The sequence below is a fragment of the Phoenix dactylifera genome, chromosome 4, assembly GCF_009389715.1.
Source record: "Phoenix dactylifera cultivar Barhee BC4 chromosome 4, palm_55x_up_171113_PBpolish2nd_filt_p, whole genome shotgun sequence".
NCBI classification, from domain to species: Eukaryota; Viridiplantae; Streptophyta; class Magnoliopsida; order Arecales; family Arecaceae; genus Phoenix; species Phoenix dactylifera.
The window spans coordinates 23,113,444-23,247,981 of record NC_052395.1 but is presented as its reverse complement, the minus strand read 5'-3'; the positions used below and the strand labels follow the sequence as shown (position 1 = coordinate 23,247,981).

Below are 134,538 nucleotides of genomic sequence, written 5' to 3'. Positions count from 1 at the left end.
GCAGGAGCTTCCAGGACTATAAATAATGAGGGGTAGAACCCGGTCGCCACCACTTTTCCTCTTCCCAGGGAGGGTGACAGAGAACAACACTTGTGTCCCTCGTCTTTGTCTATGGAATGGGGTCGGCTCTCTGGCTAGCGGGCGCGCCCCCTCTAACACCACCCTTTCCTCTCCTCAAGGACCCGGGTGTCATATCTTGCCGCCCCCAACCCCTTCCCCTCCCGACCCCCACCCCAACTCCCAACCTCCAAAGGAGGAGGCAAGACCCTTAAGTACCTCAAAAAATACGATGGTGGTCACATTGGGCCATCGTAGGGAGCGATTGATCCAGTTCGCAATCCTTACCATTGCCGGCCCGATCTACTACATGGTAATCTTCTTGACTGCATCGATACTCTGGTTCTGCTGCCCCGCAATCTTCTTCACTAGCTTTTCTTGTAGGTGGGAGCACGCGTGGCTGCTCATCAGGTGTATCTTATCACTATGTTGAGTGCGCCAAGAACCTCAAGACCGAGGGGGGGCACGCCGCCAATGGTAGTGGTTACTGGCAGCGCTTCGGCAGAGAAATAGCAGATAAAAATAAGGTGACAAATTACACATGAATTGCTATCTTATTACTATCTTATTACAGCCTTATTACTGTCTTATTACTATCTTATTACTATCTTGTTCAACTTTTTTCCACGAGGAAATGACCCCTGGACGTGGGTCATGACAAAGTACACCCTTTATCCCAATAAGAACGATAAAAATAAGGTGAGAGGAGGAGTTCATGCATGACTTTTATAAATAGAACGTTGCCACTTGAATTAGTTTATGATGTACATTATAACAGCTCTTTTAATGGTTGATGCTGCCTTTTTCGTTTGGTTCCGATTGAGTGCAGAAGGGCCTCTGCGCAAACCAAGAGGAGGGAAGCTCAAGGCAGAAGACCGGTCTGACCACATTGCTAGTTATACAGATTTCTATCGATGTCTTGCCGTGGATGTCCTCCATTTATGTCACTTATATTGTTCTGATAATTAAGGTTAGAAAGCTTGATTGAAGTGGACATATAAATTATATTAACAAGATAATTAACTCCATATAAGGAAATCTATCTAAAAACAACAAGAATTACAGAAAATAGCACGCTAGTAGACATAGGACACTTTCAATTCAGATCACATTACCCGATATTCTACATGCAACTGCATCTCAAGTAAAGTATAATGACCGGTCGATCCAACCGGACCGGATAAGGTTTGATCAGCTAAGAGGGGAGGGCTGGCCCTCCTCCAACATCGAATCAGGGGCACTTGATCCGTCCTAGAGTTATGTTCTAGGAGGCATGCGGTCATGTCAAAAGTTCGGCTCGAAAGATTGGTTTGGAATGCGACAGAAATGATAACAGTCCGAGTTTCAGTTTACATTAAATTAAATTATTTCCTACTAGTTCCACAGGGGAAGAAGGTTGATCCAATCTCTTTGTAAATCTTCATCTTAATGACAAAAAGTGATATCAAGTAATTAGGTCACGTGGACGGAGTATCTCCCATCTTAGAACCGGACTAGGGACAAGTTTAGATCCAGGTGCTGCCCATCCAAGGATTTTGTCGTGTCCAGATACTAGCAGCCAAGATTTCAGTGCCTGTTGAACCTACAAGTTGTTCTCAAGCGTAATTGAACTCGTACTCCACGCAGCAGTCACCTTGTTTGAATCATGCGCTTAGGCTCAAGTCCTGTATAGGTAGCAATATTCAACAAGTTCCATTCCCTTTATACTTCGAAAACAATTCACAAATAATATATAACCAAAACAGATTCAATTCAACCAGAACATTGACACTGCCAAAAAGCAGCATGTTCTAGATGCACCACTTCCATTTGTTGTATTTTTCTTCTTCTTTTTCTTCTTCTTTTTCTCCTACTTTTTTTCAATTCAAATTTTAAATTTTAATAACTGCTGTAATTTTTTTTTTATTTTGCTCGTCTAATTATTTTTGTACATATTATAAAGAAACTCCACCCAATCAAATGGGATTTTAGCTATTGTATTATATCCCTTCGAGCAGATACGGATCCCATGCTTTAGCTTTGGATCAAGTCGTGACATCATATTTTGTATCTATATTGTATTATTCTAAAAAAAAACATATTGATGTCTCTAATGCTGCACCCGTACTATTACTGTTGCACCTCTTTCTACGGAAAAAAAAAGTCAACACACAAAAAAAAGCACATTAAAAGCCGCGTGGGTCCAAGCTCATTTATGCGGAAGAGTCTTCTCTAAAGGTGACGTCATTTTTTCGCTCAATATCCCATACCTATCATCCCGTGGAGTACGAATAGCCATCGCCCGATTGACCCCTCCTCTCTCAAGGGGAAAAAGGCAGGAAAAGACAAATTAGTATAATTACAAACCGTGGAGACGTGCTCTAAAAAACTTAGGAAGAGGAGAAAATTATTTATCACAAGAACAATTGAACAGGAAGCATGGAAATCCATAGGAAATCAGCAAAGGCTACTTGCGATGGGAAAACGTAAAAAATATTCTCGAGTAATTGCTGCAGGAAATCCAAGCCGGGAGCAACAACTACACATATTTATCATAGCAAAAGGAACAAGCGCACACCATGCTAAGGAGCTTGATAGATGCAGCCCATATGCTTATCTAGACACGTAGAAGGACAAAAAGAAGGAAAGGCAAAAAGTACATAAATTGTTCCAAAAGATACAACGAAAGATATAACAATCGCCTCCAGGCTTGTAATCTGATAGAGCTCAAACAACTTCGTAATGGGTGGTCCCTCGGCCTTAGCCTTCTCTTGTGTTACGCAGCACGCATACAGCAATCTGTGCTTATGGGAAGAAGGAAAAAAAAATCAGCACTAACCTGCGGCATAAGTAGTTGAGCTTCTTGAGTTCAGTTCAAGCGGTATGACACTGTCTCATGTATCGCAGCATAATAAATACATTGTTCCCAAAAACTAAACAAAATAAAAATGAAAATATAGAATATAGAACATAGAAAAATAAAAATGGAACCAGAGCAGTTACCATGTTGTTGTTGTTGCTCTTGTTGGAACGAAGGGTGTACTCAGTCATGACCCAAGTTGTTGAGACCTCTTCTCCAGGAGCTTCCAGTCGGCGAAATCTGAAATCCTGCTTGTACCCCACAATCTCGCTACTCTCGTAGATGGTCTTTTGTCCATCGGTAGATTTCCAGCGGCCCCTCCCGTCGACGGTGCGCCGATCTCGAGTCGGTCGACCCCGCACCAGCCTGTAGAAGCACTGTGTGTAGTAGTACAGTCTCCCCAAACTGCGAACGTCTACAGGAGCCAAATCGACCAAGAGTTAGGCGTTTGCGAATCAAATGAATATTGGGGTGAATGCTGGCTCTGTATGGAATTTACCTGGGGGATGCTCCACCTGAAAATATCTAAGGTCCCCGTTCATAATGAATCCACCATCAAGAGGCTGGCAAAACACGGCATGATAGCAGAGGTAGAACAGTATCTCTTGATCACTAGGCTGGAAGCGAGCACCAAGGGGAAGGCCCTCCATCTTTGCTTTCCTGCAGGAGCTTCAGGTTCTTTTTATGGATGGAAGGGGAGGAGGGGGAGCGTAGGCTTTATAAGAGCTTATCTGTGGTAGCAAGGGCTGTCCCCTTCCTTGGTGACGAACTCGCAATCTTTGCATCAAAAACATATATAACAAAACAAGGGCCTCCCCGTTCCTTGTTGAAGGGTAGCGAGGAGGAGTAGGCATTCCAATCTCCTCAAGGAAAGCGATCGAATGAGGATGACTAGATTGGATGAGGGGTTGTCATTTGAAATCTCCTTCCCACGTTCATCCAGAGCACCAAACTGCAGCCCTTCTCCTTGGGGAAGAGGGGACTTGGCCTCAACTGTGACGAAAGGATCAAAGAGGTGACTCTCACTGAGGAGTGGGGAAGGCAAGGTCGGATATTCTGGGATGACATACTGCTTCATCGATGATTTGTTTTTTTTTTTTTTTTTTTTGCTACAGATCTATGATTTGTTTAACGGGACCTGGTTGAGTTGGTGAGGAATGCATCTCAAGTTCCCAACCCGATGCCCATCCCCCATATATAATAACTATATATCTTGAAACGAGGAGGGCTCCACGTATGTTGACCCCGGGCATCACCCCTTCCCCTCATCCAGTCATCCCAGGGAGGGAGAGCGACTGGGAACAACGCTCGTTTCCCTCTTCTCATACAAAATCCATCCTCTTTGTCTAAGGAATGGGGTCGCCTCTCTGGCTAGCGAGCGCGCCCCCTCTAACACCACCCTTCCCCCTCCTCAAGGACCCGGGTGTCATCTCTTGCCGCCCCCAACCCCTCCCCCTCCCCACCCCCAACCCAACTCCCCAACTCCAAAGGAGGAGGCAAGACCCTTAATCCAACTCATCACTGATGACCACTTCTAGCTACTGCTCTCCTCCTCGATAAACAGAGACTGTCAAAGGAAATGCCTGCCCTGTCTCTAGCGACCCTCATTCCATCTCCCCGGGGAGAGCAAAGCTCCTTCCTCACCGGATTTCCCTCTCCCCAGGGAGAGACAATCCCATAGGCTTCTATTAATATGGATCAAACCCAAGCCATGTCCATCACGATCCGTCCGTCAAGCATTGCAGGGATAGGCAAAGAAGCAGAGGATGTCCTTCGACGATCAAGAGCTTCTAAAGTACCTCAAAGAATACGATGGTGGTCACATTAGGCCGTCGTGGGGAGCAATTGATCCAGTTCGCAATCCTTACCATTTCGGCCCCGATCTACTGCATGGTAATCTTCTTGACTACATCGATACTCTGTTTCTGCTGCCCCGCAATCTTCTTCACTAGCTTTTCTTGCAGCTGGGAGCACGCGTCGCAGCTCAGGTGTATCTTATTACTACGTTGAGTGCGCCGAGAACCCCAGGACCGACGAGCGAAAAGTCGAAGATCATAGTGGCTGCTGGCGGCGCGTCGGCGTAGAAACACCGTATAGACATGGGAGTAATGCTGTTATGTACAAGCAGATGTTCAAATTTATTCCACGAGATAAAGGCCCCAGGACTTGGGTCATGATTGAGTACACCCTTCATCCCAATAAGAGTGGCAAAAATAAGGTAGTAGAACGTTACCACATGAATTAGTTTATGATGCACATCCTAACAGCTCTTTTAATGGTTGATGCTGCCTTGTCGTCTGGTTCCAATTGAGTGCAGAAGGCCATCTGCGCAATCCAAGAAGAGGGAAGCTCCAGGCAGTAGACTGGTCTGACCACATTGCCAGTTATAAAGCTTTCTATCGATATCTTGCCGTGGATGTCCTCCATTTATGTTACTTACGTTGTTCTTCTTTAACATGTCATGCAAAACTTTGGGGTTCGATCGTTGGATCCGGTCCAAGATGTGGTTTAAGTTTATCCTTTTTCTTTTGTCTATGGTTGTGTATGCCCTTGGACTTCGTAATAATTAATATGTTTGCGGTTCTATCTTCTTTCATGCGGCAGCTATTGTGGTTGTATACTTAATTACAACGATTTTTGTCTATTTACCAGGCGTATCAGTTTGGGCTGGGTCGAGTAAGGCCCAAATCAAGCAGAGTTATAATAATAAATTGGTATTGACACGGAGCACGTTAGTCCAATAAAAAGTTCTACGAATTGAAGGGGAGGAGGAATACTAGAGCTAGAACTGTGTCTGGAGCAAAGGGGCGGCAAGACTCTCCCAAGTCCTAGTTGGTGGGGAGAGAGACATGAGGACCTCGCTTGCTCCTCCTAGTGGTCAGGGAATCATGGGGTGCAGGGAACACGACCACCTCTTTAGAATAAGGGAGATCAAGGAAAACACCAAAGATACAGTCCTCCTCCTTGGGAAAAGATTTGGTTTGGTCTGTTAGCTTAATTCCTCCCACAAGAGATCTTTGAATTTGAGATGAGGATAACTGATTACAAGGCATAAAGAGAACCGAGTCGGGATTGGCAACAGGTCGGGTTGGGTAAACTAGATGGTGCGCGTCGGATTTGCTATGTTATATAACTCAAAGTATTGGACAATAGCGAAGTACATAAAAATAAATTAAATATGGTAGAAACAAGCATGTTAAGATGGATATGTAGTAAAATTGGAAATAATAAAATAAAAACGAATATTAGTTGAGTTGTATGAGTTGCACAATGAAGGATAATGTGACGGTAAAGTGACTGAGATGGTATTGCCATAAATAACAAACATTTGAGGAGGCTTTAAATGAGAATATTTGGCAAAAAGGATCTATACAACTAACCCAAAATAATTGGAAAAAGGCTACATAGTTTTGGCTATGGTTCAAGTTCAGGTGGATTTCTCCAAACACTAATGATTACAATTCTTAAAAACTTATTCTAAAGAAACGAAGTCCATGTTTGCATGGGTACTGGCACTGAGATTAATTCTAACTTAAGAGAAAAACTGTTGCCTGAAACTTGGTAAAGATGTTGGGTTTGAGCTTTGATACAATTACTTAAACAAAATATAAAATAATTACTACAAGAAAACCTTATAGTGTCTGTTTAGGATAGCATTTTTTGACCCAACTAGTTCATCTGAATTGATCCGATCTGGATCCGACTTGCCCATGATGTACGAGTTAGGTAGGGCTAGCCAATCTCATTCAAGTCAAGCCTCCTCCTTAGATATTTGATAGTTATGTCTATATGAATCATTTGACTTCATTTGACCTAGAACTAAAAGCAGAGATAAGCTACCATATACATAGTCTAAAAATTATATAAAAAAATGTTGGTTAGTGATGTTGTTTCAGGCATTCCATACTTGCTGGTGGGTCAATAGGATCTAGCTTGGGTCATGCTCTATACCCTTTGATATGCAAGGTCAACCCTAACCATACTTGATTTGACATGCTGATTACCACTTTTATCTCTATAAGGTAGATTTGAGCTAGTTTGGTGTTTGAAATGCTAGCTCAAGATCAGTATATATTTAACTCTTCATCGAATGTAAATTTTTCATACAAAACGTGGCTCGCTTCTCGTTAGAATATTTATTCTAGAAAAATAAATACTAAGTATATAATAACTAAAAAAATAATTTTTACATATTTAATTAACCAAAAGGTGACACATTTTAGGATAATTTATATTTTATTGATCATTTATATTTACAAAAAAATTATATAAAATACCTATTATATTTTTAATAAAAAAATTATTTTATCTCATTCTATCTCAAAACTCATGGATATTTTTTTTTAAAAAAAACTCAACTATCTGTAGAGCTGCAAATGGGTCCGGTCGACCCGCGTAAGACCCGACCCGACCTGCGTAAGATCCGACCCGATGCGAATTTTAGGACCCGTGGGGCTGGGTCGGGTCCTAAATTTGGACCCGTTCTATTTTTCGGGTCGGGTTAGGTCCGCTCAATTTTGACTTGGATCCAGACCCAACTTGATCCATTTTTTTTTGGGTTACCCTAGTTTGCATATTTTTCTTAACATCTAATCATGATCAAAATTGTAGGCATGGATCTGACCCAACCCGACCCGAATGATCCGTCAGGTCAAAATTTGTAGGTATGGACCTAATCCGACCTGACTCGATTTTCAACCGTGTCGGGTTTGAGTCCAAAATTAGGACCCGAACAAGAAATCAGATTCAATCGGAGTCACTCAAGACACGATCCGACCCGACCCATTTACAGCCCTAACTATCTGTCCATCAAAAAATAACCTTTCATATTTTATATAATTTTTTATATAACTATAAATTTTTTATTTTTTTAAAAAAATTATTTTACTAGTTTTTATTATATTATATTATTTTATTTTTTTCCAAAGAAACCTTCCTCCTCTTTCCCGCGAACGAGTCCCAGAAAATGCACCTCGCACCGACGTAAGCCCATCAGACAAAACTGGCGTTGTATTTAACAAGTAACATAAAAAAATACTCTCACATGGGAAGTACTTGGGCCCAGGCCTGGATCATTAAATAAATGTAGTTCTAAGTGGGTTAGACGGGCCAACACGCTACCCGTTGGCTCTACCTCTTGGCGACCGAGCCCCCCGCATGCTCGCCTCCTCCGCCGTCGCGTCCCTTCCGCCCCTCGTCTCCGAAGAGAGTCCGTCCTCCTCCCGACCCTAGTGGAATTTACCGGTAATTCTCGGAAGTTGATCGAGGGATCGGAGATGGGTTCTCCCGAGAACACCAACTGGGTCTTCGATTGCCCTCTGATCGACGACATGTCCGTCGCCAGCGGCGATTTCCCGGCGCCCGGGACCGGATTCTACTGGAATTCCCAGGGAATCAACAGTTCCTCCAATTCCAGGTATGCCAGATTGCGTTCTTGATGGCTTCTTGATGCCGCCGATTAGATTCCTCTTCTTTTAGGGATTCTTGGATCGAGCTCTGGTCTTCTTTATAAACCAAAAATTCAACATTTTTCGTTGGTGATTATCCTTTATTTCATGGGATCTGGGGTTTTTTAATCCCAAATTGTTGTTTTCGATGCATAACGTTTACCGTATTACTTTCTACTAGCGGCCGGAGATTCTTTATAATTAGGGTTTTTTGTAATTGTAGATGTGACTCCAAGTTCTTGTGCTATCTTTGGTTCTCATGATTCTTGGAAAATGATATATCCAGTAACATTGGGTTTCTTGAGCATAAACGAATGTATGTATCACAATGAGATCTTCTCTAGTTTAAATTGATACAGGATCATGAGAGGATTGTTCCAAGTGGCTGTGTTTGAAGTTCAGATTGGCAATTCATTAACGGTTTTTCAGTTATTTTTGTCTGCGTTGCTTATGTAATTTGCCATACTTTATATGTTCTAATTATGCTGTTATAGCCGCTTTGCATTCTATCAATGGGCCATCCTGCATATAATTTATCTTGGTATTTCAACCTGGTAGAGAGCATAGTCCCATGAAACAATATCAATATATTGATGATACCTTGGACTTTTGTGGGTAGCGATGAATGTCCTTTTGCATTATTTTTTAAATGAATTATTGGTCAAGCTTAATTTAGAAGATTTCATAATTGGTCTCATGATGGATGATTTTTATGTTTTAATAGAAAGACGACATGGAACATGTCCTTTTGGTTTTCCTTTAGGTATTGCCAAGCTGACCTCTGATTGGATCACTTTGGTGTATGGATTAACTGGAGGTTGGCTAAGTATTAGAGAAATTTTCTTTCCTTTTCTTCTTTTTTTTAAATTATTTTCTTTCCCTTTTTTGGCTGTGGCTAGTATTCTTACGAAGTTTGCCGTGTATAGTTGCCTAATATGTATATCCATGTTCGATATTGTTTTGTTAGTAACTAAGAAGCAGGCAAGGATTTATGTTGAATTTGCACAGGTGGGGGGATCTTGAAATAAAAGTGGGTATTGTTGACAGACTTGTGTAGGGAGAAGAGGTCATATTGCTTCATATTAGGATGTTAAGACACTCGAGCTTGCTCTTTCAGAAAACTGCAGGTCGTTCATAACCTTTTTTGTTTGACGAGGTTTACAGATGATGGAGGGATGTGATATTACAATTTGCAAATGGAGCTTGGGTAGTCAACTTATTTAATTTATATCCAGCATTTAAAGATTTGAGCTGGAGATGAGACTTATAGTAACTAATGACTTTTGTGTTAGGGTTTGAGGGTACCATCTAGTGTTGAAAGTTAAGATGGATCTGGAAAACTTTTGCTTAAGTTTCTCTCTTTTCCTTGTTAGTTGTTACATACTTTTTCCCATTTTCTAATAAAAAGAGGCCTTGATTTGAGAATCTGAATCAAGAGGTGATAGTAGAGTTTTGAATTATGTCTTGCGATAACATGTTTGAGTTGGTAGATTGGTGTCCTTGGTCTATTTGGTTGCTACAAGTTGGAGGCAGTGCTTATGGTTGGATGGTTTCTGCAGCTTAACATAGTTTGCTTGTACAACCCTTTTAAAGCATAGAGATCGAACATAGACTGAAGAGTGGGTATTAGGATCTGAATTAGGATTTGGAGAATAGCATAGGTGCTAGATTGATGTGTGCTGTGGGAAGTACCATCATTGAGTGCATTGTCCCTGATACCTTTGCTGTTATCCTAGCTGAAAGTCTTCCTTGATCTAACAATCTGCTAGCTCAAAAAAATAAATTGAATATTTTCCCTTGGAAGGTATCCTAAAGTCAATATCAGTTCTTGCATCTGTTGGTCTTTGAGACTAGAGACTCTGGGTAACTAATTTCTGAATTCCTGCGTGTTTTTTATTGCATAGTAACTTGGGCTATTTGACAATATTGCAATGGACATATACGTAAGCAAAAAAAGTTGGATTAGAACCCTAGGGTCTCTTGGAATACCCTAGTAAGATTTTCTATAGGGAAAATGTTGGATATCATAAAATATTCATAAATCCTTGTATTAACAGTAGCTCTTCTGTTATGAGTTCATCTATGTTGTCATTGTCGCTCATTTTGCTATGATCACATTTTCGTATTATCCGAGCTTCAAGTGTTACATGTTTTTCTCCTTATCAAATAAAACTGCACTTTTCATTTTGGAAATGTTGTGTCTTATTTGAAGATATTGTTTTTCCTATGCTGAATTTCATACATTTAGTATGTTTTTCTTTGTTACCATATTTTCATTTTAGTGTTCTTAGGATCATCATATTTCTGTGACATGTGACTTTTTTTGGTTGGTCAGTGTGGAAATTAGTGGCTCCTTTGTAGATTCTGCTGGCATCAAAGAGTCAGACTCCAAGAAACGGTTTGATTTATGCACTATGAGCTCATAATGTCGACTTCAAATGTTTTTAAGCTATTTGTTTGTTTGGTCTGAAGCTGCTAAGCATTTCTGAGTTACAGTGTTAGGTCAGAATCTTCCTGTCAACCTGGCTCCAAAGCCTGCAGGGAAAAAATGAGACGAGATAAGTTGAATAATAAGTATATATTCTGCCCTATACATATCTTATGATGTGTTTTGGATGTTTGATTTTTTCTTCAAAATTCGTTTTATTGCGAGCTTTCTTAACTTTGGCTTGATGTTAAGGTTCTTGGAGTTGGGATCCATTTTGGAGCCAGGAAAACCACCGAAGATGGACAAAGCGGCTATCTTAAGCGATGCTGTCCGCATGGTGACTCAATTACGCAGTGAAGCACAAAAGCTGAAAGATTCAAATGAGGATCTCCAGGAGAAGATCAAAGAATTGAAGGTCCATTTTAATTTATCTTTCATCTACTTCCGTATATCTATGATCAATGTGTTTGAACTATAAATATTTTGAGAAAACTAGTTGGATATTTTTTTTTGTGTTACAAATATATTCACGTCCATTATACTGCATGAACCTAAAGTCTTTGATTGTATTATATAGTCTTTTACTCTGCATGCATTTCATACCATGATATTTGGCTCCTGCATGTGATTTCTTTATTATTATATGTAGCTAGATAGGCTGTGACGAGATAGTACATGCTTAAGATTGATGGTATCTGAGCTTGGGATTTAAATTGTGTCATGCACTTTGAATACCTGTCTCTGAGATTGGTTTATCCTTTTTCAATGTCTGCATTTATTTGAATGATCATGTAATTCATTATTCTTTATTATTTTGCCATTGACAAGGATAATATTATTGACCGACTGTTGAATTTTGTGATCAAGGTGAAGTGATTTTGTTGAAGCGTTTTGACATTAGATGGTATTGCAAGAGTTTATATGTTGTCTTGAAGGCTATTTAATGTCCTGTGCTGCACTTGCCCTCATCTTTAAGACTAGACATGATCAATTTTTCTCATTTTAACTAGTTTTAGTGATCAAAGGATGATTTTTTTTACTACTGTTCATAATCAGATGACATAGGAGTTAAATTGGGGCACCTTTGTTTTGGTTGAATCTCACGTTCATATCTGTTCAGTTTTTGATCTCAATATCAAGATAGATGGAATGTAATTAATTGTTTGTATTGACTGTGCTCTTTGTGACAATCTGTTTCGTTATCATTGCCCAGATTTTTACTTACTTAGTTCCCCCTTATATTTTTAATGAAGTTTTTCAACATTTAAGTGTTAGTTTTAATTCTACAACAAAAGTGTGAGTTTAAGCCTATGGAGTTGTTGGAGAGTAAACGAGATCTAGAACTTAACGTAGATTTCTTTGTGCAAAACTAGTAAGGATTGACATTAAAAAAGTTTTAGAACAAGGAAGTTTTGGTTTGAAAATGCTGTAGATTGGACCAAAAGGATAAAGTATTGGAGAACTGATTAAAATCTTGCAGGCGCAAACAAAATTTAAGAGGATCCCAATTACTCGAGAGACTTGTTGCATGGGTTATGAAAGAAGAGAGGAAGACCTGAGATAAATTCGATAGATGTTATGAAAAAGGATTTGATAAAGCTTGTATTAGCGTTTGAGATGATATGGGGATTTGCAGCAAAGATTCAGGGGAGGCCATGTTAACTTGTAGGACTTGGATTTTTAGTGGAGGTTGTTTAAGAGGAAATAGGAAAAGACCCCAGAGAAACTTGATCAGATTTTGTGGATGGAAGAAGCTTGTATTTGACAGAGGTTGTATGACATGATAATAATGAACGATAATCAGATTATATAGGCATTCAAAACAGATGTTGAAGGCTTGTTTATTGTTGTGCCCAGTCTTTTGTAGTATATTTCAGCCGGCAAGCCTTATCTATCAATAAGTTTGTACTTGTGTATGTCTGTATTCATGTATGCATATCACTTAATTTTGGGTCTAGCAGAGTCATACTATTGATTGGAGAGTCAAATTGGTGCCCTTAAATGAAGCAGTTAGAATTTTAGCTAAAAACTATCATTGGATACCAAGGTATAGTTTTGATGACTTTTGGTATCTTATTTTTCAGTGAGATTATTTTAAACGTCCAAACGGTAGTACATTTGTAATGTTGTCTTGCCGTTATACTTGTTGTCCCTAAACCCGATGTAATTTTCCATAGGGTTTTGAATAGGATGGTCACGTGTCTAGCAGGCAATGGAACCAAAAGAATTTTGGCTTGGGATCTTCAGCTTCAGTAGTTTTAGAATTGATGAAGGGTGCCATGGATATAGTGGAACTGCCAGCAAAAGGTGAATGTTCACTATGAGGATTGTAACAACTCAGAACGTCATCCAAAAAGGCTAACCGGAAGGTACTTTTTGGATTCCTTGGGCCAAAAAAAGATGCTGCTGCGAACATCTGCATGGAGTGCAACCACGCTTGCATGCGGTCTACTGACTGTCAGCACGTTATGCGATCAAGATCAGATGGTTGATAGTAAGGAAAGTCTGTCAATTACAATAGACACATGGAGGACCAGGAAAAAGTTTCAGGAAAATGTTTGAATGGTTGCACAGGTTCACTTATCAGGCTTATAAGAGCTGCCGGTGGAAGGTGTTGGAGAGGGGGGGAGAGAGAGAGAGAGAGAGAGAGAGGTGGCCCTTCAAAAAAAGAATAATGAAGCCAAGACTAACTTTAGACTCGCAATGAACCCGATAAATGTGAAGAATAATGAAGACCAAAGATATTTAAGAAGAGTCAACCAAATGTATCAAGAATATAAAAATAAAATAATTCTGATTAAAGGAAAAGGGGAACCTGATACTAACTTGAGATTCACAAAATTTGAAGAATCAGATATAACAACTCAATTAAAAGACCTAAAATACCATGACTAAACCCAGATTAAATACATTGAATTGTCAAAAATAAGCAAGTAATTTAAGACGGGATTGAATGCAAACATGAAGACAGCATGCCCTGAAACTAAACCATGTAAAATAATGTAAAGAAAATGGAGTGATAAAAGTGGGAACCCAAGTATAAATTAAAATTCAGAGAATCTAACCCATATAATGAAGTAATCAGCAAATGAACTTAACAACAATCAAATATTTGGAGAAAAATAAAATTAAAAATAAAAGAAACGAGAAAAGGAAAGAATATTGAAAGCAACACATACAAAGCTTCATGCATCTAGAACAATAAATCTGGCCCTGAGGAAACCCACAGATGCAATATATAGAGATAGAGACAGTTCAAACCATGGAAGGGATACACTTATGCGCATCTAGGCTTCATCGATTCATCCCGAACTGCCTGATTTGAGGCATATCGAATTGAATCCTGGTTCGGGGTTTTCAAATTGGTCCCAGGGTAAAAACTGCGACGAACCGCCTGGTTTTTGAGCATTTTGGTTAGTCATGGGGATGAACTGAGCCGAACCAGTTCCTATCATTTATAATTTCTCTTGCAACCGTACCGCCCTTTGTTGCCTCATTTAGTCACGCCTGATGCTGCGCCAACCCGTGCTCCACTTGGTAGTACCCCCATCCCCACCTCCTGTCCCCCCACCTGCTACATCTTCGATTGAGCTTGTGGAGCTTCCATGATGCCTCCAACATTGCCGCCGGCATCCCTTTGTTTCCGCAAGTGACACTGCCAAACATGGCTAGGAAAGGCCAGGGGGTCAGCATAGACGTAATGGCAGTATTGATGCCTGACCGACATGGTGTCATTGCATGCTGTGTTTCAGTATGGTATGTACTAGTCGTGTACTGACCTGGTACTTGATTAGCATGAGACATGGTGCCGGTTCTGCGACCGTCGTGTGCAGCAATGGCTTTGCAAAAGATTAAGATATCATCTTGTGTCCTTTGGAAAATAATAACTTTAGATTATAAAATCTGAGACTAATTTATAGCATACTTGACCATTGGGTGTAAAATTGGGTGCTCTCTTTGTTTTGCTGGGTATGAATTTGGTTTACATGAGATGATCATGGAGATAAAGATTTTTGCAATTGACTTAATTTTTTGAATTTGTTTTGGTTGAAATTGATGACTGTATTTAGTAGTTCTGTTATTATGTTATAAACTTATAAATTATGGAACATGGCTTTAGGTTTTGAAAGGTTACGGTTGGTTAATTTATTGCTATCTGATTGCTTCCATGCTTAGTTGTGGTATAATTGTATTTGGGAGGTTTATCAAGAAATCCCCTTATCCATGCTTTGTTGTTAGTCACCAATTCAACAAGAGTGTAGATAATAATTTAATGATCAATATCATTACCTCCGATAACTGATAGCATCATTAGTTTGCAATCCATGAGTGTGCATCCGTGCAATGTTAACAATAAATTGTAGAATGTGTGAATGATCGAATAATTAATGATTATTTTGATTGCTGGAGAATAATCCAGAATTTGTTTTTGGCCAATGAAGAAATCCTGGATAATATTGAGACGAACAAAATAATTTAGACATATTTGTTGCTGTAGCTTAAAGCTAAGGCTAAACTGGTATTTAATCTTATTATACTGCAGGCTGAGAAGAATGAGCTTCGTGATGAGAAACAGAGGCTGAAGGCAGAGAAAGAGAACCTAGAGCAGCAAATAAAGATCCTAAATGCTCGAGCAAGCTATGTAGCACACCCTCCTGTAATTCCAGCAGCTTTTGCTGCACAAGGGCAAACAGCAGCGCACAAACTGATGATGCCTGTCATTGGCTACCCTGGATTCCCTATGTGGCAATTCATGCCGCCTGCGGATGTTGATACCTCACAGGATGCTGAATCATGTCCCCCAGTTGCTTAAGATCATTGATTACTACTTTGATCAACTAATTTCTCCATCAACTGCTTTACTTTGGCTTGTGTAAGACGGTGTTGTTTCATTTCCATTTTAGGCTTAGCTTCTCAGTAGTATAACCATGAATTGATGTTTTAAGTAAATTGGGACTGTCCAGTGGAATAACTGTAAATTATAATAAAAAAATCTAGCTTCCCATTAGTATCAAATGGAACCATGCAGATTCTCACACCTACGGCAAGATGTGTGAATATTGGAGAATATGGACTGGTTTTGATTCAGTACAGAAAATTATCTCCTATTTTTTTATGAGTATCATCAATCGGACCAGTGTTCTTAGTGTATCTATATAAATGAAATATGCCTCAAAAGGAATGATTCAGCAATGTGGCGTTGAAATTGTTCATCAATTTTCAATTGGCTTGAAAGCCTGAAATCAGTTCTGCTCGTTGCACCTGCCTGTACGGTTGATCAGTGATGATCAAGGTAAAAATACTGCTGCAAGTTATCAAGTGCTCTGTAAACTCAAATGAGAATGTGTCACAAATTGGTGATAAAACATCAGAGCAGCTGCTTAACTACAACTCTAATTAAAATAAGGATAAAAAATGATTATTCAATGTTCATGGGAGCACGTATGGGAGAGTATATTTGCAGTCTAAAGTATGAGCAGTATATTGCTACGCTTCAATATTGAAGATTTTTATATCTTATTTTTTGATTGAAGCTTTCCTAAAGAATTTTATGCCAATTCATGACTCTGCCTGAAATGACAATATTACTATTGGTCAAGCAACGTGTGTTATTTGGGGAATGTATACTTCTTTTCTTTCATTCAGCTTTCACTTCATAAATTTGGCTTTCCCGCATTGGTTTCATTTTGCACCATATAAAAGCATCAAGGAGGTTTTCACAAACTGGCATCTATATCCATATCCATATCCATCCAATTTAGTCATACCCATCCAGTTCCAGGTATTAATTTTACGCAAGGATTGGCATTACACAACCCATATTAAATCAATGGATTGGTAAGTGATCCGTTGCTATTAAGCATGTGAATTTCAATTGATCATGTGCAGAATTGGTTGCTCTTTAGCTAAGTAGAATGTGCATGCGCTGTTTTATTGTTTTTCTTTTACATAACACGTTCATGGTTATACTTCATGATACGCAATTATATGACACCCTTAAAAAAAGGTAAAAGAATATATGGCACCGAAGAGGTTCTAGAAACTCATCCATTCACGATACAATGTGAAAAATAATATTAAAAGTTCCCTAGATTTGCGCATTATGGTGCTGTACTTCGAAATGAAGTTCTTTATATTATAAGTTTTCGCTTGAGCTCCTGTGAGAAATTTACTTTATACATGACGCGTCGTAGGGATAATGTCGAGCTTGATCACGCTTTAATTTCATAAGATTTGGCTTTCTTGTATTAAATTATATTTCATGTTATGCATTCATTATACACAAGCGAGATTCCCACAAACAGGCCTTTTACAACCATTGGATTTAGTTAAATTAATCCATCTCCATTCTTCATAGTTTTATATCCATAAATAAATCTTCAGCGAAGAGCGGCGTCCGGCCGTTCTCGAACTGGTGGTCTTCTCGCGAGTAGCTGTGGACTGAAAACCCTCCCTCGCTGGGCTAGACCCAGCTCACACAGTTGTAATCTGAATGTCTTTCCGCTTGGGCCAAGATGTAAAACGATGCCCATTCGTTCTCTTTTTTCCTTCTTGTCCAAATGGTCGATAACCGTGTGGGACTAGGTGACGAACAGCAAGCTAGTATCTGTTGGCACTTAAACGATCAACAACAACTGATTTAATATTTATACAGGAACATCTTTCGGAAGTCTAAACATTAACGTACACAAGTCATTATAACAACAACAGCTAATACTGAAGCATCTTTCCAACCACCACGATCGAGCACCTTTCCAACAACCACATCCGAGCTACTAGAGCTCACTAACAAAAGTCATAAGAACAGCTAAGAACAGCTGCAACTAATATAAAGCATATTTCTGCCACAAGATAACACCCGCATCGATCTGAGCCACGATGTCTCACGTAAACAACCGGGGCAATAGAAATTGCTGCAGAAAAGGAACTACTACAATCGGAAGCCACTGGAAAGAGGAAACTACTACAATTACACTTACTGCATGCAGAGAGGAAATTAACTAAGAAATCCCATATGGCCAGTGGTGAATTGAGAGCTCAAGATGATCTCCATCATTAATCTGATCCTTTGGAAGCGGATAACCAACCCCTGTACGTGAAGTACCAACTGTAGACCGGCTCCTCCAGTCACTCGGCCATATAGGGTATAAATTAAGTGTATGGACCTCTCCGTCCTCTCTTGACGTGATGACCAGATTCATGGTCATGGAGGATGACTTCAAATAAAGACACCAACAGGTCCACCCTAGGGTTGATCGATCGATCTCGACCACCTCAACTTCCTTCTGTGGACTGATTGCATATTCTATCAATCGATCGCTATCCTCCACGATCTCAAGCGACCTTTATAACCTAAGCCTTTTCTTTTAAACTTTATAATTATAGATGGAGGTTATGCCATTAATGGCTTGTTTGATGACACTTGCTAGGGACCGAAATCAGAACCAACTACTACTTGACCCGACACAATGTGGGTGGGGTAAAGAATGGGACCACTAGACCTGATTGACCTTATGAGTTCTCTCTTATTTGGACTTGAACCTGAACCAGTTATTAAAAGTAAAGTCCTAATCAAAATTTATACTCAAATCCCTCCTAAAGTCAAGAGTCTGCATGCGGAGGTAGTGGATCCAACTCAACGTGCATGATTTCACCTCTGGACTTCATAACTTCTTTACAAAATAACATTAATTTATAATAATAGCTACTCTTTACTTTTCCGAGCAATTTATTTTATTTAAAATGCTAATCCGTTGAAAAGCTGACAGCTGTTCTCTTTTATCTGGATTGAGTAATTTGCATCCAAGAATTTATAATGGACGCTTTTTTGAGAGAGAAGATCGAGAGATTAATGTTGGGGACAAGAAAGTTAATTCTGCGAAGGGCTGTTTCAGAGGACCTGACCCTCTATTTACTTTCTCAGGTAACAATTAATAAATTTTGATGTTTATTATTGAAGAATAGAGATCCAAGGAGAAACAGTAGCAAATATCTATGTCAGAAAAATAAATGGAAAAATACAGAGCAAGTGGCTCAAGAAAATAACACTCGGTTCAAATACAAACTCCTCTCTAGCTTGTGCTCAGACAGCCCAAACCAAGAGCATCCCCAACCCGAACCCCATTGCGACCTTTGCATGACGACCAAGGCCATTAGCTGCGGACCCGGGTGGTGGTGCCGGTGAAGTGGTCACAGGTAAATCTGAAGCTGATGGCTCGGACGACGGAGAGATGGTCGCCGGCGAGCTTGCAGGAGCTTCGGATGGTGCAGCCTTGGAAGGCTTAGAAGATGTTGGGGCTTCAGGCTTTGACATTGGTGGGGAAGACTTGGAGAGGGGTGGAGAAGCAGCGGCCGTTGGTGGGAAAGACTTGGAGAGGGGTGGAGAAGCAGCGGCCTTTGGTGGGAAAGACTTGGAGAGGGGTGGAGAAGCCGCGGCCTTTGGTGGGAAAGACTTGGCGAGGGGTGGAGAAGCAGCGGCCGTTGGTGGAGTTGCCGTCACGGCAGCAACCACGTCGATCTCGACCTTCATTCCTTGGCTGCAGTGCCCTGGTATCCCGCAGATGAAGTATCTCTTCCCCGGCGATGAAAGCTTGACGACGGTGCTCCCGCCTGTGTAGCTGTTCGTTGGTTTGCTTGTCGCGCATGCATCGTAGTCTGCCTTCGACACCTCAAGCACGTCATGAGCTGATGCATAGTTGAAAGCTGCATACCCAAAGAACAAGAAGAAATTGACGACGGTGGATGTGAGTGGGAAGCATGAAGTTGTAGTTATTCGCTAAGTAGCAATTCTCTTATAATTTCTACGTGCCAGTTGAGTGACCAGAAGTCAGTCAGCACTTTGGTTTGGACCCAGCAAACTGGCTACAATCCAGATGTTTTACCCTTCCACATGGTGTTAGGTTTTGAGTGGGTTTGAATCTTGGACGAATCTTGGGTTTGAATCCAAAAGACTTCCGAAACAAAGAATGTATGTGTGTGCGTGTGCATATATATATATATATATATTCACTTGTATACATGTATGTACTAGAGCCGATCATGAACTGAACCTCAGGCTTAAACTCTATTTATTTTAAGTTAGATTTTCCCATTGAGTCTATTTAAAATTTGACATTTTGTGTCTAATCTTGGCTATGATCACCTCTAGTGTTTACATATATAATGGATATCATGAATTGGTATTGAGTGGGTTGTTGTATAGGACCAGTGCTTGCAAGAGAGATCTGCTTTGAGCCCTAAAAGACTAGTGGATGCCAGATAAGCTCAGGGCAACTAGGAGCAATCTATAAACTGGCAACTGAATTTCAAAAAAGAGTGTACCAATGCAGTCTTGAATGAAAAGGCTTGTGTTTATTTGTGACATGAAAATGACAAGCCAACGAGCCAATTTGAATGATTACATTTTGTCTCTCAAAAAGAAAAAGAAAAAGGAGAAGAAGAATGATGACAATCCATTGCAGAAACTATGGATTATGCAAATGAAAAATTTGGATGTAGGTGTAACTTACTCAGGGTGTCCCCAACGTTGAACTTCTGGGCAGCAGCCCATGCTGCCAAGTTGGTGCTCAGATCCCACCCACCATTTTGGCCTCCGACTGTGAAGCTTCCACCAATTGCCACCTGAACAAGAGCTGCTATTGTCGCAACACCTATAAATGTTCTCAATGTCGCCATCTTTGCCTAAGAGGATACAGAACGAAATGAAAGGAAAGTATGTATGATTTGGAGTTCTCTCGCAGCCAGTTGAGAACATATATAGAGTCTGCAAGCAGAGACCTCGCACAAGGTTTAACCATAAAAATATAATGGAAAACGCGTCGTGACAAGTGGATTTCGCCAAGAGTTGTTGAGTTGAATTTGGTAGGCCTCTAAATCCAATTTGCGCGAGGCTGCGTCGTTGGTAAACTTGAAAGCTGTGAAGCCATGTGGTTGGTGCGAGCTTTTGGGTAGGGGACAACTCCTTTCTGATTGGAAGTTGCGAAAAAGTCTTTGCACAGCTGGTAACTTGGTCCATGTTTTTGAGAAATGATTATGTCGATGTGCCAAATACTTTATGAGCGTTCGATGAACAGCATTGATTGAAAACAAATTTCTATTCATGCATCCAATGCGAAGTAGAGATTAATTAGTGTTGTCAATCACATAGGCATCAATTGTATATTGCTGCGACCAATATTTCTTCTAATTTTGTATATATTTTATTTTATGACTCCCAGAGATGCATTTTTATACGATTGGTGTCATAAATTCGTCTTACGAAAAAAATAGAAATTAGTTTGTTTTAATATATGATGTTTCCCAGGATTCACACTGCCCTAAATATTCTACTTCTAATATTGGGATTCCATAAGTGGTATTAATATTTGTACGGTATAAGGTTGTACTTAAACTAATATAGAGTTCTAATTTCATGGAGAGCATCACTTCTTATAAAACTATATTTAACATGGAAACTTCTGACCTTCAGACCTTAAAGATGTGAAGACGGTTGACCCTGGGCTTCAAATGGCTTGTAATTCATTTATACATGGAAAGGTTTTAGTGGAATCCATATAGATCAATAAGAACACAAGAGAGAGGCAGCGAGCATTAACAAACAAGGATCGTTCTCACTCATATCAACTGCCTTGAGAAAAAAGATTCCATTCAATAGTCTCCAATAGGAATTTCAAGTTTATTACCTCCTCTGAAGGTTGAAAACCTATCTGAAGTTCTGAACATGGACCCAATAATTCTACCGTAGACAAAAATTGATTAGGTGATATCCAGTCTTGGTCCCTACCAAACTTAAATAGAGTGAGTGCAGGTTCACATGCAACCCTTCAGGACCTCAGAAAGCGTGGTCCCTCTCAACCAATCCACAATGTCTGCCCAGTGGAACATAACTACATCTATAATAATTGGAGACTAACTTCCATCAATTTTTTTTTTCTTGCAATCTTATTGGGAAGATGTAGTCTTGCAATTATTATAGCCATCTAGGCCTGCTGCATGAATCCAATCCCCCGAATCCAAAATTTATTTGGTGTTCTATTCATGTGTAGGTGTCTTTCTGCCTGCAAACTATTATCATAAGACCTCTGACCTTTTGTGTATCAAATTTGATTCGATGATATGAGGAAAGAAGCATTAGCTCGTTAAGAAGTCATTTATCATGCTATACCACGTATTACTATGACCGATATCCTGGTCACACCAGAATACTGCATGAGTAGGTTGATTAAAAATCCTGTTAATGATGGTGGAGTGAGTCTATTTTGGAGGAGATTAGTTAATTCTGCTTGTTATGTAGATACAGATTTGGTCCTCTTCTGCTTGTTAATTCTGCTTGTTATTCTAGATACAGATTACTTATTCTAGTTTGGAAGCATAATGCCTTAATTGCTTCCTTTTGGTGGAGTAGAGAGCAATCATGGAGAGAGTTAAATGTTTTTGGTCCTCTTACTGCCCCAGAGACAGATCAGATGGATTAATTGCTTGCTGGATTTACTCTGCTCTGTTTATCCGACCAACTTTGTCGATGTGCCGGTGTAGGGAGACCTTGCAGTGATGGGCTGTACAGTGTAGATTTTGTCTATAAGTTCATCAATAGTGGGGGTGTTCGTTGCCGATTATATTAGACAATTTGGAAGGCTGCAGTACTCGAGAAGGTTAAAGTATTCTTGTGGCTGGCCCTTAAGAACCAGCTTCATACAAGTGAAATACTGGCACAGAAAGGATGCAAAAAGAAACATTCATAAGCGATCGTGATGAAGGATAAAAAAATAATTTCAAAATTTTATTTTATTTTTAATTAAAATAAATATAGTTTTTTAATGGTGTTAGAAGAACTGTTATATCAGGAGTATTTGTGCAAAATTAGTATTTTATGAGGGTATAGAAATAAATTTAAATTTGTAGAAGGTATTTATATAAATTTGAATTATTAGAAGGGTATTTATGTAAAAAAACACAATCAAGATACTGTAATTTTTTTTTGATCCATTAAGGTAGAAGGTGATCATAAATTCGAGAAACCTCCATAGCCACTAGATTGACCTTTAAGCCAACCGGCTGAAATTCTTCCCATGAGTGTTTTACTTTTGAAAAACAAAGGGTGGTCCTTGTAAAATAATCCAAACCATGCAAGACAAGTCGAAAGGAACCATGTAACATTATGAACATTGGGACCATTAAGGTGGTCCTTGAAAGAGGTTGGTCTTTTGTTGTATGTCGCAATTGTAAAACAGAACAAAAGGAGGGTAACATCATTTCAGAATCAGTACCTAACAAAGAATCCAGCTCATATACACTGCCTCTTAAGAAGGAAAAATGATGAAAATAAACCTGTGAAAAATGGGACCATCACTTCGTTTTCAAAACAAGATGGTTGTTGGATTCAAAATGACAATGGGAATAACAATGTTCTCTCTATATTCTTTCTGAGCATAATGGATGCAACTACTTGCCTCAACTCAGTTTGTCGCCATCCCCACTGCAACATCATATATATGTAACATCATAAGTTCAGATGTTCCTAGCTTATATTTGGCCATTGAAAAAAATATCATATAGCATAATCATAAGCTCTTAGAATTTTCAGAACTTTGTCATTGAAACTGAACAATATTTGTTGGTAAACCTGAGGAGGCATAAGAGATATAATAAGGGTTTTAGCTTCTCATGTCGACCTGTGCTTGGGCTACCTGTGGTTCGCCAAACCAAAAAAAAAAAAAAAAATTCATTTCTATATATGATTTTATATTCAATTTTATTTTATTTTTATAAAAATAAATATGTAATTCTTTTTGGTTAGAAATTCTGAAAAAAGTGGAATAGTTGCAGATATTGTTTCATAGGATAACTGAAATGCATGAAATCAGCTGGTCAATCACACTTTATTGGTAGATTTGGGTTGAGACGAGGATCTTCCAAATGTTTCTAAAGAAGAAATCCTCGGTCAACCCAGTTCTTCACAAATACTCCATACCTTCAGCCGAGGAAGAATCTGTACTCTGACAAAACACTGCTAGCCATTGCTTATGAATTATTTAGCCCCAGCGATGCATTTTAGCTCCAATTGAGGATTATTATTGTAACAACCCAGGACCTCATCCAAAATGTTTAACCGAAAGTTATTATTTGGGTTCTTTGATCCTGTATAAGTACCCAAGATTTATCTAACAAATAACCGATGTGGAACTAAACACACGCTCACACGGGTCCTCACATATTCCCTTTGTTCAAGTCCTGACGTCCTCGTCAGGCTAAGGATTCAAATCCATTCAAATCCAATCACAAACACCATGATCTGCTCGTAGTTAGCCTCAATGGATCCGTGTTGCAGTGTCCTCTAGTCCACATAGATTATGAGCCAGATTCTCTCTGATACCATTCGTAACAACTTAGGACCTCACCCAAAATGGCTAGCCAGAAGTTATTATTTGGGTTCTTTGATCCTGTATAAGTACCCAACATCTACCTAGCAAATAATCGATGGAGGACTAAATACACACCTGCACGGGTCCTTACAAATATGCTCTAATCTCTAAATCGATCTTCTCGTTTGTGCACTTTGTATCTATGGATTGTAAAATTTTTTTTTCATTCTTCAGTAAAGCTAGGGGAAGCGACTTAGTTCCCCCATCATTATTCAGGAAAAAAGATAGGACAAATAAATAAATGAAGAAATATAATCTTTTGGTAGTTTCAGATGAATATAAACTCTCTCAATAGTTGAATAAAGTTAACCCTTCTCGCTGAGTAGATTTATGCAGGTTAAGGTGGTTATGTATCTAGTACCAAAATGAAATCATGTTGGTTAACGATGAATATAGTTTTGGTATTTGGTCCAAGCTAAGATTTTATAGACATCAAACAGATGTTTGCTTGAGCATAATTTTACTAGAGTTTTTTTTTTTTTTTGCTAAGATAGGTAATTCATACAATACATGTACGAATACACTCTAAAAAATCAGAAAACAGAATATTGCGGAGCTTCCGAGGCAGCTCCTCATCCCCAGCCCACAAGGTTGTGGGATACATGCGCCTCAAACCATAGCACTTAGGGCGTCCCCTATACTGCAAGAGGCGTTGGACCTTGATTGATTTGTGAAGGAGAACAAGAACTAAGCAAAATTTGGCTCTTCTTCAACAATGGCGATGTGCCCTAGAATTCTTAGGGATGATGGCATGAGAGAAAGAGAGAAACGAGATTAGGATTTCATGGAGAAAGAGTTTCCAATGATTTCATTCCACTCGTACACAAGTTACAAGAGTATATATATATGGGGTCAAACATGACCCAAATCCAAAAACTCCCCTAGGCTAAACCACATAAGAAAGCGCTCAACCCAAGCCCATGTACACCCATGACTTGCATGCTCTCTCTCCCTTGAGCCTAAACCTAGCCCAAATAATATTTAGCCACCTTAAGACTCAAAAAACCTAAGCCTTAAGCAAGTAGGAGACCAATTTCCGTCCCTACTTAAATCTGTCATAGGCCTAGAGTTGACTCTGGCACAGCTTGAGTCGACTCTCACTCTCTCTGTATCATCGGCCCCGACCTAGGGTCGACTCCTGCAATCCATGAGTCGACCCCTTAACAGCACGAGTCGACTCCTCCTCACCTGGAGTCGACTCTCTTAGGCTTTCCAGAGAGCTGTTTTTCTGCCTGATTTCAGGGGTCGACCCCAGATTAGCATGAGTCAACCCCTCTGCTGTTTTTACTGCAGTTTCTCACATTTTCCTGCTTTGGATGCGCCACACTTGTGCCAACAAAGGTGCTACCGGCATCGTTGACCACATAGGCGGACATCCAATCTGCAGCCTCGTTGGTTTTTCTACATACATGCTTAGCCTGGATGGCCCCTCCATCCCTCATCATCATGCAGATGTCTTGAAGCAATGGATGACCGCAGTCGGCAGCCCTTGGACCCCCTGGATCCAGCTGATGACCGTGACCGAGTCACCCTACAAGATGACTAAACTAGTTAGTAGCATTCATCGAACATATCGAAGGCCCACCCAGGCAGCCCTCAGCTCCGTACCGGGGACCAGAGTTCAAAGACAAATTCCGTGAGAAAAGGCGTGCGCACACGCACGCAGAGAGAGAGAGAGAGAGAGAGAGAGAGAGAGAGAGAGAGAGAGAGAGAGAGAGAGAGGTAGGTTAATATCTTTCTTTCTTTCTTTCTTGGTAATATTTTCCTCTTTTTCCAGAGAGGATGGAACGTTCATACTGCTTTGTTTCAAAGAGATTAAAATTAAGCAAGCGGCTCTCTCCAGATAAGGGACAGATGAGGCACAAAGGCCCAAATTCAGAGGACTAATATCAGATTACAAGTCCATCTTCCTCTTCTACATTAGAGACAAATGGGCTCTATTATACGCTTGTGGAGCTCTCTCTTCTTAAGAAGCCGAACACCATTTGCTTATAACATGCAGAGGCTTATAGAAAGCTTAACAAGGTGGTTTGAAGCCCATGTAGCTCCCGGTAGTGTATTGTCTCCAAACATCAATTGCTCCAAAGCAAGTGATCGAAACCGTGCTTAGAGCCATCACCATGCTAACCATAAACACAATGAGAGACACCCTACCTGACTTTTCTATGGCTTTCTCTATGATAGCCAACCCAATAGCCGAAGCCACAAAAGAAACCGCCGCATAAATTGAAGCTTGAGGGATCCCCTTCATGCCCAGGATGACATACTGAACCATGGACATCGAAGCTGAGAACAGAACAATGAAAGTGGTTGTTGCTGCCGTAATCTGCAAATCAAGAGTTAAAGCAAACGTATTAATAACGCAAGATACACTATAGATGGAAGTCAAATGCAACAAGACTTTGCTATAATAGAGTCAAATTTAATCGCTCAGGAAGTTGAAAGTGTTATAAATATATGTAAAAGCTCGATAAGTTGATACGATGAGCAGTCCATGATTCTGAGAGTTGTAAAGTAGCCTAATATTCTAAATTCATAGCAACTCTGGCCTGCTGTTGAGGCTAAATGTTTTGTTCTTTTAAACATAATTTATGCTAAAGCTCCATGGTATTTGTAGCTGATTATGAATCAAGCGATGAAAGAAGAAAAATATCATTTAAGTTGTAGCCGACTGTTTTTGCTTGTAGAGATCACAAAAGGATTATTGGACTTGAAATATGTTCGATAGCGAGTATAAGAGCAAACCAAGCTTGGGATTGGATAATTATATATCCTCTGGCCAATTATTAGGTTAAATCATGACTAGGAGAAGAATAGATTTACAAGCAGTAAAACAAATAAGAAGTTTCATCTTGTTTTCCCAAAATGTATGAGAAGGCTTTTTCTTAAAAAATCCAGGTTATGAATTTGAGTAACATAAGGGAAAAGAGAATTACCTGGGGAGGTATTCCGATCTGAAGAAGCACAGGGTTTATGAGCAATCCTCCACCAATGCCAAAAAGGCCACCTAAAACCCCTGTGAAGAGGGCAGCTGATGGAAAAACAAACATGGGCAAGGCTTCAATCTTGGTTTCCACTGCAATGTCCTATATAACAAAGTCGTTTCATGCCACATCAAATCTGACAGACAGAGAAGCACCACAGCTAATATGTATCTATTAACCAACCTTGCCATCTATTTCTTGTTGACTTTGAGGTTGTAACCTTTTCTTTTTCTTGTCATACAGAATATATGCTGTAAAACCAACGGCAAAAGGAACTTGGGATGATGTGATGAGCCAATATGCAACTCCACATGGTTTTATGTTCGTAACACCCTGACGAGAAAATATGATCAAATGAAGTTAGTGGTTGCTCGTTACAAAGATGTAAATGACTGAGATAATTGAAGAATCAATCAACTCATTGGCAGTCTCTTCTTGCTTCAAATCCATTTACAGGGGGAAGTTTGAGAATCCAGTATGATTGTCGCTTTTGGCAACCAACAATGCAACAACTGAGAGTGAGTGACATCCACAAGCACTTGGTAGTTCCTTCAAGTGGTCGTACATGGATGCATGAACCTTATAATTTTACATGTCTACGGTCATTTTTAAGTGTTTTTTCTTCAAATGTTTCTAGCATAAAATGATTTTCGGATCACAAGGATAGGATTGGTATTATGTACCCCATGGTTTGACATCTGAGGTAGGTTGGTTATTAACAGTCACTGGAAGCACATCATCAGGTGCACGATGAAGGCAGATGGTTTGGTTGTTCTACTATATTTCTTCATGTATTGATGTTAATTTGCAGAGCATACTAATTCACCTAGATGTCAGCACAGCATGCGAGGTAAACAGGAATATTGAGTCGTGGATTTGGAAATGAAGCTCTAATCAAAGATCCAGATAACTGGAAAAGATGTTGCAAAAAGTCTGGTCCTTGTGACAGAAAAGTAGTGATTGTTCCCTTCAGGAAAAAAGAAGAAGCAAAAGTAGTGGTTGTTGTGGAAAGGAGAAATAAGAGTAACCAGAATTGGTTTGAAGGAGAAGCAGCCTACAGCCTCACCTTCAGTTACAGAAACCATCACATGATAAGTACATAATCTTTACGACAGCAACAACAACAAAGTGGAAAGCAAGGCACAAACATATTTACTTGAACAATTTTAGACAATGATGAGATTTGTCCCTAAGAAGATCCAAAGTTTAATGGATTTTAACGGGGATATGGTTATTTCTATACATTGCTAAGGTAGGAGATATATCATTAATGAATACTAATAGTATAATTGATCTGATTAAAGAGAAAGAAAAAAATTTTCAATCCGTTCGACTCGAATCTCTCCCAAAAAAAAATTAGAAAAAGATACAAAAAATTTGCAAAAGTAGGGTTTACGTCTCTTTTTCTTTCATTAATGATGATAAAAGCAAGTACATAGCGTCTACTTATAATAGTAAGGCTCGTCCTTACACAACTTGGGTCGAATTTTTTTTTAGTTTTAGTAGGACTTATTTTTCTAAGATAGATATGACCACTCAAGATAAACTCAAGTAAGCTAAAATTCTACGTAAGGTAAATCTTGACTTCTATATCAACTTTGTTCTCTATCACTTCATTTCATTCTTTTTGAATTGAAAGATGTGCTTGGTCAAAATCTTTTCTGAAAAGAAAATTTTCAATTTGATGAGCCTATTTCAAAATCCAAATGTTAGATCGTTTGGATTTGATCGCTAGATGTGCGCTGCAACCTTTAAGATGAGTGATGCATCGTAAATCTTAAAAAACTATCATCTTTTTTTTTTTATATAGAAAAAAGATCATTTTAATCCAAGTTATGACTTCTGAAAATTTGGCTTACAATTCAGCTTCATAATGTAGTAGATCTCGCTCTTAAATCCTATCCAGTTTTATACACGATAGCCAAAGTGATTCACATCGAGTCTAATGATCCTTCTAGATCAATAATATTTTCTAATAACTCAACAATCCTTCCATTTTCTTATCTTGTTGTTCGAGTAAAGTTTTCAAGGACAATTCAAGCCAAAAGAAATAATAAATACATAATTGTTTAACAGTATCTTTTAATGTTTAAAGCCTGTGGACTTTAATATCTACCCAGCCAGCAACAAAAGTGAAAAAAATCCAAGCCGACAGAAACTCATCACATGCGAGCGCACTTAAACCGAACCATCTTTGTCATGGCCTGGACGAGCTCTGTTACTGGATGAACTTGATTGGGCCAGTGTCCATGTCCTATGAGGTCATGTCGGCTATATTATTAGACCCACTTGCCGTGATCACACTAACCCCATCTTTACCCACATATTCCCCACCGGACTAAAATATATAGATTAGATTTGTAAAGAATTACACATGGTAGACATTCGAAGGCATTATATTCAACAAAATAGCTGCTATTTTGTAACAACGAGCAAAATAACAAGACGAGCCACCAGAGCTAGATTTACGTCATTATCTGAATCAAAGAACAAGACCTCCTTTTAGTTCAGCAAGCACAAAGCTATGCCTTAATCTCCCGTGCTGATGCCACGAGCCTCAAGTGCTAAATGCAGTAGCAGGATCACTGTTGTAGTTAGCTTATAGTCGCCTGCTTAGGCTAAAGAATAGAGGGGGGGGGGGAGCAATCGACTCTTTGAATGTTCTATATGGGTTCAAGTTTTTTTTTTTTTTGATGGAAAGGAGTTCAAGGAGCTATGAGCTCCATAAGACATCCAATTGATTGATAGAAAAGTATGTGCATCAGTGATTAAGAAAAAGAGAGACAGAGAGTTTAGAAAAAAAGAAAGTACATGATCTGTGCATGAAAAAAACAGTAAACTGCAGCAGTGAAAATAGAAATCCCTGAACTAAAGTGGGAAGTCATTTGGCGTAAAGAGTGCATTGTTCCGGGAAAAAAAAGAGAGAATATGTGAAGTCGATTGGTGGTTTAAGCGGTGGATTGAAAACCTCAGTGGCATGATAATTTGTAGCAGAACCACCTAGGTAATTTCTCCTTCACATGGAAACAAACGGAGTGCAAACAAAGAGGAGAATAAAGGAATCTTACCTTCCCGTCCTCATCTCCTAGGAGGACATGTAGCACAAAGAAACAGAACCAGACCATGAGCAAGACCACCAGATCCTTCCAAGGAACTCTCAGCCCACCCACTTCTCCCCCACCTAAGAGAGGCACCTCCATCCCCTTGTCATCCACTTCATTCCCACCCCTCTCAATCCTAAAAGCCTCACCTCTCCTCACCTCCTCTGTCTCTAATTTCCAGCACTTGAACCCAGCACTGCAGGTCTTATATGTGGAGCTTGCAAGGAAGGCGGCAAAAAGGGCAGTGATTAGCCACTCTGGGAACATAAGGTTGCAAACCACCCCAATACTCACCCCTAAGAGCATGCATGGCTCCGAGAGCAGACAAATCTCATAGTTGATCAAGGACTTGCCTCCAGAACCAGGGCTTGTGAAGAAGATATTATACATCACATTGGATAATGACCCTGCCGTGACCATGAAGGCTGAGTAGCTGGTGGATGACTTGAGGTCTAGGCCAGCCACAAGGTTCAGGATGGGGAGGTAGAGGGAGCCACCACCAACCCCTCCTGCACTCGAAACAGAGGCAGCTATGAAGCAGAGGATCCATGCAATAATTGCACGGAACTCTGCCCTTGACTCTTCCTTTTGGAGATCCAATTGCTGCTTCCCCCGGCGAGATAACTGGGGGAGGAGGTGCTCTAGGCCATGGGGCTGTGACAGGGGTTGGGTCCCTTGGCTGGCGGAGAGGTGAGCTATGGCGAGGATGGTGAGTGGGAGGAGCATCCGTTTGAGAAAATCAAGGAAATTCCTCATTGCCTCGGGGAGTTTTTGGTGGTCTAAGTCAAAGGGAAGGACATTTCTCCGGATTGTGGCCTTTATCTCCACATTTTTTCTGGCGGAGGATTTCGCTAATTGTTTTTTTTTTTTTTTTCTCCTTCGCGCGCGGGCTTGTTACTCTGCTCCCAAAAAGAATATTCGATGCGGACAAAAATGATCGTGTATTGGACATCCTATTCGGTTTTACTCATATCCTTCCCATCCGTAGGCCTGGCTCGGTTACCTCTATAGGCTCCGACACGAATTTTCCATGTGAATACGTCACACTTAGCACCGCCGAGGCTACTAACGGACCAATAAACCCTCACAATCCATATGTCCGAGCAGAAAGTATCCGGTCAGCATAATTTAATCGATGCCTGCGTGTTTCGAACTCGGAACTATGGAATTGGAAGTAAGGTTTAGTTTCACTAAGCTACCACCTCAGTGGCTAATTGTTTTAAGTTCCAACATACAAATAAGGGTGGAAGTTCCCATTTAAAATGTGCAAGCACATAACGTTATCTCTGTTTTAGTAGTTCTAATCTATTACCTTTTTTTTTTTTATTCTCTCTTGATAATCCAAAAGATGTATTTTAATATTTTTATGATAACCATAGCCTGAAAGGCTGGGTTGGTACATGAATCCAACCTTGCAATACAAGTAGCAATTATAAATATCAATTTTTTATTACATATTTTTATATATAATTGTTGATAATTAGAAATGCAATAGCAAATTGTCAATGCCGCTTTGATGGGAAAGTTTGTTTTAAGTCTCCGTGGGCACCACACTAGAAGTATTAATGTCAAGCTGCGCGGCTTATGCTGCAAAGAAGCAACCAAAAAAAAAAAGAGAAAGAAGCCATAGCATACGACATGAAGAGGACTGTTTTGAATATTTTCCGGACAAGAAAAGGAGAGAAGTTTGAAAGCAACAGATGCTTAGGATCATAAGAAAGCATTATCTTTTTATCCTTCTCTAGTTAGGAGAGAAGTCTTTTTTCTAGATGTTCATCTTTTAGTTGATGTTATCGATATAAAGCATTGGAAGTTTTCATTTATACCGATGCGGCCAAACTTAATGAACTTTTTTTTCCTAACTTCTCTCCTTTTTTTGTAGTTTGCTCTGTATGTGTTCGTGAGTTTACCCCAATACTGGTCCACCTTGTAGCCTACCAAATTAAAATATCCTTCAACAGAGCGATCTTATTTGTAGCGTTAACAGAGGAGGTGTCAATCCAAACAAGAATTATTGAGGAGCCACCGCCCTCAATCCAGGCCTGCTGTGTGGGACTGTATTTTGCTGTCAACTTTCGTGATGCACCAGCATACATCAATTTCCCATTACCATCTTTAAAGTAGCTTTAATTCTTCTAACTGCACCATCTAAATTAATCTTTAATGCTCCAAATGGAGGGAGTAGGCAAGAGACTATGACAGTATGATTCAGCTAATGGCCCAGCACCTTGACCTAGTATTAAAGGAATAAGACAATCGTGAGGCCCCATGGTGATGAACCAATTCTATTGTAGTATTAATATGGAAGCAAGTTCTTTGTTTTAGGTTCCATGGTTAGCCCCCACACATATTTGACATTGTAAAACATTAAGTCAAGAAGTTCTTAGAAATGCTAAGCAATATCTGCAACTTGTCGAATTGGCTCAAAGACTACCAAATTCTGCTCCCTTGGCTTAATCTGGTACGCTCTCTCAAAACATTCACCAACCTTGACATACTTAAAGGTCGAGTTGGATTCGAGTTAGGCCCTTGATTTTGATAGGGGAGAGCGGATCTCCACTCGTCACAAAACTAAGTGCGAGAGCTAACTCATCGCTTGGTTTGCGATTTGATGAGTAGATCCATGAAAATGGCCATAAATGAAGGATTTAGCCCTGATTGTTCTCGGTCACTGAAAAAAACAATCTTATAAACAATGCACGCAGAGATGGTAGTGTGGTACTTGCAGAACAAGCATTTGATGAGACATAAGGTGAATTAATTTTCTGGCATTCAATGGTATCGAGAACCGAACGTACGCATGAAGTGCTGATGACTTTCTAGATTTTCTGTTAAAAAATAAAACGCAGCATAGCAGCATCTTTTCTCATTAATTTATGAAAGATAGTGGTACAAGTAATTTCTCAGTGCCAGGCGAACTACGGATTTTGTAATCGAGTAACACGTGGCTTCGAATTGAATGTAGGAATGCATTGTTTGGTGCGCTAATTAAGTTCCTCTGAAAGGTTCAAAATTTATGTAGCATTGCATTGTTAGGTGCTCTAATTAAGTTACTCTGGAAGGCTCAATCAAAAAAATACTGTACATCTCTAAATGGCCATCATCAGAAGGTGACGGATGGCGATGGCCCCATCATCTAAATGTACATCTCTAAATGGCCGCTACATATGCCCCCATAGACTGCTTTATTTGATGACTGTTAGATTTTTATTAAATAATGATTAAAAGTTTTCATACTTAAAATATATATATTATATATATATATATATATATATGTTAATAAGGGAGTTTGGCTTGGTGGTTGGTGTGTTGTTTGGGTGGGGATGAGATAACAGGTTGGATTCCCATTCCCTCCTTTTTATTTCTATTACGTAAAGCTTGGTTTTCTTGTGCTCGTTGGGATGTTCCCTCCTTGTCCGAGCCGAGCTCGGTTCTCTTGTGCTCGTTGGGCCTGTGCTTGTCCGAGCCGAGGTTCTCTGCAGCCGAGCTGGGCATGTGCTTGTTCGAGCCGAGGTTCTCTGCAGCCGAGCTTGTCCGAGCCGAGGTTCTCTGCAGCCGAGCTGTGCCTGTGCTTGTCCGAGCGAAGGTTCTTTGCGCATGTGCTTGTGCTCGCTGGGCCCTGCCCCTGCTCGTCCGAGGTTCTGTGTGCCTGTGCTCGTCCGACCCACCTCAACTGAAACGCGAAGAGCCGAGGCCGAGGTCGGACCACAGGTGTGATGAGCCCAGAGGAGCCGAGGTCGGACAACGGGTACGATGAGCCAAGAGGTGCGTGGGCCGTGCCTCGCACCCATAGCACGAGGAGCCACGTCGCTTCCTCGTTAGCACCTCTTCGCAACCAACCTCGCATCCGCTGGCCATACTCCCAGTATTTTTTCAAACTTTCTTACCGGTTTTGACCGTTGGATCGGTTTTGGGTCGCGTCTGTCTTGAAGAAGTCTATAAATAGACCTCTTCGGATTAGACAGGATATATATAAAATTGAAAACAGAGAACTTCTATTCTCCCGGTTTTGCTGTTTTTCTTTCAATCAACGGGCTTGCTGCATACTGATTCTGGGTTCGAAGGCTTCTTTGATCCGTGCAAATCATTGAGGCAGAAGGAACAGTGCGAGAGGCTGTTGTATCTCAGGAGTAGAACGCCATCTAAGCCTAGTGCACTGTAAGGCGGCGAAATCTACTTCAAGGAAAGTGACCAACATACCACGCCTCAGCATCTCGGGTTCCATTTTTCCACTTTCTCTATTTATTTTCTGTAAGCCTATTTCTGCCTATTATTTGTTGAAGTAGAGTATTATAGATTTAAAATTTTCTGGGACAGTATTTTTTCCAACATTCTTGAAGTAGATTTCTTCATACATATAATAGGCTAGTACTTAGAGTTACTCCAATGGCCAATGCAAGTGACCCGGTTCCTCCTGAAAAATTTAATGGAAATAACTTTAAACGTTGGAGACAGAAGATGGAAATCTTCTTAACCACACTTGGGTTATTTTCCATAATCTTTGACTCTCCTCCAAATGAGGAAGAGAATGAACCAACTAGAACTTGTAATTTGGAGGAATTTAAGAAGAAAGACTACCTGTGTAGGGGAAGGATTCTGTCCTATCTTACTGATCCCCTTTTTGATGTCTACTGCACTTTTAAAACCTCCAAGGAGATTTGGGATGATCTTAATAAGAAATATGGTATCCAAGATGCCGGAATGGACAAGTATGCTGCTAGTCAATTCCTGTCTTATAAGATGGTTGACACCAAGCCTGTAGTTGATCAAGCCCATGAGTTAACAGTGATTTATCATGAATTAGGCTTAAGGAGAATGGGTATAACTGAGAGCCTTCAAGTTGCTTGTACCATTGACAAGCTCCCACCTTCTTGGAAAGACTTTGGGTTATCCCTGAAACATAAAACCGAGGATATGACAATGAAAACTCTATTGTCTGCCATTAGGATCCAAGAACAACACCTTGAGAAAGATAATGAGCAACTCATGAATCCTGAGCTTCTAACCAAGGTGAACTTTGTAGAAGGCCAAAATAAGATCCATAAGTTCAAGAACTCCAAATTTGAAAAAGGGTGGACCTAGAAACAAAAGAAAACCTATGAAGCCAAAACATCATATCAATAAGAATGATCGGAAGCCGATTTGCTACAATTGTGGGAAACTCGGTCATACGGCTCGAGTATGCCGGATGAAGAAGAAGAAGTATCAGAACTATGAACATGCGCCTTCTCAACCTGCAAATCCACAAACCAACATGGTGCTATCCAGTACTGATCCTACTAGTACTGATGATCGGTATGTAACTTTAAGTCCAGAATTAAATTTGGCAATTTGCTCTTCCGATTGGTTAGTGGATACAGGTGCGAATGTTCATATGTGTACTGATCATACCCTTTTTACTACTTATCAGGTCCGGAGCGGCCTAACAGTAACTGTTGCTGGAAATTGGACCCGGGGGCCGCCGCGAAGCCGGGGAAGGAGGAGCTCCGCTGCTACAGGGGGCGGACGGCGGTGCGCCGGCCGGCTGCGTCCTCCACCGTGGGGCGTGGGAGCGTCCGAAGAGGGGTGGTGCGTCCAGTCCTGTCCTGTCCTGCCAAAAAAGCCGGTGGCCGGGCTCCCCGGCGCCGGCCCTCCGATGCCTAAGTCAGAGGGGGCCAGTATGTGGAGAGAGCAGGAAAGAGAGTATGTGGAGAAGACAAAGAGAATATTGTGTTCAATTGTGTCTGTGCTGTTTTCTTCCTTTTTCCCCCGGTCTAGGAGGGTTCTCTCCAGCTCCGGGTTTTTCCTCTTGTTTTTGGTCCCCCCTCCCTTTTCCCCCCAGGTTTCCTTTTATAGGAGAATTTTTGTTACCTGGGAGGTGACAGGAGGTTTGTCCTGTTTTGTAATAATTGGGCACGATTTGGCCCATTAATGGCGTAATGGAGAACGGGACCGGATCAGACCGGAATCAGGAAGTTGTCACGGTCGATCGGACCTGTTGGAGTGGTTGAACCGCCGGCTGTGGTGGGCCTGGGGTCCGTGGATGGTAAGTGCATTTATTACCGAATGAACCGGCGGTCAGGGAGAGCCATACGTTCTGATGGTTCAGTGATCCGGAGATCGTCTTGGGCCGTGTTCATTAAATGACTGAGTGCATCGGAGACTTGAGAGAGTCTCGTGCATTAATGGCAGGTCGTGCCGAATACCTGCGAAGATCTTATGCCTTGATGGCTTGGAGATAGTGGCAGGTTATAGTGGAGTTGTCAGGTCCCTTAGAGGGTTAGGTGGAAATTGGATATTTGGCTAAGGCATGGGCTCGGCCTGCTGTGCTCGGCCTTCTGGTCTCGGCCTTCTGGTCTCGGCTCTCTGGTCTCGGCCTTCTGGTCTCGGCCTTCTGGTCTCGGCCTTTTGGTCTCGGCTCTCTGGTCTCGGCTCTCTGGTCTATGAGCTCGAGAGCGGAAGAGCTCGATCACTTAGGATGAGCTCGAGAGCGGAAGAGCCCGATCACTTAGGATGAGCTCGAGAGCGGAAGAGCTCGATCACTTAGGATGAGCTCGAGAGCGGAAGAGCTCGATCACTTAGGATGAGCTCGAGCTTGCTGATGGATTTGGGTGCTATAATTACATTTGTGGGGTGGTCCATTTTTCCACCAACACTACCCCCCGACTTCCGAGTCCGAGCTGCTTTTTGGCTCGGGCAAAGGAAGTAGTTCAGTCATCGATCGTCCTGGTGCTGTGAGCGTTCTTACACCAAGGCGACTGAAGACGCTTTCTCTGCTCGGAGTCCGTTCTTTGGGGACGTCGGCAGAGAAGAATCCAAGTAAAGATAAATGAGAATGTAAAGACATTAAATGAATGGGTACCTTGTACCGTGTGCGTCCTTGCGCCGAGGCGACTGAAGACGCTTCTCTGCTCGGACTCCGTTCTTTGGGGACGTCGGCAGAGAAATCCAAGAATAGGATAGACAATGTAGAGACATTAATGTAGAAACATTAAGTAAATGGGTACCTCTCATGCAGTTGGAGTTAAAGTGCTTCAGGTCGACTCAGCGGCCTTCTTTGGGTTGTGGTCGACTCAGCAGGGTGCCCCCACTCAGATCGGGGCGTGTTGTCGTAGGAGGCGTCGAATGGCGTTGAAAGGCGTCGAATGGCGTTGAAAGGCGTCGAATGGCGTCGAAGTGTCGTCGAATGGCGTCGAATGGCGTCGAAGTGTCGTCGAATGGCGTCGAATGGCGTCGAATGGCGTCGAAGTGGCGTCGAATGGCGTCGAATGGCGTCGAATGGCGTTGGATGTCGTCGAAGTGTCGTCGAATGGCGTCGAAGTGTCGTCGAATGGCGTCGAATGGCGTCGAATGGCGTTGGATGTCGTCGAAGTGTCGTCGAATGGCGTCGAATGGCGTCGAAGTGTCGTCGAATGGCGTCGAATGGCGTTGGATGTCGTCGAAGTGTCGTCGAATGGCGTCGAATGGCGTCGAAGTGGCGTCGAGTGGCGTCGAATGGCGTCGAAGTGTCGTCGAATGGCGTCGAATGGCGTCGAAGTGTCGTCGAATGGCGTCGAATCGGCGTCCCGAGCTTAGCCAGAGCATCATTGGAGACGCATACAGGAGACGGACTTCGTCCGTTTAGCGATCGTGCGCCCTATTCGGGGCGACGTTTGGTCGTTTTTTGGATTCTCCGACCTGGAAATAGATAAAATATTGAAATTATTTGAAGCCAAAGTGGCGTCCTGTACCTTTTGGAGATATTTTGATGGCTTCCGAGCTTCGAAGTCCCTTAGGACTTAGCTTGGCACTAGCTTTCTTTGGCTCGATTTTCTGGGGGAGGTGTTCTGCATTCGGGCTTCTGAGCTCGGGCTTCGGAGCTTGGCAGCCTTCTGAGCTCGGCGGCCTTTGGTGCTCGGCTTTCTGAGCTCGGCGGCCTTCGGAGCTCGGCAGCCTTCTGGACCATGAAAGGATTTAGCTTCATAGTACTTTCTTGGGGTAGAATCTCCTATGAATCTAGCCAGAGGAGCGCTCATCCTTTGGAAGGCATACAAAATAAGGCATCAGCCGAGCTTTCATTATGTACTAAAATCCTTTTTTTTAAAGCCTTGCAATGATGAGGGAAATAGCTACAGCGTCGTCATAAAGAGGGCTCAACACCCTTTTGGTCTTCATCAGAAAAGGAGATGTGACTTTTACAGTGCACGGATGCTTTGAGGAAGCTCTTTTTTCCGAGCTCGGAGCTTCTGGTGCCTCTAGTTGCCCGCCCTCTGATGGTATTGATGATGCCCGTGAGAGGTCAGTTGTCATTCTGCTCCTTATGCGGCACTGAATTTTGTTCCTCGGGCTCTCTCCTGTAGGCATGATCACGGACAAAATAACTCAACCGACCTCGGCGGACAAGTGCCTCGATCTCATCACGAAGCTCGTAGCAATCCTCCGTATCATGGCCGCGATCTCGGTGGAAGCGGCAGTACTTTTTCGAGTGCTTCCGCGACTCTGTCGGACGCATTCTCAATGGAGGTCGGAGGTAGCCCCGACCCTCAATCTCCATGAGGATTTCTGCTCGGGTGGATGTGAGAGGAGTGTACGTCTGAAATTTTTGGAGGGGAGACCCCGGGCGAGCTAGGCTCTTGGGCCAAGGAGGCTCTTTCTCATGCCAGGGGAATCTGCTACTTGGTTGGGAGTGCTCCTGGTGCTTCTTCTGCATCTTGGCAGGTTGTTCGGTTTCCTCCCGCCGAGAGGCCATGGCTTCCTCAGTCTTGGCGTACTTGCGAGCTCGAGCCAACATTTCGGTAAGGTCCGCAGGGAAGTTCTTCTCGATAGAGAAGAGGAACCTGTAAGACCGGGCTCCAGTCTTTAGTGCCGACATGGCGATTGACTGGTCCAGCTCCCGGACTTCCCATGTTGCGGCAGTAAACCGATCCAAGTACTCCTTGAAGGACTCTCCCTCCTTTTGTTTGATGTCAAGGAGGGAGTCCGACGTCCGCCACTGGGGCTGGCTAGCGGCAAAATTACTGGCAAACTGCCTGCCGAGCTGCTCAAAGGAGGAGACAGTACTCGGCTTCAGCCCGGTGAACCAAAGCCGGGCCGGTCCTTGGAGCGTTGCTGGAAAGGCTTTGCACATCATGGCCTCCGAGGCTCCTTGTAGGGCCATTAAGACCCGATAACTCTCCAGGTGGTCGAGGGGGTCGGCCCTGCCGTTGTAAGGCTCCACCTGGGGCATCTTGAACCGCGGCGGGACTGGTTCGTCATCAATTTGCTGGGAGAAGGGGGACTTCGTATTGAACTCGAAGTCGCCGTTATGTCCTGATTTCCTTCCGTGGAGTGCCTGGATTTGGCGCTCCAGCTTCTCGACCTTTCGGTCGAGTTCATCGTTCTGGAGGATCGCTGCAGCGGTTCGTTCGAGCGCAGGTTGTCCTGGAACCGATTCAGCTTCCGAAGGCTGTGGCCAGCCTCCGTGGCCTCCGGCTGGGTGCTCTCTCCAAAGGGAGGCCTGGACTTGGGAGTCCTGACCTCGAAGGTGAAGTCCGCTTGTGGGAGGCTCCGGTTGAACTGGAGCCGGAGGAGGCGGTGCCGTTGGGATGCCCCTAGGTTGCAGGCTTTTGACAGCGGTAGCCAGGGCCTGCACCTGTTGTACCAGGGCATCGAACTGCTCCGGCCGAACTTGATGAACTGACTCGGTCGGAGGTGATGGGTTTCGGACGGAACGCTCCGGGCTAGGTGGAGGACGTCGAGAGGCATTGGAAGCCCCTTTGCTTCTTAGCTTCATGGCAGCGAACTCGGGCCCTTCCTCTAGCGCCAACTGTTGCTGGAAATTGGACCCGGGGGCCGCCGCGAAGCCGGGGAAGGAGGAGCTCCGCTGCTACAGGGGGCGGACGGCGGTGCGCCGGCCGGCTGCGTCCTCCACCGTGGGGCGTGGGAGCATCCGAAGAGGGGTGGTGCGTCCAGTCCTGTCCTGTCCTGCCAAAAAAGCCGGTGGCCGGGCTCCCCGGCGCCGGCCCTCCGATGCCTAAGTCAGAGGGGGCCAGTATGTGGAGAGAGCAGGGAAGAGAGTATGTGGAGAAGACAAAGAGAATATTGTGTTCAATTGTATCTGTGCTGTTTTCTTCCTTTTTCCCCCGGTCTAGGAGGGTTCTCTCCAGCTCCGAGTTTTTCCTCTTGTTTTTGGTCCCCCCTCCCTTTTCCCCCCAGGTTTCCTTTTATAGGAGGATTTTTGTTACCTGGGAGGTGACAGGAGGTTTGTCCTATTTTGTAATAATTGGGCACGATTTGGCCCATTAATGGCGTAATGGAGAACGGGACCGGATCAGACCGGAATCAGGGAGTTGTCACGGTCGATCGGACCTGTTGGAGTGGTTGAACCGCCGGCTGTGGTGGGCCTGGGGTCCGTGGATGGTAAGTGCATTTATTACCGAATGAACCGGCGGTCAGGGAGAGCCATACGTTCTGATGGTTCAGTGATCCGGAGATCGTCTTGGGCCGTGTTCATTAAATGACTGAGTGCATCGGAGACTTGAGAGAGTCTCGTGCATTAATGGCAGGTCGTGCCGAATACCTGCAAAGATCTTATGCCTTGATGGCTTGGAGATAGTGGCAGGTTATAGTGGAGTTGTCAGGTCCCTTAGAGGGTTAGGTGGAAATTGGATATTTGGCTAAGGCATGGGCTCGGCCTGCTGTGCTCGGCCTTCTGGTCTCGGCTCTCTGGTCTCGGCCTTCTGGTCTCGGCCTTCTGGTCTCGGCTCTCTGGTCTCGGCCTTCTGGTCTCGGCTCTCTGGTCTCGGCTCTCTGGTCTATGAGCTCGAGAGCGGAAGAGCCCGATCACTTAGGATGAGCTCGAGAGCGGAAGAGCCCGATCACTTAGGATGAGCTCGAGAGCGGAAGAGCTCGATCACTTAGGATGAGCTCGAGAGCGGAAGAGCCCGATCACTTAGGATGAGCTCGAGAGCGGAAGAGCTCGATCACTTAGGATGAGCTCGAGAGCGGAAGAGCTCGATCACTTAGGATGAGCTCGAGCTTGCTGATGGATTTGGGTGCTATAATTACATTTGTGGGGTGGTCCATTTTTCTACCAACAGTAACTATGGGGAACTCCACCTCGGCACGAGTGCTTGGAACTGGAAAAGTACTTCTAAGGCTTACGTTTGGAAATGTGCTTACACTATTTAATGTGTACCATGTGCCCGATGGAAGGAGGAATCTGATCAGTGGATCTCTTCTAAATAGGAGTGGTTATTCTTTGTTATTTCAATCTAAGAAAGTGATTATAACAAAGAATGGAACATTTGTAGGCAAAGGCTATGAGTGTGATGGCTTGTATGTAATAAATAATGTATCTTTGGATTTTCCTTCTGATAACAATAATAAAATTGTGCTTTCAATATGTTCTTCATCTCTTTGGCATGCTAGATTAGGACATGTGAATAATAATACTATTAAAAGAATGATTAGCTCTGGTTTATTACCTAATGTTTCATTAAATGAAAAGGAAAGGTGCCAAATTTGTGTTCAATCTAAACAACCTAGAAAACCATTTAAAATAGTAAATAGAAATTCAACTTTATTAGAATTAATACATTCAGATGTATGTGATCTAAATGGAACTTTGACTAAAGGGGTAGAAGGTATTTCATTACCTTCATAGATGATTATTCTAAGTATTGTCAAGTTTATTTAATGAAATCTAAAGATGAAGCATTTGAGATGTTCAAGACTTACAAATCTTTAGTAGAAAATCTACTTGACAAGAGAATAAAGATTCTCAGGTCAGATAGAGGAGGAGAATACACCTCTAATGACTTGAATGAATTCTGTAGAGTTAATGGAATTCTACATGAAGTTACACCTCCCTATTCACCTCAGTCTAATGGAGTGGCTGAAAGGAAAAATAGGACTCTGCAAGATATGGTAAGATCTTTGCTTGCCAACTCAGGTTTACCTGAGGTTTGGTGGGGGGAAGCAATGCTTACTGCATGTTTTCTGCTTAATAGGGTACTATTTAAAGGTTCTAATAAATCTCCTTATGAACTTTGGAAAGGAAGAAAACCTAACCTAAATTTTGTAAAAGTTTGGGGTTGTTTGGCTAAGGTTAATATTCCTTTAATCAAGAAAAGAAAATTAGGACCTAATACTTTTGATGCTGTGTTTCTTGGTTATTCTCTTAATAGTGTTACTTATAGGTTCTTAGTCATTAATTCTGATATTAATGGCATAGATAAGAATACTATAATTGAATCTAAAGATGCTTCTTTCTTTGAAGACATTTTTTCATTTAAGGATAAAATAGAAAAGCATGTAATAGATAGATCTAATGATGCATCTTGTAGTTCGCCATCTAATTCTCTAATTATTCCTAATAATGAAAATGAAAATGAACTTAATGATATTAATGAACTTGGTAAAGGAAAAAGAATTAGGAAAAAGAAAGATTTTGGATCTGATTTCTATACTTTTATGGTTGAAGATGATCCTAAAACTTATAAAGATGCTATGAACTCATTAGATTCTATGTTTTGGAAGGAAGCTATTAATAGTGAAATGAATTCACTTATGACTAATAAAACATGGTTTTTAACTGACTTACCACCTGGTAGTAAGGCTATAGGTTGTAAATGGATATTTAAGAAGAAATTAAGACCTGATGGTTCTATTGAAAAATATAAAGCAAGATTAGTTGCTAAGGGCTTTTCTCAGAAAGAGGGTATTGACTACTTTGATACATATTCTCCTGTAACTAGGATAACCACAATTCGTACTTTAATTGCACTGGCTTCAATCCATAATTTGATAATTCATCAAATGGATGTCAAGACTGCCTTCCTTCATGGTGATTTAGAGGAAGAGATCTATATGGATCAGCCAGAGGGATATGTGGCTCAAGGACAGGAAAGAAAAGTTTGTAGGTTAGTCAAATCCCTCTATGGTTTAAAACAAGCTCCTAAGCAATGGCATAGGAAATTTGATAAAATAATTGTTTCTTATGGCTTTAAAGCAAATGAATCAGATAAGTGCTTATATTCAAAGTTAGAAAATGATTCATGTATTATCTTGTGTTTATATGTTGATGATATTTTAATTTTTGGTACTGATATGAATATGGTGACTGATATCAAAACTTTCTTATCTAATAATTTTGATATGAAAGATTTAGGTCAGGCGGAGGTAATTCTTGGTAACAGGATTACCAGAATACCTGATGGTATAATCTTTGATCAATCACAATATATTGAGAAAATATTGAAGAAATTTGATAAGTACAACTGTAAACCAGTGAGTACACCTTATGAGCATGGTTTGAACTTGAAGTGCAATAAAGGTGATCCAGTGGCCCAAGAGAAATTTGCTCAAATTATTGGGACACTGATGTATGTTGCAAATACAAGTAGACCTGACATTTCTTATGTTATAGGAAAGCTCAGTAGGTTTAATAGTTGCCCTAGTCTTAGTCACTGGGAAGCACTGGATAGAGTACTTAGATACTTGAGAGGTACAATGTATTATGGTTTACATTACTCAAGATTTCCCACTATACTTGAAGGATACAGTGATGCTAGTTGGATCACTGATTCAGTGAATCAAAAAGGAACTAGTGGATACATATTCATGTTGGATGGTGCAGCTGTTGCTTGGAGATCATCCAAACAAACTGTGATCACAAGATCCACTATGGAGGTTGAGATTGTAGCCTTAGATTCTGCAAGTCAAGAAGCAGAATGGTTTAAGAATCTTATGTCTGAAATACCTATTATGGAAAAGCCTATACCTGCTATCTCTTTGTTATGTGATAATGAAGCTGCAATTAATACTTGTAGAAATACTGAGTATAACAAGAGAAATAGAAGACACATTAGTGTGAGACATAAGACTATTAGATACCTAATTAAAAATGGTATCATAACTTTGGAATTTGTTGGATCTAAAGATAACCTAGCAGATCCTTTAACTAAAGGACTGGCTAGAAGCAAAGTCATAGAAACATCAAAGGGGATGGGACTGAAACCCATAAGGAATCATTGACAATAGCAACCCAACCTATTCTGACTGGAGATCCCAAGATGAAAGGTTCAACGGGAAAAACAAGTTGTTTAATGATTAGTTAGCACTATAATAAAATGACTTTATGTCATTTGGTCTCTCCCTGTGATGTGAGTGCTAAATACAGCAGAGGTATATGGAAGAGTTTAAAACTCTGAATGAGTCCGAGTTTATGGCAAGGTGCTGTGCTGCGAGCACCCTTGGAGGACTCACCTATGTGAGTGTGACTGTGTGGCCGCAGTCTATGGGGATAAGGGTTTAACCCCTAGAGCACTCATGAAACTGAGATATTGGTGCATAAGGCCAGAAAAAGCACCACCTATAATGAACCCAGTATTTGCATTTGTCATGGGTGAAGTATATAGAAATCTGAACCAAAGGATTTGGTTCAAAGCTTTTTAGCTACCACTATACCTTTCAGATGAAAATATACTTTCACTAGGTAAAGGTTCAAAGCCGCAAGCTATCTTTATTGAAGTCGTGACATAAACAAGCCCGATTTGACTATTTTTTATTTTTGAAAACATTTTAATCAGGTGGGGGAATGTTAGATTTTTATTAAATAATGATTAAAAGTTTTCATACTTAAAATATATATTATATATATATGTTAATAAGGGAGTTTGGCTTGGTGGTTGGTGTGTTGTTTGGGTGGGGATGAGATAACAGGTTGGTTTCCCATTCCCTCCTTTTTATTTCTATTACGTAAAGCTTGGTTTTCTTGTGCTCGTTGGGATGTTCCCTCCTTGTCCGAGCCGAGCTCGGTTCTCTTGTGCTCGTTGGGCCTGTGCTTGTCCGAGCCGAGGTTCTCTGCAGCCGAGCTGGGCATGTGCTTGTCCGAGCCGAGGTTCTCTGCAGCCGAGCTTGTTCGAGCCGAGGTTCTCTGCAGCCGAGCTGTGCCTGTGCTTGTCCGAGCGAAGGTTCTTTGCGCATGTGCTTGTGCTCGCTGGGCCCTGCCCCTGCTCGTCCGAGGTTCTGTGTGCCTGTGCTCGTCCGACCCACCTTAACTGAAGCGCGAAGAGCCGAGGCCGAGGTCGGACCACAGGTGTGATGAGCCCAGAGGAGCCGAGGTCGGACAACGGGTACGATGAGCCAAGAGGTGCGTGGGCCGTGCCTCGCACCCATAGCACGAGGAACCACGTCGCTTCCTCGTTAGCACCTCTTCGCAACCAACCTCGCATCCGCTGGCCATACTCCCAGTGTTTTTTCAAACTTTCTTACCGGTTTTGACCGTTGGATCGGTTTTGGGTCGCGTCTGTCCTAAAGAAGTCTATAAATAGACCTCTTCGGATTAGACAGGATATATATAAAATTGAAAACAGAGAACTTCTATTCTCCCGGTTTTGCTGTTTTTCTTTCAATCAACGGGCTTGCTGCATACTGATTCTGGGTTCGAAGGCTTCTTTGATCCGTGCAAATCATTGAGGCAGAAGGAACAGTGCGAGAGGCTGTTGTATCTCAGGAGTAGAACGCCATCTAAGCCTAGTGCACTGTAAGGCGGCGAAATCTACTTCAAGGAAAGTGACCAACATACCACGCCTCAGCATCTCGGGTTCCATTTTTCCACTTTCTCTATTTATTTTCTGTAAGCCTATTTCTGCCTATTATTTATTGAAGTAGAGTATTATAGATTTAAAATTTTCTGGGACAGTATATTCCCAACAATGACAGTCTATTTTCTGGTGGCCATCTACATTTAAAGGTTAGAGTAGATTGGACCATCTTCTGCCACGCTCGTTGGCCTACCACTTATGTTAAAATTGTTAACAAAAATCAAAATTCCTATGAAGATAGGCACATATACTTGTTATCGAAAGTTCTAAGCCAAAGCCAAACCAGAGCTGATCAAAACCCGGGCCGGGCTCTACAGCAAAAATTAGGCCCGATGGCTATGTTCAGACCCGGCCTGGCCCGACTGTCGGGCTTAAATTTTTGTCCAGGCCCGACCCAACCTTATAAATCTGGTCCCAGGCCCGACCCGACAGGCCCGACACGACAGACCCGACCCGACAGGCCCGACCCGATAGGCCTGACCCGACAGGCCCGACCCGACAGGCCCGTTTTTTTTTTTTTTTTTTTGGAAGCTAGAAATGGGCCAAAATGGCCCAACAGCTTAATGGACTCTCTAAAACTGGATGTATTTTCTATCTTTATTTTGTTTCTCCAATGGTTAATTAATGTTAAGGATATAACTAGCCTATTTCAAATAGATAGTGTTGGTGGTGGTTTCAAACTTTGGAATTTGGATATATCTACAAACATTAAAAAAGAAAAAATTTGCAGCTTCAAGCCAATAGAAAGAAAATAAAATGTATGAAATACTGTTGTCCAGCTAAAAATTACAACCCAACAATAAAAACTACAAACTTAGACAATCACATATTTAGACAAAATACAAATTACATTGTCTCATTAACATTATAACAAACATGCATCTTTGTGCATTCAAAAGTAAATGTAATCATAATTCTTAAAGCCACTTCCATAATAGAAAACTGTAGAAGAACATCCTTGCATCTTCTAACTCTCAAAACCTACAAATACAAAATTGAAACATTAGCAATTGTTAATGATTGAACATGAATAATTATTAGAATTATTAATAGAATATGTAAATGAATGAAGTCACCGAACCATCCAATCGGAAAAAAAAAAAAAATCAGAAGCTCATCTCAGCCTCTCAGGGGAGAAGAAACCGAGAGGCGAGAGGAGAAAATCAATCTTTCTTCCTGATGGCCCAGCTGGAATCGGAGCAATGTGAGGGAAGGAAAACGAAGACCAAACCAAAATCAAGCCAAGCAAATCCCTCCTCCTTCTTTCTCTCCGGTCTCCACCCAAAACAAAACTATTGTCCCCAACTTCCCAAAATCGAGCTCTCTCGCTCCCCCCCCCCACCTCTCTCTCTCTCTCTCTTTCTCTCTCTCTTCCATCCGGGATCGAGCTCGAAGAGGAGGAGGAGAAAAATTTTATCGGTGATTGTGAGTCGGTGACCGGAGCCGCGGAGGTTGCCGTCCGGGGGAGAAGGAAGCGAAGAGCCGCCGGTCGGTCGTTGAAAGAGGCGGCGACCCCGAGAGGCGGCGGCGGCTACAGGGAAACTGGCGTACAGGGAGCGGCTATCAGGCTCTCAGCGAGGAAGGAGGGGGGGCGGCGGCTCTCAGCGAGGGAGGAGGGGGGGGCGGCGGCTCTCAGCGAGGGAAGGGGGGGGGGGGTGGGCGCGGCTCTCAGTCTCAGCGAGGGAAGGGGGGTTAGGGTTTCTCAAAATTTTTTAACGTATTATATCAATGTTGTATAGCCGGGCCGGGCCGAACCGGGCCATGTTTAACAGTTTCCAAGCCCGGCCCGAGTTTTTTGGTCGGGCCGCTTTTCCTGCCCAGGCCCGACCAATGGGCCCTTTTTCAATGCCCAAGCCCGAAAAATTTCGGGCCAGGCTGGGCGGGCTGGGCGGGCCAGAAGGCCCGTGATCACCTCTAAGCCAAACCAAGGCGGACGCAGAGATATGAGAGAGAGATTGTAAAGACAACATGCTTGAGGCAGTCGTGGACTAGCGTTGGTCGTGCATCAACTATTTATTCAGGAAAAAAAAAAGAAAAAAAAAAATCTGATGCATGGATCAGTAGGGTTTGTATAATCTCTCTGTTTTTTAGTTTTCCTTTCTTATTTTTAAAGGATAACTGTTCATATAAACATAAGACGACGAACTGGGATAACTTTTGACGGAAGGAATTCTATCGCGTCTAATTCATTTACCGCCTCTATACCACCACAAGATCCTACAAAATGAGTACGCTTTTCATGAGTTTTATTGAGTCCCACACTGGAAATGCATCGTTAGTATATTATCTTTATAAATAAATAGCCCCAGTTAAATAACTGCTGAGTTCAGTGACATGGGCTTACCCGAGCTTGGGGGCTATTTGATGGCCGGATAATTGTGTATGATTGGGAACATATCCATACAATTACCTGAATAACCAGCATTTTTGAACATATATTTACTCTAGAAGTCTTGTTATTATTTTGTTAATTAATGACTTGTCTGCAGGTATAAGCTTCCAAGTTCCAACCTTAGGGCAGGTGCTACAGCAAGATAACTTGATGTTACCCTATTTGTTCATGTTATACATGGAAGTTTTTTCTCATACAATTGTAAGAATTCCTGTTACTGTTGCACTCCAAGTTTTCGTTCAAATATTCGAAAAAAATGAAATCAATGACTCAATTGAGCGGCTATCCATGTTCTTCTTAATTTATATTATAATATCTTTTACCTAATCTTTCTCATTGGTTGACATTTCCTACTTGCTTCACAAGTATGGTAGTATTTTATAGATGTTTTCGTTTTATTGATGTTCTAGTTTAATATCTTTGATCATATATATTTTCTTGTGTTAATCCTTGGTGATCATAGCTTTCATAGGTTGTATGTGCTATATGTATCAGCAATATAGAAAACTTAATTTCTAAATATGGATATATGATTGGATGGAACATCGCATCAACATAGACATACAACTAAATTAATAACAAGAATTGTCAAATTACTTGTCTTTGGCTGCGCGTAAGTTAGCCTAAATTAAATAGGTTAATTTACTCTTAACCCAATTTACTCTAGAATAAAACTACTTCCACCTTACATGGTAAAACAGTCTACTCTGAGTTACATGAAGAAAAGTGGCTCTACCTATCTTTTTATCATATCCCTTTCATCCTAATTTTTTACTTTTCCAACATTTACAATTAAAGTGGACTAAATAGAATAAGCTCATCTTTATTTCGTTCAATCCTCTTATAACCCGTTATCAAATGTACCCCATGTTTTTTGAGGCTTATTAGTGTCGTGTTAGTTAATCATGTGCTACAATATAACAGGTGTTACAACAAGATAATCTATTGTTACCTAGTGTCTATCTTTTATATGGAACTTTTTTTCTAGTATAAATATTAGAAGAACAATCCTTTACTTCCAAAAAAAAAAAGAAGAAGAAGATTAGAAGAACAATCCTTGCTCGTGAATCATAGAGCTATTTTATGCTCAAAATAAAGTTGAACAATATTTCATCTTAACTTTCTACCAACCACATTTGTCATGGACTGGGTTAACTGGCACTTATTAGTTGGTTGATAGGGTTGTTTGGCTTATACAAGGAAACATCTTAGCCTTGAATTGTGATCTATAGCAGCTTAGAGGGTGTTAATCACAGGTTACTTAACTAAGACAGGTGGGATCAGTGGAGTTATTTCAATAGTCTTCCCCTCGAATTGCATCCGAATGCAGAGAAGCCATACTCTTCTAGATGCCTTCCATTTTTGTCATCCTTCCAACTATCCTTCATCTCTTGTATATACTCGTAAGTATAAAAGCTACATTCACTAATGGGTTAGAATTCCTTAACCCTAATCTCAAAATGCAGTCTTTCTACAAATAACATTGGTACTTTGTGAAGGCTAATATTTATGAAGCACTTGCAGTTGGGTCGATAATTAAAATGTTTGAGGAGATTACTAGACAATAAATCAAATTCAAGAAATTTCAAATTGCCCTTCGATCCACCTTAAAACATAATTCACTATGCAAGCTTTCCAATGCTTGCAGTTCACCTTGTGGTTAATCACTTCTCTTTTGAAAATATTTTATGCCTAAGTAAAGAAAATTTCATTTCCACCACAAGAACAATAGAGTATATTAGTGGCTTTGCAATTCATATATGAGCTTAAAAATGGCTAAGATAAGCTAACCATCTAAATCTTAGCATCATAAATGTAGAAAATGATGAGACATCTAAACCCTAGTTTGACAAAACTAGCAACTCATGAAATAATATGTTGGTTTATTAGACACTATTTTTTTATAAAAAGAAGGACAAAATTGTCAAGTTGGTCAACATCCATTCTTCTCAAACTTCATGCAATGATTCTTGCTCCAATCTCTACTTCATAATTACAGCAGATCAGCAGGAGGACATATATGAATTGGGTAAGCTATCATCCATACTCATCTTGTATCAGCCTCAAGATGGAAAGAGACAGGTAAACCTACAAAATCGTTATATTTTTGCATACAAATCAAATAAATAAAAATATAAAAATAAATTTCAATAGTCCATATAATATTAGATAAAATAAGGGTCGAAAATATAAAAAATAACAAATTAAATTTTCAATAATAATAGAATTAGTAAACAAAAATATTATTAAAAAATAAATATCTCGTAAACAAATTAAATAAAAAAAGATAAACAGCTAAACATATATCTTGTGATCTTTCGCATAATTAATTTTTTTATAATTAATTATAATATACTTTTCTCTATTATTATTATAATTATTTAGAATAATGTGAATATGTTGTGGTAGCGTAGATAAATCTAAAAAGTATAAAGAAAAATAAACTTCTTGAGTCCCTAACATATATAATATAATTCGGATCTGGACCGTAGGATAGGAAGGGCATCTCTGTTACCAATTCTCGTCCAGATTCTAAGTAGATCAGGGAAAATCCATTTCATTAGGTTCTGTCGGGTGGGGTATATGTGTAAACTGGCACCCTAACAACTTCGGCTGTATTTTCCTATATATGGTTCCGTAGATTCTTAGATTCCCCAATACGGTTCCCGTTCAAGTAAGGGGCCTTTTTATCCTCTCTCTGAACTTTGGACGGTCCGTCCAAAACCCTAAGCCTAGCCATCTCCGGCCCTCTCTCTCTCCCTTGCACGAGCCATGGGGTTGCTATCCTGGTGGAAGGGAAAGGGCGCGCCGTCGCCTGCACCGCCACCGGCGGCGAAGGGCGACGCGAGGGTCCCCGGCAGCAGGAAACCGACGGCACCGGCGGAGGAGGCCCCCGGGATGAACGGGGCGGTGGAGGTGCGGCGTCCGTTGGACGTGACGGTGTTCGAGTTTGGTTCGGCGTCGGCCTCCGGCGACAACGTGACGCTGGCCGGGTACTGCCCGGTCTCCGACGAGCTCGAGCCCTGTCGGTGGGAGATCATCCCGGCCGCCGGGTCCGACGCCCCTCAGTTCCGGATAGTCTTCTGATTGTTGGTACATCTTGAAAAAGGACTCAGAATTCTATCTCTTTTTTAATGGAAAAAGAATGTGAAATTTTAAGATTACTGACGATGATTTGTGCATAAGGATACGTAGTTTGTGGGTCAAATTGTTAGGGTTTCCTTCTTTGGTGATGCGAAATTCGATTTTGGCTTGATTTTTATTAAATCTTTCTTAACTGATGGACCAATTTCTTGAAAATATGAAACTTTGCGTTGTTCGACTTAATTTTCCTGATATGTTGGAAATGTGAAGTACTCCACCCTATCCCCCCTTGGTACTGGGACTAATTTAACAGGAGAAAACTCATCAAGAAATAATATAATGTTTTATAGGGGAAAGTGTTGAAGCTGATATCATGATCATGTTCCAAACTTGTAGTCATGCTTTATGATGGAAACCCTGATCTTATAAATAACTGTTGTGCAAAATTTAATATGCCTGTATCTTGGAATTTTAAATGAGAAGTCGGCACTCTTGGTGTTGAGACTAAGGGCGTTCGATTTATTTTTGGTTCTAGCACGTTTGGTTACCGGGTGGTGAAACCGTATGATAAATGTCTATTGATGTTGTATCAAGCTGGTGTTCCGAAACACAGCACTAAATGGTTGGGCTAGGTATGCACTTGAGGAACAGAATCTGGTTACACCATTGAAGTGCATTTTTGTTAGAGTAAGCGGTGCATTTACTTGAGCATTCTCAAACAGTTCTTTACTTATTTTGTAGGATTTGTTGGTGCAGGTTTGTTCACTTTTGCAACTGCATAGTCTTTTTTTGGTAAATAACTATGTTTGCTGATGATGAAAAGATTGATGGTTGTGCAGAATGATCAGATGTTATGATTGGTACTGATGGATGATTTTTCTTCTTTCCCCCTATTTTATAGGAAAAATTCCAGTTTTTCGTATTGACAAAATAAAGGTTGTATTTTCAATATTGGTTATTGTGATATTGCATATTGAATACCTACTTATAATTGTGTCATATGAATTTTAGGGTCAGCCCATAGTAGGAAGTTACAAATATTTTGTAATTTGACTGTAAATTCATGACTCTATATATAGAAGAGATGATATCTGTCCAAATGTTATTGCCCAGTTATCATTCCCTTAAGAAGACCATGGGAACTGCCCTTGTAGTTTGATTCATATTAGATTCACTTCTGTTTGCTTTGGAAATTTCTAGCCATCATCTCGTTGGTTTCCTTCCCTGTCCTTGGGCTAGTGTTCCTTTTTCTCTGTTAAGGCGTCATCACTTATTGGACCAAAGAAGCAGCTCTGCTGCCTGGGCACTTAGATGGTGTGTTTATTAGGGAGATGTTCTTGCTTCTATGTCATCATTTCCTTTTTGATTATGCTGATGCAGTGATGCATCATTTGCAAAGTGGTTGCAACCGTATTTGAGAAATTCAGCAGTCGGTGCTGTGAATTTCCTGGAGTCATGTCGATGATAATCTTAAAAGTTGATCATGGTTAAGCGATCGGCATGGGATTGCAGTTCCTAGATGAGACAAGAAACGAGACCTTGTTATTGACTCTGCCAAAGATATATATTAGATGAGTTGTATACAGTTCAGTAGTTCTAGGTGATTTATATTTGAGATTAAGGTGTATAAGGAATTAAAACATGCCGGTGTGGCCAAAAATTAAGCACCCAATGCTATAGAGATTGCCAACATGGATCAAACTTTTGCAAGCTATACAATCATCTGGTGTGATGTCTTAGAGATGCAGGGTGTATTGGAGAAAATGCTTCATCCGATAAGGAATGAGATTGAGATAATTTCCTAGTTTTTTCATGCATAGTAATATTCTCTAGAAGTTCATCTGGCTTGTATGCTTGACAAGCAAGAGCTCACTTTGTAGTGGCGTATCAATCAGAGGCCTTGAGCAGGATGATCAGAGCTAACTTTGTTGCCAGATGGCTCAGACTCGCACCTCTGCAACTTGATCAACACGTTTGCTTGCACTTATTGTTTGTTCTTGTTGTCTATGCACTTACTGTATGCTTAGATAATTTTGATCGCTGCACAAGGAAAATTAGAGAGGTTTGAATTTGTAGGTTATGATCATGTAGCTTTGGTCCATAGTTTAATTAGTAACATGTGATGGAGAACACCTCAATAATGCCAGGGTATTTGTTTTGTGTTGGTTGACAGAAGTAGGCACACATTGCAAACTTCATGGGGTGGACCGAAATTGAGGAGATTGGCGCACCCAATCATGTGTTAAAAAGGAATGTTAGGATTTGATCTTGAGAATTCCAATTGGTTCAGCAAAACCTAATCGGTATTGATTAAATCTGCACCATACTAGTATATGTCCAATTTCCTCAAGAGCTGCATTCTCCATCAGGTTTAACCCTAGGAGGAAGTTGCCAGACTGAAAAAATACTGTTGCTACCCCCATCCTGAGTACAACGCCTGTGAGTCTTGGCTTATGGAGTGATGCTGAGTATTGTGTGTCAGCAGAATTTGGTAGAAATTTGGTGGCAATACTGTTGCTACCCCCATCCTGAATGCAACTCCTGTGATGCTTGGTTTATGGAGTGATGCTGAGTATTGTATGTCACCAGAATTTGGTGGCAAAGTGTTAAGCTGGTGTTTTATATGAAAATTATTAGGCTCTTTGCCTAGTATTCTTGTTCCGGAAAAAAGAGGATCGTGACAGAAATCCGACTCGTAGTCAGAGGTCTGAGTTCCGAACATAATCTGGCAAAGGGGGGATATTTTTGGTAGAATGTTAAAGGGGGATTTGAAATGTTGTAAGCAATTGTGGTGAATCAATCGTATATAAGTGCAGAAGGAATTTGGATAATTTGAAAAGAATTGTAAATTGATCTATGCAAAAGTAATGAAATTTATATTAATTCACTAGCTTTAACAGACTCTGTTGCTGCCCAGCGCTATTTTAATATAAATTTGAATCATATATTGCTCCTAGATAAATTTAGATAAAATCTAAGCTTCCTGATTCTTGTCATGTTCATCGCTTGGGATTAAGAGCAGCATGTACAAGGTGTCCCAGCAAGCGAAATAGCAGTCACCCTTGTTGATACTGGACCATTTATGATGTAATGAGCTCCATCAAAAGGATGGTCAGGATGACATCTTAGCCGCATATGGACGCCCGAGGCTGAAATGCAATATTAGCCATTGGGTTGTGGGCAATAATGGATGATATCCATCCGACCTCCAATTCCGGAAGAAAGGATCGACTCCGTTTTGCTTACCCTCGTTGCTAGTTTATAATGTCGGCCTCCAATCTCCTCAAACTCCATACTCCTCAAACTACTCTCAGATCCCCACCTCCATTCCCAAGCTTCAAGACCCTTCTCTCTCCATCTCATTCCATTCCTCATACACAACACCCTCACCTCCCTCTCTCACAAAAGCCTTTACGCAGACTGACTACCAGCTCTTTTCCCCCAGCCCAAGAGCTCTCTTCCTCCTCCTACTCCCCACCCTTCACCAAAGAAGAAGCCATCTCCCAGGCCAAGACCTGCCTCTCCACCACCTTGCAGAAGCCCCTCAGCAACCCGCTCCCCCTCCCAACCAGAAAGCTAAAGAAGCAGCGCCAGCCCAGGTACCGAGTCGAGATTCCGGTCCTCGATGAGTCGTCCGACTCAGTCACCCAACTCGCCTTCGACTTCTTCTCAGACTTTCCCGTCGTCACCAAAAAGGGCTGCAAACCAAAGATACTGATCCTCTGGTCCACTCCAAAGCTAGCCGAGTTCGCCCAACGGGCTTTCAACTCGGCCGACTCGGTCATCAACTCGGACTTGGGTTCTGTTACTTCTGAAGTCCTGAGTTCTGGCGACTTGGCGGTGTTTCTGGCGCCGGAGGCGTCCCAGGTGGAGGAAATAAAAACGGTCACTAACGGTCTGAATCCCAAACCCGTGGTGCTGTTCAACCCCAGGTGGGGGTTTGAGGAGGAGAAGGATTTCCATGGGGGGATGGGGAGCTTCCTCGGGTCATTCGACGTGGTGTATTCGTTCATGGGATTGGAGGTGAAAGGAGTTCTCAGCAAAAGGAGGGGTGTGGTGTTCAAGTGTGTGAGGGATGGGGTGTTGAGTGGGGAAGGGTGGGCGGTGATGGTGGAGGAGGAAGGGAAGAGGGGGGAGTTGAAGGTGGTTTCGAGGTTTAGGAGGCGGCCGTCCATCGGGGAGGTGGAGAGCGTTCTGTATAATCTCATGGCTGCCAATTCTCTTGTGACTAAGTCCGTCAAGTTTCTTAGAGATTTGGCATCAAATGTGACGGGAAAGAAGGCAAGGCAGTGAGTTTTTTTTTTTTCTTTGAAGTATCATGCAAGGTGTTTGGTTGTTTGCCAGAGTGACTGACATTTTGCACTCACGCATGGCCAATCTCGATATAGGATTTCTAATGCGTGTGGATTTATGATTGTTTTGTTTATGTATTCATATTTGTATGTTCTATTATGGGTTTCAGAGTAGGGAAACGATCGGATCCTGCTAAATTTGACTGCAATAGCATTGAGGCATGGCTTACTTATAATGTTATGATTCATAATCTTGTTGAGCCTCTAGGAAACTTATGTGCTCCTAAGCCTGTGAATGTAAATTGACATATGGCTTCACATTTTTTTGCGACTTTATAAATTATTGGCTTTGATAAATAAGCAGCAAAAATTCTCTACGGTCACTTAATGATCAGTGCTCTCCAATTGATAATTTTGTTTTTCCATATTATTCAAAATGACAATTTATTTCAAGAAGAACGTAGCATATGACAATTCTTTTGAATATTTTAATAAAGGGTAACAAAAATATATGATAACTAGGTGATATAGATGGTTTCTCATCATCTGAAATAAATTTAAGGAAAAACACAAATGTCACAAACTATAATAGAGAGTAACTTTATTATAAACATGGTAGGTCCTTTACCTGTAAGAATCTGCTAGTATGATGCCATCTTGCAAATCCACTATTAGGTACTGTTGCAAACGAGTGTTTGATTTGATTTGATTTGATTGAATGTACTGCATCATGAAAATAAAGGTTTTTCAGTAATTGAATTGGTGGTTTATTTTGGGTTCAAAGTTCACCCTATCAGGATCGAATTCTATATCGATACCAGGTTGTTACAATATAAGTATGTCAGGTATGGTACCTAATTTGGCATATCAAATGTTGGTATGGCTTTCATATCTTGTATTAGTTTGGTATTAATATGATATAGTATTGTATGGTCCGTATGTATCGATACCAGCTGATACATCAAACCTTGTTGGGTGGTGGTCGGTCGAACATTGGGTGTGTAAAGAAATGGAAGACTAGAACAGTTCATTTTAGGCAAATCCATGAGCAACACATGGATAGTTGTGATTGCAAGATTAGATCTCTTTTATTAAATCCCAAACCCGAGAGAATCTAAACTCCGTTTGGTATAGGTACAAGCCGGAGAGAATCTAAACTCTATTTGGTAAAAGGTATTAGACAATAAGGCATTATTTTAGAGGGGAGTCATGCATGTGAAGCAATTTATTGCTCATCGTGTAAAAAATTATAAATATATAAATAAATTTATCTTATTCTATTAGCTTAAGTTTTTGGAACAAGTAGTGATTTTGACATGATATCAAAGTAGAAGTCTTGATATGGGACCGCCTTCCGATGAGAGCAGTGCTGAGTAGGCGTGGCTTGGGGGTCCTCACTGAGTGCGGAACGTGCAGTGCTGATGAGACAGTGGACCACGTGCTATTTTATTGTATATAGGCGAGGTAGACATGGCAGTGGGCAGGAATTCCGCAGGAGGTATGGAGTCAGAGGTTGCAATTCCTACAGGTGATTTAACAGTAGCTAGGCAGTCCGCTGACACGTCAGGTCATTAAAGCGACTTGCACAGCGTATCAGATTTGGCTGGCAAAAAACGCTCGTACGGTTGGAGAGCGCAGGATGTCACTGAGGTTTGTAGCAGAGTATGCTCGAGTGCAGGCAGTGGAGATCAGTCCCACCCCCTCTTCAGATGGACCGTTGATTGCTCGAGACACCTGGGATTCTCTCTCTGCTCAGGCAGCTCCTCAGATGGTGTTCTTCATCTGGGAGCCCCTACCTCCGAGCTTCCTCAAGGTCAATTTTGACGGATCGGTTCTGAATGGAGGTACGCGGGGAGGTGTGGGCTTTATTATACGGGACCTGCACTCCAGGGTGGTGGCAGCGGGCGACTGCCAGTTGTTCGACACGTCGGTTTCTAGGGCGGAGCTGCGGGCTACCTGGGAAGGTTTTTGACATGAGGCGAGTGCTGCAGGCCAGTTCGGTTATCGTGGAGGGCGATTTAGCCACGATAATCAAGTGGGTTCAAGGGGGGCCTGAGGGGCGAGAGCACGGACCATCTCTTGATCCGAGATATTGGGATGATGACTAGGGATGGGGTGGTCTTTCAGGCCAAGTATGTATTTAGAAAGGCCAACGGGGCGGCCGACTGGGTGGCTGCCTATGCGGCTCACCACTCTGGGAAACTCTATGGTCAGAAGAAGGGGAGCTGCTATGGGTACTCCGTGAGCTTGTGTTTTTTGATTTTATGGGATGTATTTGTACACGCACTGTATGATGAACCCACCAAAGTAAAAAAAAAAAAAAAGGAGTCTTGAGTTTGAACTTTGTTTCTGCACCTTTTAACTCTATTATTAAAAAATTTCACATGTTCGGATAAGTGGTGATTTTAACACGAAGAAACCAATCCTATGCCTCTAGAGAGAGGGTGTCTAGGAAATCAAACTAAGGCCCTGTTTAGGGGAGCTTTTGGATGGCCAAAAAGCACTTTCTGGCCCTCGAAAAGTACTTTTAGATAAAAAATGGTGTTTGGTAAAATTTTCGGAAAACTGTTTCAGCTTTTGCGGGAAGCTGAATACAGCTTTTGGGGAGAAGCTCCAATTTGGAGCTTTCCAAAAACGTTGTTTTCAGCTTTATCGGAAGCTATTTTTTGGACCAAAATACCCCTATTTAAATCACATTTTTCCCCCCAAAATCCTCATCCCGCCTCTTCCTCTCTCACCCATCCTCTCCCTCCCCCTCTCCATCTTCTTCTTCCTCTCAACGCCACCGCCTCTGTTCCTTCTTCTTCGTCTTCTTCTTCTTTTTTCTCTTCTTTTTTGTTTTGGAAGCTCGTGGTTGCCCACGGTGGCACCCACCATACCAGCCACTACCCATGGCCGGCGATCCCTTTATATTTCAATGAAATAAAATAATAAATAAGCAAATAAATAAATAAAATAAAAAATGAAAATAATGAGTGAGTGGCAAAAAATCTGATCTAAATAAATAAATAAAAATAAATATTAGTAATGAGTTAACCAATTTTATCACCTAGCTAGAAAATTTGTTAGAGAGATAAATGGTCATTAGAAGGATTAAAAATTAATTTACACTAATAATTATAATATTTTATATATTTATTATTGTATTATACTATAAATATAATATTATATTACATTATATCATAATATATTGATATGTTATGTTAAATATTTTAATATTATATTAAATTATTATTCTATAATACATAATGTTATAGTACTATATTATAATAATATTATATTATATTATATTAATATTATACTATATCATATATTTATGTATTAATACATATTATATTTTATTATGCTCTGTTGTATAATACTGGTAATGTTCTTTATGGTCATTTTGTCACACAAAAATACTTTCTCAGTTTGTTTACTAAATACATGTTAAAGTGCCACAGCACTTTAGAAATGTAGTTACCAAACAACAAACAGTTTTTTATAAACGTTCTGCTTCAGACAACTCTACTTTCAACAGTTCTACTTCCAAAAGCTCTACTATTAACAACTCCCTCAAACAGAGCCTAAAGTCTTCTTGTTCAATTTTTGGCCAATGAGATCTATGTACAGCTCCCCGTTAAGAGGAAGCAAACAAAGTGAAAATAGAGAAGATCACATCAAGTGGCATCGTAACTGAGGCAATGCCTTTCTCAGTGCAACATTATGACTCGAACGGCTAGTTTGGTTCATGAAATTTTTTTTATTAAAATATTTTTTTATGAAGCTGATTTTAAAAAATATAATATCTAAAAAAAATAATTTTGACATATTTGGTAGACCATATAAAAATAGCCATTTTAGAGTGACTTATGTTTGGTTTAGCAAATATTATATCCTTAATAAAGAAAAAGATTTTATTCAAAAATTTTGATGGCTTCATGGTAGTTTTGAAAAAAAAAAAATTCAATTTCTGACCGGTAAAAAAATCGTTTTTTATGCTTCTCATGAATTTTTTTTCCATAAAATATAAAATCTTATTTTTCATGGAAATGTTACTTTTTCATTTATTTTTTTTAAAATTTCAACCAAACAAAAAGCCTTTCTTTGTTTTTTCATTGGCCACACTTTTTTTCTTCTTTTTTTGCAAACCAAACGAGTTCTAACTTATTTGCCGAAAATTTGGATGTAAATTTTCTTGCTATATTTAACCATAAGCTATTTAAGAATATGCGAAAGATCTTGGGATGTGGTGTGCAAGTAACTCAGTTTCTCTGTAGAGCTCCAATGAACCTACTAATATATTGCAGGCACGTCCTGTTCACGCGCGTGTTATTCCGAAGGCCATGCAGATTCCCAGTTGGGCTGGTAATCCGGACTTCACTAGAGCGCATGCAGCTGGCGGATAAATTGAAAGCGTACGTTTAAAAATCCACGAAAGAAACAAAAGACCGCCCGTAACAAACGAAAACTGGATGAATTCATTGACCAAAAAAGAAGAAGGAACATCTAGATGAATTCTTTAATTTTATGTGTACCATGTCAATTTCTAAGTATCATATCTTCTGTAGAGCTTAGCCAATGACATGTTACAAAATCAGCCACATGAATATCTTATCCAAGAACAAAACAGAGGAGAGATTTTTTTTTTTTTGGGTAAGTGACGGAAAATCCACCCCGCATTTGATTAAAATAATGAAATGAGAACAAAAGAGTGGTAGAGACAAACACTACACCTGCTATACAAGCAGAACAAATCCCCAAAAATAAATAATTAGCATTCTAAATGGGAAATAATTAAAAAATCAAATTATATGGATTATACTAAGACAACAAATAATGTTCAAGTTCATTATTTTTATTATATTGCTTTCAATCACGATCACAATTTTTAAATAAAAATAAATGATTAACAAAATATGATTTTACAGATTCCTCGTCCATGCATGAGGCCTTAACCTTAAGTGGCAGGTCTATCCATTTTGTGAAACAAAAAAAGAAACGAAAGAAAAAAGAAAAGAAACACACCAAGTCTTTTAACACCAAAACAAGTATAGATCATGAATCAAGAAACATAATAATTCTACCCTAGTTAAATTTAGATTTTGCAAATTATAATTTGATCTGCATGTAAGCTTAGACAAAGTAAAACTACGTGCCCATACCAGGAATTTTTCCAACATAGCATTTGTTAATTAGGAGAAATGTGTGGATCACATATATGATATATTGCACATAACATAGCAGGAAGTTTAGCCCTATCAGTGTGGTCTGGACAAATCAACAAGAATACATGGTCTATATGCTATTAGCTGGATCCCATATATTTATAAGCCCGATTTTTCAAGCATAAAGAGCAGGGGCTTCTTTATCCAAATAGAATCCAAATAATGTTAGGTTGCCCATCAAACTGTATAATGCTTGTAAGACATTACTCCCATCGCAGTGGATAACAAATCAAGTTCCAAGCTGTGATCTCTATAAAGTTCCCATAGATTTCCAATATCATGCCATCCTCCGGTCCTCCGGATGATATCCAGAATAGACCATATATATCATACAACACAAGTGACAGAGAAAAAATATTAACGTCAACTAATGCCCAAAGATGCAATTATATCTATCAACTACACACCTCTATCGTGGTTCCATCTCCGTGATTGTGGCTTCATTCACTGAGGCTGGACTTGATTTTCCTGTCCTCCTTGATTTTCTTGTTGTGCTTCCACTGGAGCTCTCCCTTCCTGATAAACCAGTCCTCACATCCCTGTCGAGCACCTCTGTCTCACCGCTTGTATCACTTCTTATAAAGGAGGCAGGTGCTGATGGAGCTTGAAGAGTGATAAAGTAACTTCTGAGCATAAGAATGACTGTTGCTATCTCGGGTCTCTCTGCTGGCTCTTCCAGGACGCAGAGTAGCCCGATGTGAATGCACCTCAGTACTTCTGGTAGTTGATACTGATCATCTAGACTCTGGTCGATCACTTGTGATGCTGTTCCTTCATTCCAGTGTCGCCAGACCTGTTCAAAGAATAGGTTTAGAGGATTTCAAATGCTAACAAGATGGGAGGCTACTGAGAGCAGTAGATCAACCTATGTTTTTTTTTTCCTTTTCCTTTTTCTTTGGCAGGCATGGGCAAGTCAGATAGCTAAGAAGATCTGAAGAATGCTTACATAGCTAAGAAGGTCTGAAGAATTCTCAGATCCCTGGAATCCACTATTCCTCCGCCCAGTCACAATCTCCAAAACTAGTACGCCATAACTGAAAACATCTGATTTGGTGGAGAAGAGCCCATGCAAGGCATATTCTGGTGCCATATACCCACTACCATAACGAAATTAAGAAGGCATTAGATTTTTCTCCACGAGGACATACTTATAATTCAAGACAGATATCAGAATAGTTCTGGATTGGACATCTTTCCACTAATTATTCAGAAACGAAAAATTAAAAAAGTCAACACTTACTATGTCCCAGCAATTTGACTAGTGCTTCCTTGGATCTCATCGCAGAAAAGCTTTGCAAGACCAAAGTCTGAAATTTTAGGGTTCATGTCCCCATCCAGCAAGATATTACCTGCTTTTAGATCCCGATGAATGATCTTTAATCGAGAATCTTCATGAAGATAGAGAAGCCCACGGCCAATCCCTTCAATAATTTTGTACCGCCTTCCCCAGTCTAGTTGTTGTCGTCTAATAGGGTCTATTTCATCCAAGTAAGATTGATAAATTAAATTAATATCATAATGACTAACAAGTACAGCTAGGCCATGCGATCAACAAGATGTTAGTAACACTAAGCAGTTTTATCACGGGTGGGCTAGCCACCTCGAAATCGAAAGAACAAAAATCAGATATATCATAAACATTTACCCAAAAATAGCATGGAAGACAATTAAAACTTAGTAGCATGCAAAAATGATGCCATCATTGATAGTCATCTTAATAAATGGAGTCCAGATACAAGAAATCAAGCTATGCAAAACGATGGCATTCGCATCGAACCATAATGCAAGAATCATAGCATGGAAAGCCAGATAACAGCTGAAACAGAAAATCCCGAGTACCAAAGTATGTTCAAGGTAATGCAAACTTAAATTAGACTGAATAAAGAGTATAAAGTAAACCTAAAGAGGAAAAACATGTTGGGTTTTGACCCACATGACCACGACGTGGTCAGTTACGAGGATTACCGTAACTGTCTCCTTGAGAAGTGGAAGCATTATCCTTGATGGTAGGATAACATAACGGGGTCTCACCCTCTGCCTTGAAGGGGAACACAGAAAATTGGACTCCATCTCCTGGGTGTTCGAACAGGGGCCAAGAGGGAGATACGAACTAAGGACTTGATCATTCAGAAATCAATGGATCCAGGTATGCTTCCCTTTTTTCATGGTTGGTTCATGATCCTATTTACAGATGGTATAACATGTGGTATCAGAGCCTGGTTCATCCTAGAACCAGATCACTGTAAAGGGTAGAACTAGATCACGGTAAAAGGCTCATTTTTGACTGTCCATGGATAGTCCTCCACGGCCGCAGGGACTTGGCAATGGGATGGTCCGACCCTGTGATGGCCGGCAAAACAACCCCAATGCCGAGAGTCGACCATTGCGTTGTCCCTGGATGGGTTTTTGATGATTCCAAGCAACCCCAATGCCGGATCCATGGATTTGAGAAACAACCCTTCAATGCCGGATCCATGGATTTGAGAAACAACCCCACCCGGGGTTTGACCTTGCTGACGCCGGATCTGGCCGGCATATGGCGCCGCGAGCCATCAAAGGATCCGGCGTAGCCGCCGGCCATGGTCTGCCTCCCACCCTTTAAAAAAAAAAAAAAAAGGAGGAAAACTTACCGGATGATCGCCGTCGGGCGGCGTATTCCTGCGGGTGACGCCGTCGGGCGGCGTTTCGTCCGGCGTCGGGCCCATCCCGGTGACGCCGTCGGGCGGCACTTCGTCCAGCGGCATGATCGCCGCCCGCCGCTCCTAAGGGCCGACGGGCTGGGTTCGGCGGAACCCCAGCCCGCCGGCGTTGCCCCTGCTGGCGTGCGACCGCCGGTGGGCTCGCCATCGGGCGGCGACTCCACCGGAGGGAGGCGGCGCGCTCGCCGCCCGGCGATCGGAGGCAGGCGGGCTGGGTTTGGCGGAACCCTAGCCCGCCGCTAAAAGAGGAGGAAGACGGGTCGGGCCGACCCGTCTTCAGTTCTTTTAAAAATATATATATATATTAATTTATTCATAACGGGTCCGGGTTTTGAGTTTCGACCCGAACCCGTAATCGTTAACCCGCTATGAAACAGGCATAACAGGCATAACGAGTTCGGGTTTTTGGGTTTCGATCCGAAACCCGAATTCGTTTAGCCAATAGAAGAGAAATTTTAGTTAAGCCCTTATGAAAAACATTTTATTTTTTCATACAGCCCTCCCGGGGATGTTAAAAGAATGAAATGTTTCTGTTTAAGTCCCTGTGAAACATTCTATTTATACTGAAGTCTTAGAGGGCTGTTACAAGATGAAAATGTTTCTATTAAGTCCCTGTAAAATATTTTATTTATACTGAAATCCTTAGAGGCCTGTTAAAAGATGAAATTGTTTCTGCTAAGCCCCTGTGAAATATTTTATTTATGTTGACATCCTTCCAGGGCTGTAAGAAACAAAATATGTTAATTTAGTCCCTGTAAAGCATATCATTTATGCAGAGGTCCTCAAAATATGTTAATTTAGTCCCTGTAAAGCATATCATTTATGCAGAGGTCCTCAAAATATGTTAATTTAGTCCCTGTAAAACATATTATTTATGCAGAGGTCCTTGTAGGGTAATGTGATTAAAAAAAAAAAAATTTGTCATTTATTTTACATTTTAATATACTTGATAGCATGATATGACACATGTACTGATTGTGTAGATTAGTAAAATATTAAATACATGTTTTATTTTAATTTGTCATATTATGAATTGTCAATTATATGCAATGTCATTATTTTAATTTGATGTCTATATTATGAAATAGTTTGGTAGTTGCCAAAGTAACCCAACTAGAATGTTTAATAGACATCAAGTCATCAAATACTCTAATCCCAGGTATTAAGATAATGACTTTGCAAATTATGACTTATAGTTTTTCAATCATGAGATATTATGGATTGGCCCAAAGGTGCACCACTTTCAAATGATTGATTTGCTGAGTTAGTATAATTAATGAGTATCCTTGATTTAATAGGTTTTGGATGCTCAAAGGCAACAGACCTATTTGAATTTTGGACCTATATCATTAATTATTCCTAGGTGAATTGGGAATCACCATAATAGTAATTTAGTATTTCATGATTACTACCCAAAGGTGTATTATGGTAATACTGTTTATGTTATTCATCATTATTGCTAACTCAAAGTGTTAATGTTGTAAGAATTTTCTTATTGTTAATTTTCTTATTGCAGTATCTATTCCTGTTTCGCTTCATTCGCAAGCTTCATCTGTTACGATTTTTAATGGAACTAATTTCTCAGAGTGGAATGAACAAGTCCAGTTTCACCTAGGTGTTCTGGATCTTGATTTAGCACTCCGATCTGAGAAACCGGCTGACATTACTGATTTGAGCAGCTCGGAAGAAAGATCTTTTTATAAGACTTGGGAAAGATCGAACAAATTGAGCATTATGTTTGTGCGGATGAGTATAGCGAACAATATCAAGTCAACGCTTCCTGAATGTGACAGTGCTCAAGCATTATTGAAAATTGTGGAAGAACGTTTCCGATCTGCTGATAAGTCTCTGGCTGGGACATTAATGGCTAAACTTACCACCATGAAATTTGATGGTACTTGTGGGATGCATGAGCATATCCTTGAAATGACAAATATAGCTGCTAAGCTGAAGGCTCTTGGGATGGATGTGAATGAATCCTTTTTAGTTCAATTTATTTTGAACTCCTTGCCTCCTCAATTTGGATCATTTCAAATTCACTATAACACTATTAAGGATAAGTGGAATGTGAATGAATTGACCAGTATGCTTGTACAAGAGGAGACAAGACTTAAGCAACAAGGACATCATTCTGTCAATCTTGTAAGTCATGGAGCCAAGAAGAAATGGAAGAAGCCAAGAAAGGGCATGAAGAGTGGACCATCCAAGGGTAAAGAGCCTCATCATGATACCGAGGTTCATAAGAAGAAGCAAAACAAAGATAGATGCCATTTTTGCAAGAAATTGGAACACTATCAGAAGGACTGCCATAAACGCAAGGCATGGTTTGAAAAGAAAGGTAAGCCTTTGGCTTATGTATGTTTTGAATCAAACCTTACTGAAGTTCCTTCTAATACTTGGTGGTTTGACTCAGGTTCTAATGTTCATGTTTCAAATACGATGTAGGGATTCCTTACAACCCAGATGCAAGATCCAAATGAGAGTTTTATCGTTTTGGGGAATGGGGTTAGAGTTCCTGTAACAGCTGTTGGAACCTATCGTTTGTTTTTAAATACTGGTTGTCATTTAGATTTGCTTCAGACTCTTTATGTTCCTTCTATTTCTAGAAATTTGATTTCTGTTTCTAAACTTGATGTTGAAGGATATTTCTTTAAAATTGGGAATGGTAGTTTGCGTCTTTTCAAAGACAATCTCTTCATTGGTTCTGGTGTCTTGTGTGATGGTTTATATAAAGTAAATCTTGATAATCATTTTGCTGAAACTCTTATGACCTTGCATCGTAATGTTGGAATTAAACGAAACCTGATAAATAAAAAATCTTCTAACTTGTGGCATAAAAGATTGGGTCATATATCCAAAGAAAGATTAGAGAGATTAGTAAAGGATGGAATTTTGTCAAACTTAGACTTTACTGATCTCGGTATGTGTGTAGACTGCATTAAGGGAAAGCAAACCAAACACACAAAGAAAGTTGCCACAAGAAGTGAAGAACTTCTTGAAATTATCTATACAGACATTTGTGTGCCTTTTGACTCCCCATCATTTGGTGGAGAGAAGTATTTTATCACCTTTATTGATGATTTTTCACGTTATGGTTATGTCTATTTGTTGCATGAAAAATCTCAGGCAGTGGATGTCCTAGAGGTATACATTACTGAGGTTGAAAGACAATTAGATAGAAAGGTGAAAATTGTCAGGTCTGATAGAGGTGGTGAATATTATGGTAGGTATGATGAAACAGTACAACACCCTGGCCCATTTGCTAAACTCTTAGAAAAGCATGGCATACGTGCTCAATACACTATGCCGGGAACGCCACAGCAGAATGGAGTAGCTGAAAGGCGTAATCGTACACTTATGGATATGGTTAGGAGTATGTTAAGTAATTTTTCGTTACCCATATCGTTGTGGATGGAAGCCCTTAAGACTGCTGTATACATATTAAACCGGGTTCCTAGTAAGGCAGTTCCAAAAACTCCTTTTGAGTTATGGACAGGAAGGAAACCGAGTTTAAGACACCTGCATGTTTGGGGTTGTCCAGCGGAGGCCAGAATTTATAATCCACATGAAAAGAAATTGGATTTTAGAACGATTAGTGGATACTTTATAGGTTATCCCGAAAAATCCAAAGGGTATAGGATTTACTGTCCTAACCATAGTACGAGAATTATAGAGACCGGTAATGTCAAATTCATTGAGAATGGTGAAACCAGTGGGAGTGATAAACCACAAAATGTGAAAATTCAAGAAGTTAGGGTGCAAGTCCCTTTACCCATGACTTCTAAGAAAATTGTTGTTCCTACAGTTGTCACACAGTTTAATAACAATGAACAACAAATTAATGATCAAACACTCCATAATGAAGTTATCACCACTGAACAAGTTGTAGAAGAACCACAAGGGATGACATTAAGGAGATCTCAAAGAGAAAGAAGATCTGCCATTCCAAATGATTATATGGTTTATCTACAAGAACTTGATTTTGATATAGGGACAAGAAAAGATCCGGTTTCTTTTAAACAAGCCATAGAAAGTATTGATTCTACTAAATGGATTGATGCCATGAAAGATGAGTTAAAATCAATGGATCAGAATGAAGTCTGGGATGTCGTTGATTTGCCCGAAGGTTGTAAGACAGTTGGGTGTAAGTGGGTCTTTAAGACCAAGCTCGACTCAAAGGGTAATGTTGAACGACATAAAGCCAGACTGGTGGCCAAGGGTTTCACTCAGAAAGGAGACATTGATTATAAAGAGACCTTTTCTCCTGTATCTAAAAAGGACTCATTTAGAATCATTATGGCTTTGGTTGCACATTATGATTTAGAGTTGCACCAAATGGATGTAAAAACTGCTTTTCTGAATGGGAGTTTAGATGAAGAAGTCTATATGGACCAGCCCGAAGGTTTTCCATTAAAGAGAAAAGAACACATGGTTTGCAAATTAAAGAAGTCAATATATGGTCTTAAACAAGCTTCCCGACAATGGTATCGCAAGTTTAATGATACCATCATTTCCTTCGGTTTTAAGGAAAACACTGTTGATCGGTGTATATACCTGAAGGTCAGTGGGAGCAAGTTTATCTTTTTGGTCCTATATGTTGATGACATATTGCTTGCCAGTAGTGATCTTGGCTTATTGTTTGAAACTAAGGTTTTTCTCTCAAAGAACTTTGAAATGAAAGATATGAATGAGGCAACCTATGTGATAGGCATTGAAATATTTCGTGATCGATCACGTGGATTGTTAGGGTTGTCTCAAAAGGCATATATAGACAGAGTTCTAGAGAGATTTGGTATGGAGAACTGTTCAGCCAGTGTTGTTCCAATTCAGAAAGGGGATAAATTTAGTCTCATGCAATGCCCACAGAATGAATTGGAACGTAAGCAGATGGAAAATATACCTTATGCTTCTGCAGTTGGTAGCTTGATGTACGCTCAGACCTGTACCAGACCGGACATCAGTTTTGCAGTTGAAATGCTAGGAAGATACCAAAGTAATCCAGGGATGGATCACTGGAAAGCTGCAAAGAAGGTGATGAGATACTTGCAAGGAACAAAGAATTACATGCTTACATATAGAAAGTCAGATAGCCTTGAGGTGATTGGCTATTTGGATTCAGACTTTGCTGGATGTGTGGATAGTAGAAAGTCAACGTTTGGCTATTTGTTCCTATTAGCTGGAGGAGCAATCTCATGGAAAAGTGCCAAACAGACAAGCACTGCTTCGTCCACCATGGAAGCAGAATTTGTGGCATGCTTTGAGGCCACAGTTCATAGTTTGTGGCTGCGTAACTTCATCTCGGGACTTGGGATTGTCGACTCTATTGCCAGGCCGCTGAGAATCTTTTGTGACAATACTGCAGCCGTCCATTTCTCCAAAAACGACAAATATTCTAATGGTGCCAAGCACATTGAACTTAAATATTTTGTTGTCAAGGAGGAAGTTCAGAAACAAAATGTGTCTATAGAAAATATGAGGACAGAGCTCATGATTGCCGATCCTTTGACAAAAGGTTTACAACCGAAGACTTTTAAAGAGCATGTTGAAAGAATGGGTCTTAGTTGTAATCCATGATATTAATTGAGGATTGTATTATGTTTATTTCTTTGACACTTAGATATAATTGATTATGTTTCTGTTTTTCCTGTTCTTCAAATATATGTACATGTATGGGGTTTGAATGTATGATTACAGGAATTGTCTCTGACAAAGACATAATGTTTGACCATTAAAGATACTTCTCATTTATGGACTGTGGTTAAATAATTTGCTAGTGTTGTAGTACTTGGAAGGAACTATGTCATTATGTTGATGTGGAACCACCTTGACTCGCATTAGTAAGTTATTTAATTATGGTATTATGATGACCCAACTGACTATGGATTAGAATGATGCGCGCCTAATGTTTATATCATTCTAACCAAAGTATGGTCATATGGGCCAAGTGGGAGAATGTTGGGTTTTGACCCACATGACCACGACGTGGTCAGTTACGAGGATTACCGTAACTGTCTCCTTGAGAAGTGGAAGCATTATCCTTGATGGTAGGATAACATAACGGGGTCTCACCCTTTGCCTTGAAGGGGAACACAGAAAATTGGACTCCATCTCCTGGGTGTTCGAACAGGGGCCAAGAGGGAGATACGAACTAAGGACTTGATCATTCAGAAATCAATGGATCCAGGTATGCTTCCCTTTTTTCATGGTTGGTTCATGATCCTATTTACAGATGGTATAACAAAACATGTATCAAGTGTTGTAATAGGCTAGTAAGAAATATATACAGCTTAGCTCAGTGGACGACTCATCACAACAGGGTTATATAAGTAACAACCTAATGATGTTCCAAGTTGCTTAAAACCAAGGAAGTACTATGGAAATGGTTATGAAAAATATGAATGTAGAAAATGGAGCATACCAAATAAAAATTTGTCAAGGCTTGTATTTGGAAGGTACTCATAGACAAGCAACCCTCTTGTTCCTCGAGGCAACAACCCAACAACTTAACAAGGTTTCTATGTTGAAGCTTGGCAACCAGAACAACCTCATTTCTTAACTCTACTAGTCCTTGCCCTGAACTTCCTGAGAGCCTTTTCACAGCTATTTCTTGTCCATCCCGCAGGGTCCCCTGGATAAGATTCAAAAGGCATAAAAAAGCAATTACCGTTTGTCAAATCAATAACAATGTTCACAACTCTATGAGTGACCTTGAAGACCTCAGTCTAGATAATTACCTTGTAAACCGGTCCGAAACCACCTTCTCCCAGCTTATTTGCATTGGAGAAGTTATCTGTGGCATCTCTAAGGTCGCCCAAATCAAATAATAATGGTTTGGAACTTCTGAACGCCTCATCTCCATCAACTACTCCCGAAACAAGCTTAACTACATAAGAAACCAGTCCATTTGTCTTGAAATGGATTTCTTAGAACAATGATGCAGCAAGAAAGACTTACTGTGTGCTCTCCTAAATATTTTCCTTCTACGTAAGTAGATACAGATGGCAAAAAGGACCACCAGTGCAGCAACGACGGAGATGGAAACAATTAGAACTATTTTTGGAGTGTTATTACTTTTCCCTGCATCAAAAGAAAATTTAGCAATGAGACAATATCATTTAGGAATGATGATGTAGGAGGATCACTAAACTTAATGTGGATTATTTTGATCACTATGAATGGAGCTACATAGGATCCAGGAAAAAGATTCACCATATCGGAAAGCCGAACTTTTGAAGACCATAACTTGATCATAGGTTGCTCGATTGAGATTTTTTTTTTTGAAATCGGATAACTTTTCGAGATGTATGATATGACAGTTCTCTCTAAATGGGGCAGTGCCCTTAGCAATCAGGTCTAAATTCCATCATTTGAATCTTGAAGTGGAACGGTTAAACTAAAAGTTTTCTTTTAAAAAAAGACTTTAATCAGGTCTATCTCACAATCTGAGAAAAATTCGGTGGAGCAACAAAAGGCAAAGTTGATATATAAGTCGAAATATATCTTTTGTAAGATTTTAACCTTTTCATGTTCATTCCTACTAGTCAATGTATTTTTGACAAGTTAGTCCCAATCAAATTAGAAAAGTAATCCAATCTGAATTGTGTAAGGATAGACCTCTACGGATATAAGAAAGAAAGGTTATGTACCTGAGGTCTGATTCATCCATTAATCATTAATGAACAAAGGGAATTTAAACCCTACTTTCGCCAATTTTTCATATTTTCTCAATTTTTTTTGAGATTTCGAGTTGAACAGGTTGAGAAAATTATTCCTTCTCTCCGATCAGATCGAACAAAGGTATAACCAAGACCAAATTAAACCGCAAATCGCTGCCATACATACTAAAGACCAAAAACTTTAATTACTAATTGCTTAGACAATCTATTTTCCTTCTAAGAAATCAAAACTAGCAATAAATAAGTTTGTTTTTGAAGTTGATAAACTAAGATGGGCTCTTAGAACCTTGAAGGGAAGTTTCATAGCATACTCCCTCCATCAAACTATTGATGCAGCATTGATCTACCAATATGCAGGAAGGTTGCCTGTGATTAGCACATTAGACAGTGATATTCAGACATGGAAGTGGAAGGCATTTATTGTGCTGCCATCTTTGTATCATATATCTATTCATTCCTTAATACCAGTCATTCGAAAAATTAAAGCAAATATCATTTCATGCGTTGCCAAGCATGTCTTCGGAGGAACAAATAGGACGACAAACTGGATGGCTTCATATGTGGCTAATTATGGTGGCTAAGTGCTTTAGAAAGCTTCTTCAATTTTACCTACCTATTTGTCGTACATCGTATTAGCTAATATGAGTGGCTGTTTTACTCTAGGCTTTGTAAAGTTGTCGGTCCAACATAAAAAAAAGAAATGGCTTTCTATGCCTGTAAGGTCATGTTTTATCGTAGCTCAAGTAATGGGACTAATCTATTAATAATATTATCAATACGATTCTTTTTTTTGAATAAGAAGTAGGATTTTTATTTAGAGCGATTCTTTATTTTGGATTGTATATTAAATGTTATTAATAAGATTCTTTGTTTTGAGTAATAAAAAGAACTCTTATTTAATATAGTTATTATTTTGGATAGTCTATTATATAAATCTAAAATGACTATAGCCTTCATCAAACTCTCTATTTTTGGGGAGGACTCATCATATTCATCATTTTTTTTTGTTTTAATAATTTTATAAAATCCTAATATCTTCCTTCTTGATGAGTAAATATCTTCTTCTTGATGAATGAAAGAGATGGGTAAGAGAGAATGGGATTTACTGCCACTTCAATCTCGCCAGCGTTTTCCTAAGCCATGGATTTGGCACTGAAGTCCAAAAGTAGCAAAGAGAGTCACACCTAGCCAAATCCTGTTAAAGATTTATTTTTAATATAAGTCCCTATATCATGTAGGAAAAAGAAATGATATCTGGTGAACAGTGATTTATGAAAATTTCTCTCACAAAATGATTTAAGAAAATAATTTATTGTTATTTTGTTCTTTAATTTGTACTATAATGGTTCTTTAATAACTTCAGTCATTTTCAAAAATTTATAGATCTTAGCAGTTTCACATATACTATTTCCAGTATCACAGCAAATAGTGACAACAAAGGAGGTTCATTTAAAACATCAGTGTTACCGAAGCTATATATTAGAATAGTTTTAAGTAAATTGGCATCATTGGGTATTCTGTTAGTGTCTGGTTCGGCGGTGGGGTGTCCATAGTAACTTTCCAGTTCCTGGTTGTTGATTCCAATAGTCTGCTACTAAAGCTTCTTCCATGAATGCTAGAGTTACTAAAGGATGTCTGTACCTGTCCTATTAGTGAACTTCAGACTGATCCGGAATGGATTCAGAATTTGCAAATGTTTCTCCAGATGACCGATGCTTTCGTCATTTTGTCTTCCTCCTGGTGCAGCTAAAGCTGCATCTTTTGTAATAAGCTGATTTGATTTGATTTATCCTTAACTGTTCTCCATCAGTCAACAGCCTCCATGCCCATTTAGTGAGAAGCGCCCGTTGAATCATGCTCAATTCAGGATGCCCAGTCCCCCCTTCCAGTTGACCAGGTTAGACGTCGGTAAAGAACTAGGCTTGCCACACCATAGAAAGCTTCTTCTCAACTTATCTAATTTAGGCCCTGTTTAGTGGAGCTGTTGGAAGTAGAGCTGTCTGAAGTAGAGCTGTTATAAAAAGCTGTTTGTTGTTTGGTAACTATATTTTTAAAATGCTGTGGCACTTTAACATATATTTGGTAAACAAACTGAGAAAGTACTTTTATATGATAAAATTACCATAAAGAACATTGCATAGTATTATACAATAGAGCATGATAAAACATAACATATATTAGTACATAATATACGATATAGTATAATATTACTGTAATATAAAATATTATTATTATAATGTAGTAATATGATATTGCATAGCATAGCATAATGTAATATAATTATTAGAGTAAATTAATTTTCTATAATATAACATAATATTAAATTATTTAACATAACATATTAATGTATTATGATATAATATAATATATATTATATTTATAGTATAATACAATAATAAAGGTATAAAATATTATAATTATTAGTATTAATTAATTTCTCATAATATGACATAATATTAAATTATTTAAAATAACATATTAATGTATTATGATATAAGGTAATATAATATAATATGTATAGTATAATACAATAATAAAGGTATAAAATAATATATTATTAGTATAAATTAATTTTTCATAATATAACATAATATTAAATTATTTAACATTACATATTAATGTATTATGATATAATGTAATATAATAATATACTTATAGTATAATACAACAATAAATAACCATTTATCTGTTTAATAGATTATCTCTTTACTTAACTATTTGCAATGGCGACAAATTCACTGTACTTATCAATATCATAAGGATCAGATTATTTGCCACTCACTCATTATTTTTCTTTATATTTATTTATTTATACGTTCATTCGTATATATATTTTTATTTATGTATTTATTTATTTATTATTTTATCCATTGAAATATATTTATTTATTATCTTATTTATTTATTCATTCATTCATTCATTTATATAAATATTTATTTATGCATTTATTTATTTATTTATTTATTCTTTTCTTTTCTTTTCTTTTATTTTATTTCCTTTTCTTCTTTTTTTGTTCTTTTCTTTTTTTTCTTCTCTTCTTCTCCTTCCTTCCTCTGCGCCCTTCTCCGTAGCACCGGAAGGGGGCCAGGCCGTGGCGGCCGCCGGAGGGGGCCGGGCCGTGGCCGGCGGCAGTCTCGGTGGCCGACGGCGCCGGAGGGGGTGCGGCACTACGGCGGCGGGGGAGAGGGACGGGGTGCAGCGGCGGGGGAGAGGGACGGGGTGCGGCGGCGGGGGAGAGGGAGGCACTGCAGCAGCGGCGGGGGAGGGGGAGGCACTGCAGCGGCGGCGGGGGAGAGGGAGGCACTGCAGCGGCGGCGGGGGAGAGGGAGGCACAGCAGCGGCAGCGGCGGCGGCGGTGCGAGGGGAGGGGTGGGGGTGCTGGTGGGTTGGGAGGTGGGTTGGGAGAGGAACAGGGCGGGGGGAGGGGGGGGTGGGGGCGGGTCGGTTGGGAGAGGAACAGGCGGTACGACAAGGTTTTGGGAGAGGAATTTTTTTTTACATGGGGGTATTTTGGTCAAAAATACAGCTTTCCGAAAAAGCTGAAAACAGCATTTTCGGAAAGCTCCAAATTAGAGCTTCCCCCCAAAAGCTGTTTTCAGCTTCTCGCAGCTTTTCAAAAAATTTACCAAACACCATTTTTTAGCTAAAAGTACTTTTGGAGGGCCAGAAAGTACTTTTTGGCCCTCCAAAAGCTCCCAAACAGGACCTTAGTCAGTAACCAAGTTGGAAGGAGAAACAGAGACATGGTAGAGAGACAGGGCTGAGAGCACCAAATTTATCAATGTGAGCCTGCCACCCGCTGACAACTGTCATCTTCTGGCCTGCGAACTTTTGTTCGAATTTCTTCAGCTATGGCTGCCAGTCGATTTCTGTAAGAGCTTAACGAGTCGAGAAGACCGAAGGTGGTTGCAGTGCACCCTAGGTAAACCTGAAAACATCTCGGAGTTGATATCCATGGCACCAGTATAAGATCCAGGTGAGTGATCCGAGTGGTATGTGCTTCACAAAAAAGAATGGATGCCGAGGATCCCGTCATTCCTGCGATCAGGGACAAGACCTTTGATATAATCCGAGACACTAGCTCTGTGCAAAACTCTTACAAGTGTCCGAGGTTGGAACAGATAGGGTGACAAATAATATACCTGGGCTTAGGGTTTTTTCTTTTTCTTTTTCCTTTTTTTTCCTTTATTTCTTGGTAGGATAGGGTAATCCCCGAATTACAAAATGATACAATCGGTTTAACAGAAAGCAATATGCTAAGACATTCTTTTGCTTATCGGTGACAAAAATTGTCTGCTCTTACATCCATCAATCTCACAGCACTAGCGTGGCTCCATTTCAGTGATAGAAAGACCATTAATAGAGTTTGGTATCAATCTCGCTGTGCTTCCGTTAGAGTCCTCACTCCCTGAGAAACCAGTTCCCATATTCCTAACTTTCACCTCTGACTCGCTTGTTGTTCCACCTCTTACAAAGAAGGCAGGCATTGAAGGAGCTGGGAGACTAACAGAGGAACTAGTAAGCATGAGCACGATTGATGCCATGTCAGGTCTTTCTTGTGGATCTTCCTGGATGCATAGCAGCCCGGTGTGAATGCATCTCAGTACTTCTTGCGATGTATACCGATCACCTAGACTTTGGTCGATCATCTGTAACGCCATTCCTTCATTCCAGTGTTGCAAAACCTATTTAACAAATATGTTTTGAGGAACTTGGAGTTATTGCAGAGATTTTAATAAATGCAATAGATGTTGGTGAAAGAAGATCCACTTAAGGCCAGATGAATGAATACTTACATAGCTTAGAAGGTCTGCAGCTTGCCCGGATCCTTGGAAACCATTAGTCCTCCGACCAGTCAAGATCTCTAAAACTAGCACCCCATAACTAAAAACATCTGATTTAGTGGAGAAGTGCCCGTGCCTAGCGCATTCAGGAGCCATATATCCACTGCCATAAAGAATTTGATCATATCAGATTTTCTCTGTGAGGAGATACTGATGATTTAGGTTGGAGATCAGAATAGCAATTGGTTGGATTTTTATTTTTCAGTTAAGATAAGGCATTGCTGCGGTTGCACTTACTGTGTCCCTGCAATTCGACTACTGTTTCCTTGGGGCTCACTCGTGCTGAAAAGCTCTGCGAGTTCGAAGACTGATATCTTAGGTTCATGTCCCGATCTAGCAGGATATTACTTGCTTTTAGATTTTGATGAATGATACTCAGCGGAGAATCCTCATGAAGATAAAGAAGCCCCCTGCCAATTCCTTCAATGATCTTGTACCTCCTTCCCAAGTCTAGTTGTTTTCGTCCAATAGGATCTACTTCATCCAAGTAAATTTTGGTAAATTAAATTGATATCTTAGAGCTCCAACTAACAATAACAATGAAGATGTGATAAATAAGGTGTTAGAAACATTTAGAAGGTAAATATTTACGAATTTTTTGCATAAATACTGATACCGGAAGCGTGGGAAAACAATCTCCTGCTGTTCTGCTGCTGATTTCAAACAACCAAAACAGAGAAACAGGGTATGTTCTTGGGCTCAAAACAGAGCTTCTGCATTTTTTTTTTTTTTCATTCACAGAAAAGACAATGGAAGGAAGAAGAACGGCGGCCCCTTTACATCCCTTTTTATAGGGCCACGGACTCACTCTAAATCCCTAACAAAAGGACTCAATGCGTAATCAAATCCTAATAAAAAAAGACTCCTAATTAAATCTGAATTCAGAACTAAAACAGGACTACAAACAAACTCAATTCAGAAATTTTAAACAGACTAGGACTCGATTTAGCCAACATTCAGAAACTTGTAAACTGTGGGATTGATCTCTGGGAACGTGAGATCAATCCCAATTTCCCCACAGCCTGGGGGAACCTTGCATCTTCTTTGCTTGGGCTCGCTCATCCAAGTTTCTTTGCTCCCGCACCAGCAGAATTTCAGCAGCTGGTTCCTCTGGTTCGGCAGATGGATTAGCAATTCCTAGGACAGCAAGAATGTTAGCAGCATGTCCTACATCAATCCCCTCCGCGTGGAAAGAACTCGACCTCGAGTTTCTCTCTGGATACAGTTTCTCCCTTGGATCATGGTAATATAGATTAGCAACATTGAAAGTTTTTGAGATCCCCATGTCGTCCGGCAGATCAATCACATATGCATTACTGTTTATCTTTTTTAAGACCTTGTACGGCCCATACTTTCATGACTTCCACTTGCTATATGTTCTTACTTAACCATTACCACATTCCCTTCTCTGAACTCCTTATGTCTCCTATGCTCTTCCGCCTTGGCCTTGTACCGAGCATTCATCTCCTCGAGGTGCTTCTTCACGTCTAACTGTGTAGTTTTAACCTTTTCTGCTAAATTTTTTGGTACCACACTTTTCCTAGAAAAATTTTGTGAGATACATGCACCTCAAACCACGGCACCTAGGGTGTCCCCTATACTACAAGAGGCGTTGGACCTTGATTGAATGGTGAAGGAGGACAAGAGCCAAGCGGAATTTGGCTCTTCTTCAACATTGGCTGCGTGCCCGATTTTTCAAGCATAAAGTGGAGGGGCTTCTTTATCCAAATAGAGTCCAGATAACGTTAGGTTGCCCATCAAACTGTATAATGCTTGTAAGACATTACTCCCATCGCAGTGGATAACAATTCAAGTTTCAAGCTGTGATCTCTATAAAGTTCTCATAGATTTCCAATATCATGCCATCCTCCGGATGATATCCAGAATAGACCATATATGTCATACAACACAAGTGACAGAGAACAATTATTAACGTCAACTAATGCCCAAAGATGCAATTATATCTGTCAACCACACACCTCTATCGTGGTTCCATCTCAGTGATTGTGACATCATTCACTGAGGCTGGACTTGATTTTCCTATCCTCCTTAACTTTCTTGTTGTGCTTCCACTGGAGCTCTCCCTTCCTGATAAACTAGTCCTTACATCCCTGTCGAACACCTCTGTCTCACCGCTTGTATCACTTCTTATAAAGGAGGCAGGTGCTGATGGAGCTGGAAGAGTGATAAAGTGACTTCTGAGCATGAGAATGACTGTTGCTATCTCGGGTCTCTCTGCTGGCTCTTCCTGGACGCAGAGTAGTCCGATGTGAATGCACCTCAGTACTTCTGGTAGTTGATACTGATCATCTAGACTCTGGTCGATCACTTGTGATGCTGTTCCTTCATTCCAGTGTCGCCAGACCTGTTCAAAGAATAGGTTTAGAGGATAGCAAAATGCTAACATGATGGGAGGCTACTGAGAGCAGTAGATCAACCTATGTTTTGTTTTTTCCTTTTCCTTTTTCTTTGGCAGGGATGGGCAAGTCAGATAGCTAAGAAGATCTGAAGAATGCTTCCATAGCTAAGAAGGTCTGAAGAATTCTCAGATCCCTGGAATCCGCTATTCCTCCGCCCAATCACAATCTCCAAAACTAGTACGCCATAACTGAAAACATCGGATTTGGTGGAGAAGAGCCCACGCAAGGCATATTCTGGTGCCATATACCCACTACCATAAAGAAATTGAAAAGATATTAGAATTTTCTCCACAAGGACATACTTATGATTCAAGTGGGATATCAAAACAGTAATGGACTAGATATCTTTCCACTGATTACTCGGAAAAGAAAGATTAAAAAATTAAGCACTTACTATGTCCCAGCAATTCGACTCGTGCTTCCTGGGATCTCATCTATGCCGAAAAGCTTTGCAAGACCAAAGTCTGAAATTTTAGGATTCATGTTTCCATCCAGCAAGATATTACTTACTTTTAGATCTTGATGAATGATCCTTAATCGAGAATCTTCATGAAGATAGAGAAGCCCACGGCCAATCCCTTCAATAATCTTGTACCGCCTTCCCCAATCAAGTTGTTGTCGTCCAATAGGGTCTATTTCATCCAAGTAAACTTTATAAATTAAACTGATATCATAAATTAAACTTTAGTAGGCAAAGCGAGATAACAGCTGAAACAGAAAATTCAGAGTACCAAGTATGCTAAAGGTAACGCAAAGTTAAATTAGACTGAATAAAGACTATAACCTTAAAGAGGAATGACATGTATCGAGTGTTGTAATAGGCTAGTAGGAAATATGAACAGCTTAGTTCAGTGAATGACTCGTCACAACAGGGTTATATAATTAAAAAACCTGATGATGTTCCTGTTTGCTTAATACCAAGGAAGTATCATGGCAATGATTATGAAAAATATGAATGTAGAAAATGGAGCATACCGAATAAAAATTTGTCAAGGCTTGTATTTGGAAGGTACTCATAGACAAGCAGGCTCTCTTGTTCCTCGAGGCAACAACCCAACAACTTAACAAGGTTTCTATGTTGAAGCTTGGCAACCAAAACAGACTCATTTCTTAGCTCTACTAGTCCTTGCCCTGAGCTTCTTGAGAGCCTTTTCACAGCTATTTCTTGTCCATCCCGCAGAGTCCCCTGGATAAGATTCAAAAGGCGTAAGAAAGCAATTACCGTTCGTCAAATCAATAACAATGTTCACAACTCTATGAGTGACCTTGAAGACCTAAGTCTAGATAATTACCTTGTAAACCGGTCCGAAGCCACCTTCTCCCAGCCTATTTGTATTGGAGAAGTTATCTGTGGCAGCTCTAAGGGCGCCCAAATCAAATAATAATGGTTTGGAACTTCTGAACACCTCATCTCCATCAACTACTCACCAAACAAGCTTAACTACATAAAAAACCGGCCCATTTGTCTTGAATTGGATTTCCTAGAACAATGATGTAGCAAGAAAGACTTACCGTGTGCTCTCCTAAATATTTTCCTTCTACGTAAGTAGACATTGATGGCAAAAAGGACCAGTAGTGCAGCAACGATGGAGATGGAAACAATTAAAACTATTTTTGGAGTGTTATTACTTTTCCCTGCATCAGAAGAAAATTTAGTAATGAGACGATATCATTTAGGCATGATGATCCAGGAGGATCACCAAACTTAATGTACATTATTTTGATCGGTACGAATGAAGCTACATAGGATCCAAAAGAAAGATTTACCATATTGAGAAGCCGAACTTTCGGAGGCCATAATTTAATCATAAGATAACTTTCGGATAACTTTTCTAGATGTATAATATGACACTTATCTACTTCTCTCTAAAAGGGGCAGTGCCCTTAGCAATCAGGTATAAATTCCATCATTTAGATCTTTAAATGGATCGATCAAACTAAAAATTTTCTTTTAAAAAAGTTTATCTCACAATATAAGAAAAATTAGATGGAGCGACTGAAAGCAAAGTTGATATATGAGCCGATATTTACTTTTTATAAAATTTTAGCTTTTTTAATGTTTATTTCTACTAATTATGTGTATTTTTGAAAATTCGAATTAGAAAATGAATCTAATCTAAATTGAGCAAGGTAGACCTCACTACTGCTATCAGAAAGAGAGAATATGTACCTCAGGTTTGATTCATCAATTAAGGGCTCGTTTGGTTCGCGGGAAGCATTTTCCTTCCTAGGAATATGATTCCTGAGAAACAAATTTCTAGGAAGAGGATGCCTAGGAAAGTACTTTTGGCATATTTGGTTGACCATGGGAAAGTGACAAATTTCCAAGGTGCTTATGTTTGGTTGGCCATCTACTTTCCTAGGAAAGTTATATATAATTCCTATTATGCCCTTAATAAAAATTAAGTTTTTAATGCCTCTTTAATGCTTCTTTAATGCTGAAGGGACTTTTTGGGAAAAAGTAAAAATGGAGTGATTCCCGCCATGTTTCTCATGGGAAAGACTTCTCCCATGAAATGTGGGAATCACATTCCCATGGGAATACTACTTTCCCTTCTCTCTCCTTTGAAAACTCCAACCAAACAAGAGGCATCTCATTACTTTCCCGTTGACCACACTTTCCCCCCTTCTTTTCCCGCGAACCAAACGAGCCCTAAATCATCAATTAAACATTAATGAATAAAGGGACCGGAAGATTTCGAGTTGCACATCCTTCTCCCCGGTCGGATCGAACAAACATATAACTAAGACCAAAGTAAACCACAAATCGCTGCCGTACATACTAAAGACCAAAAACTTTAATTACTAATTGCTTAGACACAATCTAATTTCCTTTTGGGAAATCAAAACTAGCAATAAATAAGTTTGTTTTCCTTTACTGCTTTACCCCTTGATCGGAGTTGCATCATTCCCGAGGCAGAACTCTGCTTACTCACCGGTCGTGTCAGTGCTATTGCCACCGTCCGGCGGAGAACTCGATCCCGGCGGCGGCGGGGGGACCCACAAGAGGGAGAAAAAGGGATAGAGCTCAAACCTCACGGCACAGCTCACCTTGAAGACCCGTGCCCCGATACTCCCATAGCAACAGGTAGGCAAAATCCTGACCGCCTGATGGAGACACGTGGAGCAATTCGTATCCGATAGATCACGGGTACACTGTGCCATCCCGTATATATACCCATAACCGGAGTAATTCGTGTACCCCACCACAAACTTAGAATCCATCGCCGCCGCCTCCGACGCGATCTCGTCCATCAGATCGATCGTATGCCGATTGAACGCCGTTGGATCCGAGGTTTTATTCGGATTGGGATCGACATATGTCGCGTTCCCTTCGTCTTCGAGCTGGCCGAAGAAGCGTTGGTCGGAGTAACGGAGCACGCAGAAGTCGAGGCGGATGGCGGCGGACTTGCGAAGGGGGCAGTGGCTGGCGGCGATGGAGGCGGAGCGGTTGAGGCAGGTGGAGCAGTCGGAGGCGGAGACGTCGGGTTTGCACTGCGCAAGGCCGTAGGCGGGGGCAGAGGAGGCGGCGCCGGCGGTGGTGTTGGAGAAGTAACCGTTGTCGCGGGGGGAAGTGTTGAGGTTCGAGAGGAGGAGGTCGAGGTTGGAGGAGAAGGTGCTGGGGACCGTGTAGTTGGTGTCGCCGGCGCAGTAGGCGAGGATGGGGTCATCCTGGGAATAAGTTTTGGTCGGAGCTAGAATCAGAGTATGGAGGATTACCAGAGGGAATAGAGACAAGATGGAAGCCATGATGGGGTATTCTGGGAAGAGCAGGGATAGAGTGGGAATGGAGACGTTGCTTGCATGGTTTCTGATTCGGGACGTGGCTGGAGAGCATGGAGGAGAAGAAAACAGCGGATTTGACGGGAATTGAACGTACATTTGCTTGAAACCACTTTGAGTGCATCTGATTTGCCGATCGTGCCACTTCGAACATAGAAAGCCGGCCCTGAAGTGCTTGGAAGAGGAACGGATTAAAGAAGTAAAAATACACTGCTTGATTTGGCTGACTCCGCCTTTGGATTTGTCTTTCCTCCCTCGGTTATTTTGACGACTCAACCGGCCTGCAATCATAACGTATTCCATTTATTGACAAATTCCAAATTGATAAATAACCCACCATTCCGCTAGACATGGAATAGAGGAGACCGGAGCAGGGAAGGAACCATAAAAAGAAATCATAAAAGGATTTTTATATCAAAAATCAAATTTTATTAAACCGATTGTTATCGGATCATATGGAATATGTTATACAATATCAAATCAGTATATAGTCTCTTACTAAACTGATACTTAATATATCTTATCATTTTTTATTATATCATATACCGATACCGTAATAAAAAAACGATGATACGGAGTCCGATATCCCAACAATAAATCTTGAAAAAGACTCTTCTTGGCTTATGCTAGGGCCATTTACTTATGGCCTGCAGAGAGCAATTTATATAACAAAATTGGTTATACTAAGACAATTAATAATGTCCAAGTTTATTAAATTTATTATATTAGCATATCGGTTTCAATGACAATCACAGTTTTTAAATAAACAAACATAATTCTAAATGGAAGACTCTTCATATATGCCTTATGGTAGGGGCCGTCTCGTGGGCAAATTACGGAGAAAAAGTCCAATTGTATGGACTATACTAAAATAATAAATAATATTTAAGTTCATTAAATTTATTATATTAGTATATCAGTTTCAACTTTCAATCACAATCATAATTTTTAAATAAAAAATAAATAATTTTAAATGGAAGACTCTCTTTGTCTTATGCTATGGGCCGACTGATGACCAATATTGGCAGCAAGTGATTAAAAAATCTAATTATATGAATTATACTAAGACGACAAATAATGTTCGACTTCATTAAATTTATTATATTGGTATGTTGGTTTCAATCACAATCAAAATTTTTAAATATAAATAAATAAATAACAAAATATGAGCTGAGAGATTCATCATCCATGAGTTCTTTACCTTGAGTGGTAGGTCTATCCATTTTGTCAAACAAAAAAAGAAACGAAAGAAGAAAAGAAAAAAAACACACAAAATCTTCTGACACCAAACAAGTATAAATCATGAATCAAGCAACATAATAAATCTACCCTAGTTAAATTTAGATTTTGCAAATTATAATTCGATCTGCATGCAAGGTTAAACAAAGTAAAACTATGTGCGGGTTACGTAACATAGTAGGAAGTTTAGCTATGGCAATGGGGTCTAGACAAATCAACAAGAAAACATGGTCTATATGCTATTATCTAGATCCTATATATTTATAGGCCCAATTTTTCGAACATAATGAGCAGGTGTTTTATCCAAATATAGTCCAGATAACATTAAGTTGCTCATCAAACCGTACAATGATTGTAAGACATTACTCTCAATGGAGAAGGATGGTCCCCCATTTATTACATTACAGTGGATAACAAATTAAGTTCCAAGCTGCCATCTCTATAAAGTTCCCACAGACTTGCAATATCATGCCATCCTCTAGATCATATTCAGAACATACCATATTTATCATACGACATAGTGGATAGAGAAACTGGTATCCGTATTGTTCACAAAGATTATTAACAACTAATGTTCTAATATGCAGTTTTATCAACTAATCTCACACCTCTATCGTGGTTCCATCTCAGTGATTGTAACATCATTCACATCCCTGTCGAACGCCTCTGTCTCACCACTTGTACCACTTCTTACAAAGAAGGCAGGAGCTGATGGAGCTGGAAGAGGGACAGAGTAACTACTGAGCATGAGAATGACTGTTGCCATGCTGGGTCTCTCTGCCGGCTCTTTCTGGACGCAGAGTAACGCAATGTGAATGCACCTTAGTACTTCTCGTAGTTGATAATGATCATCTAGACTCCGATCGATCACCTGTGATGCCATTCCTTCATTCCAGTATTGCCATGCCTATTCAAAATTAGGTTTAGAGGAGTTATCAATACAGTTTATGCGAAACAGTAGATCCACCTATGTTTGTTCGGGGGCATGGGGGTTGAACGCTTACATAACTAAGAAGGTCTAGAGCACTCCCAGATCCTTGGAATCCACTGTTCCTCTGGCCGGTCACAATCTCCAAAACTAGTACGCCATAACTAAAAACATCTGATTTGGTGGAGAAGAGGCCACGGAAGCTATATTCTGGTGCCATATAGCCACTACCACAAAGAAATTGAGAAGTTATTAGATTTTTCTGAGGACTTACTTATGATTCAAGTTAGATACCGGAAGAGTAATGGACTTGACATCTTTCCACTAATTACTCAGAAAAGAAAAATTTAAAAAGTAAGCACTTACTATGTCCCAGCAATTCGACTAGTGCGTCCTTGAGTCTCATCTAGGCCAAAAAGCTTTGCAAGACCGAAGTCTGAAATTTTAGGGTTCATGTCCCCATCCAGCAAGATATTGCCTGCTTTTAGATCCCGATGAATGATCCTTAATCGAGAATCTTCATGAAGATAGAGAAGCCCGCGGCCAATCCCTTCAATAATTTTGTACCGCCTTCCCCAGTCTAGTTGTTCTCGTCCAATAGGGTCTATTTCATCCAAGCAAACTTGATAGATTAAACTAATATCATAATGAATTACAAGTACATTTAGGCTTTGGGATCAACATGATGTTAGTAACATTAAGCAGCTATATCACGAGTGGCATAGCCTACCCTAAATCGCAAAAAAGCAGTTATATCATAAATATTTACCCAAAAATGACATGGAAGACAGTAAAAACCAGTAGCATGCAAAAATGATGCCATCATGCATAGAGTCATCTTAATAAATGGATGCAATATAAGAAATCAGGTTATGCAAAATGATGGCATTGGCATCTAACCATACATGGAAAGCCAGATAACAGCTGAAACAGAAATCCAGAGTACAGAAGTATGTTCAAGGTAATGCAAACCTAAATTGGAGTGAATAAAAGACTACAAGGTGACGACAAAGAGCAACAACATGTATCAACTATTGTAATAGGCTGAAGAAATATTTACAGCTTAGTTCGGTGAACGAGTCATCACAACAGGTTACGTAACAAAACTGATGATGTTCCTCTCTGCTTAAAACCAAGGAACTATTATGGCAATGCTTAGGATAAATATGAACGTAGAAAATGAAGCGTACCGAATAAAAATTTGTCAAGGCTAGTATTTGGAAGGTACTCATAGACAAGTAACCTCTCTTCTTCCTCAAGGCAACAACCCAACAACTTAACAAGGTTTCTATGTTGAAGCTTGGCAACCAAACCAACCTCATTTCTCAACTCTACTAGTCCTTGCCGTGAAGTTCCTGAGAGCCTCTTCACCGCTATTTCTTGTCCATCCTGTAGAGTCCCCTATATGATATTTAAAAGACACGAGAAAGCAATTACCGTTCGTCAAATCAATAACAATGTTCACAATTCTATTGGCGACATTGAAGACTTTAGTCTAGATAATTACCTTGTAAACTGGCCCAAACCCACCTTCTCCAAGCTTATTTGCATCTGAGAAATTATTTGTGGCAGATCTAAGGGTACCCAAATCAAATAATAATAATTCTGAACTTGTGAACTCTTGCTCATCTCCACCAACTACTCACAAAACAAGCTTAACTACATAAAAAACCAGCCCATTTGTCTTGAAATGCATTTCTTAAAACAACAATGCAGCAAGGAAAACTTACGGAGTACTCTTCTCAACGCTTTTCTTCTTCGGAAGCACATACAGATGGCAAAGAGGACCACCAGTGCAGCAACGACAGGGATGGCAACAATTAGAGCTACTTTTGTAACGTTATTACTTCTCCCTGCACCAAAAGAAAATTTAGTAATTAGACACATCATTTAGGAATGAAGATGTAACCAAGGCCAAATTAAACTGCAAATTTCCTACCATACACATTAAAAACCAATAACTTAAATTGCTTATTGTTTAGATACTATATAATTTCCTTCTCAGAAATCAGCGTTCTGTTTAACTAAATCATTCTTGAGGGAGGCATTCTACATCAAGGGGAGAACTCTGCTTAACATCACCGGTTGTGTCAGTAACATTGCCACGGGCCGGCGGAGAACTCGATCCCGGCGGCGGCGGAGGGAGCAACGACTGGGAGAAAAAGGGATAGATCTCAAACCTCACGGCACAACTCACTTTCAAGGACTGTCCCCCCATACGCCCATAGCAACAGGCAGGCAGAAAACCGACCGCCTTATCGAGACAAGTGGAGCAATCCGCCTCCGATAGATCACGGGTACAATGTGCCATCCCGTATATATGCCCATAATCGGAGGAATTCGTGATCCCCACCGCGAACTTCGACTCCATCGCTGCCGCCTGCGACGCGAGCTCGACCATCAGATCCCTCATCTGCCGATAGAACACCGCTGGATCCGACGCGTTATTGGGATTGACAACTTTACTGCTCGCTTCGTCTTCGAGCTGGCCGAAGAAGCGATGGTCGGAGTAACGGAGGACGCAGAGATCCAAGCGTATGGCGGCGGTCTTATGGGGGCAGGAGGTGACGGTGATGGAGGCGGAGCGGTTGAGGCAGGCGGAACAGTCGGAGGCGGAGACGTCGGGTCGGCACTGGGCAAGGCCGTAGGCGGGGTCTGAGGAGGCGGCGCCGGCGGTGGTGTTGGAAAAGTAGCCGAAGTCGAGGGGGGAGGAGATGAGGTAGGAGAGGAGGAGGTCGAGGTTGGAGGAGAAGGTGCTGGGGACGGTGTAGTTGGTGTCGCCGACGCAGTAGTAAATGAGGGGGCCGCGCTGGGAATAAGTTCTGGTCGGAACTAGAAGCAGAATATGGAGGATTAGCAGAGGGAATAGAGACAAGATGGATGCCATGATGGGGGTGTTCTGGGAAGAGGAAGGATAGAGTGGGAATGGAGACGTTGTTTGCAAAATTTCTGGTTCGAGGCGCGGGTGGAGAGCACGGAGGAGAAGAAAACCACGGATTTTTGGGAGTAGGAGCGGTGACTGTTCTTGGCAGCATGTTGACTTTTGTAATTTCTTTTACTCAGGAACGAGCCATGGGGATTACGTTGGTCATCGTACACAGGTTCATTTCGCGGCCGGCCAGGCCAACGGTCGTGGTAGAAGCCCCTGCAGCGAAGACTGGTGCTGAGTTTTTGTTTTTGTTTTCTATTTTTTTGTTTGCTTTGAAAAGAATTAATGGCTGTGGAACTGTGTCGTTCCCCAAATCCAACGTCTAAGCCGGCTACATGACACGAACATATGAATCTGATGTTTTAGCAAGCCCTATTAAATGAACAAAATTTTAATAATATTAAAAATATTTAATTAATTATAAAGTTTAGTTATAACAATCCAACTAAATGAAATTTACCATCATCAAATAATAAAATTATTCAATTGTAAAAATTTAAATATTTATTGGATATAAGAAAATAAATTAGCTAACTAATTACTCCGTCGCTCGCTCTTTTTACCTAACCTAATCGAGACTACGCATCTCCTAACTCTAAAAAATGATGTTACGGAGAGGGATATAAGCTATGTAGCCTAGTAAAAATCCTTATACATACCCACACCATCATAATAATATAAATTTAAAGATAACGAGCAAATCATTACCGAAATAAGCACGAATATCATGAAATCATGATCTGACTATCAACAATGTTGTAAATAAACGGTATGCATATATGCAATTAAATATCAATAATAAACATCCACTCGAAAGCAATACATCATACAATATATAATAAGTCTTCATCAGTTATTCAAGTAGCTTATCATTCAATTCTTTTAATCCAATTCGGATCCAATATCAATTATTTTTTAAATTTTGGACCAAATCTTAGTTACGTTTTTTGCCCGTGTTGGGACAATCTATAGGTGTTATATTTTTTGCCCATGACGGAGCAATTGATAATGTCACATTTCTAGCCTATAATAAGATAATCGATAATAACAAAATTAGCCCAGAGTCTATATTTGTTCAATCAAGTTCCCATATATATATCAATTTTTTTATTTCCGACTTTAGACTAACCACGATTATGTTTCAAACCCGTGATGAGGCAATCGATAAATATCACATTTCTTGCTCGGGCAATCTATGTAATGTAGTTTGTCCAAAACATCACATCGATTAGTCTATATATGTAAATGTCAATTATACCGATATATGCATCCAATATTTTATCAATCATAAGCATATTTGATCAAAATATAATTTAATATAGAAAACCACCATAGAAAATTTTTACATCTTACTTATCTTAATCATTAGTGTATCATATATATATATATATATATATATATATATATATATATATATATATATATATATTATATGTGTACACAAAATATTTATAAGCATGCATGTGAGTGTACAAAGTTTATTACCTCTACGCTGACAACTCAGGCACAATAGACATCAGCCCACCTATGGTCTACGAATTGAGGTGTACAATTTAGTATCATCTTTCCAAACGATTGTTCTCCTATAGAAGCAAATTCAAACATACAAAATTACTAAATGATAATTGACAATCTAGAACTCTCTACTAGTCCACTACTCACTAAAGATCTAGGACAATCCACCAAGTCCCTTCCACTATTTTTTCTTAAATTAATTAGAGAGAAAGAGAAAGAGAAAGAGAAAGAGGGAGGAGATAGAGACGCACAAGAGAACCATGAAGGCTCTCTCTCTCTCCTCAAAATAAAGGAAGGGGCTATCTCAGGCAACTGTAGTGGCCATAGATGACGACCCATGGTGGTGTCTCAAGGCAAGGGACAGCGGCGAGCGGTGGTCGACGTTGGAGAATAATAAGAGAATGGAATCTAAACAGGGAAAACAAGGGAAAACCAAAACACGACTGTGATAGGCTATGACAACGCTTAGTGTCACGATGGTGTTGGCTAGGAAGCTGAACTCCAACAAAGATTGCGGCAGCAACAATGTCGACCATGGCCATTCATCACCAATCCGATGACTCACCGATTTAAATCAAAGGAGTGGCGACGACCCAAGAACCGGAGAAAGGAAGAGAGGGAGGTTTAGCAGCCATACCTCACCTCCGACGAACTCTCATGGCCGGATCGATAGAAAAAACCCCCAAGTAATCCCTCCATGGAAAGAGCTCAAAATCTAGGGACTTCAATGGCGAATGCTAGAGAGGAGGTGAGGGATCTCCTTTATAGACAAACTCAAAGTCCAGAAAAGAAAATACGGCGGTGAGAAGTCCTCCACTTGATGGAATTAGGGAAGATGACAGACTCCTACCAAGAGTCCTCTTCCTCCATCTCACGTGTGAGTCGTGTGTGTTTTCCCAACTCATGTTTGGCTTGCAGGCTCATTATGTATGCGAGCTGGTCCAACGGATCAGGCCCGTGTATTTTCTCCCCTTCAAATAATTTTGTCCTTGAAATTAATATATCTGAAGTTTCAAAAAGTTGAGGTGCTTAGCCTTTCTCTCTCTTCAAGCTTTTAAGTAGCCTCTTTTTTAGTATGATTGTTCCATTGTACTTTTATATAAGGAATAGTGTGATGCCACAACACTTGATCCTTCATATCCACAATCTATAATGGACACTTTCTTGTAGGTCAAATCCTCATGAAGATATAACGGCTCATATTCCACCACATGACTTGGATCTGAAGCATATTTTCTCAACATCGACATAAGGAATATGTCATGCATATTAGATAAGGCTGGTGGTAAAGCCATTCGATATGCCACCTCTCCTATTTTGTCCAAGATCTCAAACAGCCGAACATACCTATAACTCAGTTTGCCACGAATCTCGAATCTCATTACACTTTTAGTGGAAGATACTCTTAAGAAAATATGATCACTAACTTGAAATTCTAGCTCTCTCCATCTATTATCAGCACAACTCTTTTGTCTACTTTGAGTTGTGTGAAGCTGTTTCTAATCACTTGCACTTTATCCATCATTTGTTGCATTATCTCTAGACCTAATAATTTTCTCTCGCCTATATCATCCCAATAAATAGAAGGCATGCACTTTCGACCACAGAATGCCTCAAAAGGAGCAACTTAGTACTTACTTGATAACTATTGTTGAATGCAAACTCTATGAGTGACAAGTGGCTAGACCATGCACCTCCTAAATCCATGATGCAAGATCTTAATATATCTTCTAAAATTTGAATGGTCTTTTCCAACTGTCCATCAATTTGGGGGTGGAAGGTTGTACTAAAACTCAATTTGGTTCCAAGGGCTTTATGAAGGCCCTTCTAAAACTGTGATACAGACCTAATGCCTCTATCTAACACAATGGTAACTGAAACCACGTCCAGCCTCACGATCTATTCTATATATAGATCTACCAATTTCTCTAAGAAGAAACCAACTCTGAATGGTAAGAAATGTGCAAACTTAGTTGATCAAGAATCACCTACACTGTGTCATTACCTCATGAGATTTTTAGCAAGCCAGTCACAAAGTCCATGGTAATATGTTCCCATTTCTATTGAGGGATGAGGAGAGACTAAAGTGGTCTAGCAAGTTTCTGGTGCTCTACTTTTACTTGTTGATATACTAAACACTGTGTGGCATATTGAGCAATATCTTTCTTCATGCTAGTCCACCAAAAAAAATTTCTTAAATCTCTATACATAATAGTGCCTTCTGAGAATTGAATTGTGAGCCTCTTCTAGAATTTCTTTCTTCAATTTTGAAACTCAGGAACATACAACCTACCATTGATCCATTAAAGAACCATCCAGACGAATATGAAGTTTCGATTGGGCAGTAGCCTTTACAGCTTCTCTAATCGTCCGCCATTTTGAATCTTCTTTCTAAGATGACTTAATCCTTTCAATTGTGGTAGGCTGTGCTTTGAGAGTGGTGTTGATGCCCAAATCCTGCCCGACCATGGTCTGCTCATTTGGAGGCATGGAGGACATAGATCAATCTGCTCAATCCACGATGGTGGAAGATAGAGCACTAATTTTCCATGGAGAGTCATGAATCTGAACATAAAGAGAATAGAGAGGCTCACCAGATGGCTCCAGTCGGGCCTCCTCCAATGCTTAAGTCAGGTAGGGCTTTGGAATAACAACAAGAAATAACAAGAGAATAAAAAGCATCATAGTAGAGTAATCTTCCGAGATCGTTAGGTCTTGAGTGCCTCACCTAAAGTGCTCGGCTTGGAGTGCTCAGCATGGGAGCTTGGCATGGAAGTTTGGCCTAGAGTGCTCGACATGGGAGCTTAGCCTGAAGTGCTCGATATGGGAGCTTGGCCTGAAGTGCTCGACTTGAGAGGTCCACCTGGAGTGCTTGACCTAAAGTGATCGGCTTGGGAGCTCGGCCTGAAGTGCTCGGTATGGGAGCTCGGCTTGGAGTAGTCAGCATGGAAGCTCAACCTAAAGTGCTCGTCATGGGAACTCTCCCTGGAGCGCTCTATGTGGGAGCTCAGCCTAAGATGCTCAGCAACACCACCATAGCTACAGTTATCACCGTAACAGTAACTATTTTGATTTGGTACTAGTATTTCCTAACTCAAAATGAGAGCAAACAAGTTAAAATTATGTTTCTAGATCGAAAAAAATAAATGAAGAGCCTTGCAAGGACCCGTACGGGCGCGTGTTTAATCCAACATCGGTTATTCATTAGGTAGATCTTGGATATTTATACCGAGTTAAGAAACCTAAATAATACCTCCTGGCTAGCCATTTTGGGTGAGGTCTTAGATTGTTATAAATGGTATCGGAGCAGACCCAGCCCATAACTAAGGTTGCTAATAGGTCGGGTCGAGTCGGGTCCTAAGTGACTCCGACCCGACCCGGTTTCTTGTTTGAATCTTAATTTTGGACCTAGATCCGACCCGGTTGAAGATCGAGTCGGGTCCGATCGGATCCACAGCAGACCTAACGGGTCATTTGGATCGGGTCGGGTCGGGTCGGGTCCATATATAACTCGGTCCCAATCCAAAAAATTTGGGTCTAGTTTGGATCCGCTTGTTCGGTTCCAATTCATCACTCAATCCTCAATCCTTTTTTTTTGCCACCCCAGTCAGCCCAGACTGCGCTTATCTCCCTGTTCACAACACACGAGACAAAAAACTCGTCCTTCAATCTAGCATTTCCTATCTGATCATCGTTCCAACTTCGGCAGGCGAGTGCGACGAACACCAAAAAAGACCACACCAAGAAAGTCCCTTCCGGATTCCTGTGGAATAACCTATTCTCCTGAGTAACAGGTGATAGGGTCACAGGGGTCAATTGTTCAGCGAGTCATTCATTTGCTCCAAAAACCGAAAACAAAACAAAAAAAAAAATAACTAAAGTCACATTGTGTGTACTTCCCAACAGGGCAAATCACAGTTGGAAACTAATAAGAAACAAGAGAAAAATAGAAAAGAATAAGAAAAAAATATAGCTGAGGCAGAGAAAGATAGGAGGGTACCCCTTAAAGCCATGAGCCATCTAGGACAGTAATAGACTTCTCTCATACACAAGCCAAAGGCCAATGGTCCAACAGAGCAAACCTTGGAGCAACAAGAGTCCAAGACAAACAAAACCATGCTCATGCAAGATGGCAGTGTCATGCATAAAGATATAAGATAGTATGTGCACTTTTAGGTGCTATAAGTAATCTTGTAATAAGAGCCAACCACTATTATTTCATTGCAGGTGGTTACCCTAAGCCTCTAATTCTTCCTCTTAAAATATTAAAATCTTTTGCTTAGGATTTTTTTGCGACAAAATCAATATACGGGTCACTCGGGTTAGGTCGGGTCTGAATGTAGTAAACCCAGACCCGATCTGAAAATAGAACGGGTCCAATTTTAGGATCCGACCCAGCCCCGCGGGTCCTCCAATTGAGGTCCGGGTTAGGTCTAACCAGGTCGGGTCGAGTCAGGTCACGAGTCAACCCAACCCATTTGCAGCCTTACCCATAACTTATGTGAACTAGGAGATACTGCAGGGCGGATTCATTGGAGCTGACCATGGGCCGATCATGGTGCTTGTGATTAGATTTGAATAGATTTGAACTCTTAGCTTGACGAGGATGTTTGGGCTTAAACGGGGAAAGTATGTGAGGACCCATGCAGATATATGTTTAGTTCTACATCGGTTATTCACTGCGTAGATTTTAGGTATTTATACAGAATCAAGGAATCCAAATAATACTTTTCAGCTAGTCATTTTGGGTGAGATATTGAATTGTTACAAGCCTGAAGGATAAATCATCATACGTATCAATACACCGCTTGTAATGTTCAATTAGTCTATCCTGGCAGTTGTTGGCAAAAATTGGTAATTTTCTATATCTTATATTTCAATTCTCTGTCTATAGGGATTATTGAGGTGTATTTTTTTTCCCTTAACAAGGTACAATTTGGAAACAACTGGATCAGTCCTGCTAGATCTGTGAGAGTCAGAACAGCCCGGGCCATATTAACCTTTCCCTTAACAAGGTACGTTTCGGTTCGCACCTCCGCCGCCGCCATTAGCGTCCAAGCTTCCCTGTCTTTTAATCGGAATCATCCCTTCTGCGTTGCTGCCGCCCCGTCGCCCTCCACCGCCGCTGTCTCCGGTGCCGGTGCTGTTCAGCCTGCTAATAACCGGAAGGTGGAGAACTCGCCCGATGGGGAACTCGAAGAAGAGCGGCGCTGGAGATAAAATTGGGCGGCGAAAGCGCTAGCCCCAACCCTCCGCCGCCGGTGAAGGCGGATGCCGAGCCTGTCACTGCGGTGCGCCGCCACCCGCTAGCGTTTCCTCAATCTCCTACATCTTCTCCTTCAACGCCCACCCAAGCGTCCGTCTCGGAAATGCCGGTGTTCGGCAAAATGGTCGACTGGGACGTCTTCTCTCGGAACGTGATGGTCGGCGGGTATGGGGAAAATGGTTTCTTGGATGATGCCCTGGATTTGTACCAACGGATGCTGTGGGCCGGCAACGATATCAGGTTGGACATATATACTTTTCCGTGCGTCCTCAGGTCTTGCAGCGGTGTCCATATACTTTTCCGTGCGTCCTCAGGTCTTGCAGCGGTGTCCATATACTTTTCCGTGCGTCCTCAGGTCTTGCAGCGGTGTCCTGGATTTGATGAGGAAGAGAGAGATCCATGCTCATGTGATTAGATTAGGTTTCGGGTTGGAAACAGATGTTTGGAATTCTCCGGTCGCGATGTGTAGAAGGTGCGGTGAAGTTCACTGTGCTCGGAAAGTGTTTGACGAAATGCCAATGAAGGATTGCATCTTGTGGAATGGCATGATTTTTGGGTATCTTGAGAATGGGGAGCGTTTTGAAGAGTTGATATTGTTCTTAATAATGCATGATATTTCATTTGAGCCGGAGTTGATGACAACGAGAAGTGTTATCTGTGCTTCTGGGTCGGTGTGTGATAAGAGGTTAGCAAAGGAGATTCATGGTTGTGGTAAAGAAGAGGTTTTTTTGGGTCAAAGCAGCAAATTATATAGCTCTAAAATGAGTATATCCTGCCAGATCATGAGAAAGTAAAGAGTACAAAGTAGAAGGAATATTTTCTATAGATGTCCAAAGAAACTCTCCGGAGTGCCAGGCGACGAAGCAGACGACCTAGTCTACTGTCCTATTCGCTTTTCGAAATACGTGTGCTGCCTGTAAGCCACCCAACTCCTGAGCCAGTCGTCGAGTCTCTCTAATGAGGGGATGGCCATCCCATATCTATCCATACCTCGGATCCAGTCAACCTCCACAGAGGAATCTCCTTCAAGAAGCACCCACTCGGCATTGAGGACTCTCCTCGCAAATGACAACCCTTTCCATGCAGCTCGAAGCTCTACCCCAAGAACTATAAGTCCCGTTGTGCGTTGACCCCCTGCTGCCACCAACTTGCCCAAGAGTCTCTGATTACAAATCCAATCCCTCCAGATACACCATCCCTCAACATGCTCCCGTTGAAATTCACTTTGAGATGACCAAGGGGAGGGGGCATCCAAGAAACGAGGGCAAACCTGGGCGCTGTGACAGCGGATAAAGTGCCCCAGATGTCCCTAGCCATCTCAACAGTGAGTAACGCAGAGCCTGCAGTAACCTCTCCAGACTGTAATATAGCTCTATTAACCACCATTCTTGGTAACATCCTCCTACCCTCAAAAATGCCAGCATTCCTGTCCAACCAAATATGGTAAGCCAGGTATGCTCTGAAAATGCCCTCCTCTCAAGATCTAGGGCTTCGCATGGATACTCTCAATAAAAGAATCAGGTCCTGTGCCGGCTCCACTGACTGGGGCAAGGGGACCGGTGATCTACTCCAAATCTCTCTCGTCCTCGGGCACTTCACAAGAACATGATCAATAGTCTCCTCTACCTCCATACACACCACACAGCATTGCGTGATCCGCACTCCTCGCCGGACTAGTAAACTTCTGGTAGGTAGGCATCCCCATGCCACCTTCTAGATGAAGAGCGCCACATGCGGGTGAATCTGCATCCTCCAAATCCATCCTCTCTCTATCTGCCATCCTGACTCCCTACTGAACATGGGAAGAAGATCCTTAGCTCGTACCCACATCCGTCCCGACGCCCTCCACACTAGCCTGTCCGACTCCTTCCGAAATGAAATCGGTAGTGCCAGAATCAACTCTGCCAACTACTCTCCGAATGCCTCCCGAATCAGCCCCTCCCTCCACTGACCCCTAACAGGGTCAAATAAATCATAGACTCTGTATCCATCCAACCTCGTCGAATCCACCAGGGACGGCAGACGACTAATCGACTGCTCAGTCACCCAACTATCCGCCAAAACATCGATCGACCGTCCGTCCCCAATAGACCATCTAATCTCCGGAAGCACCTACATGGCCCTGGCGCATATCTCCCACCAGACCGGCGAGTGGTGCCATCCTGCCCGTATTCCCGGAGCCAAGGCCCTATACTTGGCCCTCATCAATGAGGACCACAGGCTCTAGCATTAATCTACCTACATGACGTGCTGCTAGAGCCTCCCGCCTCACCACCAAGGACTGCACTCCCAATCCTCCAACCCTGGTCAGCTGGCACACCACCTCCCATGCCACCAAGTGGATACCGCCTCTACCACTACTCCCCCCCGAGATGAAGTTCCTGAAGAGCTGCTCAATAGTTCTCAGAACCTCCACTGGGATAAGAGAGTTGGAGAGGAAGTAAATCGAAATCGACGATAGTACTGACCGGACCAAAGTGATCCTCCCCATCATCAATAGTGTGTGCCTCTGCCAGCCCTCCAGTCTATGTCTAATACTACACTCCAGAAAGGTACAGTCCCTACCGTGAAACCGCTGATCCGAGAGTGGAATCCCTAAGTATGTCAATGTGCCCACCTGCTCCCCCACCCCCAGAATCTCCAAAATAGAATTCTTCACTGGCAACCTCATCTTCGGACTAAAACATATCGCTGATTTGGACAAATTGACACATTGCTCCGACACTGCACAGTAGTCCCGTAGAATCCTGCAGATGACCTGCGCGGCCTGTCGAGTCGATCGGGACAACAATAAACAATCATCAGCGAAAAGCATATGAGAGATCGGCACAACCCCCTCCATCGGCCTATAAGCCTCTAACTCCTATGTGGTCACAACATGTCTAAGAGATCTAGAGAGCGCATCTGCACAAATAATGAAGAGCAAAGGAGAGAGAGGGCTACCCTGGTGCAAACCTCCAGGAGACTCAAAGAAACGGGATGGAGTACCATTCACCAAGATGGCGAAAGAGAGACACCGCACACAATCCATCACCCAGCTAATCCATATCTCGAGAAATCCAAATCCCTGCAAGGACTGCTGCACAAAGTCCTATCTCATCCTATCATAGGCCCGCTCCATGTTAAGCTTGATCCCCATCAAGCTCCTCCTCATCAGAGCCCTATGAAAATCAAACATAAACTTCTGGGCAATAAGCACATTGTCTGTAATACTCCACCCTCCCAAGAAAGCTCCCTGCTCTGGACTGATCAACCTCGGGAGGATGTCCCTCAACCTGACGGCAAGTATCTTCGTCGTAGCCTTGTACAAAGTCGAGCATAGGCTAATTGGCCAGAAATGTCCCGGCTCAGTATCATCCTGCTGTTTCGGTATCAATGTGATAAATGTCTTCTGCCAGTCCCTCAACATCGTATATGTACTAAAAAATTGTTGTATAGCCTCCATCACCTCCTGTCCCACAATCGCCCAATACTTCTTGAAAAACACCGAAGGAAAACCATCCAGCTTCGGAGCCTTGTCCCCTTCAAGGGACCAAACTGTCTCTCTAATCTCCCTCTCCGATACCAGCCTGATCAGTGCTGCGGTCTCCTCCTCCGACACCCAAATCTGAGGCATCGGGATATCCACTGGGCTCCCACCCCCTGTCTGCTCTATCCATCTAGCTCTGAAGAAGCTCTCCACAATCCTCCGAATCATGTCCGGGTCTTCCGTCAACTGCCCATCCTCATCCCTGATAGCTATGATCCTGTTCTGATGCCTCCTAATTACTGTAGCTTGATGAAAGAATGTGGTGTTCCGATCCCCTTCCAGAATTTACTGAACCCTCGACTTCTGTCTCCAAAATATCTCTTGCTGTCTAAGGAGCGAATCATGTAGTGCCAAGTGTGATCTGAGCTCCCCCAACTCCACCTCCGATAAGCCTCCACTCTGGACCTCCTGAGACTATAATCTAGTAATGGCCTCCTCCAAACCCTCAATCCTCCTGAAAATATTCCCCACCTCCTCACGGTTCCACCTCCTCAACCGTCTAGAAGTCAATTCCAATCTCCGGGATACACGATACATGGCATCTCCCCTGACTAGCATACTCCAATCCTCCCTAATCATCTCCCAAGACTGCGGGTAACAAAGCCTGAGCTTCTCAAATCTAAAAGAGAGCGAACAGGAATAAGTGTCTCTGTACTCACCAGTAATGGATAATGGTCCGACGCAATCCTTGACAAGTATCTGACATGATAATCTGGAAAGCATTGAACCCATCCTGCCGTAGCATAAGCTCTATCCAGTCTCTCCCAAACTCGGGCCTGCCCCTACTAATTATTACACCAAGTGAACCTCGGGCCTGAGTAGCCCAAGTCAACCAATCCATTCGAATCAAGGAAATCCCGAAACTCCTGGAATTTCCTTTTAAAAGTAAAGGGATTACCACCCATCTTCTCCTGAGGATCGGTAATGCAATTGAAGTCCCCTGCTACTAACATCGGATGGCCCTGATTAATCAATTGAGATGCCTCCTCCCACAAAATTCTCCTCTTCATGTAGTCTGTACTAGCATACACCGCTGCGACAACCCATGGATTCCGGTTGCCTTCCGAGATAACCAAAATCACCTCTTGAGTGCAAACATTGAAAATATCAATTCTACAATCACTCTAAGCCCAAGTGACAATGAGACCTTCCGACAGTCCTTGAGATTCCACTGCGTAAAATCCCCATGATCTCGGCACCGCCCTCCTTGCCTTCTCTAAGGTACTCCCAGATAACCGAGTCTCCAATAAAATACATATATTCAGGTTGTGCTGAAGCACCAACCTACGAAAAACCGGGGCAAAGGAAGGTTTTCCTACACCACGACAATTCCAAAGCAGCACCTTCATGTGTCACTTGATGGATTGGCACGGCCCAGCTCCCTGGGACCACACCTACAATATTCCTCCGAATTCACCTCACCTTCACTCACCCCACCATTGGCCTGTACTCCCTTTACTGAGGCCAGCAGTTGGAGCATAACTTGGTTGTGTACTTCACTATTGGTCTGTGCCAAATGGCACGCTGAGGCTACAGTTTCCTCCCCTGCAACCTTCGGTTCCCTCTACTGCACACCATCAGCCATGGCAATGTTGGAGTCCCCGGATAGCAGCACATTCCAAGCCCTCGCTGTAACACTGTGACCCTGTGCCAAATGGCACGGCACACCATTCAGCACCTGATTCAGTTCAGCCGGGAAAAGAGAGCTTTTACTGGCACCGATGCTCGTGACTACCCCAGCCGCTTCACTCTGCGCCACCACCGCTCCGCCGCTAGCTTCCGACATTGCCGCCGCAACCCCCAGCTCCGATAGGGAAGCCGCCGCCGATACCACCCGGGTCAGCCGTGCCTTACCATGATCCTTCACCCTCCCCCGGCAAGCGAGGATGGCCGACGCCTCAGCTCACCGACTCTACCCGAGGCGGTCTGCCACGCAACGCCGACAATGGTGGAGGGGAGCTCTTGCTCCTCCGGTGAACGCCACCCATCGACCTCCTCGGCATCCCCGATGAACTTGGTATGCTCCCCACCAAGTGAACCAATCCCACCTCCATCGGGCTCCAACCTAAAGGGTGCTTGGAAGGGCTCCTCGATCTCTTCCGTAGACTGAGGCCCGGTCCACCCGCGCGCCTTGCAATGATAGGCTTGGGCCCCCCATCGGCTCGACCAGAAATCGGTTTGAGCCCACCCGAGTCCGGCCTAGTGCTCGACTCGGCGCATAACTCGATGCCAGCACCGGGTTGGCTGAGACCCCCCCCCCCAATGTGTGCCCGATCCAGCCATCGCCACATCCTTCTCCGGTGTTTTCCTCCGAGCGGCCTTCGAGGGTTTCTTCCAGCCCCTAAGGTCAATCGGAGAGACACTGGTAGCTGACTTATCACCCTTTGAACTCGGATCTGTACGTGGGGGTGTTGGTGTCAGATCCTGGCTCACCACAGACTTGGACGTCACCTTCCTCCTTGCGGCCGGTTTGGCTGCCCGCTGATGCCAAATCCGACTCGTCACCATCCAAGGGCCGAATACTGCTTGCTCCTCCGGCGCTGCTCCCTCCACATCCTCTTGCATTGGGATCTTCGGAGCGTCTCCCTCAGCTGGCATTTTTTCTTTCCGACGCCGCTCCACTTCCTCCGCCTCCATCATCACTGGGATGGACATCCTACATTCCATCCCCAAATGGCCGATTCTCCCACACTTGGAATACGGAGCAGGCAGGTTCTCATAAACAAACCCCTGCCAGAATCTCGCCTCACTCCCATTCGATCGTCCCATCACAAAGGTCCCCGGCTTGAGAGGGGCTGAGCAATCCACCTCCACCTTCACCCTGGCATAGCTGAACCGCCGCCCCTGCTCTGTGATACCATCCACCGCCAGCGGGTTACCCGCCGCCGCCGCAATCCGAAGAATGGTGATCGACTTCCAATAATCCAGTGGTAGCCCCGACAACCAAAGCCAGACCACCACTCTCCCCACTCCACCCGCGCCCGGCACGAAGTTGGGCCACCACTGATCCACGGCGAGCAGCTGGCCTGCCACCATCTAGGGACCATTCAGCAATGCGGCCTTCCGATCTTGTTCATTGGCAAACTTCATCGCAATGTAGCCTTCCAGAAGAGGGAAACACTCCACATTATACTCCAGTTTCCCCACTCGTCGGAACTCCGTCACCACCCATTCCGCCGATACGCTCCTTCCCAAGCTTCGCACTAAGACTGTCGAGCTCCTCCATATTGCCCTGGTCCCCTCCAGCTCCTCCTCCGGAATCTCCACGACCTCAGTGAAACACCTCTGAAGCGTCGCCAGCTCACGGGCAGAGATCCGGTGATTGGTCTAAACAGGCTGTCTCGGCGTCCCCTTCGTCGCCTCCGCCCACGATGGAGTCTTCGTTGCACCACCGGGGAGAGGGTTACTTGAACCCACAGACTTCCCCGGCACTAGCGTCGTCGGTCTTCCTTCTCCGGGTGAGGCCATCTCTCACCCCCCCACCCGTTTGATGAAACTCCCCTGTGAGTCCCCGTAAAGAAGAGGTTTGATGTTGATGTTTCAGTGAGCAATTCGTTGATTCGGATGTATTCAAGCTTCGGAAGCTTGAATGAAGCCGAGAAAACTCTTCCGCGTATAGAGACCAAGGATGTGGTGTCATCGACAGCGATAATATCAAGATACGAGAAGAATGTTCGTGGACGCTTTGATCAGGAACATGAAAGTTGAAAATAAAGTGGGTTGTAAAATATTTTTCAGATTTTAGATGGACGATTTTCCGGTGCTGATGATGAAATCCTACGACATCCGATACATTTACCGCTGCTTATTAGCATCAAAGGTCGTCAATTTTTTTCCTTTCAAAACGTACATTAAATGGTTAGGAATTAGATCGGAAAATATGAACACCGGACAAGATAAGACTTTGAACTTGCCAAATTTGGTGGGGCTATTGATAACCTGATTCTGGTATTTTATAAAAATAACCAAGATTAAGACGTCCAACGGTCCAATATGGTGAACATCAATTTACACCGCCAGCATCATTTCTATGTTCATTAAATATCAGTAATGAAAGTTTCTAAAGGCTTTGGATCAATTTTATGTAAAAAAATATGCAAGTGCGTTAACCGACAACTTAAGTCGACCATGGACGACCATGGATACACTTTTCTTAATCAAAAAGATAAATGAAAGAGAGGTGCCGGCGGATGGATGCCGATTTGAACGATTCAACACTGGCGGGCTGAGTTCAAATATCCCTCCAACTTCTCAACAATAAAATATAAAAATATTAAAAAAATCTAAATTAGCAATAATTAAATATAACAACCTGTCATCCATAACTGTATCAAGAAACGTGGTTTGGGAAACACCGAATTTAGAAAAACAAAACTAGCGTTTAATTCATATGACGCAGGAGGTGCAGTTTCTTTTTCCGTTTTTCTAATTATTTTCAACATATATATATATATATATATATATATATATATATATATATATATATATATACACAGAATGAATATAATGAAATAGATAAACAAAATATAATAAATTTAGAAAAGAAGAAAAAACGGCACCCGCGCATCGTGCAGGTTATAAGCTACTTGTGTGGATTATACTAAGACGACAAATGATGTTCAAATTCATTAAATTTATTATATTGGTATATTGGTTTCAATCATAGTCACAATTACTAAATAAAAATTTATAATTAACAAACTATGATTTAAGAGATTCGTCATCCATGAGGTATTTACATTGAGCACCTGTGCATCATGTAGGTTATAAGCTACTTGTGTGGATTATACTAAGACAACAAATGATGTTCAAATTCATTAAATTTATTATATTGGTATATTGGTTTCAATCATAGTCACAATTACTAAATAAAAATTTATAATGAACAAACTATGATCTAAGAGATTCGTCATCCATGAGGTATTTACATTGAGTAGCAGGTCGATCTGTTTTGTAAACTGGAAAAAAAAAGAAAAAAAAAGAAGAAAAGAAACACTCCAAGTCTTTCGGCACCAAAATAAGTATAAATCATGAATCAAGCAACATAATAATTCTACCCTAGTTAAATTTAGATTTTGCAAATTATAATTTGATCTGCATTCGAGCATTGGCAAAGTAAAACTATGTGCCTAAAGTGCAAGCAGCCAGGAATTTTCCAACATAGCATTTGTTAAGGAGAAATGCGCGGTTCGCATAGTAAGAAGTTTATCCCTGTCAATGTGGTCAAGATAAATCAACAAAAAAACATGGTCTGCTATTAGGTGGATCCCATACAATTTGTGCACCCAATATTTCAAACATAAAGAGCAAGGGCTTTATCCAAATATAGGCCAGAAAACATTAGATTGCCCACCAATCTGTATGATGCTTGTAAGGCATTACTCCCAACTTAGGACAATCACTTATTTGTTATATCGTAGTGGATAACAAAACAAGTTCCAAGCTGCCGTCTCTATAAAGTTGCCATAGACATCCAATATCATCCAGAGAAATATCATGCCATTCTATGGATGATATCCAGAATACGCCATATCTGTCATACAACACACTTGACAAAGAAATTGATCACAAAAATTATTATCATGGCAAGAAAATATAAAATATATAAATAAATCTACCTCATCCTATTAGTTTAAGTTTTTGAGACAAGTGGTGATTTCAACATGGTATCAAAGCAGAGATTTTGAGTTCGAACCCTTATTAAAAAATTTGACATATTGGGCTTCCCATTAAAAGATAATCCGGCCCATATGTAAGCTTTTGGGACAAGTGGTGATTTCAGCAGGCTGTCTGGCCCTCTGCGATGTAAAACCCGCATTAGATGATCCTGACTTGAAGAAAGACCTGTCGGCTTCTGAAAAATACTTTAGGGCCAAGCCTCTTGCCAGACCCATAAATTTGTATGACGACCCTTTTGTCTTACCAAATTGGACCCAGCGCCTCACCTATTTTTTTAAAATCCTCATCTAAAATTTCATTGTTGCTCTCCCCACCCCTGTGAGATAAAAACCTTAATTTTTTAAGCTAAAATTAATTTATTTTTATGCCATTCATGAAATATCACAATATTTAGATGGTTCTAGCCCTCTAGCGACCATGCCCTCTCACTTGGCTCCACTACTAAACAAGCGTCGGCAATTTTTCGTCTAGCACCACAGTTTGTCGACGGTTTAAAAAAGCGTCGGTAGTAAACGACGCTTCGTGGGCTAAGACGACGCTAAATAGCGTCGTCGAAAAATTAAAAAAAATCCGACACTTTTGAAAGCGTCGTCGGAAGCCATTTTTGAATCAGAGGCCACACCCCCCTCCCCTCCTCTCTTCATTGCTTTTTCTCGATTTCAGTTAAATAAAATCAGTTGAACGATTTAGCCCCACATCGGCGGATCAACAAGTGGTGGTGGGGAATTAGGAGGGCGGAGGTGGAGATGCGATGATGGACACCGAGCTGGTTCTGGAGAAGGCGCTAGGCTTGGCGTCCAAGTACCGAGCCCATGGCCTGATGCGCCGCGTCTTCGCCATCATCCCCACCACCGCCTTCGCCAAGATGCTCGCCGTAGACGGTGAAGACCATGTCCTGGCCTTTGCCGATGAAGATGTCGAAGATGGCGTTGCGGGTGCGGGAGCCGAACTCGACGCCATCTCGGGGGACGAGACCACAACGAGGTTCCGCTGGCCCATGCGGAGGAGGAAGATGTCGCCGAAGCTTTGGTGAGGGCTGTCAGATTTGGAGGGTTGAGGTCGTCGCCGAAGCGCTTCCCCCGGAGCTTGGACACGGCGATGGCGAGTGTCACTGCGGCGAAAAGCCCCAGCAGGGCCTTCTCCAGGAGGACTAGATCCATTACTCTCCACACGAGACCAAAGGCAGAGAGAGAGAGAGAGTTTCAGCAAAAAAAAAAGGCAGAGAGAGAGAGAGACGGGAGCCGGGTGGGTGGCGAGGATTGGGATGGAGTGGATGAGAGGTGGGGTGGGGACTTGGGAGGGTTTTAAAGGGGGTGGGGTTGACGGAGGGCCGTTAGGCGTGACGGAGTAGGTGAGGGTTGGCGCATGGCGCGCAGGAAGCCGGGTGGAGATTAAAAGACTGATAGGATATAGAGATTAGAAGTTTTTAGCGACGCTTAAAAGCGTCGCTAAAAGACGACGCTTAAAAGCGTCGCTAAAATGCTTTTTAGCGACGCTTTTGGAAAGCGTCGGCAAATATTTTTCCCACTCTTACATAGCCGACGCTTTGGCGACGCTTTGGAAAGCGTCAGGAAGAAATGTACCGACGCTTTTAAGCGTCGGTAAAGACCCTAAACAGTTTTTAAAAAGCTTCTTTTTCTTGTAGTGCTCCTCTTTTATTGAAAATTCTGGATAAATTTTTATTGAGATTTTGGATTGTGCATAGGATCCCTTATGTTTCGTCTTAAAATACTTGCCTATTTGCATGCTGATGGAACAAATTTGGTTTAGGAGGGTGTTGGAAAATTAGACCAAGTTTAGTAGTAGCCTCATTTGAGTCATCGCACATAATATCCCACAAGGCATCTTATGTAGAATGGGAAAGAGCAAGTCAATAGTCTTAAATATCGTGACAACAGTCATATGAATTGAGTCAATTAATAAAGTGAATGTTAATACATATCTCTTGAAGTTTTTAAATAGTCATGTCTTTTAAAGTTTCTGTAAGTATTTGTAGTTGCTTCTTAGATGTTCTAGTACATTTATGTAAGAGATATATAAATGGTCACTACATATCTATAAAAGGTTATGTGATAGGTCGTCATGTAAGTGGGCGAGTAGTAATTGAATGAAAGATAATTTTTGGTAGAGAATGGAATGAAAATATTAACGAGTGTTCACTATTTATCCTCTCCGACTCTCTACCTCCGTATCCAACCTCTTCGCTTCCAATGCGCCCAAGTAATTGCACTTTCACTGCCGTGGACAAACTCTTCTACCCACGAAATTCGCTTTAGGATGCGTGGGCTGGAAATTCGCTTTAGGATGACGCTTTGGGATGCGTGGGTTGGAAATTCGCTTTTTCCCGCACCCCGACCCTTCATAATTGCAGTCCGGCAAATGCCTCATTGACTGTCTCAAGTAGTCAAGACAGCCACTGCTGGCAGCTCCTACAAGCATTGAGCCATCCCTTGGAGTATGTCATCTAAGGAGTCCGCCATGTCTACCCACATCATCTTATCCTCCTCCATCCTGACATAGTCAAATATGGTACTTGTGAGAATTGGCCTCAGACCGAGGTTGAAGTTGGCAATGCCCACCGGCTTCAACAAAAAAAAATTTCAAAAAAAGAAAATTAGAATAGAGGAACCGCATTCTTCTATCTGATCCATCAGCCGGCCATTAAGGGAATAAGACTGTGGAGTCGTGGCCAGTGATGACTCCGCAGGGCCGTTTGAATGGCTGCTGGCCATTGGATCGTGCTCAATTACTGCCAGAATCACAGGCGGGTGCAATGACATCAAGCTTATCCTCCCATTAGAAATTCTGTAATCCCCCTCATTTTTCGTGATTGATCCACCGACAAGCCTCTTCCTTTCTTCTTTACCTCCAACAACCATCGTGTTGCCAAATCCGAGCTCTGCCACCCCAAAATCCTCTCCATTTCTCTCTAGTTTCCTAACGGCCTTGTTTTTCCTCTTCTCTCTATTTCGAGCGTTATCGCCACAAGACCACCGGACCGACCTGTCTTCGGCCGAGATCCACCATCTCTGCCACATGCCGGTGAGCTTGCCTTCCCTCTTTCATCTCTATTCTTTCTTAGGTTGAGCTAACTCCCCTATTTCAGGCCAAACCAAGAATATCCTCGACTACTCCCTTCTCGCTAGCCACCGCAGCCGCTGCTAGCCACCTGGCCATCAACCACCCAGGCTTGGCCGCCGCCACTCTTCTGTGGCCCTTTCTCTTCTCTTCCCTCTCTTCTCTTCTTTCTTTTTACTCCCTTCCATTCCGTCTTCTTCCTTCTTAATTCTCATTTTTCTTCCCATTTTATTTTCCTTTATTCATTTATTTATTAATTCCTATATATATATGTGTGTATGTGTATGTGTGTGTGTCTATATATATATATATATAATCATGTTCTTCTTTTCTAGTTATTGGTTTCTCTCTTTTAGCACATGGATATGATCCAGAGATGATTTATGCCACTATGACAGACCAAACCCAGACTGCTGTTTGAACATAGACTGAACTCTCTCTCCTTCTTCTTTCTCTCTCTAAGCCAACTCCAAGGATCCTGGTGTAAAATTCTGTCTTCTTTTGCTCGGATCCAAGTTGACCTCTAGGGTGGATGCCCTGCACCACCTTGATACCTAAGCAGCATACCGAACCAGTACCCCCAGCCTTGTCAAGTGCCCCTAAATTTGGCTACCCTTGATCTTTATTGAGCCACGTAAATTTTAACTTATTTTGATCAGTTGAGTTTACCTTGCTTAGACCGATCAAGCAATCAAGCATTGCCACCTGATCGATCTAATTTGGAGGCATGAGGCCGTATCTCCAATAGTATTTAAATTTTTTTTGACTTTGCTTGATTTGTAAGATGATGATGAAATTAATTGGATTTTAATGATACTAAAACAAGTAAACCTAATCAGCTTACTTGAATTAAAATTTGAAGCAAAAAGAGGTAAGTAACCTAATGCTTCAAAGTGTATTTTTCAAATTTTGGTAAAATGATAATTAGTTTATTAAAAATGATTGCGATATCTATTTTATACTTAGTCAAATGGGTCAGACATGTTATTGTGACAATAGTAAACCTTTTTAAAAATGTTGTGTTATGTTATGAAATTTGAAAAATATGATTGGATAAATTATGAAATTTGTTTCATATGTATATATTCTAAGCACAGCTATGTCTGGCCCCACAAATAAGAATTATTTCTTTGCATTGTCGATTTGTAATATGAGAAACTGATTTCGACATCGAACCACCGATAATTAGAATAGTGATATATGCATTCTGTATCCGACTTATGCCACTGGGTTACATAGCCATAGCCTGATATTGGGTGTATAGTACTACTTTATGAAAATAATAATAAATTTCAAAAAAGTATATATATTATTCAAAAATTGATTTATTCTCAGTTAGTGTCATGCTCTTTAACTATTTATTTATTTGACATGCTTAAACCCTACTTTGTAGTATTATGTTATTTACCGAGTTAGTGTGGCTCATTATTCTTTTTTTTTTCTATTTTTCAGATCCTGAATCGCGATTGTTCGAAACTTGGAGAAGTTCGTTAGATCTTCTGAAGATATTTTCAATTATTGGAGTTCTAGTTTAGACTATTTAGACTAGTTTAGTTAGAACATCTTATTTGATATAAATATTTTGGCTTCTGTCACTTTAGAGTAATTGATTATGAGAATGATTTATTTTAAATCATGATTAAATTAATTTTTAAAGAAACTAAGAATTATTATTGCTTTGAGATTATGATATGATCTATAGCCTTGCATGCTTGTATGATCCGCCATGAAGGTATGTGGCGTCTGTTATACTCTCGGTTCGGTGCGAGACAGTACTTATGCGATCACCTATTCTCTTTTGGAACCCTGATTAGTGGTGTAATTATTCTCATCGAAAATGGAGAGCGGCTGCTTGGAGCAGGAGTTCGTTGCCGATGGCAGGCAAATGTGGTGGTGGTCGATGGTGAGACAGGAAGAGTTGAGGCAAGCAGTGCAATTGCCAGAGTTTCCTATTACAGTTAGGCTCTCAGTTTCTTCCGATTGCTCAAATCGAGCCCTACCAAACATTTACCATTTATATAACCTGGATCTATCCGTGGCTGTAAAAAGCTGAGGTCTAGCCTGTTTTTTTTTTTTTTTTTTTTCCAGTTCAGGTCTTCACCCAATCCATTGGCAGCCCTGTTGCTATTGGAATCTATACACCGGAAAAATATGAGAAGCTCAAGTCGACCTTACTATTACAGAAACTGGGAACAAAGTTAGGGCCGGCCCAATAGGCAACTGAGGCGGTTGCCTAAGGCCCCGGCCTAACGAAAAAAACTCCCCCCGCTGTGTCAGCCGAGCAAGCTACGGTCGCCTGTCGCCGAACAAGCTACGGTCCATAGCAGCATGGCTGGTGTTCTCCTCCAGCTGATGCCTTCAACGGACAATGGGGCAAGACGTGGGAAAGTAGCCGTCCTGCCCGTCTCCATACCTGGTCTTCTCCACCAGCTCATACCGTCCCAATCCCAATTCCCATCGTTGCCAGAGCGGCAGAGCCAGAAACAGGGTCACATTGTTACAAGCGAACGGAGAAGTCAGATTAAACTTTTCTTCCTTCCTCCTTCGCCGTCCATGGTCCCAAATCCCAGTAGCCTGTAGCTCCCTTCGTCGTTCGCTCGTTCGGCCGTTCCCAAATCCCACTTCGGCAGTCCGGCCGCCGGCATCTTCTCGTCTGGGTCGCAGGAGCCAGGGGCCCAGGAGCCTTCCGCGGTTCCGGCGTTCCTTCAAACAGCCAAAATCACATCTCTTACCGGTAACCGCCTCTGTTCGCCTCTGTTCCCAAATCCCACATTCCCACCTCGGCTTCGGCAGCGGCCAGCGGGCCCGGCGTCTTCTCTTGCCGGATTTCAGATCTCGGAAGAGTGCTTAAAGAAACTTATTTGGAGCCTTCCTTCACTCCTGAACTAGACTCAACTGAGTGCGCCTATGATAGGCTCGGAAAGGTGCTTCTCCATCCTAGCTTTGGACAACTTCCCCAGTGGGCTGTTGTGGGTAAGCAACACCTTCCTGTCTCCGTTCTGTTTCTCAGTTGCATGCTTTCTCGCTTCTAATTACGCAGTGGCAGGTAAAATTTTTTTTTCCTACTTATTATCTTTTTTTTTTTTTCTTTCTCCGAGAACAGGTGTTTTAGGATGAGAACAGGAGCATCATAGCAGTTTGACACCAGACAAAGGGCCGCTTCTTGTGCGTCACAGGTTGGAAAGCACGAGCAGTGAGCTTGCATTTTTATTCTAGCTGAACCCCATGACTCTGTTTAAATTTGGTTAACAGCAGGGGTGACATGTGAGCTGTGACAAGGTTTCCTTGGCCCATAGGCACCATTTTGGTTTTAAAGGAGTGTTGATACGTTTCCAAACCTCATGAAGCTAATCATAAAAATCCTGTAGATATGGGTGTAAATAAGGTTTTTAAATCTTAATATATCAATCATTTCAGTGGGCGGCGAGTTCACGATAAATCAAAATCTCGAAATCTTGACCAAAAATTTAGAATGAATTCCAATTGAGACACTGAAATCTTGGCCATGATAATTGATAAATCTGGATTAAAACTTTTTATTTTGATATTGATTCAAAATTTATTAATTAGAAACTTTTATTTGAAGAAAACAAAAAAGTGATTAACACATATCAACTAAAATTTTGAATAAAAAAATAGATTATCCTATAGTATCTTATATTTATCAATTTTTTTATTTTTTTTAAAATAAATATTTTTTAATAAGCCCGTCTTAGGCCTCCAAATGTCGAGAGTTACAAAATCACGAGGTTTAGAGAATAAAAATGTCGGCAGGCTGCTTCTGCTTTCCCACAGCAAGCACCCTCTGTTTGCCGTCTCTCTCTTGGCATGCTGGGTTTTGGCGGCGAAGCAGCGCCATGACAACCCAGCGCCCACAAAAGAACCGGAAGTGCCGATAGAGAGCGTATTTGTTGCCACAATATTGTTCTTTGCCGCCAGTGGGGTCCATCAGCGGACAAATAAATCCCACGCCCATCAGCGGACAAAATTATACGTGGAAACACGATATGGCCGTATAAGCGTTTGATAAATAAGATTTATAGAAATGTACGGCTGTAATTGACGGCGCGTACGGTCATAAGGTGCGTGCCACGTCCCGGGCCATCTTAGCGTATGTTTTTTAAAAGAAAAAATTCGAGCGACATAGCTTTCGGCGGAAGGTTAGTTGCGGAAGGAAGCGTTCGGCGGGGCTTGAGCTGTGAAGACCCACTTAGGATTGGGCCGGCCTCTGAATAAGGCGGCCCAATACAAAAAAAAGAGGGGAGAGAGTCTCCCGATCGGAGCATCCTCCCTCCCCTCTTTTCAAATTTCCTCCCCCTCCCGAATTCACCGGAAGAGAGATTTTAGGGTGATAAAAATCCTACCAAATCAGGAAGATCTCCCATCTCTCTTCCCCTAGGGCATCAACCGAGGGCTTCCACACACACACCAAAAAAAAAAAAAAAAAAAAAAGAGAAGGGAGATTGGGTTTTACCTTGCCGCGGGAGGAACCGGAGCGGTCGCCGTCGATCCGGTCGGGAGGATCTCGCCGGAGGCAAGGTGAGCACCCTCTCCTCCTTCTCCTCCATCTTTGGTTGCTATTTCCTTGGGAAATGGCCGGTAAGTCGCCGGATTTAGAAGAACCGAACTCGCCTCGGCGGCTTGGTTCCTTCTTCCGTTCCGGCCGGCCGTCGCCGGGCGTGGCACCACCGGCACCGCCACAGGCCGACGACCAGGGGGCGTCGTCGGCCGTGGGCCACCAGCGGCCGATCCCCCTTCTCCCCTTTCCGACGGGAAGAAGGAAGAAGAGAGGAAGAGAGAGGGTCTTTCCCCTCTCTTTCTCTTATTATATAACCCTTTTATTATATTATTTGTTTATTTGTTGTTTGGTTTCCTTTTTACTCTTGGATCCGGGAAGATCATGGCCTTGAGGACTCTAGATAGTCTTGGGATGCTAGATTTTAGAGGACCCTTTAGAGGATTAAACAGGGGTCCTAGATCATCTTATATCTTTGATAAATTTTAATAATGACTTGGTTCTGTAGGGGAACAATCTATTGGACGAGAGGACGCTGAGCAGAGTCCCTGTGCATTCCGGTTCATAGATCACCGTGAGGGCGGGTGATTACTTGTCGGAGTTTTCAATAAAGGGTAAGAACCCTTGCACACCAATCCTACATGATATAGATATTTTTGCACTATATATATTGATATGCTATGATCCAGACAAAGCAAAATAGTTTTATATTAATTATGTTTTGATCGTGTTAGCTTGTGATTGGTGTTGTGATGGATGCATGTATGTGTATAACCTACACCTGTATAATTGGATTTATGGATGTGGTGGTAAGGACTAACCATGTTTTATTGATTGCCCTGTCACGGGCCGGAAACGTGACCATGGTTAGTCTAGGCCGGAAATAAAGTGGAAAAGGGAATGAATGTGTGTTTGTGAATTGATTAAATGAACAGGGACTTTGGGCTTATCTCGTTATTATTGATTGCCCCATCACAGGCTGGAAATGTGATATTTTCGATTGCCCCATCACAGGCTGGAAATGTGATACTATCGATTGCCCCATCACAGACTGGAAATGTGACACTATCGATTGCCCCATCACAGGCCGGAAATGTGATATTATTGATTGCCCCGTCACGGGCCGGAAACGTGACCGGGATGTAGCCCAAAGTCGGAAAGATAATTGATCCGGATCAAGTTAATATAGAATGAAAAGAAAAAGCATTGAAAACCGTAATGAAGGTTTATGAGCTATGATATGCTATATCATTCTTGTGTGACTGGACTTTTATTGATGTTTGATGTACATACTTATATTGATTATTTGAGTCTTTTGGAAACTGTTTATGTTTTCATGAAATGTGCATCGATTTATCGTGGTTTTTAAATCTATACTATTATTGTGTTGGTGTGGATGTGTAGGGGTTCTTACTGGGCTGTAAAGCTCACCCCCCCTTCTTTTTGTTTTCTCTTTTCAGAGTTGCAGGATGCATAAACATGGATGGGTTGGGCGCGGAGCGCGAGTATCAAAGTCATTAGCTAGTTAGTTAGTTTATCTTTCTTTGATGTCGATGTCGATGAACATTTGAAGATCTTGTAATTGAACTAATTTGTTTATTTGGACATGTCGAACTTGTCTATTTGAATTACTAAATTAGTTGTGGATTTATTGAAATTTTTGTTAATAATAGGCCTTGCATGATCTTTAGGGCACTGCTCTAGGGCTCATGCGGCCGGTCGCGTACCGGACCCGGGTGCTGGGTTCGGGGCGTGACTGAGTGGTATCAGAGCTTAAGGTTAAGGTATCCTAGGGTTTAGGTTCAGGTGAGAGTGAGTGGGGGAAGAATATTAAATGACTTACTAAAGTACCCCATAGATACATTTTCTTTGCAATCTTTAAATGTTAAAAGTAACTTGTGTAGGTTGATATGGCACGAGGGAGTGGACGTGGGCGTAATAGGAGGCCGACTCACTTTGCCGATGGCTCCGCTGCTTGGACGCCCTCCGAACAACAAGAAGGTGCTCCACCCTCGCCGACCAGGAGTATGCACCCGCAGGAACACCACGTCAACCCTGTTGGTAGTGCTCTGGAAGTGGGAACCCCGGAAACTCCAAGGACAGGAACCTCGGGTGAGCCTGGAATTCAGCCTAATGAACCACTGAGTGCTTCTCAGATGATGCAAACAATGATGCAACAACAAGCTACTTCCCGTTCAGACATGATGAGAATGATGGAGATGCAACAACGCTTCATGGAACAGCAGCAACAATTTATGCAGCAACAGTTACAACATCAGCAGCAACAGGTGACTCCTCAGTACCTACAGGGTGCTACGAGTCGGCAGGAGCATCATGTTAGTTTGGCAGAATTCAAAAAGTTTGCACCTTCAGCTTTTAAAGGCACTTCTGACCCTTTAGAGGCTGAGACTTGGCTGAATGAAATGGAAAAGGTTTTCAATGCTCTGAGATGCCCTGATGAGGATAGGGTTACTTTTGCTACATTTATGCTGCTGGGAGAAGCAGATATTTGGTGGAATGTGGAAAGAGGAAAGATGGGACAGAACGCTACATCTTTGACTTGGGAAGGATTTAAGGAGCTTTTTCGTGACAAATATATTCCCCAAAGCGTGAGACGGCAGAAATTTCGAGAATTTACCCGGTTAGAGCAGGGGAATATGACGGTCGCAGAGTATGCTGCAAAGTTTGAGGAACTGGCCAGGTATGCCCCAGGACAGGTGGAGAATGAAAGAGAACGAGCTGAGAAGTTTGAAAGTGGACTTAGAGCCCGAATCAGACAACAGGTGTCTACCTTCGAGCTTTCTTCCTACAAGGATGTGGTTAACAAAGCTTTGGTAGTTGAAAGGGGCTTAAATGACACTCAAGAAGAGAGGGAAAGAATTTTAAAAAAGAGGAACAGACAAGCTGAGCTACAAAATAAGCAGGGCAGAAATACTGAATCCAAGCCCAAGAAACAAACTACTGTGAATGATAAAACTCAGCACAAGGATACTGTAAAATGCTATAGATGTGGTGGCCCCCACTATCGAAGAGACTGTCACTGGTTTAATGGGAATTGTTTTTCATGTGGCCAACAGGGCCATAGGGCAGACACTTGTCCTAATCGCAGAGAGCAACAAACTCGACAGGCATCTCAGCCTATTCAGGGAGCTCCAACCAACCAAGCAACTCAGAATGAACAACAACGAGGAGGACAGCAGAGGTCTAGAACCCAGGGGCGAGTCTATGCTCTTACACAACACGATGCCGACGCCTCTAACACCGTGGTGACAGGTACAATTGAAATCTCATCCACGAATGCCTATATTTTGATTGATCCTGGAGCTACTCATTCTTTTGTATCTGCTGATTTTGTTGGAAGAAATAGTACATTGATTTCTTTGCCACTAGAGACTGAACTGTGTGTCTCCATCCCTAATGGAGATATAATCTTAGTTAACTCTGTTTGCAAAGATTGTATCTTGAATATTGAAGGCAGGGAAATGAAAGTAGATTTACTAGTCCTAGGGATGAAGGATTTCGACATGATCCTTGGGATGGACTGATTGGCAGCATATCATGCCACTGTTGACTGCTTCGAGAAAACAGTAAAATTTCAAATTTCTGGTCAGCCAGAGTTTACTTTTAATGGCAACAGGATGTTACCTCCGCCAAAAGTAATTTCAGCCATACAGGCCAAGCGACTCCTTCGGAAAGGTGATGAAGGATTCTTAGCCATGGTAATGGGCACCCAGCTGGAAGAACTCAAACTAGAAGACATTCCTATTATGAGGAAATTTCCTGATGTCTTTCCAGAGGATTTGCCAGGATTACCTCCTGATAGAGAGGTTGAATTCTCCATTGATTTGATTCCTGGCACTGGACCGATTTCTAAGGCCCCATACCGGATGGCTCCAGCTGAATTAAAAGTGCTAAAGGAACAACTACAGGAGCTGTTGGACAAGGGTTTCATCAGGCCTAGTGTTTCTCCTTGGGGTGCTCCTATACTATTTGTGAAAAAGAAAGATGGCAGTTTCCGGCTTTGTATAGATTATCGAGAAATAAATGGAGTAACAGTGCGGAATAAATACCCTTTACCGAGAATTGATGATTTGTTCGATCAGCTGCAAGGGGCACAAATCTTCTCAAAACTTGATCTACGCTCCGGATACCACCAGTTGAGAATAAAGGCTGAAGACATACCAAAAACAGCATTCAGAACTAGATATGGACACTATGAGTTTTTGGTTATGCCCTTCGGGTTAACAAATGCACCAGTAGCCTTTATGGATCTTATGAATCGGGTGTTCAAACCCTACCTGGATCAATTTGTGGTAGTATTTATTGATGACATTCTAGTCTATTCAAAAAGTCCACAAGAGCATGAGGAGCATTTGAGGATAGTGTTACAAACTCTTAGAGAAAACAAGCTTTATGGCAAGTTGCAGAAATGTGAGTTCTGGTTAAACAGTATCACCTTTCTCGGGCACATGATCTCTAAGGATGGCATCTCTATCGACCCAAAGAAAGTAGAGGCAGTAGTTGATTGGAGTAGACCTACTAATGTGTCCGAGGTGCGCAGCTTTTTGGGAATGGCGGAATACTATCGGAGATTCGTTGAGGGATTCTCTCGTATTGCCACGCCTCTATCTCGCCTAACCCAAAAGCAAGTAAAATTTGAATGGAAGGAGGATTGTGAGCAGAGTTTTCAGGAGTTGAAAAGACGATTGGTGACAGCTCCGATATTGGCCCTTCCATCTGGATCAGGAGGCTTCAGCATCTATAGTGATGCATCACGCAAGGGCCTCGGCTGTGTTCTTATGCAGAATGAGAAGGTGATAGCCTATGCTTTTAGACAGTTGAAACCATATGAGCTGAATTACCCTACACATGATTTGGAGTTAGCAGCTGTGATCTTTGCTTTAAAAATATGGAGGCACTATTTATATGGTGAACATTGTGAAATTTTTACAGACCACAAAAGTTTGAAGTATATCTATACTCAAAAGGAGCTGAATTTGAGGCAAAGGAGATGGCTAGAGCTATTAAAGGATTATGACTTAACTATTAATTACCATCTGGGAAAAGCAAATGTTGTGGCTGATGCTCTAAGCAGGAAATCTTCAAGTAAATTAGCGGCTCTGATCACTACACAAAGAAACATTTTGTTGGACTTGGAGAGATATGAAATTGAAATACGACTGCATGATCCTCAAGTACGACTTGCTAATCTTATGGTGCAGTCTACCTTGATTGAAAGGATTAAGTCATCTCAAAAAGAGGATTCAGAATTGCAGAGGGTAAGGGGAACAGTAGAGTCTGGTGTTCAAAGCGAATTCCATGTGCATGAGGATGGTTCCTTAAGATTCGGAAGCAGATTGTGCGTCCCTAAAGTCCCAGAATTAAGAAATGAAATTTTAGAGGAGGCTCATAGCTCGGCTTATACAATGCATCCAGGAGGCACAAAGATGTATCAGAATTTAAAGAAACATTTTTGGTGGAGTGGTATGAAAAAGGATATTGCTCAATTTGTAGCTCAGTGTCTAGTATGTCAGCAAGTAAAAGCAGAACATCAAAGACCTGCGGGACCATTATAGTCTCTACTTATTCCTCAATGGAAGTGGGAGCATATCACCATGGACTTTGTGACTAGCTTGCCAAAAACCCTACGAGGTAATGATGCCGTGTGGGTAATTGTTGACCGGCTAACCAAATCAGCACACTTTTTGCCTTTCAGAGTTGGTTTCTTCTTAGAGAGATTGGCAGGCTTATATATAGAGCATATTGTGAAGTTGCATGGGGTCCCAGTTACCATTGTGTCAGACAGAGACAGTAGATTTGTATCACAGTTTTGGAAGAGTCTTCATAAGGCTCTTGGAACCAAATTGAGCTTTAGCACAGCTTTCCACCCCCAAACCGATGGACAGTCAGAAAGAACCATCCAGATCTTGGAAGACATGTTGAGAGCCTGTGTCATGGATCTAGGAGGAGCGTGGGATGGCCACTTATCACTAGTAGAGTTTGCTTACAATAATAGCTATCAAGCAAGTATACAAATGGCTCCTTTTGAGGCGTTGTATGGTCGGAAGTGCCGATCTCCTATTTGTTGGGATGACGTGGGCGAGAGAAAATTGTTAGGCCCAGAGATAGTACAACAGACTGTTGATAAGGTGCAAGTGATCAGAGAACGACTCCGTACAGCTCAGAGTCGCCAAAAGAGTTATGCTGATAATAGAAGGAGAGAACTGAAATTTCAAATTGGAGATCATGTTTTCTTGAGAGTGTCACCTACAAAAGGTGTGATGAGATTTGGGGTTCGTGGCAAATTGAGCCCTAGGTATGTTGGGCCGTTTGAGATTTTGGACAAGGTTGGGGAGGTGGCGTATCGATTGGCTTTACCACCGGCTTTATCCAGTGTGCACAATGTTTTTCATGTATCAATGTTGAAGAAATATGTACCAGATCCGAGTCATGTAGTAGCATATGAGCCATTACATCTTCAGGAGGATTTAACCTATGAGGAGTTTCCGGTACGAATTGTGGACAGAAAAGATCAGGTACTACGACATCGAATCATTCCTTTTGTGAAGGTACAATGGAATAACCATACGGAAAGAGAGGCTACTTGGGAGCTCGAAGAAGAGATGAAAGTCGAATATCCGCAGCTTTTTGAAACTTCAGGTATGTCAATTTCGAGGACGAAATTTTTCTTTTAGGGGAGGAGAATGTGAAGACCCACTTAGGATTGGGCCGGCCTCTGAATAAGGCGGCCCAATACAAAAAAAAGAGGGGAGGGAGTCTCCCGATCGGAGTATCCTCCCTCCCCTGTTTTCAAATTTCCTCCCCCTCCCGAATCCACCGGAAGAGAGATTTTAGGGTGATAAAAATCCTACCAAATCAGGAAGATCTCCCATCTCTCTTCCCCTAGGGCATCAACCGAGGGCTTCCACACACACACCAAAAAAAAAAAAAAAAAAAAGAGAAGGGAGATTGGGTTTTACCTTGCTGCGGGAGGAACCGGAGCGGTCGCCGTTGATCCGGTCGGGAGGATCTCGCCGGAGGCAAGGTGAGCACCCTCTCCTCCTTCTCCTCCATCTTTGGTTGCTATTTCCTTGGGAAATGGCCGGGAAGTCGCCGGATTTAGAAGAACCGAACTCGCCTCGGCGGCTTGGTTCCTTCTTCCGTTCCGGCCGGCCGTCGCCGGGCGTGGCACCACCGGCACCGCCACAGGCCAACGACCAGGGGGCGTCGTCGGCCGTGGGCCACCAGCGGCCGATCCCCCTTCTCCCCTTTCCGACGGGAAGAAGGAAGAAGAGAGGAAGAGAGAGGGTCTTTCCCCTCTCTTTCTCTTATTATATAACCCTTTTATTATATTATTTGTTTATTTGTTGTTTGGTTTCCTTTTTACTCTTGGATCCGGGAAGATCATGGCCTTGAGGACTCTAGATAGTCTTGGGATGCTAGATTTTAGAGGACCCTTTAGAGGATTAAACAGGGGTCCTAGATCATCTTATATCTTTGATAAATTTTAATAATGACTTGGTTCTGTAGGGGAACAATCTATTGGACGAGAGGACGCTGAGCAGAGTCCTGTGCATTCCGGTTCATAGATCACCGTGAGGGCGGGTGATTACTTGTCGGAGTTTTCAATAAAGGGTAAGAACCCTTGTACACCAATCCTACATGATATAGATATTTTTGCACTATATATATTGATATGCTATGATCCAGACAAAGCAAAATAGTTTTATATTAATTATGTTTTGATCGTGTTAGCTTGTGATTGGTGTTGTGATGGATGCATGTATGTGTATAACCTACACCTGTATAATTGGATTTATGGATGTGGTAGTAAGGACTAACCATGTTTTATTGATTGCCCTGTCACGGGCCGAAAACGTGACCATGGTTAGTCTAGGCCGGAAATAAAGTGGAAAAGGGAATGGATGTGTGTTTGTGAATTGATTAAATGAACAGGGACTTTGGGCTTATCTCGTTATTATTGATTGCCCCATCACAGGCTGGAAATGTGATATTTTCGATTGCCCCATCACAGGCTGGAAATGTGATACTATCGATTGCCCCATCACAGGCTGGAAATGTGACACTATCGATTGCCCCATCACAGGCCGGAAATGTGATATTATTGATTGCCCCGTCACGGGCCGGAAACGTGACCGGGATGTAGCCCAAAGTCGGAAAGATAATTGATCCGGATCAAGTTAATATAGAATGAAAAGAAAAAGCATTGAAAACCGTAATGAAGGTTTATGAGCTATGATATGCTATATCATTCTTGTGTGACTGGACTTTTATTGATGTTTGATGTACATACTTATATTGATTATTTGAGTCTTTTGGAAACTGTTTATGTTTTCATGAAATGTGCATCGATTTATCGTGGTTTTTAAATCTATACTATTATTGTGTTGGTGTGGATGTGTAGGGGTTCTTACTGGGCTGTAAAGCTCACCCCCCCTTCTTTTTGTTTTCTCTTTTCAGAGTTGCAGGATGCATAAACATGGATGGGTTGGGCGCGGAGCGCGAGTATCAAAGTCATTAGCTAGTTAGTTAGTTTATCTTTCTTTGATGTCGATGTCGATGAACATTTGAAGATCTTGTAATTGAACTAATTTGTTTATTTGGACATGTCGAACTTGTCTATTTGAATTACTAAATTAGTTGTAGATTTATTGAAATTTTTGTTAATAATAGGCCTTGCATGATCTTTAGGGCACTGCTCTAGGGCTCATGCGGCCGGTCGCGTACCGGACCCGGGTGCTGGGTTCGGGGCGTGACATGAGCTCCCTGCGTTGAGGGCAGCGGACTGCTTGGCGGAAGGTGGGAGAGATATCTTTCTCCTTACGTTGAGGTGACGAGCTGGTACACATGGCGTAGGTATAACTTTCCCCTTGCAACAAGCAAGTACACATATTCCATGGGACACTACTTACATGCCCAAACATAAGTTTTTCTTTTTTCTTTTTTTGATAATGTAACGGTTCTTACTCAGATGAAAGGGTATTTACATAGCCGAATATGTTCCAGATGGGTGCATGCCCAGGCAAAAGATTTGCAACAATTAACATATCAAGCAGGCAAGCAAAGAAGATCCATCTCCTCCCTCGCCAACGGCGACAACAGCACATCTCCGGCATCCCTGAATGCATCCTTTTCAACGGCCTTGCGGTAAAGCCTGGCTTCCAGGTTGCGGATGGCGTCGTTCAAGTGGCAGTCTTCTAAGGAAGGCTTGGACTCCGCCACCATCAGCTGATCCATTCTGGATTCAGTGTTTGCAGCGTTGGCCACGGACAATCTCGTCGCGATGACCATGGGGACAGTTGGTGGACTGCAAAGCAGACGTAGGCCAAGCACGGCTCGCTGAGGATTAACGCATTGTGCTCCTCAACTCTTCCAATGACAAGCAGCCAATTATGACACCCTCCTCGTCAATTCCTAGATAACAAGGGCAGACCCTCCGATTAGAATTTCTAGCTCCTAGATTAAAAGTTTGTCCAAAATTATACGAGTCATATCAATTCCCTAACAGTAGCATCTCTCGAACATCTAAGCCCGAGCCTCATTTTGCTTACATATTTTCCACGGTCAATGTGCTACATGTGATTAGGTGAGACAGATGGTCAGTTACGACTTATGATGGAAAAGAAACCATAATTAGATTTCTAGACTGAAGACTCCTCTTGCCTCATGCTAGGGGCCGTTTACTGTGGTTTATCTTGACAGCAGATGATGCGAAAAAAACCCAAATTACGTGGATTATACCAAGACAACAAATAATGTTCAAGATCATTATATTTATTATATCGGTATTTTGGTTTCAATCACAATCATAATTTTTAAATAAAAATAAACGATTAACACAGTATGGTTTAAGAGATTCTTCATCCATCCCCATCCATTTTGTAAAACGTAAAAAGAAATGAAAGAAAAAAGAAAAGAGAGACGGCGGGTCTTTCAACACCGAAACGAGTATAAATCATGAATCAAGCAATATAATAATTATGCATTTAGAATTCAAATATTATAATTTGATCTGCATGCAAATTTTGGCAAAGTAAAACTACGTACCCACAATATAACAAAACAGCAATTTTTTCAACATAGCATTTGTTAAGGAGAAATGTTTGGATCACATATATGATGTAGAATGCACATAGCACTGTAGGAAGTTTAGCCCTGCCAATGTGTGTTGGGTTTTGACCCACATGACCACAACGTGGTCAGTTACAGGATGATTACCGTAACTGTCTCCAAGAGAAGTGGAAGCATGATATCCTTGATGGTAGGATATTCGAAAGGGTCTCACCCTCTGCCCATAAGGTGAACACAAAAATCGGTCTCCATCACTGGATGTTTGAACAGGGGTCAAGAGGGAGAAAGAATCGAAGCATTGATCGTTCCCCTGGATCCAGGTATGCAACCCTTCATGGTTCTATTTATGATCCTATATACAGATAGTTTACATGTGGTATCAGAGCCTGGTTCATCCTAAAACCAGATCACAGTAAAAGGGTAGAACTAGATCATGGTAAAAGGCCTAATTTTGACAGTCCCATGGACAATCCTCTACGGTCGGCCAAGCAACCCCAATGCCGGATCCATGGTTTGAGAAACAAACCCCTTGGGTTTGACCCTGCCAATGTTGGATCTGGCCGGCATATGGCACCGAGAGCCGACACGGGATCCGGCGTCGACTCTCGGCCATGGCTTCCATCCCATCCCAATGTCGGATCTGGCCGGCATATGGCGCTGAGAGCCAACAAAGGACCCAGCGTAGCTGCCGGCCACGGGTTCACCCACCCGTTTAAAAAAAAAATGTACTTATCGGATAGTCGCCGTCGGGTGGCGTTGCATCCGGCGGCAGCCGGCATGAACGCCGATCGCCGCTCCTCGCCGCTACGAAGGGCCGATGAGCTGGGTTCGGCGGAACCCCAGCCCGCTGGCGTTGCCCCTGCTGGTGTGTGACCGCCGGTGGGCTCGCCATCGGGCGGCGAGTCCACCAAAGGCAGGCGGGCGCTCGCCGCCCGGAGATCGGAGGCAAGCGGGCTGGGTTCAGCGGAACCCTAGCCCGCCGCTAAAAGAGGAAGAAGACGGGTCGGGCCGACCCGTCTCCTCTTCCCATTTAAAAATATATATATATATATATATATATATTATGGCATAACGGGTCCGGGTTTTGGGTTTCGACCCGAACCCAGAATCGATAACCTGTCTGCATTTAAAAGGGGCATAACAGCATAACAGGTTCGGGTTTTTGAGTTTCGACCCGAAACCCGAATTCGTTTGGCCAATAAAAGGAAAATTTTTAGTTAAGCCCCTATGAAACATTTTATTTATGCATACAGTCCTTCCGGAATGTTAAAAGAATGAAAATGTTTCTGTCAAGTCCCTGTGAAACATTCTATTTATACTGAAATCCTTAGAGGGCTGTTAAAAGATGAAATTGTTTCTGTTAAACCCCTGTGAAACATTTTATTTATGCTGGCATCCTTCCAGGGCTATAAGAATCAAAATATTTTAATTTAGTCCCTGTAAAGCATATTATTTATGCAGAGGTCCTCAAAATATGTTAATTTAGTCCCTGTTAAACATATTATTTATGCAGTGGTCCTTGTAGGGTAATGTGATAAAAAAAATTTATCTTTTATTCTACATTTTAGTATACTTGATAGCATAATATGACACATGTACTGATTGTGTAGATTAGTAAAATATTAAATACAAGTTTTATTTTAATGTCATATTATGAATTGTCAATTATGTGCAATGCCATTATTTTAATTTGATGTCTATATTATGAAATAGTTTGGTAGTTGCCAAAGTAACCAAACTAGAATGTTTAATAGACATCAAGTCATCAAATACTCTAATCCCAGGTATTAAGATAGTGACTTTGCAAATTATGACTTACAGTTTTTCAATCATGAGATATTATGGATTGGCCCAAAGGTGCACCACTTTCGAATGATTGATTTGCTAAGTTAGGATAATTAATGAGTACCCTTGATTTAATAGGCATTGGATGCTCAAAGGCAACATACCTATTTAAATTTTGGACCTATATCATTAATTATTCCTAGGTGAATTGGGAATCACTATAATAGTAATTTAGTGTTTCATAATTACTACCCAAAGGTGTATTATGGTAATACTTTTTATGTTATTCATCATTATTGCTAACTCAAAGTGTTAATGTTGTAAGCATTTTCTTATTGTCAATTTTCTTATTGCAGTATTTATTCCTGTTTCGCTTCATTCGCAAGCTTCATCTATTACGATCTTTAATGGAACTAATTTCTCAGAGTGGAATGAACAAGTCCAGTTTCACCTAGGTGTTCTGGATCTTGATTTAGCACTCCGATCTAAGAAATCGGCTGATATTACTGATTTGAGCAGCTCAGAAGAAAGATCTTTTTATAAGACTTGAAAAAGATCGAACAGACTGAGCATTATGTTTATGCGGATGAGTATAGCGAACAATATCAAGTCAACACTTCCTGAATGTGACAGTGCTCAAGCATTATTGAAAACTGTGGAAGAACGTTTCCGATCTGCTGATAAGTCTCTGGCTGGGATATTAATGGCTAAACTTACCACCATGAAATTTGATGGTACTTGTGGGATGCATGAGCATATCCTTGAAATGACAAATATAGCTGCTAAGATGAAGGCTCTTGGGATGGATGTGAATGAATCCTTTTTAGTTCAATTTATTTTGAACTCCTTGCCTCCTCAATTTGGATCATTTCAAATTCACTATAACACTATTAAGTTTAAGTGGAATGTGAATGAATTGACCAGTATGCTTGTTCAAGAGGAGACAAGACTTAAGCAACAAGGATATCATTCTGTCAATCTTGTAAGTCATGGAGCCAAGAAGAAATGGAAGAAGCCAAGAAAGGGCATGAAGAGTGGACCATCCAAGGGTAAAGAACCTCATCATGATACCGAGGTTCATAAGAAGAAACAAAACAAAGATAGATGCCATTTTTGCAAGAAATTGGGACACTATCAGAAGGATTGCCATAAACGCAAGGCATGGTTTGAAAAGAAAGGTGAGCTTTTGGTTTATGTATGTTTTGAATCAAACTTTACTGAAGTTCCTTCTAATACTTGGTGGTTTGACTCAGGTTCTAATGTTCATGTTTCAAATACGATGCAGGGATTCCTTACAACCCAGATGCAAGATTCAAATGAGAGTTTTATCGTTTTGGAAAATGGGGTTAGAGTTCCTGTAACAGCTGTTGGAACCTATCGTTTGTTTTTAAATACTGGTTGTTATTTAGATTTGCTTTAGACTCTTTATGTTCCTTCTATTTCTAGAAATTTGATTTTTGTTTCTAAACTTGATGTTGAAGGATATTTCTTTAAAATTGGGAATGGTAGTTTGCGTCTTTTCAAAGACAATGTCTTCATTGGTTCTGGTATCTTGTGTGATAGTTTATATAAAGTAAATCTTAATAATCATTTTGCTGAAACTCTTATGACCTTGCATCAATATTGGAATTAAACGAAACCTGATAAATGAAAGATCTTCTAACTTGTGGTATAAAAGATTGGGTCATATATCCAAAGAAAGGTTAGAGAGATTAGTAAAGGATGAGATTTTGTCAAACTTAGACTTTACTGATCTCGGTATGTGTGTGGACTGCATTAAAGGAAAGCAAACTATACACACAAAGAAAGTTGCCATAAGAAGTGAAGAACTTCTTGAAATTATCCATACAGACATTTATGGGCCTTTTGACTCCCATCATTTGGTGGAGAGAAGTATTTTATCACTTTTATTGATGATTTTTCACGTTATGGTTATATCTATTTGTTGCATGAAAAATCTCAAGCAGTGGATGTCCTAGAGGTATACATTACTGAGGTTGAAAGACAATTAGATAGAAATGTGAAAATTGTCAGGTCTGATAGAGGTGGTGAATATTATGGTAGGTATGATGAAACAGGACAACATCTTGGCCCATTTGCTAAACTCTTGGAAAAGCATGGCATACGTGCTCAATACACTATGCCGGGAACGCCACAGCAGAATGGAGTAGCTGAAAGGCGTAAACGTACACTTATGGATATGGTTAGGATTATGTTAAGTAATTTTTCATTACCCATATCGTTGTGGATGGAAGCCCTTAAGACCGCTGTATACATATTAAACCGGGTTCCTAGTAAGGCAGTTCCAAAAACTCCTTTTGAGTTATGGACAGGAAGGAAACCGAGTTTAAGACACCTGCATGTTTGGGGTTGTCCAGCGGAGGCCAGAATTTATAATCCACATGAAAAGAAATTGGATTTTAGAACGATTAGTGGATACTTTATAGATTATCCCGAAAAATCCAAAGGGTATAGGATTTACTGTTCTAACCATAGTATGAGAATTATAGAGACCGGTAATGTCAAATTCATTGAGAATGGTGAAACCAGTGGGAGTGATAAAGCACAAAATGTAAAAATTCAAGAAGTTAGGGTGCAAGTCCCTTTACCCATGACTTCTAAGAAAGTTGTTGTTCCTACAGTTGTCACACAGTTTAATAACAATGAACAACAAATTAATGATCAAACACTCCATAATGAAGTTATCACCACTGAACAAGTTGTAGAAGAACCACAAGGGATGACATTAAGGAGATCTCAAAGAGAAAGAAGATCTGCCATTCCAAATGATTATATGGTTTATCTACAAGAATTTGATTTTGACATAGGGACAAGAAAAGATCCGGTTTCCTTTAAACAAGCCATAGAAAGTATTGATTCTACTAAATGGATTGATGCCATAAAAGATGAGTTGAAATCAATGGGTCAGAATGAAGTCTACGATGTCATTGATTTGCCCGAAGGTTGTAAGACAGTTGGGTGTAAGTGGGTCTTTAAGACCAAGCTCGACTCAAAGGGTAATGTTGAACGACATAAAGCCAGACTGGTGGCCAAAAGTTTCACTAAGAAAGGAGGCATTGATTATAAAGAGACATTTTCTCCTGTATCTAAAAAGGACTCATTTAGAATCATTATGGCTTTGGTTGCACATTATGATTTAGAGTTGCACCAAATAGATGTAAAAACTGCTTTTCTGAATGGGAGTTTAGATGAAGAAGTCTATATGGACCAGCCCGAAGGTTTTCCATTAAAGGAAAAAGAACACATGGTTTGCAAATTAAAGAAGTCAATATATGGTCTTAAACAAGCTTCCCGACAATGGTATCGCAAGTTCAATGATACTATCACTTCCTTTGGTTTTAAGGAAAACACTGTTGATTGGTGTATATACCTGAAGGTCAGTGGGAGCAAGTTTATTTTTCTGGTCCTATATGTTGATGATATATTGCTTGCTAGTAGTGATCTTGGCTTATTGTATGAAACTAAGGTTTTTCTCTCAAAGAACTTTGAAATGAAAGATATGAATGAGGCAACCTACGTGATAGGCATTGAAATATTTCGTGATCGATCACGTGGATTGTTAGGGTTGTCTCAAAAGGCATATATAGATAGAGTTCTAGAGAGATTTGGTATGGAGAACTGTTCAGCCAGTGTTGTTCCAATTCAGAAAGGGGATAAATTTAGTCTCATGCAATGCCCATAGAATGAATTGGAACGTAAGCAAATGGAAAATATACCTTATGTTTCTGCAGTTGGTAGCTTGATGTATGCTCAGACCTGTACCAGACCAGACATCAATTTTGCAGTTGGAATGCTAGGCAGATACCAAAGTAATCCAGGGATGGATCACTGAAAAGCTGCAAAAAAGGTGATGAGATACTTGCAAGGAACAAAGAATTACATGCTTACTATAGAAAATCAGATAACCTTGAGGTGATTGGTTATTCAGATTCAGACTTTGCTGGATGTGTGGATAGTAGAAAGTCAATGTTTGGCTATTTGTTCCTATTAGCTGGAGGAGCAATCTCATGGAAAAGTGCCAAACAGACAAGCACTGCTTCATCCACCATGGAAGCAGAATTTGTGGCATGTTTTGAGGCCACGGTTCATAGTTTGTGGCTGCGTAATTTTATCTCGGGACTTGGGATTGTCGACTCTATTGCCAGGCCGCTGAGAATCTTTTGTGACAATACTGCAGCTGTCCATTTTTCCAGAAACGACAAATATTCTAATGGTGCCAAGCACATTGAGCTTAAATATTTTGTTGTCCAGGAGAAGTTCAGAAACAAAATGTGTCTATAGAAAATATGAGGGCAGAGCTCATGATTGCAGATCCTTTGACAAAAGGTTTACAACCGAAGACTTTTAAAGAGGATGTTGAAAATATGGGTCTTGGTTGTAATCCTTGATATTAATTGAGGATTGTATTATGTTTATTTCTTTGACACTTAGATATAATTGATTATGTTTCTGATTTTCCTGTTCTTCAAATATATGTACATGTATGAGTTTGAATGTTTGATTACAGGAATTGTCTCTGACAAAGACATAATGTTTGACCATTAAAGATACTTCTCATTTATGGACTGTGGTTAAATAATTTGTTAGTATTGTAGTACTTGGAAGGAACTATGTCATTATGTTGATATGGAACCGCCTTGACTCGCATTAGTAAGTTGTTTAATTATGGTATTATGATGACCCAACTGACTGTGGATTAGAATGATGTGCGCCTAATGTTTATACCATTTTAACCAAAGTATGGTCATATGGGCCAAGTGGGAGAATGTTGGGTTTTGACCCACATGACCACAACGTGGTCAGTTACAGGATGATTACCGTAACTGTCTCCGAGAGAAGTGGAAGCATGATATCCTTGACAGTAGGATATTCGAAGGGGTCTCACCCTCTGCCTATAAGGTGAACACAAAAATCGGTCTCCATCACCGGATGTTTGAATAGGGGTCAAGAGGGAGAAAGAATCGAAGCATTGATCATTCCCATGGATCCAGGTATGCAACCCTTCGTGGTTCTATTTATGATTCTATATACAGATAGTTTACAATGTGGTCTAGATAAATCAACAAAAGAATATGGTCCAATTTTTAGAACACAGAGACCAGGGGCTTTATCCAAATATAATCTAGTTTGCCCATCAAACTATATAGTGCTTGTAAGACATTACTCCCAATGGAGAAGGATGGTCCCTCATTTATTACATCCCAGTGGATAACAAATCAAGTTTCAAGCTACCGTCTCAATAAGGTTCCCTTAGACGTCCAATATCATGCGATCCTCTAGATGATATCCAGAATAGTTCCTATTTGTCGTACAACACAGCTGACAGAGAAATTGGTATCCTAATGTTCATAAAAATCATTAATATCAACTAATATTCAAACTTGCACGGATGTGTATCGATCACAAACCACTATCTCGGTTCCATGTCAGTGATTGAGACATCATTCGCTGAGACCGGTCTTGATTTTTCTGCTGATAAGCCAGTCCTCATGTCCCTCTCGATCACCTCTGACTCACCGATCGTACCACTACTTATAAAGAAGGCAGGTGCTGATGGAGCTGCAAGAGTGATGGAGTAACTACTGAGCATAAGAAAGATGGACGCCATGCTGGGTCTCACCGCCGGCTCTCCTTGGACGCAGAGTAGCCCGATGTGAATGCACCTCAATACTTCTCGTAGTTGATACTGATTATCCAGACTTCGGTCGATCACCTGTGATGCCATTCCCTCATTCCAGTGTCGCCAGACCTGTTCAAAGAATAGGTTTAGAGGATTTCAAAATGCTATCATGATAGGAGGCTACTGAGAACAGTAGATCAACCTATGTTTTTTTTCCTTTTCCTTTTTTTTTTGGCGGGGAGGGGCAAGTCAGATAGCCATGAAGATCTGAAGAATGCTTACATAGCTAAGAAGGTCTAAAGAATTCCCAGATCCCTGGAATCCACTATTCCTCCGCCCGGTCACAATCTCCAAAACTAGTACGCCATAACTGAAAACATCGGATTTGGTGGAGAAGAGCCCACGCACGGCATATTCTGGTGCCATATACCCACTACCATAAAGAAATTGAGAAGATATTAGATTTTTCTCCACAAGGACATACTTATGATTCAAGTCGCATATCAAAGCAGTAATGGACTGGACATCTTTCCACCGATTACTCGGAAAAGGAAATTAAAGAAATATAAACTTACTATGTCCCAGCAATTCGACTAGTGCTTCCATGGGTCTCATCTACGCTGAAAAGCTTTGCAAGACCGAAGTCTGAAATTTTAGGATTCATGTCCTCATCCAGCAAGATATTACCTGCTTTTAGATCCCGATGAATGATCCTTAATCGAGAATCTTCATGAAGATAGAGAAGCCCTCGGCCAATCCCTTCAATAATTTTGTACCGCCTTCCCCAGTCTAGTTGTTGTCGTCCAATAGGGTCTATTTCATCCAAGTAAGATTGATAAATTAAATTGATATCATAATGACTAACATGTACAGCTAGGCCATGTGATCAACAATATGTTAGTAACACCAAGCGGTTGTATTGCGGGTGGCCTATCCGTCCCTAAATCGAAAGAAAAAAGAATGATATATCATAAACATTTACCCAAAAAGAGCAAGGAAGACAATTAAAAATTAGCAGCATGCAAAAATGATGCCATCATTGATAGTCATCTTAATAAATGGAGTCCAGATAGAAGAAATCAGGCTATGCAAAACGTTGGCATTCGCATCTAACCATAATGCAAGAATCATATGCAAAGCAAGATAACAGCTGAAACAGAAAATCCTGAGTACCAAAGTACGTTCAAGGTAATGCAAACTTAAATTAGACTGAATAAAGAGTATAAAGTAACCCTAAAGAGGAATAACATGTATCAAGTGTTGTAATAGGCTAGTAAGAATACAGTTTATCAGTTGACGACTCATCACAACAAGGTTATATAAGTAACAACCTAATCATGTTCCTATTTGCTTAAAACCAAGGAAGTATTATGGCAATGGTTTTATGAAAAATATGAATGTAGAAAATGGAGCATACCAAATAAAAATTTGTCAAGGCTTGTATTTGGAAGGTACTCATAGACAAGCAACCTCTCTTGTTCCTCGAGGCAACAACCCAACAACTTAACAAGGTTTCTATGTTGAAGCTTGGCAACCAGATCAATCTCATTTCTTAACTCTACTAGTCCTTGCCTTGAACTTCCTGAGAGCCTTTTCACAGCTATTTCTTGTCCGTCCCGCAGAGTCCCCTGGATAAGATTCAAAAGGCATAAGAAAGCAATTACCGTTCGTCAAATTAATAACAATGTTCACAACTCTATGAGTGACCTTGGAGACCTCAGTCTAGATAATTACCTTGTAAACCGGTCCGAAACCACCTTCTCCCAGCTTATTTGCATTGGAGAAGTTATCTGTGGCAGCTCTAAGGGCGCCCAAATCAAATAATAATGATTCTGAACTTCTGAACTCCTCATCTCCATCAACTACTCAAAAAACAAGCTCAACTACATAAAAAAGCAGCCTATTTGTCTTGAATTGGAATTCTTAGAACAATAATGCACCAACAAAAACTTACTGAGCACTCTTCTACACACTCCCCTTCTTCGTAAGCGGATCCAGATGTGGCAAAGAACAACAGGACTGACAGAGATGGCAACAATTAGAACTACTTTTGCAGCCTTATGACTTTTCCCTGCACCAAAAGAAAAGTTAGCAATTATTTAGGAACGAAGATATAACTAAGACCAAATTAAACTGCAAATCGCCTACTATACGCACTGAAGACCAAAAATTTAAATTACTTATTGCTTAACAACCTATCTTCGTTCCAAGAAATCGAAGCAAGCAATAAATAAGTTTTCTTCTGAAGTTTATAAACTAAGGCGCCTTGAAGAGAAGTTTTATGCTCACCCCCCCCACAAAAAAAAAGAAAAAAAAAAAAGTTTTATGCCGCAACTCTCAAGTGCAGCACTAACATACCAATATGCAGGACAGGAATTAGTACATTTGATAGTGATATTCAAAGTTGAATCGTGTACAGAAATAGCAATTATTGTGCTGCATGTTTCCAAAAGCTGCATTAATACATTTCTCCCAGACCTATGACTTAAACTTACAAAAAAAAAAAAAAAATACAGCCGCATGAGACACCAAGATGCTATGTGGTCCGAGGGAAACAAGTCATTATAAGAACTAAATTTATTGATATGCCCCAGAAACAAAAGCTCCTTTCATCCACCCCCCAAAAAAGCAAGCAAACAAACAAACAAGAGTTCGGAATAACCATGCAGAAAAAAAATGTAGAGTCTTGCGATGAGCTCTATCTAACTATGGTATTCATCATCTCAAATTGATTGAACTCAGCGTTTTGTGAAACCATGCTTACCATCTACATCATTCCTGAAGGAGGCATTCTACATTAGGGGGATAACTATGCTTACCATGACCGGTCGTATCAGTTCCATTGCCACCATTCAGTGAAGAACTCGATCCCGGCGGCGGCGGAGGTGTGGCTGGCGGCGGCGACGGAGGGACCAACAACCGGGAGAACAAGGGAATGATCTCAAACCTCACGGCACAACTTACCATCACGACCCGTCCTCCGATGTGCCCGTAGCAACAGGAAGGCAACAACCCGACCGCCTTATCCAGACACGTGGAACAATCCGTCTCCGATAGATCACGGGTACACTGTGTCATCCCGGATATAAGCCCATCACCGGAGTAATTCGTGATCCCCACCGCAAACTTCGATCGCATCGCCGCCGCCTGCGACGCGATCTCATCCATCAGATCACTCATCTGCCGATGGAACACCGTCGGATCCGACGCGTTATTACTCTTGTGGGTCATTGCGGGTTGGTCCACTTCGAGCTGGCCGAAGAAGCTTTGGTTGGAGTAGCGGAGGACGCAGTGGTCGAAGCGGATGGCGGAGGACTTGCGAAGGGGGCAGCGGGTGGCGGCGGCGGAGGCGGAGCGGTTGAGGCAGGTGGAGCAGTCGGAGGCGGAGACGTCGGGTTCGCACTGCGCAAGGCCGTAGGCGGGTACGGAGGAGGCGGCCCCGGCGGTGGCGGTGGAGAAGTAGCCGGCGTAGCGGGGGGAGGAGGTGAGGTTGGAGAGGAGGAGCTCGAGGTTGGAGGAGAAGGTGCTGGGGACCGTGTAGTTGTCGCCGGCGCAGTAGGTGAGGATGGGGTCATCCTGGGAATAAGTTTTGGTCGGAGCTAGAACCAGGGTATGGAGGATTACCAGAGGGAATAGGAACAAGATGGATGCCATGAAGGGAGTATTGTGGGAAGCGGAGGTTTAGGGTGGGAACGGAGACGCCGTTTGCAATGTTCTGATTCGGGACGCGGCCGGTGTGATTGGTGGGTTGAAAACCCCGATGATTTGAGGGGAGTGGCGGCGGTGAGTTTTTTGACATTTGTCTGACTTCCGAGATATTTTTTGTTCTGGCATGAGATTTTGGGAATAATTTTTCTCGGCCATCGCCAGCAGATTGGTTTCGTGGTTGGACACGCTGCTTCTTTGCTCCGCATTGGATGTGACGTCTGCGGAGGGAGCTTGATACGCCTGCGAGAATGTGCTCGAAGAAAAGTTGGAGTTGGATGTGGTGTTGCATATTATTATGTTGTATTTTCTTGCATGCTTGGAAAAGAATAACGGCTCCGAAATTGGTACACGAACTATGATTGAGAGAATCTATTTTGCTTAGAGTTTGTGAAAATATGGAAACTGCCCATAGGAAATCAAAGCCAAAACTATGGAGATTCGTACGGATGTATGTTTAGTTCCACATAGATTTTTCGCTGGGTAGATCTTGGGTACTTATATAGGATCAAGAAATCCAAACAATAACTTTCGGCTAGCCATTTTGGGTGAGATCCTAAGTTGTTATAAATAGTATCATAGCGGATTCGGCCCATAACTTATCTAGACTATGGGACACTGCAGCACGGATCCATTGGGATTGACCACGGACCGATCGTGGTGTTTGTGATTAGATTTGAATGGATTTGAATTCTTAGCCTGACGAGGACGTCAAAGCTTGAACGGAGGAAGTATGTGAGGATCCGTGCGGGCGTGTGTTTAGTCTCACATCGGTTATTCGCTTGATAAATCTTAAGTACTTATACAGGATCAAGAAATCCAAATAATAACTTCTGACTAGCTATTTTCGATGAGATCTTAGGTTATTATAGAAACAATGACTTAATCGATCGATATCGGAAGCTCCGCTTGGGGAAGGCCTTGGCTTTCATTTTTTGAATATGTTCTCCCCCGTCTTTTCTTTGATGAATTAGGTAGGAAATACGAGCCTTTGGAACTCGGCATAACGGGCCTCTTCAGAGCGCCCAACCTTGGTGGAAATGGAGGGACACTGCGTGGGTTTGGATGGCAGATGTTCACTTTGGAAATTAGTGTGGAACAATGTACGGAGGTGGAAGAAACCATTAACCGTGTGCTTTTAGGTGCCCTAAAGAAATACAGATTTGAAGCCAGTCGTTCGGCTGCTTATCTATTTCCCTCCATCCATGAAATCTGGAGGCCTTTCTTCAACTAATTAAGGGGACAGATCATAGAAGAGATGGAGACCTAAGGTCAGTTGCATTATACTATCTTGATTATCATATCTATTTAGCCAGAAATAAATGTCTCTTTAACGATCCTAATGAGTGCTCACTAGTTATTATCTCGAGAGCTTTGAATTGAGGGTACGCTATGAGGGCCTTATATATGCAATAAGTACCTTATAGGTGGATCATATTATTCAGGAAGGGGACTCCAAATCAGCCATATCTTGAATTTCTACAAAGGCGGAGTATCATATATCTATTCATTCCTTAATACCGAAAATTTAAAGCAAATATCATTTCATGTGTTGCCAAGCATGTCTTCAGAAGAGTAAATAGGACGGTAGACTGGATAGCTTCATATATGGGTAATCATGATGGCTTTAGGAAGCTTCTTCAATTTTACCTACCTATTTTTCGTACATTGTATAAATTAATATGAGTGGCTGTTTTACTCTGGGGCTTTGTCAAGCCATCGGTCCAACATAAAAAAAGGAAATTACTTTCTATGCCTGTAAAGCCATGTTTTGTGGTAGCTTAGGTAATGGGACTAATCTATTAATAATATTATCAATACGATTCTTTTTTTTTGAATAATAAGTAGGACTTTTATTTAGAGCGGTTCTTTATTTTAGATTGTATATTAAATGTTATTAATAAGAATCTTTATTTTGAGTAATAAAAAGAACTCTTATTTAATATAGTTATTATTTTGGATAGTCTATTATATAAATCTAAAATGACTATAGCCATCATCAAACGCTCTATTTTTGGTGAGAACTCATCATATTCATCAATTTTTTTTAATAATTTTATAAAATCCTAATATCTTCCTTCTTGATGAGTACATATCTTATTCTTGATAAATGAAAGAGATGGGTAAGAGAGAATGGGATTTACAGGCACTTCAATCTCGCCAGCGTTTTCCTAAGCCATGGATTTGGCACTGAAGTCCAAAAGTAGCAAAGAGAGACACACCTAGCCAAATCCTGTTAAAGTTTTATTTTTGAATGTAAGTCCCTATGTCATGTAGGAAAAAGAAATGGTATCTGGTGAACGGTGATTTATCAAAATTTACAAATGCACGGCGAGCCCATGCAAAGGGTTTGGTTAAGTCACAAAATGACTTAAGAAAATAATTTATTGTTATTTTGTTCTTTTATTTGTACTATA

General features: G+C 41.4%; 10 protein-coding genes and 1 pseudogene across 10 annotated transcripts; 5 read left to right on the top strand and 6 right to left on the bottom strand.

Moving 5' to 3' along the window:
* Positions 1 to 4,662: 4,662 nt before the first annotated feature.
* LOC113462917 lies at positions 4,663 to 5,474 on the top strand. Its single transcript, XM_026805750.2, has 3 exons — positions 4,663 to 4,789; positions 4,861 to 5,114; positions 5,214 to 5,474. Exons 1-3 carry the CDS (start codon positions 4,663 to 4,665, stop codon positions 5,256 to 5,258), a joined length of 426 nt encoding a protein of 141 aa, XP_026661551.2. The 3' UTR covers positions 5,259 to 5,474.
* Positions 5,475 to 7,946: 2,472 nt separating this feature from the next.
* LOC103709966 (transcription factor ILR3) lies at positions 7,947 to 15,809 on the top strand. Its single transcript, XM_008795517.4, has 5 exons — positions 7,947 to 8,312; positions 10,679 to 10,741; positions 10,840 to 10,917; positions 11,024 to 11,186; positions 15,315 to 15,809. Exons 1-5 carry the CDS (start codon positions 8,173 to 8,175, stop codon positions 15,582 to 15,584), a joined length of 714 nt encoding a protein of 237 aa, XP_008793739.1. The 5' UTR covers positions 7,947 to 8,172; the 3' UTR covers positions 15,585 to 15,809.
* A 2,887-nt stretch (positions 15,810 to 18,696) lies between these two features.
* Positions 18,697 to 20,556, bottom strand: LOC103709965 (uclacyanin 1). The gene is made up of 2 exons (XM_008795516.3): positions 20,281 to 20,556; positions 18,697 to 19,474 (listed from the first exon to the last, which is right to left on the bottom strand). The coding sequence occupies exons 1-2, from the start codon at positions 20,444 to 20,446 to the stop codon at positions 18,855 to 18,857; spliced, it is 786 nt and encodes a 261-aa protein (XP_008793738.2). The 5' UTR covers positions 20,447 to 20,556; the 3' UTR covers positions 18,697 to 18,854.
* A 5,359-nt stretch (positions 20,557 to 25,915) lies between these two features.
* Positions 25,916 to 31,123, bottom strand: LOC103709964 (sulfite exporter TauE/SafE family protein 5-like). The gene is made up of 4 exons (XM_008795515.4): positions 30,245 to 31,123; positions 27,360 to 27,509; positions 27,129 to 27,278; positions 25,916 to 26,518 (listed from the first exon to the last, which is right to left on the bottom strand). The coding sequence occupies exons 1-4, from the start codon at positions 31,031 to 31,033 to the stop codon at positions 26,210 to 26,212; spliced, it is 1,398 nt and encodes a 465-aa protein (XP_008793737.2). The 5' UTR covers positions 31,034 to 31,123; the 3' UTR covers positions 25,916 to 26,209.
* Positions 31,124 to 50,863: 19,740 nt separating this feature from the next.
* Positions 50,864 to 51,541, top strand: LOC103697751. The gene has a single exon (XM_008779674.4). The coding sequence runs from the start codon at positions 50,987 to 50,989 to the stop codon at positions 51,299 to 51,301; it is 315 nt and encodes a 104-aa protein (XP_008777896.2). The 5' UTR covers positions 50,864 to 50,986; the 3' UTR covers positions 51,302 to 51,541.
* A 1,359-nt stretch (positions 51,542 to 52,900) lies between these two features.
* Positions 52,901 to 55,799, top strand: LOC103697752. The gene has a single exon (XM_008779676.4). The coding sequence runs from the start codon at positions 54,563 to 54,565 to the stop codon at positions 55,589 to 55,591; it is 1,029 nt and encodes a 342-aa protein (XP_008777898.2). The 5' UTR covers positions 52,901 to 54,562; the 3' UTR covers positions 55,592 to 55,799.
* A 5,009-nt stretch (positions 55,800 to 60,808) lies between these two features.
* On the bottom strand, positions 60,809 to 82,559 carry LOC103699204 (annotated as a pseudogene).
* Positions 82,560 to 83,801: 1,242 nt separating this feature from the next.
* On the bottom strand, positions 83,802 to 87,403 carry LOC103697754 (putative receptor-like protein kinase At4g00960). The gene is made up of 7 exons (XM_039125891.1): positions 86,469 to 87,403; positions 86,117 to 86,239; positions 85,894 to 86,024; positions 85,577 to 85,787; positions 84,753 to 84,990; positions 84,463 to 84,613; positions 83,802 to 84,365 (listed from the first exon to the last, which is right to left on the bottom strand). Exons 1-7 carry the CDS (start codon positions 87,271 to 87,273, stop codon positions 84,069 to 84,071), a joined length of 1,956 nt encoding a protein of 651 aa, XP_038981819.1. The 5' UTR covers positions 87,274 to 87,403; the 3' UTR covers positions 83,802 to 84,068.
* A 6,416-nt stretch (positions 87,404 to 93,819) lies between these two features.
* On the top strand, positions 93,820 to 95,971 carry LOC120110574 (pentatricopeptide repeat-containing protein At1g15510, chloroplastic-like). The gene is made up of 2 exons (XM_039125892.1): positions 93,820 to 94,369; positions 94,452 to 95,971. The coding sequence occupies exons 1-2, from the start codon at positions 94,200 to 94,202 to the stop codon at positions 94,888 to 94,890; spliced, it is 609 nt and encodes a 202-aa protein (XP_038981820.1). The 5' UTR covers positions 93,820 to 94,199; the 3' UTR covers positions 94,891 to 95,971.
* A 3,218-nt stretch (positions 95,972 to 99,189) lies between these two features.
* Positions 99,190 to 100,661, bottom strand: LOC103699210. Its single transcript, XM_008781260.2, has 2 exons — positions 100,149 to 100,661; positions 99,190 to 99,303 (listed from the first exon to the last, which is right to left on the bottom strand). The coding sequence occupies exons 1-2, from the start codon at positions 100,659 to 100,661 to the stop codon at positions 99,190 to 99,192; spliced, it is 627 nt and encodes a 208-aa protein (XP_008779482.2).
* Positions 100,662 to 127,851: 27,190 nt separating this feature from the next.
* Positions 127,852 to 132,480, bottom strand: LOC103696323 (putative receptor-like protein kinase At4g00960). The gene is made up of 7 exons (XM_026800846.2): positions 131,236 to 132,480; positions 130,371 to 130,487; positions 130,151 to 130,278; positions 129,834 to 130,044; positions 128,992 to 129,229; positions 128,699 to 128,849; positions 127,852 to 128,545 (listed from the first exon to the last, which is right to left on the bottom strand). The coding sequence occupies exons 1-7, from the start codon at positions 132,068 to 132,070 to the stop codon at positions 128,207 to 128,209; spliced, it is 2,019 nt and encodes a 672-aa protein (XP_026656647.2). The 5' UTR covers positions 132,071 to 132,480; the 3' UTR covers positions 127,852 to 128,206.
* Between the last annotated feature and the right edge of the window lie 2,058 nt (positions 132,481 to 134,538).

What these genes read in the sequence shown, in the direction of transcription:
- LOC113462917 (XM_026805750.2), top strand. Translation starts at nt 4,663, where the DNA reads ATGTCCTTCGACGATCAAGAGCTTCTAAAGTACCTCAAAGAATACGAT. An exon ending in CGGCCCCGATCTACTGCATG is followed by an intron (nt 4,790 to 4,860) that starts GTAATCTTCTTG and finishes CTTTTCTTGCAG; the next exon opens with CTGGGAGCACGCGTCGCAGC. An exon ending in ATAAGAGTGGCAAAAATAAG is followed by an intron (nt 5,115 to 5,213) that starts GTAGTAGAACGT and finishes AATTGAGTGCAG; the next exon opens with AAGGCCATCTGCGCAATCCA.
- LOC103709966 (XM_008795517.4), top strand. Translation starts at nt 8,173, where the DNA reads ATGGGTTCTCCCGAGAACACCAACTGGGTCTTCGATTGCCCTCTGATC. An exon ending in AACAGTTCCTCCAATTCCAG is followed by an intron (nt 8,313 to 10,678) that starts GTATGCCAGATT and finishes TTGGTTGGTCAG; the next exon opens with TGTGGAAATTAGTGGCTCCT. An exon ending in AGAAGATCAAAGAATTGAAG is followed by an intron (nt 11,187 to 15,314) that starts GTCCATTTTAAT and finishes ATTATACTGCAG; the next exon opens with GCTGAGAAGAATGAGCTTCG.
- LOC103709965 (XM_008795516.3), bottom strand. Translation starts at nt 20,446, where the DNA reads ATGGCGACATTGAGAACATTTATAGGTGTTGCGACAATAGCAGCTCTT. An exon ending in CAACGTTGGGGACACCCTGA is followed by an intron (nt 19,475 to 20,280) that starts GTAAGTTACACC and finishes TTGGGTATGCAG; the next exon opens with CTTTCAACTATGCATCAGCT.
- LOC103709964 (XM_008795515.4), bottom strand. Translation starts at nt 31,033, where the DNA reads ATGAGGAATTTCCTTGATTTTCTCAAACGGATGCTCCTCCCACTCACC. An exon ending in TAGGAGATGAGGACGGGAAG is followed by an intron (nt 27,510 to 30,244) that starts GTAAGATTCCTT and finishes TTTTCTCGTCAG; the next exon opens with GGTGTTACGAACATAAAACC. An exon ending in AGATCGGAATACCTCCCCAG is followed by an intron (nt 26,519 to 27,128) that starts GTAATTCTCTTT and finishes CTTGATTTGCAG; the next exon opens with ATTACGGCAGCAACAACCAC.
- LOC103697751 (XM_008779674.4), top strand. Translation starts at nt 50,987, where the DNA reads ATGGGGTTGCTATCCTGGTGGAAGGGAAAGGGCGCGCCGTCGCCTGCA.
- LOC103697752 (XM_008779676.4), top strand. Translation starts at nt 54,563, where the DNA reads ATGTCGGCCTCCAATCTCCTCAAACTCCATACTCCTCAAACTACTCTC.
- LOC103697754 (XM_039125891.1), bottom strand. Translation starts at nt 87,273, where the DNA reads ATGGCATCCATCTTGTCTCTATTCCCTCTGCTAATCCTCCATATTCTG. An exon ending in AGCGTTGAGAAGAGTACTCC is followed by an intron (nt 86,025 to 86,116) that starts GTAAGTTTTCCT and finishes TTTTGTGAGTAG; the next exon opens with TTGGTGGAGATGAGCAAGAG. An exon ending in AGTCGAATTGCTGGGACATA is followed by an intron (nt 84,614 to 84,752) that starts GTAAGTGCTTAC and finishes TCTTTGTGGTAG; the next exon opens with TGGCTATATGGCACCAGAAT.
- LOC120110574 (XM_039125892.1), top strand. Translation starts at nt 94,200, where the DNA reads ATGCCGGTGTTCGGCAAAATGGTCGACTGGGACGTCTTCTCTCGGAAC. An exon ending in ACTTTTCCGTGCGTCCTCAG is followed by an intron (nt 94,370 to 94,451) that starts GTCTTGCAGCGG and finishes GTGCGTCCTCAG; the next exon opens with GTCTTGCAGCGGTGTCCTGG.
- LOC103699210 (XM_008781260.2), bottom strand. Translation starts at nt 100,661, where the DNA reads ATGGTGGCAGGCCAGCTGCTCGCCGTGGATCAGTGGTGGCCCAACTTC. An exon ending in CAGCGCCGGAGGAGCAAGCA is followed by an intron (nt 99,304 to 100,148) that starts GTATTCGGCCCT and finishes GAACTGAATCAG; the next exon opens with GTGCTGAATGGTGTGCCGTG.
- LOC103696323 (XM_026800846.2), bottom strand. Translation starts at nt 132,070, where the DNA reads ATGGCATCCATCTTGTTCCTATTCCCTCTGGTAATCCTCCATACCCTG. An exon ending in CCTTGACAAATTTTTATTTG is followed by an intron (nt 129,230 to 129,833) that starts GTATGCTCCATT and finishes TGGATGAAATAG; the next exon opens with ACCCTATTGGACGACAACAA. An exon ending in AGTCGAATTGCTGGGACATA is followed by an intron (nt 128,850 to 128,991) that starts GTAAGTTTATAT and finishes TCTTTATGGTAG; the next exon opens with TGGGTATATGGCACCAGAAT.